Here is a 102,858-nt window from a genome sequence, read left to right on the forward strand (position 1 = left end):
GCTCGTAGAGCTGCACCTTGAAGTAGGGCGAGGAGAGGATGTTGGTGAGGATCATGGGGTTCAGGTTCATGGTCTTCTCGTTCCCCCACAGCGGCAGCACGTTGCCCTGCTTGCCCGAGGCCGCCGGTTTGGGGGCCCCGCTCTGGAGCGGCGGCTGGGCCGGCGGGACGGATCCGGCCTGGTGCTGGGCCGCCTGCTGATGCTGGCAGTTGCCGGCGCCTACCGCGGGGCTATTGTTGGCCATTGTGCCACGGCGGCTCAGTGCTCCAGCCGGGGCGGGGGACTGACTCGCTGCACCGAAAAGCGAGTGGCCGAGCCGGGCACTGTCTCCACTAACTGCCAACAAGATGGCGGGCCCTGCGGAAGTGACGAGTTTGTCTTCCGGGACCGACCGCACCGCCGACCAATCGCACCGACCCGGCCGCTATGTCCCCAGAAACCCCCGGGTCTGAGAGAGCTGGGATGGCGCCGTTTCCCTGTGCTGAGAATTAGGGCCCCTTCTGCTCAGGGAGACGAGTGATTCCCGGGCCCCCACTCGCAGCGGGCAGAGGATCCGTAAGGCGGGGTCTCTCCCCGCTCCTTAGCCGTCGCTTTCTTTGGGGCTGTGCAATAATTTCGTTTGCTTGAAACCAGCTTGGCAGGAAATGATTTTCTGCGGCCTGGGACGTGTCTCATGCAGCTTGGGCCTATCCTAAGAACAAACTGGCTGAAGAGCTATGAGCCCCTGGTTCTGGTACCAGTGGAGAGCATACACTGAAGTTAGGGCTACAACAAATGGGAAATAAATTCTCTCTTGGGGGTTTTAGGACATAATTCCATGAAAAGGGCTGCTAACCAATATCCTTTAAACTGCAAGCTTCCTGTTAACAGCAGCAGCCTCTAATAAATTAGGTCCACAAACTGTAATAGTGTAGTGCATTTGGAAATTACAAGCTTCGGGTACGTAGCCATCAAAATATAAAATAACAGAAGCTAGTGGAATGAGAATATATAAAACCTGGTGCCATAGGTGCTAGAACAGTTTTTATAGTGGGGGTGCTGAAAGTCATTGAACAAAACTGTAAACCCCATATATGATAGGAACCCCTTCAAACTAAGGAGTGCTGCTGCACCCCCAGCACTTCTAGTTCCAGCATCTATGTGTTGTGCTACATCTGAATGAACTGGGATACCAAGGTCTCATTCTGTACTTCTATCTCATGCAGATATTTTCAACAAGAGCAGGATTAGATTTAGAGTCTAAAAATATGAAACCTCTCTAGTCTAGCCTGACAATTGTCTGATATTGACTCTTGTAGCCAAATTATTTAGCTTAGTGTTTTCTGTGAAATAATATTAAAAAGGATCATTTGAAATATTTCATGCTGCTAAATTTAAAAATGAGCAGAAATATTTAGGAATATCTTTTCCTCCAGAAAAAGTTTCTACTACAATACTTAAGGATAGAAAGAAAGAATTACAGACGTGTAGGCCTCGAAGGGACCTTGAGAGTTCTTCTAGTCCAGTCTCCTACGCTAAAGGCAGGACTAAGTACTAACAGTCACACATTTTGAATTTTAATCCTATCTTCCAAAGCACTTGCAACCCCTCCCAGCTGCAAACTTTATAAGTGTACTCTCAATGCCATTATCTAAATCATTGATGAAGATATTGAACAGAACTGATCCCTGCGGGACCCCACTTAATATGCCCTAACAGCTTGTCTGTGAACCACTGATAACTACTGTCTGGGAATGGTTTTCCAACCAGTTGTGCACCCACCTTATAGTAACTCCGGCTAGGTTGTATGTGAGAAAGTCAAGCAAGACAGTATCAAAAGCCTTAGGGTATGTCTACGCTACAAAATTAGGTCGATTTTATAGAAGTCAATCTTTAGAAAGCGATTTTATACAATTGATTGTGTATGTCCCCACTAAGTGCATTAAGTCGGCGGAGTGCATCCTCAATACCATGGCTAGCATCGACTCATGGAGCGGTGCACTGTAGGTAACTATTCCACAGTCCCCGCAGTCTCCGTTGCCCATTGGAATTCTCGATTAAGCTCCCAATGCCTGATGGGGCAAAAACATTATCACGGGTGGTTTGGGGAACATGGCGTCAGTCTCCCCTCCCTCCGTCTGAAAGCAATGGCAGACAATCATTTTGCGCCTTTTTTCCTGGGTTACCTGTGCAGACGCCATAGCACGGCAAGCATAGAGCCCGCTCAGCTTACCGCTGCTGTTGTGAGCATAGTAAACACCTCACGCATTATCCTGCAGTATGTGCAGAACCTGGCTACAAGCTGCCAGCACGAGGATGATTGTGTGGAGGACATGGACACAAATTTTCCTGAAAGCACGGGATGTGGCAATTGGGACATCATGGTGGCAGTGGGGCAGGTTGATACAGTGGAACACCGCTTCTGGGCCTAGCAAACAAGCACAGACTAGTGGGACCGCATAGTGTTGCAGGTATGGGATGATTCCCAGTGGCTGTGAAACTTTTGCATGCATAAAGCCACTTTCCTGGAATCTCCTGTTTTCCATGACTTTTCAAAGATAATTACTAATGGCTCAGTTATTTCCTCTTTCAATTCCTTGAGTATTCTAGGATGTATTTCATCAAGCCCTGGTGACTTTAAGACATCTAACTTGTCTGAGTAATTTTTAACTTTTACTTGCCCTATTTTAGCCTCTGATCCTACCTCATTTTCACCAGCATTCATTAAATTAGATGTCCAATTGCTACTAAACGTTTTGGTGAAAACTGAAACAAAAGAGTCATTTAGCACTTCTACCATTTCCACATTTTCTGTTATTGTTTTTCCGCTCCTCATTGAGTATTGGACCTAGCCTGTCCTTGGTCTTCCACTTGCTTCTAATGAATGGTATTGGGTTAATGCATCCAAAAGATAAGAAAGAAAAATTTCACAAATCTCAGTGGAATTTAAGGTCACTGTTTCTGCCTTTGAATGAGTTTCGGTTTGTCATGATAAAGGGAGAAAAGACATAATACATCAATTTAGACTAAGTTTAACAAAATATATCTGATGCTTGGGCTCTGGCTTGAGTTTCCACTTAAATATAAGTCTAATTTGTTTATTCAGAGGCTCCCAGCAGTTTCTGAAATATACGTGTTATAAAGCACCAATATTCTTTAGTAATGAAACACAGTATCACATAATGCTTTAAAACAGTGGTTCTCTCAACTTGGGGTGGGGTGGGAGTCAAATTTTATAGCAATGTGTGGCGAGCCTTCCCACTAACTCAAGGGCTCGCAACACCATCCATTCAATTTTGGCCCAGCTTCTTCTCTGTGATGATGGAGGGATGACTGTGCAAATTTGAGTGAGTGGTGGTGTGATCTGACATAGAGGGTTGCAATGTCCACTAGCACTTTCTGATGCTGGCACTGAGAAATATTACCCTGAAAACTTTGTGGATGTTAAGATATGTGCTTTTAAGAGATTTCCTGGCCTATGCACAGTTAGACAGCAGGATCAAAGGTCTGATTTATTTAAAGTAGAATCCCCTTTCTTAGGGTAGGTCTATACTTACCTCCGGGTCCGGCGGTAAGCACTTTCTTAGAGTAGGTCTATACTTACCTCCGGGTCCGGCGGTAAGCAATTGATCTTCTGGGATTGATTCCGGAAGTGCTCGCCGTCGACGCCGGTACTCCTGCTCCGCGAGAGTTATTCACGTAGCTGAAGTTGCGTATCTTAGTTCGAAGTGGGGGGTTAGCGTGGACCAGGCCTTAGAATCAATGTACTGGTCCCAGTTCCATCTAGATTACATTGTAAAGACCCATTTTGTAGAGGGGGGGGCTCAAAGTAAAAAAAAAAGTTGAGGGGGCATGATTCAAGAAAGTTCGAGAACCCCTACTTTAAAGAGTCAGTCATAAGCTAAACTACAAAGGAAAGTTTTAAGGCAAAATGTAAAGGGAAGACTGTGAGGGAAACTAAAAGGACCTAAAACTTGAATGACTAGAAAACAGGATGACATGAAATTTAATAAGTACGGCTGTCAAGAGATTAAAAAAATTAATCACGATTAATTGTGCGATAAATCACACTGTTAATAATAGAATATCATTTAAATATTAATAAGATAATTGCAAGGTTGTGCAGAGTGGGACAACATAATTTGAATGTTGTGTATTCAGTGATGGCCTCTGCATTCATAAACTTCTGAGAAAAAACATTTAGATATTATCATGGAAAGGTCTATAAAGATATCTTTCCAACATGCTGTGGTGGTTAAAATGGTGAATTGTATACTTGAATTTATGAAAAAGGGGATAAAGGAGGTTGTAAATTTTATCTCGTCCCTTTCAGCTGACCAACAGCTTTTTCATTGCATTTAGGTTCACATAGCCTTTACTTTTAAGATAACACTGATCTGTGCGGTGGTATGGTCGATGTTGGCTCCTTTTAAGACAATTTTTTTATCTTATTTAAAACCATCTGCAGTCACCCCTATTAGTCAGAGGCCTTCTCTTTAGAAAATCCCTTATGCCTTTAATTATTTTTTGAACCAGACATCCTTCCTACTCCATTTCTTCTGGCCTTATGACTCATTATTTTCAAGGCCTTCCTTCTACTTGCTAGTCAGGGCCTTTCTTTATAACACATTTATGTTTTTCACTAAACTTAAGCTAACTCTAATTCTTTAATTTCATATTTTTTCTATACTCACCATTTTGGTTATGTTAATTGGCCAGGGAAGAAATGTATACAAAGGACTTCCAGAATAATTTATTTTTCTGTTACGCTACACCTAATATGCATAGTCTTTCTCAAAGGACTGAAGTCTTAAAACCACCACGTTCTCTTGTGGAGGTCCATCAGGCACATGCCATGTCTGTTCCACATTAACAAGTCTGTCTGTATGATGAAGAGTTTCTAGAACCCACTGCTCCAAGAAAGAATGTAGAACCATAACTTATTTGCCTTATGGCAGTCCTAGCAGCCTGGGAACATCTTTGATTTGCTTAGCTAAGCTTTTTTAGCTTAGCTTTGTATTATAATTAATTATTTATCCACAGCAGCACCTAGAGGCCTGAACCAAGATCAGGGCTCTAGGGTGCTAGGCATTGTATATACACACACATTGTGATTTGATCCCTGCCCCAAAAAGCTTGCAATCTACAGCTAGAATTTTCAAAGGAGACTAATGGAAGTTAGGCACCTAATTCCCTAAGGCTCATTTGAAAACCCCAGCCTAAATAGACAAGACAAAGTGGGAGAAAGGAATTAGTAATATTCCCATTTTACAAATGGGAAATTGAGGGACACAGAGAAAAGATAACATGCCCAAGGTGACACAGGAACTTAACCCATACCTCTGAGACCCAGTTTAATGCTATAAACACCCAAGACTATCCTTTCTCCCCAAAGGATAATTTTTTTTCTAACCCCTGCCAATTAGCGACTAGCTTACCCTAGAAGCAGGGGGTCTGTATCCTTATTTAAAAAATCCTAATACAATTGTGAAGGGTCTTATTTTCCATGCAAATTAAAAAATGTAGTCTGTGAACAGTGATTCCTCTTTGAAGGTGTTTTATTTTTAAAATTGTCCCTCATCTAGGGTTACCATATTTCCACAAACAAAAAAGAGGACACTGGGGGGGGGGGGAAGCCCCGCCCTAGCCCTGCCCCATCCACTCCCTCCCACTTCCCACCCCGACTGCTCCCCTCAGAACCCCAACCCCCCCTGCTTCTTGTCCCCTGACTGCCCCCTGCTGAGAACCCCCTACCCTAACTGACCCCCCAGGACCCTACCTGTCCCCTGACCCTTATCCACTCGCATGGGTGGCAGGGTTGTAGAAATTTTGGTGGTGCCCAGAACCCCCCACCCCACCTGCCTAAGGCTCTGGGAGGGGGGTTGGGTGGGGGGAGGAGGTCTGGGGTGCAGGTCCTGGGCTGGGGATTAGGGTGCAGGAGGGGTGCAGGTTCTGGGATAGAGTTTGGGTGCTGGGTGCAGGCTCCGGGCTGGGGCAGGGGGTGGGTGTGCAGGAGGGGGTGAGGGGTGCAGGCTCTGGGATGGAGTTTGGGGGTGAGAGGCGGTGCAAAGGGAGGGGGTGCAGGCTTTGGGAGGAAGTTTGAGGGCAGGAGGGGGTGTGTGGGAAGGGGGAGGGGGATTGGGAGGGAGTTTGGGGATAGGAGGGGATGCAGGGGTGAGGGCTGTGGGTCTGGGGATGAGGGGTTCATGATGCAGGAGGGGGCTCAGGGATGGAGCAGAGGATTAGGGTGTGTGGGGATGAGGGCTGGGGGGTTTGGGGTGTTGGAGAGGCTCAGGGCTAGGGTGGAAGGGCAGGGTAAGGGCAGCCTATCTTCCCATTAGTGGATGGGGGCACTAGGACCCGGGGGCAGCAGACAGCAGTTGCTGCTGGCTCTGGCAGTACACGCAGACAAGGGAGAGGCAGACAGGGAGGGGGGACCCACGGAGGGGGGGATGCGCAGAGGGGGGATGGCAGGTGGAGGCTGGGGACCCATCCAACACTCCCCCGCTCCCTGACTGCCCTCCCCCCCGACTCCTCTTACCATTCTGGCTCCACGTGTTTGCAAAACACACTGCAGGTTTGTGCGTTACACAGGACTACAGAGAGAGGGAGGGGGGAGCAGGGGAGGGCTCTGGCTGCTGGAGGCCAATGGGAGTGGGTCAATCGGCCTAGCCGCCCAATCAGCAGCCACACTCTGCATGGGAGGGAGGGAGGGAGGCGAGGGAGAAAACCTCCCCGGACATTTTAACCTTGTTACCAATTCCTCCCGGACGGCTATTTAGAGACGCAAAAGCCGGACATGTCCGGGGAAATACGGACGGATGGTAACCCTACCCTCATCCTCTGAGTTCCTTCCCCCTTCTTTCCATTTCATTCACAATCATTTCAAAATACTGTATTTTCCCTTACTTTATTGTCTGTTCTCTAAGTTATTTACTCATGCATTTGTCTGTCCTTGTCAGGGTTTTTTAGTTGATATCTTTATAAAGTTCTCCCTTTGTGTAAGTGGCATCTCCTTCTTTCCACAAAGGTCCTTCTTGGTGGTGATGCTGAGGCCTTTGGTACAACTGCAAGCTATAAATGTCTCTGTCTAAAATTAGATTTCTTCCCTCAGGGATCTCAGATGGTCTTCAGACTATCAAATCCAATCAATCAGAAAGGTGATTTAACTGGCAAAAAGTGAGGAGTTGCATTAAAAGAAATGTGCTGTGGTTCAGTGCAAGCCTCATTACCCAATAATACAGACTGACTCAGATCTCCTTTTCTAGACAGGCTTAGTCTGTCAATTGAAAAAGAGAAGAAAAATGGCAGTCTTTAGTACCTTGTTGACCATAGCAACCCTTGAGTCTGGTTGCAGAAGAATGTCCATTTGCCTTTGAATTATAAGTAGAGCAATATTGCCATATGTATTTTCTTGTCAAATATTACTCTTTGAGCCTTAATGTCGGCTGACAGTGTTGCTTTGCCAGTGTTTCCTTTGCAATCACATTCAGTTACATATATTTCACATTAAAAGGGAAGATATGTGACAAGTGATAGCACCTGGTTTTCAAGATGCATTATCTAGCACCTGGTTTTCAAGATGCATTATCTCTGAAATTAATAGAGAACAGTACACAAATCTGCAGTCAGACTGCAAAGGACATAGACTCATTTCCTCAAAAATCAACGGAAGTTAGGAATCTTAATACCATTGAGGATCTGGGCAATAGTTATCATTCTATCCTATCTTACCTGCTTTTTGTTCCAGTTACTGAAGCATCTTATGGAATTCCAGTGACTTAGGCCATGTCTACACTGGTGAGCTTACAGTGGCACAGCTGTACCGATGGAGCTGTACCACCGATGGAGCTGTACCACTGTCTGGTCGCTTGTGTAGCTGTTCTATGCCGACGGGAGAGAGCCCTCCAATTTCTAGTTTTGACAGAATAACTAAAATGGGCAATAAATCTGAGTCTTCCTCCTTACCTAGAATGGAGGTGATTGAACAGAAAAATCCCTGCAGCATGTGAGATATGGGATTGTGTTGATATCAAAGAAATCTGTATGATAATTAAATTTATTGCTCTCTGTAGACTATGGTAGTTTAAAAACTCTTAGAGCAATTACACTTACCTTTAGATGCTACTAGAGTTGAATGAAGCAGGAGTACCCTGCCTGAAATTACTGATTATAATGTGTAATGAAGAACCTCTTGGATGGCTGGATCTGCCACTGCATGACAGAAATTAAACAAAGATTTTAGATAACAGACTAAATCTGAGGAACTCTGCTTTTATGAAGTGAGGGACTAATTTAAAGAAATTGTTTCCCCTCTAATCAGAAAACCTTTTCAAAACTTGCAGTAGTGACAAAAGGAGATCAAGCATTCACTTTTGAATTCTTCAAAGCAAAACACTGAAGTTGAAAATTGCTGACAGCACTTCCTACTTCTTTCATTCTGACAATCTTCAAAGGTTCCCATCTCCACCTCTATACACATTACCTAATATTTAACAATCAAGAAAAATGTTTTCTTGTGATGATTTTTCTTTTGTAGGGGAGAAGTGACCTCAAAATTTTGTGGAGAAGGCTCCTTTACAACAAATTCATTTTATGTCTGTGGGTTCGCTTTTCCTCTCTTCACAAATGCTATACTGACTCTTATATCCAGTGATGATTCTACCAGGCTATAATGAATCAGAACAGGAAATACAGAACCTTTGCTCCAAAGAATTCAAAGTGTTTTACAAATATTAATAAAATCTCACAGTACCTCTTTTGAGTTTCACAGCTAAATATGAGGTGGAACAGATTATTTAGCATAAAAGACAAAACCACCCTATCACCTGTGGACAAACACTTTTCACAAAATGATCGACCTGTCAGTCCTTGTCCTCAAGGCAATCCTGCACAACTAGGGTTGCCAACTGTCTAATCACACAAACCCAAACACCCTTGCCCTGCCATGCCCTTTCCTGAGGCTCTACCCTTGTCCTGCCCCTTCTCCTAGGCCCCGCCCTACTCACTCCATTCCCCCCTCCCTCTGTCACTTGCTCTGCCTCACCCTCATTCACTTTCACTGGGCTGGGATAGAGGTTTGGGAGATGGAAGGGGGAGCAGGCTCTGAGCTGGGGTCGAGGGGTTTGGAGTGTGGGAGGAGGCTCCAGGCTGAGTCTGGGGAAGGGGGTTGGGGTGCAGGCGGGAGTGTGGGGTGCAAGCTCTGGGAGGAAGTTTGGGTGCTGGAGGGGGCTCAAGGCTGGGGTGGGGGGTTGGGGTGTGGGAGGGGGCGCTAGCTCTGAGAAGGACTTTGGGTGTAGGAGGCTCAGGGCTGGGGCAAGGGGTTGGGGTGCAGGCACTGGGAGGGAGTTTGGGTGCAGGAGGGGGCTCAGGGCTGAGGTTGGGATGGGGGAGGGGGTGAGAGGTGCGGGCTCCAGACGAGTGGCGCTTACCTCAGGTGGCTCCCGGGCAGCGGCACAGTGAGGCTAAGGCAGGCTTCCTGCCTGCCCTGCCCCTGCGTCGCTCCTGGAAGCTGTCAGTATGTCCCTGCAGCCCCGGGGGGGAGGGGGAAACGGGGTTCTGCACACTGCCCCGACTGCAGGCACTGCCCCTGCTGCTCCCATTAGCTGCAGTTCTCGGCCAATGGGAGCTACGGAGTCAGTGCTCTGGGTGAGGGCAGCACGTAGACCCCCCCTGACCTCCCACACCCAGGGGTCACAGGGACATGCCAGCCGCTTCCGGGAGCGGCGCAGGACCAGAACAGCCAGGGAGCCTGCCTTAGCCCCGCCATGCCACCGGACTTTTAGCGGCCTAAAATCTCCCAGTTTGGCTTCAGCAGCCTCCGGGAGACAGAGCCCGATTCTGGGAGACTCCTAGTGAAACCAGGAGGGTTGGATAACCCTATGCACAACACCTTCAAACAACTATAATGGGAGCTTAAATTAATAATTTTGCTACACGTTAACAATCTTGGTCTTAATAAAGACCTTGGATTTGTGGTTTGTTACAACAACTTGTAACCCACTAACCCCTCTTTTTCTGTTTGATGTCCGCAGAGATGTAACAGGGCACCTCCCTTAGAATATATGTAAACTACTTATGCTAAACAATCTGTTCCACGTTCTGTTTTGCTGTGACACTCTGAGTACTTTCCCAGGCCTGAAAAAAGCTCTGTGCATCTCAAATCTCAAAAAGTTGTCTCTTTCACTAATAAAAGTTGGTCCAATAAAAGATATTTCCTCACTCACCTTCTCTCAGTTATTTACAAGACATGCAGGAACTATAACAACCTAAAAATGCGATATCCAAAAACTTAATAAATATGGACATGGTCCTTACATTACTGACAACCGTATAAAAAGATGTCTGTTCTAACTTCAAAACCATTTTATAATGAGGTAAGTAATTGATGGTCAAGCCATATCCTGGAGATTAGTGACCAGTCCCTGTGTGGATCTGAGCCTTGGTGACTGGCCTGTAATTCCAGTGCATTTCTGTAACAACCTACCTATTTAAAAACTATTTTTAATTTTGGAATTAAAAATTCATATAAATTTTAACTTAGATTTTGTTTAAAAATATATAAGTATATGTTAAAAGGATGCCACTAATACAATAATCACACTTCTGCCTGAGAGATGTTTAAAGCCTACTATGGTTAAAAGTAATACAAAAAATACTACAACTAAAAGATATTACAAGGAAAAACATTTTCTCTATTGCTTTCAGTTTGCGTATTTGATAGCACTTTGGCCCTGATCTTCCAAGAAGAACAATGTAGGCAGAGCCCCAACAAAGTAAACAAATGCAAAGGTCCAACCCCCCAAAGGGAGCTTGCAGGATCCAGGTCCTTTACATGTAATCATTTTAATCAAAGTCAGTTTTCACTGTTTGTCCAGGTTTTTCATATAGAAACAGGAGAGAAATTTTTTTAAAACAGAAAAAATCAGCTGTAAAATAAAAATTTATAGGATGCTTGGGCAGGTGTCTTACCTGAAACTAAGTTTAATTTGTATTTGGATGTTGACTAGAATTCAAGCTGATGCTGTTCCTAAAATCTCTCTCTCTCTCTCACACACACACAACATTCTTTGTTATGCAATTATAAGATGACGTAGTCTACAAAATCTCACTCTTGTGGTTCATACTATGAAAAAGTTTGAACACCATATGTAAATAAATAGACTTTGCTGGTAGTAATTGCATTAATGCTGAGATGCTGTTTCCATTCTTACACCACTTTTTCACTTGCTCATAACTAGAGCCCTGCGCGGATACAAAAAAACCAACCCCCCCCCCCAAAAAGGTCCATGGATATAAACCAGATGTCTGCAGATTTGCAGAACTCCAGATACAAAATTTGTATCTGTGTCTCATCCGTGATTCACAAAAAATGGTCCACGGATATCTGCATCCGCAGGTGTGTGTATCCATAGATACAAAGCAGATATCTGCAGATTTGCAAGTCTCTACTCATAACTTCTTTAAAAAAAATCCTTTGGGGCTGAAACTTTCCATACTGAAAAACAGATTTTGCTAAAAAAAAGTTTGAGCAAAATGGGCTCTGCTATTTTACGTGGTAAGTGAATTCTTGTTCTTTTCCCATGAATTCTAAAGTAAAATGTTGTGGCCATATAAGTAAAAAACGGCTGAAGCAAGAAACTTCAAACATGGCTTATTTTACAGTCTTTACTGAAGGAGACAGACTTAAGACCTGGCTCCAACAGAGAGAAGAAGCCTCATTCTGGCTTTGGCTGAGTAATAGACCTAGTCCTTTAGGAGCTCATCAGCACTTGAGTGGTGACTTGGAGTTGATAACTCTTTCTTCCATTGCCAAATAAATCCCACGGTACTACTAGCCCTTACAAGTCCGGAATCTTTTCATCATGGGGCTGTGTTGAAGAAGGTGACAGCTGCTCAGTCACTGTGCGTTGCTGATCTGCCTGACCTGCAATAGGACTGCTTCATTCTTTTCCTTCTTCCCCTACAGGGGGAAAAAAATCCCTAAAGTAAAGGAAATATGGAGGGCAAGGCTGGGACAGAAAGGACTGGGAGGTGACCCAGGCAGAGACAGAGGGTGGCTTTGGTTGGGGGTAGAGCTGTCAAGGTGAGAAAGAGCGGGGAACAGACCAGTACTGGGGGTTAGAGAGAGACGAAGGGGCCCTGGGAATACAGAAAGCCCGGAGGGGGCTTAGAGCAGAGCAGATGTGCGGTAGCCAAGTCGAGGGGAGGGAGGAACTGGGTGTTCCGTGAGACACGGAGGGGCGGGGCGCTCTCTGCCACCGGCTAACCGCCCTCGTGTGGACGGCTCCGCGAGAGCCCCTAACTCTCTGCCTCCGCCTCCCCTCGGCCACGTGGCCTGCAGGGCGGCCACAGGTATCAGTCGCGGGGGCGGAGGAGCGGCTCCTGGGGCTGAGGCAGCGTGAAGAGCCCTAGGGTTTAGGAGTGGGGCAGGGATCGGTGCTGGGGAGAGGAGCTCCCGAGGATCTGAAACACAGCGAATGAGGTGTAGGGAAAGGCCTGAGGGTGCAGGGGCTGCAGCATGAGGTGGGGGTGTTTCCTAGTGTTTGTGTGTGTGGGGGGGGGTGTTGTGGGTGCAGACTGAGGGGTGGAGCCCCGGAATTTGGGGCTCCAGGGGAAGATATGTGACATGAGTGGGTTTTTACTTCAAATTCAGTAGTTGGTGATACCACAAAAAACAGTCCCGGTATTTCGTTTGGAATGGCTGGAAGATGCACAATTGCCCAGCCTGGGCACTGACCCTGGAGCCTGGCTCACGGCACAAAGAGCTGTATTTCCCTTAATTTCTTGTATTTCTTGAGAGAGATCCCAAACCACATCTCTTTCAATGATGAGACAGCCCAAGAAGGCTTTGAAGGCCATGCAAAGGCAACATTGTCAGTAGCCTTGTCACAAACATGTTTGATAGCAATTTTCTAATTAGGCCTGCCAGGGAGCTGTTCACCACAGGTGCAAACTGTGAGCATTGAACTAGAAAGACACCTATTCAAAAGACTTTGCACTGCCTAGCTTACCTGATTCCTGCTGACTTCATTCATAATTTATCATGTTATTAATATTATGAAACCCTTGTTTTTAGGTTTAGGAGGATATTTCTTTCCAAATATCTATTTGTACAAAGATATAACAAGTAATGGGGAAAAATGCAGAGCTTGGAAGTGCAGTAATGATTATCTTTCCAATGAGACATTGCATTTTATTAGCAATATCATGTAAAACTTTACTGCAGGCACTGATTATATGCCTCTAATTTGTAATAAATCTAAAGCTAAGGGCTGACTGAACCTTTCATGTTATATAGGAACGTTAATCATAAAAAAAAACATTTCCTGTTATTTGCCACTTTACATAAAGTATATTGAGCCAAACAAATATGCAAACAGTAAATATAAAACAAAGCAGATGAAATATAAAGGCATGAAAATGATATTTTGGGTAGGATATGCTATTGTTTGAAAAATTAGCCAACGAGACTACAGAGTGGATTGTGCTGACACCTCTTCTCCCCTCTTGCTCCCCCCCCCCTTTGGATGGACAAAGACAAACAAGCTGTTGGGAAATGGCTGATTTCTATTATGACTGTGTAAATGGTATTTTCATTGTCAAATATGGTGAAAGGGGTATAAAGTCTCATTTTGTTCCCATTGACATCAGTAAGAATTTTGTCACTGACTTAATATGAAAACAGGATCACATCTAAATTTGCTTAATTATGAAGTGAGTACCACAGAGAACAATAAACTGACAGAATTCGTTGTGAAAATGTTTCAGAAACATAATTTATTTTTAATTTTTAGTGTGGACAGTATGATGGATACTAATCTTCAAAAGGATGATCTCACAGGAACAATTAAGTTCATACCTCCCCTGTACAAACAACGTTACCAATTCATTAAAGATTTAGTGATTAAATACAAACCTAAGAAGGTTGGTATGTTTGTTTTTTTCAGAGCTTAAATTTTAAAAGATACAGTAAATGCTGGCACAAGACATCTAGAAACAGGAAATACCAATGTTGTCTGACTTTCAATGCCAAGAACCAGCACTTCGGGAAGTTCTGTTAAATCTGAGTTACCTTGGCAAACTATTCTTGGCAGCCATGGTTGGCTTTTTCCAGACTCATACAACTAGTTAACTGAAGAAAAAACACTTGAACTCAAGTGTTCTTTGGAGCTTAAAAAACACAAATAAAAATATGTTTGCCTCTTGCTGGGCAGCAGGTGGTTTTCTGAACATTTTATAGTTTTCTTTTGAGAGGAAAAAATATTTAAAAAGACTCTTTGAAGGGCTTAGTCCCAGTTCCTTCCCCTAAAGGTTTGTCTTCACTGCAATGTTAGCTTGAACTAACTCAGGTTTTGCCCCTAACCCAACTCCTGTCCACATATAACTCAAGTTAGAGATTTTTAAGTGGTGCTTTAAACTCAAGGTAGCTTGTGGGTGTGGGGTTGAAACTCAAGTGCTGCTGAGGCTTGCTAGTAATGCTGTGGGGATGCAGCAGCTCAAGTTACAACAACTCAGAAGCGGTTAATCCAATCTCTCTACCTATATGTCTACTCTGCATCTGGAAACATGACTCGCAAAGTGGATAGGAAGACTTGCACTAGCTTTGCTCGAGCTAGCACACTAAAAAAAATGTGATGGATATTGCAGCACAGGTGGCAGCTTGGGGTAGCCACCTGAGTCCAAGCTCAGCCACGCTTGAGTGGCTAGCCTGAACTGCCAGCCACGTTGCAACGGCCACACTGTAATTTTCAGCATGCTAGCTTGAGCAATGCTAGCACGTGTCTGTCTACTTGCATTGGGAGGCACACAGCCAGCTGCAGTGTAGACGTACCCTGTGCTGCTAATCAAAATTACTACATACAGTGTTGCTTAGCAGAGTGGTTGCTCTCATCAAGTTAAGCGAACTGTTGCAATGAAGACAAGCCCTAGACATCTTTCAGTCTCTCTGTTTTGTAGTGCCAGTATAGTGCCAAGCTCATCTCTCACACTCACACAAAAGAAAGACATTAAGAATCTGGGATAGTGTTAGTATGCAATCCTCTGGGCAAAAATGAAAGAGTCCTTTTTTTCCACTGGAAATTTAAGATGCCAAGGCACTTACTGTTTTAAAAAGCTTTGAAGATGAAAAATTAAAAGTGCTAACCTTTTTAATTTTTTAAATTTTGAAATAAAAAAATGTTGGGATCTAGGGTTAACCTCAGTGTCCTCCCCAACATTTGGTCTCTGTGAAACAGATTTTAATGTCTCAGGGAATATGTGAGCTTTTGGCAGTCATATAATGACAATTGTGTTTCTTATGTATTCATATTACCAACAGCTAATTTATTGCTTTATAAAGCACTTTTCTGTTCCACTTCATGAGATCAGGACATTTTGATCTGGTTTTGAACAGGATCAGTTCAGTAGCTCTGTTGCATCTGTATCTATAAAGCTTTGATGCTCCTGTCTTGGCAATGCAAAATTAAATTTTTTGGGGGGTAAATTAATTTAGTGTAAAAACTAGAGTTCTCTGTTTATCAACAGGTCAGATTTAGCCTGAGTAGAAACAGTTTTGGCTTCCCCACATCAGCTGAGCTTCAGTGTGCTTCAATCCTGATCTGCATGGAGTACCAGGGTGTAGAGTGATTGTTTAGTTTGTATGCTCATCTAGTCCTTGAGATTACAATAGATACCCCCTTTCCCCCCAAAAAAACCAAAACCCAAAAAACCCAACCTAGACTGAGACTACCAATTCATTGTTGATAGGGCCCTGCCTAGCTATCTAGATGGTGCTGGGCAGGTTCTTAACTTTATGCATTGTGAATCGTCCCAATTAAATCAATGGACTACTCATTGCATAGAGTTAAGCATGTGCAGTGGTGCTGGAACAATTTTTATAGTGGAGCTGCTGAAGGTGGAAACCATGTATTTGGGTTGGGGGATGGGGGTGCAGTAGCACCCCTAGTTCCAGCACCTATGAGCATGAGTAAGTCTTTGCTGGATCAGAATCCAAACTATTGCACAGGAGTGAACTCTTATGCTCGTGTGGAGCCCTATTAACTGCATAAAGGCCAACCTGTGTAGAACACTTTGCAGGACTGGGGCCTAAATGTCCTTTGTAAAGAATCTTTTCAATTCATGTAACTCTTGTAAAACTAAATTATAAAGTTTCATAGAAATGCCATGCATTTAATTCCTATTTCATAAAAATGTTGTTTAATATCAACGCAGAACATATTTTTTGAGTCACACAAATAACTTAAGAATACGGGGTGTTAAAATGCCATTGTTTTCAAATCTACTTTATAGGTTGCAGACTTGGGATGTGCTGACTGTACATTACTCTGGATGCTGAAATTCTGCAAATGCATTGAGGTGCTAGCTGGGCTAGATATCAGGGAGAATGTGATGAAGGAGAAAATGTAAGATGCTTTTTGCATTATTTTTCTTAATAATTCAGTATTTGGTTCAGCCTAACAGCATGTTGCAGCAGTAGTTGTCAAGAGATTCAGCATAAGGATAAATGTAAAGTTATGAACTATTTGGTATGTAAAGATTGAGTATATTGGGAATTGGTATGGTGGTTTTGTAAAACTACTGGTATGCCATATGCTATTGTTGGCATCAAATCGGTTTAAGTTCTTATGTGGCACCCATCACTATGATTAGCTGAGCACTTCCCAAAATTGACATTTGCATAAATTATATTTTGCTCTCTTTTCTTTCCAAAATCAATATGGATTGGACGTTGTTGTTTCTGTTTTTATTGTGGGAAGGTGAGGTCAGAGAAATGGGGTTTGTATTTTGCTGAGAAGGCACAGGGTGGGTTGTGGTTATGTGAACTCTTCAGGACTGAGTTCCGAATTTATGGACCAGTTGGTGAAAAAGCTGTTTCCTGAACACAAAAGTTGAGGTTGAAAATACCATTGCGCCAGTGATAGCTGCAGGTTATAGATTGTACCACACACAAGTTTTCTTGGTGGTGGTTATTTACATGGGGTGAAGGAGCTTTGCAGTTATTTATTTTATTACTGTATATGTTATTTGATAATGTATAATTTAGAAACAAAATTTAAAAGGAAATTTACAAATGTCTTCAATAACCAATTTATTTTGGTTATTTTGTTTTGAAAGGAGGTTAATATGCATGCATAGTAACTTTTTAATTGGAAATTATAAGGATTGTTTTTTTAGTTTTGGTTTGGTTTTTGTAAGCATCTCAGTTTGCTATGTTTCTGGAACTCTGTTGCCATCAAAGCTGACAATAGCATCTCTTATCTTCAAAGATATCTGGCAACAAAGTAGGATTTTTGCAATCTTGGAGGACTATTGCTGAAGTCCAGTTCTTCCTTTACTTTCTTGTCTTATTGTAGATAGTCATGGCAGGTGGCTGCTCATTTGCATTAGGTTTGTTTCTTTTTCCAACAAACAATAAGAGGACTTCATAGATTCCAAGGACACACCACGTACTTCCATTTTTCAGTTATGGGTTCTGCCTATGTCCAGGTCAAACTGCCTTTGAAGGGAAGAAATCACAAGTTTTTTTTGGCCACTTTTTTTTTTTTTTTTGCCACATCAATTCACAAGAAATATGATAGGTTAACACAGAAAGAAGCAAAGAACTTCAAAGACAGTATATTAGTTGGAAACAAAGCAAAAGGCAGCTAAGAATGCTGCTTTCTTGTCACCTTCCTTCCCCCATACTTGAATAGGTTTGGTGTGAACTTAGAACTGTACTCTCCTGATTGGTGGTGCAGTCTTCTTTTCAAGGTTGAGATTTGGCCCAGGTCCTCTTCTGCAACACACATGGTGAAAGACTCTTTAAGGTCAGGTCCTATAAAAGGGCTCAGATTTTTTTTTTTAATTCTGTATCAGTTCTCACTTGAGGCTTCATCACAGTCAAGGTTTCAGGCTCCACATTTAACTTAAATGTTATTTTTTCTGTATAGTTGTGAAGCTGAGCGTTCATCTACCATTTTTTCCTGTATCAGTCAACTACTGCAGCAACCATTTGTCAAACCCCCATTGTCCTGTGCCGTCCACATAGGACATTGTGGTTATGTTTTAGTCTTTTTAATATCTCCAGGCTGCAGTGATTGGGTAATAAGGAAAAATGTAAGAAGAATCTTCATAATTTCAAAGGAAAAACAAAGTAAAAATAAGTTTTAGGTTTAAAATCATCAAAGCGAAACATCTAAGCTGGTTTTTTTTCCAGTCAGGAACTTATTGTTGTTCCCATAGATTTTAAACATTATCATAATTTAAAGATGGAGCCTCAGCCTGTGCACTTATTTATAGATTTCAATTAACTTCAGTCTTTACATAATAGGTTTTTCTTTTGTTTGCTTCCTTTAAGTCTTGGATGTCTATTGACACACTCAGAAGATTATTGATTTATTGATATTTTTCTATGTAGGGGACTGCAGTGATTCCATCTTAAGTAACTATCCAGGAGACCCTCAAACATCATTTCCTAGTAAAAATGGTCTTTAATTAAAGACAGAATTGTACTGGAAACTGTTTTGTCTGTTAACTTTTTACCGAGGATAAGTACCTCTTAACTTTAATGTTTTTTAGGAAGATTGAGTCATATTAATTGTTCAGCACCAAACAATTACAAATGCATACTTATCCTTTTGTCTTGCATGTTCCTGTACCTGTTTGTTGCAGAACATGCTCAACTCCCATTGAAATCAACAGAAGTTAAGCGTATACAGCTTTTTACAGGAGGCCCTTATTAGGGAGAGACTCAGGACAAGAATCTTGTCTCAACCAGATCCTTCTTGTATTGTGTTACAAATTGAGTGAGGTTCCAATTTACTCAGTACTTAAAGAAACCTCAGATTAGTCACTTTAATTGATTTTATTAAATAATTTGTTAGTCAGAGCATAACAGAAAGGTACATTGTCAAGTCTGTGAGAACTGCTCCTTGCAGCCTAATGATTAGCTTGACCCATTTGTCTGGTTCTAATTTTGCTTACAACATGGCATATTTTATACAGGAATTGTTTACAGTTTGATTTTTTTAATTTCCTCTTTTTCACAGACAGACTTATTTTTAGCATATTTACAAACTTTCCAATAAATCTCCAATTGCATGATCAAATATCTGTTATTTACTTACTGTATTTTGCTAACCTAAATATCTGGTACTTGTTGGGGTTAGTGAAGAATATTGCTAACAATATTTATTCTTATTTAACAATTCCTGAGCTAATAATTTCTAGCAAGCTGGCATTTTCCTCCTCTTAGCACAACTACATAGCATATGGGTACACTTGCTCACATAGCCAAGCTAATAGCCTTTATAAGGATATAGAGTTTTTAGGTCAACAGCTGTTTAATTTTGAATGTTTTCCTAGGCATAGGTTGTCTCCCCTTCCTGCTGATTATCTGCAACCAAGTGAAAGATCTCTAACTGTGACCCTGCATCATGGCTCAGTTGCTCATAAAGATCCTTGCATGCTTGGTTTTGACTTGGTAACATGCATTGAATTGTGAGTATTAAGCTTACGTATTCCAATTTTTCTTATCCAACACATTGTAAATATAAATATTCATAGAGCAGAATTCCACGTTTCATTCTGTTCTTCCTTTGCATTGTACTTTGTAATGTGTCAAGACTCATTGAGGTCAGGAGCGTTGAAATTAGAGTTTAAAGCCTTTACTCTTAGCAAACTTGTTCAATCCTGTACATTTAACACTTTCATAATTCAAATGGAAGATTAGCAGGATGTGGCTGACTTTTCTAATGTGTGAAGTTAATCATATTAGGAACCTGGGGCAGTGTGTGTCGATAGAAGGGTGAAAAAAAGTATGAAAGAGGGAGAGATTATGAAAAATAGTAAAGAATCACCTTTGACAACTTATATTTATTCACTTTGCAGCACATGACTAAAATATTAGGACATACATAGTCTAGTTGAATTGATTGTAGAGAAAGTCAAAAGACTCTGTGAGACTTTAAGGACCTATGTAATCCTATCCTTTTCAGAATAGAGCACCTGGAAGCAGCAGAACTGGAAAAGTTTCCAGAAGTGGTATTTGGTTTTATGGCTCCAGCCATAGTTGTAATCAGCACTCCAAACTCAGAATTTAACCCTTTGCTCCCAGGAGTGACACTGTTCAGACATTCAGACCATAAATTTGAATGGGACCGAGCACAATTTCAAAGTTGGTGAGTTTGCTGGTTACTGTACATTACATTATTTGTACTCAAAACAGTAAAAAGCAATGGTAGAGATTTACTTTTTAAATACAGTTTATGTGTGAGGGTGGTTGGTGTGTTGAAAAGTGAGTGTCTTGGGCCCAAATAGGGATAATATGTTAATGAAATCCTTGTATACTGTTACATTAAACAGATAAGTGTGGGCTGGGGTTTTGTGTCAAGTTGCCACTGGCTTACTCTCATTGTAACAACAGTTGTTAAAATCTTAAACTTTTGGGTAAATATGCAGAAAAAGAAGGAAAAACAGCTAAAACATTTGAAATGTGAAGTTTTAAGTAAGATTTTCATTTTTAACAATATCCAATTTTCCCTTTAGCTGTAGAGATTTTTTTGTGGGTAAAATACCCTGTTTTGACAGTCTTGGATGGTAGTAAATATGTTAATAACTGTCCTGTTTTGGGAAAAGAGAAGAATTTAGTTGTTCTGATTAGGAGCTGTTGTTGTTTAAAGTCCAGTCCTGTTTCCTTGAAGACAAAACAAGACAAACACACAAAATGGGAACAGAAAAGAATACCAAATATAGAAAATGCAGCTTCTGTCTCTGGTGCTGACTCTCACTTGCAGCTTCACTACTGGAGAAACACAGGTGCATAACACATGCTCTTATCAGCCAGTCCAAGGCCTGGCAAAATGGTACCAGCTTTGGGTTGTTTGGAGGATTGCTTTTAGCTACCTCACTAGTTGTGAGCTCACAGCTGTGTTGCAAAAGATGCAGACTCTTATTAAACAGAAGGCAAAAAAGAGAGATAGAAAAGAGGAAGAAATAAGTTGCAAGAAGGAAAAGAACTCACAAGGGAAAGGGTGTGAGCAGGAACCCAACTCTTACATTCCAGGTAGTATTCAGGATTTCTGGTGGTGGCAGAGGTTCTCTCTCTCTTTGGCCTTTTCTGGTCAGGATGTTTAAGAACATAAGAATGACCATACTGGGTCAGACCAAAGGTCCATCTAACCCAGTATCCTGTTTGCCAACAGTGGCCAATGCCAGGTGCCCCAGAGGGAATGAACAGAACAAGTAATCATCAAGTGATTCATTCCCTGTCACTCATTCCCAGCTTCTGGCAAACAGAGGCAAACACCATCCCTGCCCATCCTGGCTAATAGTCATTGATGGACCTATCCTCCATGAATTTATCTAATTCTTTTTTGAACCCTGTTATAGTCTTGGCCTTCACAACATCCTCTGGCAAGGAGTTCCACAGGTTCACTGTGTGTTGTGTAAAGAAATACTTCCTTTTGTTTGTTTTAAATTGTTGCCTATTAATTTCATTTGGTGACCCCTAATTCTTGTGTTCTGAGAAGGAGTAAATAACACTTCCGTATTTACTTTCTCCACACCAGTCATGATTTTATAGACCTCAATCTAATCCTCCCTCCCCCTTGTTTCTCACAATCCAGACTATGAAGGCCCAATATGTCATAGTGGGTCCCGGGAGACGATGTGGGTGGCAGCCAGGATGGTAAAGCTCATTCCTTCTAGTCCATCCATGCCCATAATACTACCATTCAGTGACACTCAGATAAACTACATACAAAAAGGTGTGCCAACCTAATCCCATTAACATTAATCAATCAAAACACATTTCACTGTAAACATTTCCTCTCATTTCTAGAAATTTGCACCTCATTATCTCAACCTGTGACCTACTAGGAGCCTCCAAGACTACTCCTGAGGGAATTCTGTGCCAAAATATCTCTGGAGACATTTAAGAGTAGGTTAGATAAATGTCTATCAGGGATGGTCTAGACAGTATTTGGTCCTGCCATGTGGGCAGGGGACTGGACTCAATGATCTCTCGAGGTCCCTTCCAGTCCTAGAATCTATGAATCTATGAAAAAAATTCTATGCACAATATTTTAAAATTCTACATATTTTATTTGTCAATAAATAAATGTGGAGGCTCCAGAATGGCAGTGGGGAGCACTGGCCATTGTCTGCAAGGAGGTGGGAGATCACCCTGCAACCTCTGCTCCCCCAATACATGGATTTGGTGTTGAGGCTGCACCAGACCCCGACACAGTGCAAGGGCCAGGCCTGCCCCAGGATCACCCTGGGGCCCTGCCCTTCCACGCCAGGTACACCAGGAAGGCTAGCGAGAGGGACAGAGTCTTGCAAGCATGCCCAGCCCTGGTCCCCAATCCAGGTGTGAGTCAGGCAGGCTCAGCCCGGCAGGATCCAGGTGGGGATCCTGGTGTGGAGTGAGAGGGTTCTCTGTGGGGCAGTTGGGTGTCAGCGGTTCAGTGTGGGGATCCGGGTGCAGAAGGGGATCTTCTTGTTGCTTGTTGGGAGGGTTCCAGGTGCAGGGGGAATGGAACTCTGCAGGGGGTACAGGTGCAGGTAGTTGGGGCTAAGTAGGGGGGTGTCTGGGTTTGGGAGCTTCTGGGGGGTGTGTGTCTGGGTGCTGGGGGAGTGGGGCTTGGAGGGGTGAGGGTCCTGGTCACTGGAGCTCAGTGTGGGAGTCCAGGTCATTGGGGCTCAGTGTGGGGGTCCAGCTGCAGTGGGAGTGGGGCTCATCGGGATGGGGCTTGAGTTCGGAGGGCTCAGAAAGGTGTGGTCTGGGTGCAGGGGTGCAGGTGGATGCAGGGAGGAGGGGCTTGACAGGTATACAGATGCAGGAGGGTGGAGCTTGGTGGGGTGGGGTTCAGGTGCAGGGGGAGTGAGACTCAGTGGGGGGTTGGGTATGGGGGGGGTCCGGATGCATGGGGTTGGGTGGATGGGAGAGCAACTGCCAGCATACAGTGACTCCTTACCCCTCGGTTGAGGAGCGATGGGTACAGGAAGTGTGTGTGTGTAGCTTCCTGCAGCTGGGGGAGGTTTCTGGGGATGGGTCTGACCCGTCCCCTCCTTGCAGGGGAAGAGGAAGTCCTGTCCTCCTCAGCCCAGCTGGGACTAGCAGCTGAGCCCGTAGGAGCCATTAGCCAGGGCGTCCCCAGCTCCCCCCCCCCCCCCGCTGATACCTCTCCACTGGGTGCCTGAAACAATGCACCCATGGTGCTGGGGAGGGCCTCTTATCACAGTTCTTTTAACCTAACCAATTCAGTTTGAACCAGTCGATTTGTCTTTACCTTTTGCTGACAATTTTAGGTAACAGTTTGAATTGGACTTCTGTTATCTTGGACAATTTAGGTAAAGGACTTTGCACAGCAATGTGAAAAAATACTTAAATAAAAATAAAACCATCTCCCAGGTTATTATATTGTTAAGATTCTAATTTAAATTGGGAGATTCTCATGTCTGTCTTGGAAACTTTTTTCCATAACTACTTTTATTTATTTTTAGTAACTGCTGTATGAACTGCTATTCTGGCCTTGAATTTTCTGAGGCTTGTGTTCTGCAATTCATCCTTCTGTTAACTATACATCTGTGATGGTTCTTGTTTAAGTGATGGTCCCTATTATATTCTTCTCAGCTATGTGCCTAGAGCCAGAGCTTTTTCAAAGGACTAATGTCTGTTGTCCATGCATGCGCCTTTGCACGATCTTGTGGTTTCGCCCAAGGTGACCGTGTCTTCAGTTCCTTCTCACCACTGCATGGTCTGAGTTGGAACTTCTGCTGGTCTCTTGTCTTTGGTGATGCATTTTCCAAACTTTTCAGGAAAAAAATGTTTTGATTTTTGTACAGAGTCAGGATTCTTACAGTTTTCATAGTAGTTTTCTTGATTCTAGAGTTTTTGTAGGTTTAAGGGCTGGAAACACTGCTTTGGCAGTTTCCTGCCAAACAATTCCTAAACCATCCCTCTCTGCTCCCCCAGTGTCCAGTTTTGGATACTGTATATAGTCAAGGGTTGTTGTTTTTTGCTGTTTTTGTAGTACTGTAATTTTCTTCTTTCTGAAAGTTCTGGTATGCTTAAAGACTTTGGGTGCCGCTTTTGCAGTTTCCCACCAAATTATCTTCATCCCACCATCCAGGTTGAGATACTGGATTATGCTGAAAAGGCTGGGATTCAAAGTCTGTAGTTTCTGCCCTCATCGGTTTTCCCTCAGTGATGAGCATCAATGTTGTCTGTACTGTTTGGGGGTAACCCACACTACGTCCAGGTACAGTGTCTGCCTCTCCTTCCCTGTTCGTACTTGGGAAAGCAGTCTTCCGTCTTATGAAGCACCTCATGGAAGTCGCCATGGGGCCACAGATCCCACCCCCATACACCTGCCTGAACAGTCCAAGAGTGTGCCTCCTACTGTGGAGCCTGAGTCTGGCTCTGCTGGTACAAGTGCTATGGACCCCGCACCAAGGCCTAGCCATAGGTCACAGAAGTATGTGCATAAGCATGGCAGGAAGTCCTCCCCTTGAACAGTACTGAATGCACTTGGTACCAGTGCATGCAAAATATCTAGTACAGTAACTTCTCACTTAAAGTCGTCCCGGTTAACATTGTTTTGGTGTTAAGCTGCTCGTTTAAAGTTGTGCAATGCTCCCTGTAGCGGGGTGGTCACCCGCTCCTGTCCTGAAGGGCAGGACTTGGTGTCCATTCACAAGACGTCACCCTTGTTGACTGGTTGGATCGAATCAACTACATCTTCCCTCCCCTATCAGTCTTGCCACGTGTCCTTCACAAACTCTGACAGGAGAGGATGATGGTCATCCTGATCGCTCCATTCTGGCCTTGCCATATGTTGAAGCATCCTCCCCTCCCGCTACCGACTTTTCTGGTACTGCTCACACAACATAACAGCAGACTGTGTCACCCCGATCCAGGGATGCTTCACCTGACAGCTTGGTTTTTGGATGAACACCTCTGCTAGCACAGGCGTGTTTGTCAGCAGTTTGAGATGTCCTCTCAAATAGCAGGAAGGACTCCACAAGACAATCCTATCAAGCCAAATGGGCACATTTCACTTCTTGGGTCCAACAGAGAGGTCTTGTCTTGTTCCTGAGGCTGTGGACATCCCAATGCTCATAGATTATTTCCTCCATCTGAAAACCTCAGGGTCGTGCTCAGCTCCATCAGGGTGGCACGCAGCAGCTATTAACACTTTCCACCCTCTGGTAGAGGGACATTCGGGTTTTTACCCATCCTCTGACGGATTCTGGAAGGGCCTTGTATGTAAATACCCGCCCATTCAGTCTATAACTTCCCAGTGGTAACTCAACCTAGTTCTTATGTCATTAGTGAACTCCCCCTTTGAACCTCTGGCTTCCTAATCTTTTTTCGTCCTTTCTATGAATATCGCCTTCCTGGTTGCTATTACCTCTGGTGAACTGGGGGCCATGGTGGTAACTCCCCGCTTTCATCACGTTCAATAAGGACAAAGTTTCACTGCACCTGCATCCCAAATTTGTACCAAAACTGGTTTCCCGCTAAACCAACCATACATCTACCCACTTTTTTTCCTAAACCACATACCTCAAATGATGAACAGCAACTTCACTCTCTTGATGTACATAGGACCCTGGCCTTTTACCTACAAAGGAAGAAGCCATCCTGGAAATCTCCCAGACTGTCATCATAGCAGAGAAAATTAAGGGGCAGGCCATCTCCACCCAGAGAATCTTGAAGTAGGTCTCAGGGTGCATTATGCTCTGCTATCAATTATCGGGATGGTCCCCACCAGGTGGGATGCAGGCCCATTCCATGAGAGCACAAGTATCAACTACCATCGTGTGCCATGACTGCCCCTTGAAGATATATAGAAGGCAGACATGTGGAGTTTAGTACACAGCTTTTCTTCTCATTATGCTCTAGTGCATAATTCGGCGATGGATGCCTTGTTTGGCACAGCGGTCCTCTGTTCCACAATTTTGTCATTTTCCTCGCAACCACCGCCTATCTAGGCACTGCTTGTTAATCATCCTCCGTGGAATATAAGAAGGACCATCACTTGAAGAAGAAGAGGATGTTACTTACCTGTAACTGGAAGTTTTTTGAGATTTGTGGTCCCTATCTGTATTCCAATCCCACCTTCTTTCCCCTTTGCTGCAGATCTGGTAGATGTGTGGTGGAGAAGGAACTGAAGATGTGGTCGGTCTGCCCCACCCTTTATCGCCTCAGGTGAAACCACGAGGAGGTGCAAGGGTGCATGCACGGACTGACGGACGTTGCTACTTAGAAAAAGCTCCGGCTCTGGGTGCCTGGTACATGCACATAACCCTCAGATTACTACAGATAGGGACCACACATCTCAAAGAACTTCCAGTTACAGGTAAGTAACTTTCCCTTCTTGGGATACCCAGGACTGTGAGTCACCTTGTTACCCTGACCTCCAGTGAGGAGGAGGCTTGCTTATGTTTAACTGGATGTCATCTGCTTGACAGTACCAGCCTGTTAGTCACACATGCTCTCTCTTCTGGGGTATGCCAGCCTTACTTTGCCTTACAGATTAATAATAGGTGTGACTCAGTCTCGGAGTCCCTTTCAAGCATTCCCCTGTAGTGCCAGCCTCTTATCCACTGAATACTCACAGAAATACCAGGTCTGCTGTCACCAAGGAAAAAGTACACACAGCAACTTGTAGGATTCAACTCAGGTTCAGCACCTAGCTTAATATCACAGCACTCTGATATATTTATAGTGAAATCAAGGATAAGTTTATGACCCAAGATTCAAGAAATAGTAAGGATATTGGAAGCAAAAAAAAAAAGCATGCTTTCTAGAGACTAAACTTAATTGAACAGGCTAATCTCCTGTCACCCCAAATGTCCTCTGAAGCATTTGAGTCAAGGATGGTTAAGATCCTATTTTCATGAATCTAAACACACTGCCTGTTTACTTCCTCAGTGAGGGAGGGTGAGGTGTCTTCTCTGTTCCCCAAATATAGTCCAGCAAACCTTTGAAGTGAACCTCAAGACAAGGTTCTCTTCCCCCATTGCGTGCTCTTTGTGGTTCACTTCATATCTTTCTGTTGATTTTGAATGTAAATGTGCCTGCACTGTGTTAGCTTACAATGCTTAATTTACATGCCAACAGAGAGACAGAGGAATAAACATCTTTTCTGTCAGGAAAACTCTTTGCCTCTGCTGTGATACAGATGCTAAGAAATATTTTCAGTATACACCTATAACTCCTTACATAATATTTGTACCTACATTTCACAACAATATTAATGACCTGTGTGACCCTGGCTTTCATTTAAGGCATCAGATGACCTTCTTTGGTAAACCAGAATGTACATACTAGAATTAGGATATTCCTGTAACTCCCTTGCCAGTTGGCATTGAGGAGTTCTTATGTCACAACATCTGTCTGTGTTTTTGGTGTAATAAATATAGGAAAATATTTAAATTTTGTGTTATGAATTGTGTGAGTCTTGCATTCCTGATCTTCTGTGGCAAAAAATTCTACAGCTGGGTGCTTTGTCTCCAGTGAGCTTCTTCTTAGGTTCGCCAGCTTTATCATACCCATTGGCCACTGTATCCTTGGAATAGTGCAGAGGAAGAGAGGTGGCCCTTTTAGATCTCTTTCTCACCTTAATATGATTCCCATGCACAGTGTTATGGACCTGAGATGCCTCCGTTCTCCTCAGCTGTCACTCTGAAGCCTTATTATGTCTGTAGAGTCAGTGAGAAGTGATGGGAACTGCTACAAGCATGCTTGCAGCTGTTTTCTTTGCATCACACTGACTCAACATTCTAGGCTTCTCTTTTTGTTCAGAATATCATCAGGTTGGTTTTGCAGCCTGCTACTGTCCAGTTTTTAAGTTCTTAGCCATTTTGACTTTACAAATTAAATCTATTAGATAGCAAGGCATGTATCTATGCCATGCCAAGAGTCCCTAGAAGACCATTGTGATACCAGAGGTAACTAAACCAATCACCCCCCCCCCATACAGCCATATTGCATATAGCAGTTTAATTGGTTGTATAAGGGAGACTGCACAGATGAGGGAGACATGACCCAACTGCCAGTTTTTCAAATCCATCCACACAGCAACACAACCAGCACACACAATAACCTTAAGCACACGCAGCTCCTCACTGCAGCATATATCCCTCATTCTCTACATGTACAAATCAACACAAATCTCCCAGCACATCTCCCCCAGACACAAATCAATGCAACCACTTACACAAAAACACAGCCAGCATACACAGTAGCCCCAAACACACACAGTCCCTCACCACAGCACACACCCTTTATTTACTACCTACACAAATAAATACAAATCTTGCAATACAACACAACCACCCACACAACAACACAACCAGCACACTCTAACCCCAAACATCACTCTGAAGCCTAGAATATTGAGTAAGTGTGATGCAAAGGAAGCAGCTGCAAGCATGACTCTAAAGATTCTTTTGTTTAGAATATCACCAGATTCAATAATCACTGGAATTCTTGGTCTGGTACCATCCAAATTTTAAGTTCTCAGCCATTATGAATTCATAAATTACACCTCTACAACAGTGTGGGCTTTCAGATACTAGTATAGCTATACTGGGCCTGCAGACTTAGAGATAGATTCAAGCATATATTTCTATAATTTAGCCAGTATTGTCTTTTTTTAAATGCACTCTTCTCAAAATATAATAGTGTGATTAAATTCTGAAAACTTAACAAAGTACAAAAAGCTGATGTTTTCTATAAGCTGTTGTATTTTTATTCATTCTGTCTGCTTTATAGAAAGAGAGAGAGGGCATAATAATGAATATGTATATTTTCCAGCAGGTGCTTGTGAAATATTAAAGGAATTCTGGTTTATTTAAAAATGCAGAGATAACAATTTAATCCAGTGGTGGGCAAACTTTTTGGCTCGAGGGCCACATCTGGGTGGGACATTGCATGCAGGGCTATGAATCTAGGGCAGGGGGTTAGGGTGCAGGAGGGGTGTGGAGTGTACGAGGGGGCACAGGGCAGGGGGTTGGGGTGTAGGGAGGGGTTTGGAGTGCAGGAGGGGGCTTGGGGCAGGGGGTTGGGGTGCAGGAGGGGTGCGGAGTGCGGCGGGGGCTCAGGGCAGGGAGTTGAGGTGCGGGGTGCAGGAGGGGTGCAGGGTGCGGGCTCCGGCCCAGCACCAATTATCTTGAGCAGCTCCAGGTGGCAGCAGTGCGCAGCGGGGCTCAAGCAGGCTGCCTGCCTGCCCTGCCCCCACGCTGCTCCTGGAAGCAGGCACCACGTCCTGCGGCCCCTGGGGGAGAGGGGAGCAGAGGGCTCCGCGCGCTGCCCTCGCCTGCAGGCACCGTCTCCTGCAGCAACCATTGGCCTCAGGGACATGGTGCTGGCCACTTCCAGGAGCAGCGCGGGGTCAGGGCAGGCAGGGAACCTGCCTTAGCCCCGCGGTTCCACAGGGATGGCAATCCCACAGGCTGGATCCAAAGCCCTGACAGGCCGGATCAGGCCCACGGGCCATAGTTTGCCTACCCCTCATTTAATCTTATTTCACAGTACTACAGACTAAGGCTCTCATCCTGAAAATGCTTATGTATGTGCCTAAATTCGAGCACATGAGTAATTCCATTGAAATAAATATTCTTGAAGTTAAACAAGTGCATAAGAGCTAGCAGGATCGGGGTTTTATTTTTTGCACTGGTGTTCATATTTCTACATCACATTAAAAATATGACCATTCAATATAATAAGATTACATTATTTTTCTTAGGGCAGTAGCTGCAGCTACTAGCTATGATTATACAGTGGAATTTACTGGACTTGGGACCTCACCACCTGGAACTGAGGATGTTGGGTTTTGTACCCAAATAGGTGTGTTTGTGAGAAAATATCCAAAGAATGGTGAAACTGTTAACTCTGAGAAACATACAGAACATGCTTACAAAACTGTAAGTATCTCCGGCTCTCCCTTTACATATCCATTTAGTTTACTTTGTATAGGGATCAATAAATAACAACAAAGGGACAATTTTGTGAGACAGAATCATAAGGGTTATGTGTATACCAGAGTTGACTATTGCTACATGCCACAGTGGCTCAGCTGCAGTGCTTCAGTGTAGATACTGCCTACGCCGACAGGAGGGGTTCACAGCCCTGAGCCATAGCTATGCTGATGTAAATTCCCAGTGTAGACCAGCTCGTACTCAAGAGCATTGAGAAAAGAATAAGCCTGTGATTATGTTTTTAAAAATACCAAACATTCAGACTGACGTTATGACTTCTTGCCTGTGGCAGGGAGATTCATGCCCAGAATCTGGTCAGCTGCCATGGTCCCGGCAGGGAGTCGGACCCTGGGAACCAGTAGGACTCCCAGCAGGTAGTGGGAAGCCCGGGCAGCAGTCCAAGCCGGGAGCCTAGGTGGCAGCCCACCTTGGAGCAGAGACCGGGTAGCACCCTGGCTCGGGAGCCCGCTTTCTTGTCAATTTCACGACTCCAGCAGAGCCATGAAATTGACAATTATGACAGCCAACAGCCACTGTAAGGAATGCAGTGGCTACACAGACACTGCATCACCCTCATTACAATGATATAAGCCCTACGCCTCTTGTTGAAGTTGTTTTAGTATGTCACATAGCGGGTGAGTTACATTGGCAGGAGGAGCATTTCAGTATGTACACTACCGCTGTTTTGTTGCCAAAAGCTGACTTTTGTGTAGTGTAGACAAGGCCCAAGTCTGTTACTGTCTGCCTTCTGCTTGTCTCTCTCACACACACTTATCCAAAACAGTACTCAGCAATGCCTCCCACCCATATAGTTCAAATTATTGAGTGGCCTTGGATATGCCTTTGTTTTGGGCGGTGACGTTTGTGTGCTTTGTTTTGGAGACTTCTGTTGTTTCTGGGTCTGTCATAATGTTAAATATTTTGGGTTTTTGCACATTGTAAAGGTTTTCAAGGCAGTGTACCCAAGTCTTAAAGATGAAAAGTACCTACAGAATGCAGTGGTCAGTGAAGTTCTTTTCGGAGCAGACATCATTAAAAGACGACTACTGGGCAATTTCAAGTCTGAGTGGAAGGAGCATAGTGATGGCCTTGAGACAAAATTCAAATTCCAGCCATTTAAATATTTTATGAGGCGTTCAAAGAACCTTCCTCTAGCTGAAACTGAAAAACTTGCTGCTGATAGAAGCATGGAGCCATTCATTGATGGAAACACAGTTTATATACCTCTGGCAAAAATCTTTTCTATTCCCAAAGTGAATCAACTTTGTGGCACCTTTGAGAAGTTAAGCAAGCTTATTGCTGGCAAAGTAGCACTGAGCAATGATGGTTCTGCTGTGATAGTCACTATCGAATATGAAAATGAAGAACAAGAGAATTAGAAAACACTTCAAACTGTGGTGACAAAGAAAACCTTGTTAGTAGATTCATGCCGATTTTATTTCTATATAGTGACTAGTTACCGCACTCACTTATAGTATTTTTTTAATTTTAAATATTTCCAGCGGGACCTAGAATTTTTGCTTGTTAAAGGCAGCACCTTTAAGGATTATAGGGCAGATTTTCAAAGGCACAAAAGGGAGCAGTTAGGCATCCAACTGCCATTGAAGGGCAATAGTTTATTTAGCCATGTTTTGTTTGCTCTCCCCTTATTTATCTCTCAAGTATCATAATTACACACTTTTAGGTATGTTGGGAGTATATATACAGATTTCACTAGCTGTAACTGAGTCCCCCGAGACTAGTCATGTGAATGGTAGTGTAGTAGAGCACTACGGCTTCACCACCTATCTAGCTATAGGTTTCACATATTGATTCTAATTCTAAAACCTAGACAACAGTTATAATTATAGCATATGTCAGCTATAAAACAAGCTGTTGGGTAAGGAGGACCAAAATGTTAATATTTTTGGTAAAATTTACCTACATTTTTTTTGTTTGTAAGTTAAATTTTTTTTTTTTGGTTCAAAGGGTGAATGTGAAGACAGAGAAATGGAAATTCAGAAAGCCTATCTTATTGATCATTGTATAGTGTAGCTGGAAGAGAAATAAAAGCAGCAGGTAGAAGACATGTAGCAGGATGGGAGGGGGCAGGGGGGAGCATAAATTTGGACTAATACAGAAGTAAAAATATTCCTGTAGAATCAGCCACTAATGGAGAGATGGGCATAGCCATTGTACCAGTTCTTATATGTTTTCTTTCTCCTTCCCTTTTTTGGTCATCTTATTGTAGCAGCACTGATCCCATGGACATAACTTGATGGAAACATAGGGATGTGTCCTCCTCTGTACCTGTGTAAAGCCCATTAACGTGAGAGTCTCACAACTTTAGGTGGTGTTTATTAAAAAAAAAAAACACTTTTCATGGATGTCATTGCAACCCAGAGCACAGTTTTAGGCTTGGAGAAAGTCAAATGCTTCTTCTAGGTTAATGGGAAAAGTGGTACAGTTAGTTAGTTCGTGGTGGCAGGAGAAGTTCAATGAGAATAATCTGATGGGAAAGTAGTAGACATTAAATTATAAAAGTACTGTATTTCTAAATAAAATGTGTTCCCACCGTTTTCTGTTAAATATCTCTGACTTCTGTTTATTTTATTAAAGGTTTTAAAACTTCCTAGAGCTGCTTTAAGGAAAAATTACCCTCAAAGTAATAAGTAATTGTTCCCTAAAAATACATGCTATTCCTAATACTTCCAATAGAAATAGAAGGCTGTGCAATACCTGTGATAGTGGAGCTGTGTGATTTAGGCCATGGAGATGATTCTACTAGAAAGAGCTGGCCAGCCTGCCTTATGCAAGGATATATCACACATATAAATGTGTAATAAACAAACAACTAACTATTTATTAATCTCCAAGAACTAAAACTGTTATGTATGCACAAGAATAGCATGTTCACACATGTTGCAAAATTTCCCCCTCAATTTTCTTTGTCCAAGGTAAGTAATATTTTTGATGTGACTAGGTCAAGCCACATGGTTTTCTTTTGTTAATATCTGATAAATGCTAAAATGTTTCTCATGGATAATGCATAATTAACTAGTGAACAGGCCTCACTCTTTGGATGCTCCCACTGATATCACTGGCAGATTTCGGGGGGGGGGGGGGACAAATGCTGCAGGATCAGGCCTAACGTTTGTGAGATATTTACAAAAATGTAAAGCAGTTCTGTGTAAAGACTAGTGTCGTAGAGGATGACCTTTGCTCCACCTTCAGAATCTGTGGGTGGGGAGGCTCCTGTCTCTTCTGGCCCTCCTTCAACTCTCAAATCATTCATGGTGAAAGACCAGACAGAAAAGGGGGGCAGTAACTTAGAGCAGAGGGATAGGTTCAGAATCTATAAGTAGGATGAGTTTCTCTGAAAGAGACAAATGCTTTGAAGCATTCCACCTCCCTCCAAATGCTTTTATAACTTCTTGATACTTTTACTTTGTTTTGTGTAGAATTTTTTCATCCCTGTTAAACAGCTATGCTTACTAAACGTTAACTTGTAATCAAAACTATTTAGAACTACTTCCTCGGTGGTTTATTTTTTTTGGCTGTACAGTTATCTTGTAAAATGCCTTAAATGTTACACATGTGAACTTCAAAGCTTGTAAATAAACTGTTCTTTGGCTAATAATGAGCCTGTTTAATTAGTGCAGAGTTCAGTACCATTAGCTTGGCCATTTTTTTTGAAGATATCCCTGCAACTCAGTGATGTACTGTAAGGCACATTTAGCAGTTACTATATCTGTTAAGGTTTTTTGTCCCCCGCCCCCTTCCTTCCTTCCCCACTCTGTTTTTTCTTGTTGGTATTTCTTTATTTAGTGTACTTTGTAGCCTAGTCATTTAAAATAAGGAACAGGTGGTTCTGGCAGAATTGGAACAACATTTGCCTTGAATATTATGTTACATTACATCTAATTATAGGGGTGCTTATAGAAACACTTACTTTTCTTGGAAAGATCAGACCCTTAACATTTTGTTCTGTAAACCCAGTTGGAAATTGGTCTATGTGAATAGTGGGTTGGCTACCTTTATCCCAAAGGATTTATAATATCCTCCAAAAAACTCAACTTACACAGAGCAGCATTGATTAGTTTTTCCTTCTATAATCTTTACTGTTAGGACTTAGTACTGGATGTTAACATCTTAAAGGGAGAAGAAGGAATCCAAGAATAAATAAATTGTGCTTCTGTGATGCCTTTCATGGGAAGACAAACCACCTCATAAATGTTAAGACATATAAATCACAGTGAGGTAGGTAGGTAAGCTTCTTTGTATAAGTGTTCAGAGTCATAGTGAAGTCATGTGACTTGCCCAAGCTATTACAGCAAATCAGTGATAGAACCATGGTTTAGGCTATGTCTACAATACCACTTATGTCACTTAGGAGTGTGATATGTCACTCAGGGGGGTGGCTTAAGTTACACTGATGTAAGGACTGGTGTGGATTGTGCTATGTTGGCAAGAGAGCTTCTCCCTCCGACAATGCTACCACTGCTCGTTCATCATCATCATCATCACGTTCCTATTACGCCTCTGGTGTTTAGGGCAGTGACGAAGCTCCTCCACTCCTGTCTGTTTCTGGCATGTCTTTCAGTGGTTCCCCAGCTGTGCCCCAGGTTTTTCAGCTCAGCTTCCACAGCTCTTCGCCATGTTGTTTTCGGGAGGCCTCATTTTCGCTTGCCTACAGGTGTCCATCTTATTGGTACTCTGTTGATGGAATCAGTTTCCATCCGAAACACATGGCCAATCCATCTCCAGTGGCTCCTGGCAATGATAGTGCTCAGATCCTCTTGGCTGCACTGGGTCAAGAGATCTTGGTTTGACATTGTTCTGGGCCAAAAGATACAGAGGATTTTTTTGAGGCAGCTTGTATGAAATGAAGACAGTTTGGACATGTCATACTTTATAGCGTAGAATGCTGGGGAATGAGAAAGTAGTGTTGAAAGTCCGCAGCTCTGATAAATCTTGAGTTTGGTTTTGGTGTTGTATTTTGATGATTTCTAGACCGTATTTAAGCTCCTGATGGTGGTCCTGGCTTTACTGATTTTGTTCCGGATGTCCTGGCTTGTTCCACCGTCCTGGCTGATGGTGTTGCCCAAGTACGTGAACGTTTCTACATTGGTGAGAACATAATCCTCTATCTGTACTGGTGATGGTGAGGCAATATTAAAGGTCATGATATCTGTCTTATTGCGGTTGATTTTCAGTCCAATTTGCTGGATGAATGTGTTGAGTCTAGTTGTTTTTTCTTGTATATGGTGTTAGATATATGATAGAAGAGCGACATCATCTGGAAAGTCCAGGTCTTCAAGGGATGAGAAGAGCATCCATTTAATGCCTCTTGGCATGTCTTCTGTTGTATGCTGCATTACCCAGTCGATGGCAATGTTGAAGAAGATTGCAGACATGACACACCCCTGACGTGTTCCTGTTTTGACTTCAAAACTGAGCTCACTGATCAACACTGCATGTAAAGTTGAAATAGAAGCTTTTGATGACGTTGATTCTACGGAAAGGAATTCCATATGCCCGCAGAATGTGCCATAGGCTGGTCCCGTGAATGCTATCAAAAGCCTTCTCAAAGTCTATGAAATTTATGTAGAGTTGCCGTTGCCATTCTAAGCACTGTTCTGTTATGTTTCATAGAGTGTAGATCTATCTGGTCTGTGCATCCACGCCCTTTCCGAAAACCAGCTTGCTCTTTTCTGAGAACGCTATCAACTGCCTCTGATATACGCTGGACTATGATCTTACACAATATTTTGCTTGGCATAGATAAAAGTTTGATACCACACCAGTTATAACTGAGAGTTCCTTTCTTTGGTTTCTTCACTATAACCCCATTGGTCCACACATCTGGCACTTTTTCCCTTTCCCAGACTGATGTAAATAGAGGCACCAGGATAGATGCTGCTAATTTAGGATTTACCTTGAACAATTCTGCATTCAAGTTATCCTTGCCAGGAGCTTTCCCATTTTTTAAGGATTTAATGACTTGAATGATCTCTTCCTTAGTTGGGGTGTCTGCATTGATATTAAGATCTTCTTCTGCCTCCTGGATGTTTGCTTCCTTTTTAGGTGGCTCCCTGTTCAGCAATTCTTTGAAATCTCTGTCCAGCACATTTCTTGTTCTTTTTCGGTTGTTAGTAGCTGTCCTTGTTTGTTCCTGATGAGTGTTTGTTGGTGTCTTCCGTTTACCGCTGATAAGCCACGTCATTTTGTAGACTGTTCCTTGTTCACCACAAGCAGCTGCATCCTCTGCTTGTGTTGCCAGATTATCAATATAATGCCGTTTGACCTCCCAGTGTGCCTTGCTGTACTGCTTGTGGTATTTGTCCTTTAACTTCTGGGATTTTGTGTCTAAAACTTTTTTCTTCAGGGCTCATCTGGTTTCTATGGCATTCCATGTGCCGGGTGTAATCCACTCCTTCCTTTTCTTCTGCTTGTAGCCTAGACAGGCTTCACTGCTCTGTTTATAAATTGCTGTTACTTTGTCCCACTTCTTGTTGATCTCCTCATCTGCATTCCCCTCCTCTTCATCAAGGTCTGCAAGTGCTTGAAACCTGTTCTTTAACTGCAGAATGAATGCTTTCTGTATTTCAAGGGACTTTAGCTTGTCAATATCATAATGTCTATGTCCCTTGTTTGGTGGTCCCACACTTCTCTGTTTTAGTTTGATGGAGGCTGTCACAAGGTGGTGGTTGGTGCCAACATCTGCACCCCTTCTCACTTTCACATCTGTCAGTGAGCGTCTCCATTTGCTATTGATCATGATATGATCAATCTGGTTCTTATCTCTGCCATTTGGAGAACACCATGTCAGCTTGTGAATTTCACGATGTTCAAATAGGGTTCCACCGCTGACTAGGTCATTCATATTACAGAAATCAACCAGCCTTTCTCCATTTTCATCAGAGAGCCACACCCATGTCTTCCCATTGCTCTGTCATTTTTTGTGTTGTCCTTACTGACCTTGGCATTCGGGTCTCCCATGACGATAGTTAGGTTGTGGCGTGGTACTCTCTCTAACGCTTCTTGTAGTGTAAGGTAGAATTTATCCTTTACTTCTTCATCACTGTCATTTGTTGGAGCATAACACTGAATCAGGGTGATATTATTGTGTTTCCCTTTCAGTCTGGCTCTCATGAGTCTGCTGCTGATAGATTTCCATTAAAGCAGGGAATGCTCCACTCCCTTTTTCAAAAGGATGGCAACACCCTCATGGTGTTGTCCTTCATCCCATCCAGAAAACAGCAAAGTTTCTCCCGAGGCTGCTGCTAATCTTCCTGATCCCATCCATCTGCTCTTGCTGACACCCAGGATGTGTAAGCTGTAGCTTCTCATCTCTGCTGTGACCTGAGCTAGCTTCCCTGCTTCGTTAAGGGTGGATTAATTAAGTCAACAGGAGAGCTCTCACTGGAGTGCAGCCATAGTCTTATATTAATTTAGCTTAAGTTGGTAATTTACAGATTTGAGTTAAACTGACATAAGCAAAGGTTAAACTGATTCAGGTAGGTCTACATTATGGGGTTTGTACTGGTTTAACCAGAGCAATTTTTAAATTAAACTAGTGTAGTTCTCTAGTATAGTAAAGCCTTCCCTCAGAATTTCCTGTAATGATAAACAGGACTCTTCATAATAATCAGTTTGATTTTAGAGGTTTTAAATATAGGCATTCAGTTAGATTACTTACTAATTTAAAATCTGGGCCATATAAAAGGTCAATCCTAATACTATAAATGAGGAAGCCAAAGGGGTGTACAGAATAAAAATTTCAGTCTTCATGTGACACTGTCATTGACCAGGAGATGGCACACTTCTCTTAGCAGTCATTGTTTGGGACTCACATGTTAGACCAAGGATAGGCAACCTATGGCATGCATGCCAAAGGCGGCACACGAGCTGATTTTCAGTGGCACTCTCACTGCCCGGGTCCTGGCCACCGGTCGGGGAGTTCTGCATTTTAATTTAATTTTAAATGAAATTTCTTGAACATTTGTTGTATGTAAAGTAAATAATATTTTAGTTATATATTATAGACTTATAGAAAGATCTTCTAAAAACGTTAAAATGTATTACTGTCACGCAAAACCTTAAATTAGAGTGAATAAATGAAGACTTGGCACACCACTTCTGAAAGGTTGCCGACCCCTGTGTTAGACTGTCTAAAAGAGTTTGTCTTGATGCTGTATTCTTATTATCCTTATCTCTTTGTAAAGTGGTTTGAGGTCTATAGATTGAAAGCACCATATGAACTAAATAGTATTCCTATTATGACAATCACTCTGTTTGTAGTAGGAAGTATTACACCATCATAAAATAGGTCTCTTCCTATTTTTAATTATTTTAAACCTATTACAATCTCAATTTACACCTGCTTTGAATCTGCTAATGGATGGGAAAATCATGCTTTATCCTTAGCTTTATTTCTGTACTGCCACAGAAATCAAAGTCAATGTCCTGGAAGCTGTGTAGTTAAAGGGGAAAAAAAATTTCCTTCCCCAAAAGAGTAAGTTTGTGCTAGCACATAATGCTAGATACATCAGAGAGTAGAGGAGAATATTGACTATCTGCAAGGAAGAGGTGTTTGAGCCCTGAACACAACATTCCTGTTTCCAAATGTAAGAACAATCTTAGTTGTAGTCACCAAGTTCATGTACAACTATAACTTCCACTTTGGACCAAGCTTAATTGGTTAATTTAGAAAAATGCACAGGGCTGAAGATGGGTACAATATTTAAAGTCAAGTAGCTTTTGAAGAACATCAGCAAAAAAACTATATTATACCCAAAAGGAGAAAGTCTTAAAATGTAAGTAGATGCCCTCACTAATCCTACTCATTACTGCTTTTGATATGGAAAGGTGCTACATGAGAATCTGCTGCCCTATGCAGTGCAAACCTCTATGTATTTGCTAGCTCTAACTGTGAATAATTCCAGGAGGAGGTAGGATTAGTGTGCTGGTATTTATATAATCACTAGATTTTCTAGGCTCTGCCCTGACGATGTGTGGTTTAACACACAAATCCAGTTAAGTAATAAATCACTTCCCACTCTTCCTGATGATAAATGTTATCCATTTGTGGCATGTCTGATCTGAGAATGCAGTTACATAGTAAAATGTAAGCATTCAGTACTAAGGTGTAAGACCTGGTATTTCATGTCCCTCCTACCCCCCTTTTTTCATTAGAAGGAAAATTCCCCTTCCCTGCAGCCATAGCCATCTTTTTCTTGCCCCCCCAAAACAAATGTGTTTACACATTCATATTTCTTGTTCCTTAAAGGTAGTCTCTTCCTCCCCTAACTCCAGAATTAAACTTACCATAGTAATGATCATTTTACATCCTACTATATATAAAAAAAATACACACACACAAAACACCAAGGAAGAGAGTGAGTAAATAAGACAAAGGGACAGAAGCAGAGAGAGTAGTGGTTTTTTTTGTTTTGTTTTTAAAAAAGCCCACTACACAAACTACCAATCCTGTCCATAATCAAAAAGGTTTTTTTTTTTTTTTTTTATTTAAAACAAACGTGTCTCGAGAGAAAACTTAACAGGATCTGAGTTTGAGTTTTCTTATTGCTACCAATATCCAAAAGTATACTGATGCATTTGTTTTTGATTTTCTGTAGCCAACTATGGTGCAGTAACTTAATTCCTCACTGTGCAAGGGTAGCATGGAATGGACCCTATTGCTAAAATAGCCAGGCATATTTTCACGAGCCATTTGTGCCAATTATCTATGGTCCTATCACCAGGCCAGAGTTTTACATTCAAGAATAGTGTTACTGTGCTGTCAGAATGAGTAATAAGAGAGGTAAAGAAACACTAGGCTTAAAACTGCCTCTTTTTTAGTAAGCTATCATCTATCCAGCAAAGATTGATTTTTAATTTACCACCTCATTTTCCCTTCTTGACAAAACTTTCTCACTCCCCCCCCCCTTTTCAGTATAACCTCTTGCCATTCATATTTAATTTAAACCGAGTTCTGCCCGGTATGTGAAGGATTTTAAAAGTATCAGGGTTTTTAAAAAAAATAGCAAGTTGAGTTGTGTGCTTGAAGAATGTCAAGTGCTGGGTAAAGAACTACTGATGTACTTTTACTTGAAAGGGAACTTTGGTTTTTTCCTACTATAAATTTCTGCTTACCGTTTGCATAAACGGTCGGGCTTAGTTTTAGTCATCGTTCATCTCTACGGCTCTAACTTTTTCAAGTAATTTGTGGAGATGGTGCTGCTCTCTTTTGTAGTGAGCAGTGGGATTTAGGATTATAAGAGTCAGTTTAAATATATTTTTAAAGATGGCAAAGGGGTGCATATAAGAAATGCAGCATGGGACAGTATCTTTAATGTGACCTGCTTGGCACTAAAATGAACTTGCTGTGCCCCAATAAGATGGAGATTTAGCCAGGTCATTATGCAATGCTCATTTGCCTATTAGATTATACTTGAACAACCCCCTCTCTCAAACAGAATTCTTCTGGGCAAGTAGTACATGTGTATTTCCCCAAAGAGTCAGGAGAGAAAGCAAAATTATCTATCTACTCCTGGTCAGAAGAGGGAACACCAGGAATCCATCCCAAAACCATTAAGAAGGTTTTCTAGTAGTCCTTCCCAAGAAAGAAAATCTACATTTTTCCTTACTTTATAGTAGACTAGATTCTTTTAATCTCAACAAGCACTTGTTTTTAAAAAAAAACACATTCCAAGCTGAAGACATGATTTTTAATTGTCTACATGAGGCCATTTTTACATTACAAATTTTACATTTTATTAGAAAAACAGATTTTACTATATCAGTCTCCCTAGATTTCACTATAATACAGTTTACACAATTAAGTACTGTACCTAAATATGAAGGTCATTCTCCAAGTACAAGAGACATACTTAAGGAATCACTTCGTGGAGAGTTTTGTTGTTAAGTGTGAACAATAAACCAACAAAATACAATGGAGATTTATTCAAATTTTGACTTACATACAAATGTTTCCCCCCTACAAAATCTTATGTGGCCGGAGGACAAATGACTTCAACCAAGCTACACAAATTGCCTACTGCATAGGCTTTAGTTATCTGTGTACTTGAAAACAGAATTAAAAGCTGAATTTACCAGGTAAGATACTACATAAGTGTTCGTACAATTGAATTTTAAAGAAGGCAGCCTTTAATTACCCATTTTTCCACAAGTAAAATAAATAAATAAATAATAATAATTTCAGCCTGTCACCATCTAATGACTTTCTTGTTTTTGACAAGTTTTGTCAAGACATGCACCAAAATCCAATTTGGGAGTAAATAAAACCACATTTGCAAGTTATATATGCAGTTTGGCTTTCAGTTACACAGCTTGCTGCAATAGTAATAAGTGACATAAAAATGCAAAAATTTGCAACGCGAAGGGAGAGGTAATTACGGCTTTATTTCTTCACACTGAAACAGAGTACAAATAGCTTATTACTCAATGCACAAAAAAATCCTGCTGGGGGACATAATGGACTTTGCATGAATAGTTGTCAAAATTAGGTATGGAATCCAGAGGATACAAAGGGCTTAAATACTTGTAATGTTATAACTAAACCCCATGCTTTTTGTACACTACATGATTAATGATGCTGAATGTTATTTCAACTCCCAGGCACTGAATCAACACATCAATCTATAGTAACTCATGCTGCACCTCAACCAAATGCTGGACCCATTGATATCAATGCAATCAAAACTACATTTTTCAACAATTTTCTAGGTTTTATGGAAAATGCCAAACGTTCAAGATTCCTCTGAACTAACGGACAATGGCACTTGTTGCTGAACGAAGCAGTTCTACTGAAATAACATTAGGAAAGCCAGAAGGACGAGAGGGGCATTTTTGGTTACTAGATTAACTAGAAATGCCTGAGTATTTTAAATAAAATTATCTGAAACCAGCCTGCTCTTTGGACTCACAAACTTATTTTCCTCTAAATATCAACATTATGGGGTTAGCTTCTGCCCTTATAAACTGTGAATTGTAAATATGCATTTTATATTATTAAAATATGGATTACATTATTTGAAGAAAAGAATCAGTAGCAGCCAGCTCCTATTCCTCAAATTCTTTAAGGACACTTCAAGTTCTGCTTTTTGTGCTTAAAAATGGTCTTTTACAGTTGTACATTTTTAATAAAGTCTGGTAAATGTCTATCAAATAACATTAGCTGAAGGACTGGATTCATTGATTTAGCTTTTTAAAAAAAGCATAGTATGCTAAAGAGGATGAAATAGCAAGATGTGATATTAGGCACCTTGCATATAAAGAGATTGCAAACGTAAACTAGAAGCATTTAAAAATTAGAGTTACTGGTTTGTGGCAACAAGCAAATTATGGATAGTTTTATAGGAGTAAAAGTCAGTTTAAATCAGTGTGTACAAAACCAACATCCTTAAGTTTCAGGAAAAAAATAGGCCCCGTTTGAAGTCGTGTGCCCCTTAGAATGAGCTCTTAGGCTCCACCATCACTCTCCATAAACAATTTAGTACTGCAAAAAGTTTTGTCCGTTTCATAAAACCACCCTTCATACTTTGTTGCTATGATTTCTCAGCTTTAACTTAAACCCAGTAACCTTATCAATACTTTCTATTCAAAAATTTGGAAAACAGAAACTGGCATGTTTTATCTGTATGATGTAAACACACACTAATGGCAACTTTTTTATGAAAGGATCATTTTTACATTTCTTGTAAGCATTTTGTCATCTCCCCCACAATCTCACTCTAACTGCAGTTATTACAAACAAGTTGTATTTAATACGTTTTACCCATTAGAATAGTCCAAATTAAAAAAAAATTACAAGCAATGGGAAATAGAAAAATACTCCTTTTAAATACCATAATTAAGAAGAAATAGCTCTTATCTAACAGTATTCAACAAAATTTGAACTCTAAGGTTTCCTTTAAGCTAATATAAATAAAACATTGAGTTCAATAATGAACAGTTTATACTATACACTTATGAAAAAGTAAAACCTATTAAAAACCATGTAAAACAAAATTTTCTTAATACAGCCTAAGAATTAAGACTTCAAATTTTACTTCCAGAGAAGGAACCTAAATACCAATTGATTCAGAGAAGAATTTGAAACCTTCAGAGTGTTAAAGAATAAAATGGCCACAATATTGTTTTGATTCATTCAAACCTATCTGATCATATTGGTAAACTGTATGGCTAATTTTCAGCAAAACTAGGTTTTCTACTGCAATTTAGTACTAAAATACATCTAAACCTCAACCGTTAGATTGTCATTCCACCAGAAATCTTTTTTAAAAAAATAAGCAAATACTTTTACAGCTGTCAGCAAAACAATGCTTTTGTTAAAAGATCTTTAATTCTCACCTTTTGCTAAAACTAATACATTTTAGACCAAGCCATTCCATTTGTGCAAGTTAAAGTACAGTACATTTTGGTCAAAATGTTTCATGCCTCAAAGTGTAACAATGGACAGATAGTGAAGCTGTTAGTGATTCTACACAAAAAAGGTGAGGCCTTTGCCCAGAGATTGATTTTTCAGACTGCAGAGTGCATGTATACTATATAAAGTGCTTCTGTTAGTAAATTATATTGGCAATAGTTAGTCTAGATGTCCATTTATTCTTAAAAGCTTCATTTGGTAATCCATCCTTCCCTCCCCATCTCCCACCCGCAGGAACAAGGCACCTTCAGCTGTAAGAGATATACTACCCAACTCCAAAGGGTTAAGCTAGAAAAACGTGTTCACAGTGGTGTTAAGCTGCTGACTACTTTTCACTTGACACTATCTTCCATTGAGCTTTAAGGTTCATGTGTTATTGAAATCACATTTGGAAGAAGCTTTACTTTTTGTTTAGACAGCTGAATCTCACTTACCGAGATTAAAGTTTTATACCCCAAACCATAAAATCATACTATCCTCAGGCATACAAGACCAGCTTGTTGAGTGCTTTACTATGATTTGGTAATTCTGATGTGAAATTTTAAATATATTTTGTCATTTACATAGGGCCAGAAGTCATACTGATGCACTTAAGACACCAGATTTTATTTACAAGTAGCAACACATATTGTTTGATGTTATTAGACCTAGTCACTTGTATTTTGCTTTTATATATTTGTCTCTACCATCTGCTACTCAACCTTACAGTTAATTATGCTCAATGCATTTACAAGTTTAATATTACTGAAACAAATAATAGGACATCTTAAAGCACAACTAAGTTGTTTTCTTGGAAGCATTAACCCCATTTTATATTAATTATGGCCTGATAGAAGGAATTAGCCATTATAGCACTGAAATGGCAAGTAATATTTTAAAAGTTATTTATGAAGAATTATTTCTAATGGTAGAATTTAAGTTTTGAACTAGATTAATTTAAGACTAATTTTTTTCTAAGGGGCTTCTTCTGAAAGCCAAGTTGCAAACAGAACACATAGTCATCACTAATGAACTTCGATATAAAACTATGTTCAAGTAGACACCATTTATCAGGTTTCCACAAGATGTTTTACACATAAATTACAAAAGCAAGTAATCCACTAACATTAGGTAACAGTCACAACAATGGTTATACACTTGTACAAGGCATAGATACTAAAAATTGCCTTTATACCACTGTAGACATGAAGGATCTTTTATGAGCAGGAGGTACTCAGACAATTCAGACCAAATGTGAGTTGCCCTCTTGAAAGAGTCTATCTCATCACATCAACTTTGATAACTGTTGGAATTAAATGAACACCTCTTAATTATCCATGGAGGAACTCTACAACTATTCTTCTGTTCAAGTCCTGCTGTTCTAGCGTTTAATCACCACTTGCTCATATGCTCCGGATCCTACCCTGAAAAAATAATGCAAAATAAGTTTTCAGTTCTAATTTAAGTGGAAGATACTAACTAATACTGAATATAGAACAATGGAATTTTTGTTTGCTTAAAAATTCAGAGAAAAAACAAAATGAAAAGTGTTTTCAGATGTCTATTTGAATGTATAAAACTGTTATAGTACAACAGCAGAACATGCAGGTTAGAAAATGCCTTATGGCATTGATTAATAATTGTTTTCATTTATATATTATAATAGATTTATATTTTCAGGCAAGTACAACAGATGATATTTCCCTTCTACACAGTGGTTATGTATGGCCTATTGTTTAAAAAACACTTAAGTCTCACAAAGCCAGTAAAGTTGTATTATTTATCAGAGAAGAAATAAAAGCATCAGTTCCCTCAATCTGGTTACAAGGAGGCACCTGTAGTCAATTATTGGATGGTGTCATGTATTAGTCTTTGACTATGTCTACACAGACCCTCAGTGCAGACTATGGAGGTGTGAATTGCAGCATGCACCGAATTGTTGAGCTCTAGTTATCCTGTGTGGATGCTGCTGGTATGAACTAAAAGGTTGCTAGTTCACATGAACACAGCCCTCTTTCAAACAGGACTATGTTAATGCAAATTACCTTTTAGTTCATGCCACCAGTGTCCAAACAGGGCAATCAGAAGGCAGCATGCTAGCATGCACTGCAATTCACAGCTCTGAACTGCAGGACCAGGTAGCCCTTGGACACAGAATTAAGTCTCTTGCTACCCCCTTCCCCCTTTACAGAGCACACTGTCACTTGTGTGGTGTGTGCACAACAAAAAACACTAACCCAGGAACCAAACCCCAACAAACCCTAGTGCCAACTCTGTCCACATATCTATTCAAGGGACACCATCATAGGACGTAACCACATCAGCCATACCATCAGGGTCTCGTTCACCTGCACATCTACCAATGTGATATATGCCATCATGTGCCAGGATTGCCCCTCTGGCATGTACATTGGCCAAACCGAACAGTCTCTACACAAAAGAATAAATGGACACAAATCTGACATCAGGAATTATAATGTTCAAAAACCAGTAGGTGAACACTTCAATCTCCCTGGTCACTCAACAACAGACTTCAAAGTACAGACTCCAACGAGAAACTGCAGAACTGGAATTAATTTGCAAACTGGACACCATCAAATTAGGCCTGAATAGAGACTGGGAGTGGATGAGTCACTACAGAGAGATTAACAAAGTGATTTAGTTTAAGGTGCCACAAGTACTCCTAGTGGTTTTTACAAAAACTAAATTTCCCCTTGCTAAATACTCACACCTTCTTGTCAACTGTTTGAAATGGGCCACCTTGTTTACATTGGTTCATTAACACTACAAAAGTGATTTCCACCCTTTCTTGTCAACTATTGAGAATTGCCTACTTCCAACTTAAATTGTCTCGTTAGCATTCCCCCTCCACTTGGTAAGGCAACTCCTGTCCTTTCATGTGCTGTGTATTTATATCTCCCTACTTTATGTTCCACTCCATGCATCTGTTGAAGTGGGTTTTAGTCCACGAAAGCTTAATGCCCAAATACATTTGTTAGTCTCTAAAATGCCACAAGGACTCCTCATTGTATCAGCAAAAACAGACGAGCATGGCTACCACTCTGAAACCTATATCTGTATAGTCTGCTTGAGAGATCAAAAATGAAAGAAGCGGGAAGGGTACATCTCAGAGTTTACAAATATTTGAAGTATGAAAACACAGAGAAAAAAAGATTAATTATATCGAAATAAGAGTAGCAGCTGTGGGATTAAATTGAAGGGAAAAATAAACTGAGTATCAGGAAAATATCAGAAGCCTAACTGTAAGAGAGTTTAGATACTAAAAAAATAGTCAAGACTGACAGGAAAAAGGCTTCCTGAGAGCAATTAGCCTACGGAATAATTAGACCCAGAGGAAGTCTATAAGGCCAACATTTTCGAACCTGGATGCTTACAGTTAGGCTTCTGAATACACATTCAGATACCCAGACTGAAACTCAGGTCACTTCCAAGATGCTGAGCAACCCCAGCTTCCAAGTGTTCAGCACCTCTGGGTGCCTAAATATAGATTTAGGAACTTAACTTTGAGCATCCAGGTTTGAAAATGTTGCCTTGTATTATCCATATCATCTGATTCATTGAGAAAATGGAACTGGCACATATCAGAAACAAAATATTCATAAAAACCTAGTACAATATGCTTTTGCTAACTGGTACCTAACAAGTATTAATGGTTCAAACTACATACCTATTGGGTAGATGATGACTTCCAAAAGAAGTACTCCCCCCAGGGCCCACAAATAATCTCAGCCCTTCTTCTACAAAGGAAAGAAGTTAACATGTTTAAATATGACACCATCAATGTTGCCAAACAAATATTCTCTAAAGAATCTTTTTAAAAAACATTTTAAAATCCATGAACTTTGTAAACGATATTTAAAAACGTTTGCATCTGAAAACAACTGGGACCCAATCATAATAAGCTGTGCTTCAGGGAAGGCAATTTTCTTGTAGGATTGCCCCTGCCCTTTTCGGCACAGACTTAGTTAAAGTGATGAGCCCCAGTGGCACAAAGCCCAGCAACCTTCCCTGCCTCTAAGGAGACAGCAGCAGTCAGGAGTTTTCCTGGAATGGTCTATAAATACACCCCACCCGCACTGGGAGTAGGAGCTGGGGGTGGTGAGGGGGGGAAGTGTTCATTAAATTAGTGCATTTGGGTCTCTACTGTACTGTACATCATCTTTTCAAGTTTTTACTTGTTTTCCCCATATATACCTTCTGCACTGGAGTCTAAACTGAAGTCTTGACTCTGCAATATTTTTTCAACTATATCATCTGCATCTACTCTGGTGGCATCAACCCGCTTCAGTTGTGACTCTACAGAGTCTTGCTTCACTGGATGCCTGTCAGGATAAATACATTTAGAGATTCTAAAAACTAATTGTCAATACATTTAATTCAGAGTACTGTCACTATAAGAAGCCTTTCAAGTTATGTTAAGTGTACCTGCTGAGTTTTTCTGACGATATATCTTTAACAGGAGTATCAAAATTATCATCAGTTACTTTTGGTTCAGTCTCTTCACATGGCTCTAGAATACTTCCAATTCCTGTAGACGTACTTCCCACTGAGGTGTTTCTCCTATGGCAGAGATCAGAAAAACTGGATGATCTGGAGTGACATGTGCTATACCCTATTGGAAAACAGAGAAGAGAGCCACATTAGTTACATTATTAATGGCTAGGGCTGTGCTTTTCCCCACTATTTGGTTTGTTTTTACTCCTGACGAGAGCCTACACATGTTTTAAGAAGCACATACACTCTCACACTCTATCCAATTCACTTAGTATATTTTCCTTTGGAGTCTTCATCATTCTTCTCTCTGCCTTCTTGGATGGTATCTTCATCAGGTTGAACACATTCTGTTTTCTTTTCAGATTAAGAAAGAAGTGTATTAAGTAGGAATGCATTTTTCCGTGTGGATGACTGTAGCAATTATCAGATCTTTTTCATATCTGACTGACTAATTTTGCCTTTATGGTCAGTGTTGGATTTTTTCAGGTCTTCCTTTAAAATTTTTTTCTTCTATTTCTTCACTTCCTGCATCTAGAGACAAATATCCAGAGCAAACATGCTTTGGTAATTTTGTTCATGTAAAAGAAGGATGAAACTTGATAAAGTTCAAGTCTTTCCCTTTCAGTATTTTATGGCATTATCACGGATTGATTTTTGCCAGTTTGTGAATTGTGAAGACAAATAATTTCAGGCGCAGCATCTGATGTTGACGAGCTGCTGGAAAAAGGAACATAAGGGACATTGCAAAAAAAATTATATTGCAGGTTTGTCTCCTCATTGTTCTGCTCCACTACATCAGAATTTCATTGAACTTACACATTTGATCTTGACTCAGAGTAATCTAGTTTTCAACCTTTTGGGATGAGCATGAATCCTTTCTATCTTGCTCATTTACCAACTCTTGAAAATGTTTTCATTTTACTTCAGAAAAATTACTAGCTTCCGTTACTTGATTTTATTCAGTTGCTCCTTCCCTATCACTTCTTTCAAGGCAGGTGGAATCAGATAAAGTCATACAATGATGGCTGGTAATCACTAGTCTTTCATTTGTGGTATGATCAGCAACTTAATGTCTACTACAGTTAGAAGGAGAATTTATCATCTAGTGAATTCAACACTTTGAAGAATGAGAAATAAGGTGAGCTAGCCAGCTTTCTGCAGAACCATGTTATTAGAAGCTCTGCCAACCTTCCAGATAGTGCTAGAGTCTAGAAAACTCAAGGGCTTGATTTTATAACTACCTAGTCCCCTTTTCAACTGATTGCACGCATTAGCCATGACCCGGTCTCCAATCACCAGTAACTCCACCCATTGCCTCCTAGCCTTTTAATTCTCATTTCCTAATCGACATAACAACCCTGGGGTTTTCATTATCATTTCCCTTTTACTTTTTAGAACGCTTGAACCTTTTAGTCACAAATTAGAAACAGGTTCTAATGTCAGTTATTTGTTAATAAAAGCTTTCATATACACTATGTCCATGTAAACATTTCCGAGTGGCAAAGTTAAAAAAAAACCTCTCCCTTTTCCAAAAAACTAAGTCCCCCAAAAACCAGTAGGTGCGATTTTTCTTAATTAAAAAACAAACTAACACAAAATCAGGTTGTTCCACAACTGTTTGGTAGTTTGGTTCACAATTCAAAAGCCTTAACTAGGTAGAATGTTTCTTTTTACCCACAAGCAGCCTATTTATATCAAAATGCTTTGTGAAGCTTCTGAAATACTAAAGCTAATAAAACTAACTCAAAGGAATTCAACATCAACTTCTACCTGACAATTTTGATTGCTGGCTTGCATAGCTTGATGTTCTGGAATGTCCACATGCACCAAGTTCATCTGGGACTGATGCACTCTTTGCTGAGAGATCTACAATAAACGACAATCAGAAAATATTGTTGAATCCAGCACTCAGTTTTTGGCCTACAGCTATTATCAGACATATGTCAGACCTCACAAGATAAGCAGAATGAGACTTGATACTAGTTAGATAAGAAACCTCTAAGGAAAATCCAGGTGCTGCAAGAAATGTTGTCAGCGTTCAAGTACATGACACTCACCTGAACTATAAATAATTATTGATTCAAAGGAGAGCGTATCGGAGGGTACACAATTGGACAGCTTTTGGCTGAAGTACATTAATGACCAGAGGAAGCTGGGCCTTGAGTGAAGAGCCAATAACACTGCTTTTCTGGGGAAAGTGCCAACGCAAATGTGCTGGCCACGTTTCAAGCAGATACTTTTATAAAATTCTCTGTAGTTTCAGTTGACGGAATACCATTTCCTGTCCTAATCTCTGTCTAATATTGATGTGCACTAGTAAAATATATTGAGGCTCACCCTAGAGTTGCAGCATTATCTCTAGACTGATTCTTGCCTGCACATTTATACCTGCCTCTGGAAATTTCCACTACATGCATCTGACGAATTGGGTATTTTTTACAGATCCCAACTAACATGGCTACCCCTCTGATATTATTAAAATGCTCAAGTAAGTGAACTGATTTCTATAGTTTGTCAGCTTTCAGTATGACAAATGCTAAGTGATTCTTAAACTTGTACCATTAAAAACCTTATTCAATATCTATCCATAACACACCAAATCACAAAAGAGCTAGCTAATTTTAAGGGCCAATACACCTATGAAAGCACGATCATTCATAAATTAAATATTAAGGGCCAGATTCTGCTTTTTAAATTCTCAATGCCATTGAGATTTGCTTAAGTAGCAGAAAATACGCTCATAAAATATTTTGAATTTTAAAAAGGGACACAGGCAATTGATCCGATTTCCCTTTCTTTCCCACTTCTAATAGAAATACTGCTCCATTACACCAGTGTAAATCCAGCACATCAAAAGGAATTACTCTGCATTTACATAGTGGTACCAAGAGCAATATTGCTCAACAAACAGAGTAGAAAGGGGATTTGGGATAAAATGTCCATGTCTGTTTAACATTCAAAATATTTCATGAATGTATTTGCTGCTACTTAGGTCTCAAACAACAATAAAACCAATAGCATTATTTCATACCTGATACATCCAGACGTACCACTTTCAAGTTCTCTCCACCTTTCCTGTCTTCATGTAAAGATTCCGATTCTCCAGCAATTGAGATGGACATTCCTGTGGAAGGAGGCCTGTAAGCAAATGCACAGAGATCAGGGTTTGCTTTTATCTGTGCTTCTGTCTTTTTGGAAGCATCATCGTGATCTGGGTGGTGGTGGGGGTTATAGGTTCAATTCACATTGGACTTCACTGGGGCTTAATAAGATTGTAGTATCAATAAATTTAGGAACACAGTCCTCCAGTTCCCTTTGTCCAAAACTGTTCAAATCCAGGTTTCCTGGCAAAGTTCATCCATTTTCTCAGCCTTCTGGGGAGGACTGAAACTCTTGGAGGATCCATGAAAAAATACAGATACATCTTGTTGACTGATTGTTGGTTGTTATTTTTTTTTTTAATTGGAAGGGGAGGCGTTTGGTTTGGATTTAGTTTTTAATTAAAGTACTCCGAGCCCAGGATAGGCATTTTGAGTGTATACAAAATGTTTCTATCCTTGGCAGAACACACAGGTTCAGTAAGAATAACCAAGTGTCCAGTGTCCCCTTTCCATAACATTTACATTACTAGAATGTAAATTTGTTTGCAGGGCTATAAAGTGAGGCACTTGACTCCAATTCTGACTTAAAACGTACATGTATTTTATTACAAGACATTATTAATTTGTTTTACTTCAAGAGAGCCAATGTGGAATGAGTGACATTTAATACCGCAGTACTAAGCTTATGATTACATGATAGCTGGCTAATCAAACAATAGCAGATTTGAGTTGTTTGGTTTATTTCCAGCTGGAAATGCTTTTCATGGCCTGCCACAGCAATAATAATTTAACAACTGCCTCAATGGCCTCACCCACGTACATGGGTCTATGGACAATGACAAGGTGTAGCAGGCATATTTCCTATTAAATCTTAATCATAGGGAAGGATTTTTTTTTTTTTAGGTCAAATGCATACCTAAGCAATAGGTTTGCTTACACACATCCTCTCCCCCACAAGTAATGGGCATAAAGATACATACAACCAGAAACAGTTCAAAATATGAAACTGTAATAACTGAGCTATCCCATACGAAATATTCAACCAACATGCCAATTTTAACTATACTCAAAGAGATACAGTTTATTGAACACAAACTGGTTTCGCTACAGAAGAGTATCTACCGCAAAATCATGGAGTCCGAGAGCCTCTGTGCTGTTGAGGCGGAGGAAAGTCTCAGGGAAGGAGAACATCAAGCAGGAGCAGAAGGAAACGATCCCATAGTTGGGAACCTCTTTCCAGATGTCATGCTGTCCTCTCACACTGAGGATACCCCTCTGAGGAAGGGGACCCGAGTTATTAGGAAGAGAGAGGTAATAGTAATGGGGGATTTGATTATTAGCAATACAATATAGATAGTTGGGTTTGTGATGACCGAGAGAACTACATGGTGAGCTGCCTGATGGGTGTGAAGGTTGCGGACCTCTCGAGGCATCTAGATAGGCTTACGTGCAGTGCTAGGGAGGAGCCAGTGGTGGTGGTACACGTACGTAAAAATGACAAGAAGTAGGAGAGAGATCGTGGAGGCCAAACTTAGGCTGCTAGGCAAAAGATTAAAGTCCAGGACCTCCATGGTAACATTCTCTGAAATGCTTCCAGTTCCACACCCAAAGCGAGTTACACAGACAGTAGCTGATTTTCATTTGATTAGAGAATTTGAAAAAGTTTCCATTTTCTAAGAAAACGGCCAGCTAATCAAAACAAAACTAAAAACAAAACCCCACATCTGGATCAGCTACAATATTTGCTGGGTTTGATTTGAAAGTTTAGTATTCCAGGAAAGAATTATATCATCAGTTTGGAAGAGATCAAGACAATCGTTTTGTCAAGCCATTGTGAAGTAAAATACAAGTTTTAACGCATAACCAAGAGATTCTTTTTGCCTTTATTGCAAGCCCCTAACATCAATTATACAACAGAAAGAGACTTTATAGTAGTCCTTTAACAGGGCTTTAGAAAGCCTGATTAAATTTTTTTCTGGAGACAAAGTTATCCATAAATCTCAGATACACTTTTTATGGCAAAACAGAAAACTCAATTTAAATGTTGATTTCAACTTTATATGTACTAGTGTACAGAGAAAAGGAATAAATTATTTTATTAGAAAACAGGCTAGAATTTAGTAGTCCTTTGGGAATCACTGCTCTGAGTAATATCAGGTTAATGCAATCAGTGCTAGTGACATATGTAGACATGTGACAATAAGTAAATATAGGAGTGTGCAATAAACAGAGATAAAACAAACTCTGCCCTGCTAAACAAACTAAGATAATACATCTCCTGTCCACTAGGTAGTGGGTGAAATCCTCATCCTTCCACTCAGGCCCATTTATACCAGGTTAAAAAAGGGGCCAGAGCAGTGTACAAGGGCTCTAATAGCCCTGGATCTGACCCGGGAGAACTCCCGCACTGTAGGAACCAACGAAGATTGCAGGCGGGCCATACTCCGAGGCCACCCTCTGAAGCCTTAGTGTAGGGGGATATGGCCACAGCATGTAACTCTGCAAAGATTCTGGTTGCCATAACTTAAACAGCCCCTAACTGCTGTCTGCATTACATCAGAGTCTGCTTTGAACCTTGGAGCAACCCAGAATCTGGAGGGTGCAAATGGTAACCTTAAAGCCACATCAGCTCCACACATCACATTAGGCTGAGAATACTGTGCTGTATCTTTTAGAATCCAGTCCAGAATATCTCCCATTTTATTTTAATACTTAATTTTTTATTAAATTTGTTTTATATTTTACACAACAAATAAACTAGGGCTGTCAAGCGACTAAAATAATCGCGCAATTAATCGCACTGTTAAACAATAATAGAATATCATTTATTTAAATATTTTTGGATGTTTTCTACATTTTCAAATATATTGATTTCAATTACCACACAGAATAAAAAGTGTACAATGCTCACTTTATATTTATATACTTTCAAGATAACACTGAACAGCGCACTGATATACAGATACCCTCCCACCAACAACTCAGGAAGAAGAACTCCACATGGACTCCTCCTGAGGGTCGAAATGACAGTCTGGACCTATACATAGAATGCTTCCGCCGACGTGCACAGGCAGAAATTGTGGAAAAACAACATCGCTTGCCTCATAACCTAAGTCATGCAGAACGCAATGCCATCCACAGCCTCAGAAACCACCCTGACATCATCATCAAAGAGGCTGATAAAGGAGGTGCTGTTGTCATCATGAACAGGTCTGACTACCAGAAGGAGGCTGCCAGACAACTCTCCAGTACCAAATTCTACAGGCCACTTTCCTCAGATCCCACTGAGAAATACACTAAGAAACTGCACCATCTACTCAGGACACTCCCTACACTAACACAGGAACAAATCAACATACCCTTAGAGCCCCAACCGGGGTTATTCTATCTACTACCTAAGATCCACAAACCTGGAAATCCTGGACGCCCCATCATCTCGGGCATTGGCACTCTCACTGAAGGACTGTCTGGATATGTGGACTCGCTACTCAGACCCTACGCCACCAGCACTCCCAGCTATCTCCGTGACACCACAGATTTCCTGAGAAAACTACAATGCACTGGTGACCTCCCAGAAAACACCATCCTAGCCACATGGATGTAGAGGCTCTCTACACGAACATCCCACATACAGATGGAATACAAGGTGTCAGGAACAGTATCCCTGATGATGACACAGCACAACTTATTGCCGAGCTCTGTGACTTTATCCTCACGCACAATTATTTCAAATTTGGTGACAATATATACCTCCAGATCAGTGGCACCGCTATGGGCACCCGCATGGCCCCACAATATGCCAACATTTTTATGGCTGACCTGGAACAACGCTTCCTCAGCTCTCGTCCACTCATGCCCCTTCTCTACCTACGCTATATTGATGACATCTTCATCATCTGGACCCATGGGAAGGAGACCCTGGAAGAATTCCACCATGATTTCAACAGCTTCCACCCCACCATCAACCTCAGCCTGGACCAATCTACACGGGAGGTCCACTTCCTAGACACCACCGTACAAATAAGCGATGGCCACATTAACACCACCCTATACCGAAAACCCACCGACCGCTACGCCTACCTTCATGCCTCCAGCTTCCACCCCGGTCACACCACTGTGGTGACGACGCAGGAAACAGAACGCCAGGTTTGTTGGTAGCCAGAGAGCTTTACAAGTCTCTTGCAAAAAGCCTCCCAGGAAAACTTTTCCTGGGGTTTTTATTTCTCTCCTTACTTTGTTTACAACTCTTCTTAGTGGTTACATTCTTGCGCATAGAAAAGCCAGGCAGTATACATGCACATAAGATAACGAACCCATCTCTTGAGCGCGTGAATGCCAGCTGCGAGGGTACAATCAAATTAGCCAAATAAGTTTCCCAAACACAAACGCTGGATTGAAGGTCACTCCTGCCTCGTAGCCATGGGAGCAGTTTGCCGCGCCTGTGAGCTGGCGATTCGGGAGCTATGCGTCTCTACACACCACACGATCCATCGTCTACAGCCAAGCACTGAGGTACAATCGCATCTGCTCCAACCCCTCAGACAGAGACCAACACCTACAAGATCTTCACCAAGCATTCTCAAAACTACGATACCCACACAAGGAAATAAAGAAACAAATCAACAGAGCCAGACGTGTACCCAGAAGCCTCCTGCTACAAGATAGGCCCAGAAGAGAAACCAACAGAACTCCACTGGCCATCACCTACAGTCCTCAGCTTAAACCTTTCCAACGCATCATCAGTGATCTACAACCCATCCTGGACAATGATCCCTCACTTTCACAGACCTTGGGAGGCAGGCCAGTCCTCGCCCACAGACAACCTGCCAACCTTAAGCATATTCTCACCAGCAACCACGCACCGCACCATAACAACTCTAACTCAGGAACCAACCCATGCAACAAACCTCGATGCCAACTCTGCCCACATATCTACACCAGCAACACCATCACAGGACCTAACCAGATCAGCTACAACATCACCGGCTCATTCACCTGCACGTCCACCAATGTTATATATGCCATCATATGCCAGCAATGCCCCTCTGCTATGTACATTGGCGAAACTGGACAGTCACTACGCAAGAGGATAAATGGACACAAGTCAGATATCAGGAATGGCAATATACAAAAACCTGTAGGAGAACACTTCAACCTCCCTGGCCACACAATAGCAGATGTAAAGGTAGCCATCTTACAGCAAAAAAAAAATTCAGGACCAGACTCCAAAGAGAAACTGCTGAGCTCCAGTTCATTTGCAAATTTGACACCATCAGATCAGGATTAAACAAAGACTGTGAATGGCTATCCAACTACAGAAGCAGTTTCTCCTCCCTTGGTGTTCACACCTCAATTGCTAGCAGAGCACCTCACCCTCCCTGATTGAACTAACCTCGTTATCTCCACACTGATTTATACCTGCCTCTGGAGATTTCCATTACTTGCATCTGAAGAAGTGAGGTTCTTACCCACGAAAGCTTATGCTCCCAGTACTTCTGTTAGTCTCAAAGGTGCCACAGGACCCTCTGTTGCTTTTTACAGATTCAGACTAACACAGCTACCCCTCTGATATTTGTAATAAAAAATAAAGTGTCAAGTATTTGCACTGTAAAAAACAAATGAAATAGTATATTTCAATTCACCTCATACAATTACTGTAGTGCAATCTCTTTATCATGGAAGTTGAACTTACAAATGTAGAATTATGTACAAAAAATAACTGCATTCAAAAATAAAACAATGTAAAACTTTAGAACCTACAAGTCCACTCAGTCCTACTTCAGCCAATTGCTCAGACAAACAAGTTTGGTTACGATTTGCAGGAGATAATGCTGTCCACATCTTGTTTACAGTGGCACCTGAAAGCGAGAAGAGGCGTTCACATGGCACTGTTGTAGCTGGCGTCACAAGATATTTACGTGCCAGATGCGCTAAAGATTCATATGCCCCTTCATGCCTAAACCACCATTCCAGAAGACATGTGTCCATGCTGATGATGGGTTCTGCTCGATAACGATCCAAAGCAGAGTGAACCAACGCATGTTCATTTTCATCATCTGTGTCAGATGCCACCAGCAGAAGGTTGATTTTCTTTTTTGGTGGTTCGGGTTCCGTAGTTTCCGCATCAGAGTGTTGCTCTTTTAAGACATCTGAAAGCACGCGCCACACATCATCCCTCTCAGATTTTGGAAGGCACTTCAGATTCTTAAACCTTGGGTTGAGTGCTCTATCTATCTTAAGAAATCTCACATCGGTACCTTCTTTGTGTTTTGTCAAATCTGCTGTGAAAGTGTTCTTAAAATGAACGTGTGCTGGGTCATCATCCGAGACTGCTATAACATGAAATATATGGGAGAACGTGGGTGAAACAGAACAGGAGATATTAAACTCCTTGGGAGAGAATTGTGTCACAAATTTAATTAACACTTTTTTTTTTTTTTTTTTAAAGTATCATCAACATGGAAGCATGTCCTCTAGAATGGTGGCCGAAGCATGAAGGGACATATGAATGTTTAGCATCTCTGGCATGTAAATACCTTGCAATGCTGGCTACGAAAGTGCCACGCGAATGCCTGTTCTCACTTTCAGGTGACATTGTAAATAAGAAGCAGTCAGCAGTATCTCCTGTAAATGTAAACAAACAAGAAGTAGGACTGAATGGACTTGTAGGTGCTAAAGTTTTAAATTGTTTTGTTTGAGTGCAGTTATATAATAACAAATCTACATTTGTAAGTTACACTTTCATGAGAAAGAGATTGCTCTACAGTACTTGTATGAGGTGAATTGAAAAAATACTATTTCTTTTATCATTTTTATAGTGCACATATTTGTAATAAAAATAATATAAAGTAAGCACTGTATTCTTTGTATTCTGTGTTGTAATAGAAATCAATATATTTGAAAATGTAGAAAAACATTCAAAAATATTTAATAAATTTCAATTGGTATTCTATTGTTTAACAGTGCAATTAATCGCAATTAATTTTTTTAATTGCAGTTAATTTTTTTGAGTTAATCACGTGAGTTAACTGCAATTAATCAGCAGCCGTACTTTATTCACAAGGGGACTGACTTTGATCCAGATTAAGGCTCAGAAAGCAGGAAAATACAATTAGAAATCTTCAAAGAGAAGACATCTGAGACACACTGACAGAATAAGAAGGTAGACATCAGATTTTTCAGATTCTTCTACACTAGTTTTTAATCTTTGAGTGTCACCTAAGGTTTTTCTATCTTGTCCCATTGGATATTGTTTGAAAGGACTAAAAGAATAGTAGCTAACACTATAAACTGAAGAATTCTATACAATATTTTGAGTTTGTGCTCAGCGCAACATACTGTTAATAGAAACATATCATGTAACAGAACCACACCCCATCCTTAACTAGTTTAGTTAGATTATCTGTCTTTCTCTTCCCCCATTAATTATAAAGTGTCCATTATCCTGGACTTAAAGCTTTGTATGTAAACAGTGGTTGAGCCTAAAACTGGCAATTTAGGATTTCAGTTCAGTTCAGAGAGGATTTATAAATCATCTAACATCTAGTTCATCTAATTTGAAGTTACAAATGTGTACATGACATCCAAAAGTCTTACCAGTTCAAAATACTGTCATTTTTTTAAAATGAAGGCAAGTGTATAATTTTGCATTGAGTGTTAAAAGAAAGCAGCAGAAGCATACCATTAGGGGAGGGAAGGAGAGATACTTCTTAACATGAACTTTGAAGGATTAATGTTTCTCCTGCCTATCCCTAAACAGCAGCTCTTTATTTTGGACATTGCTGAACTGGCTCAAGCATCATGATTTTAAACATGCAACTCCTTTTGATTTGCAGTTACTTCCACTTTTTGACAAAATATTCTGAGAGATATACATGTAATCAAACATTAATGTTCCAAAACCATGTTAAATTTAAACGAAAAAAGTCACATCTAGAACACTGCATTTACAGGATGTAATTTCATTTGAACAGCAGCCTGGATTGAATAAAAACCTCAGTACAAATAAAGTTCAAATTACTTGAATGGTTTAAACATAAGCCGGACAGATCTGGTTGAATAAGACAAAAGTGTTTAATAGCTAAGGCTGTGAATCATTCATGGAGGTCACGGAAGTCACGGCTTCCGTGACTTTCTGTAAGCTCCGTGAATTTTGCAGCTCTGGTGCGGCTGACCCCAGGACCACCGCAACAGCTGGGGAAGCCCCGCACCAGCCACTGTCCTGGTGCTGCCCCAGGCCGCTCCCCCCTGGTGCTGCCCCAGGCCGCTCCCCACCCGGACCAGCAGCGGGGGGCCCCCCGGGTCACCCCCCCACTCCAGCAGAAGCATTGCCCCACATTGCCCCACCCCAAGCAGCAGTCTTCAGGAGCACCCCCTTTCTGGCAGGTAAGATTTAGTCACAGGTATTTTTAGTAAAAGTCATGAACAGGTCATGGGGCCGTAACTTTTTGTTTATTGCCTGTGACCTGTCCATGACTTTTATTAAAAATACCCATGACTAAAACGTAGCCTTATTAATAGCTTTTAAGTGCAACTAGAAAATCTTGCCACAAATTTCAACAAGCCATTTGGAACTAGAATTGAAGATAACTTGTCATTTTTAAGAGATTGAAAGCACTTTGTACATCTTTACAAGCCAGAAAAGTAGCATTAGGTTTTGTACTGTTCTGATAATAGTGGTAGGCCTTACAATGATGCGTCTAATATTTAAAAGCTTTTCCATTTAATGTTAATGAAAGTGGTCTCAAAAAAGCACATTTTAAAAATAAAAAACTAACCTTCAGAGTCCTACAAATATGATTTATGGTGGTAACGCTAAATAGTATCTCCATTCCTACTGACCAGGTTATCTAAATTGTGTTTAGCAAACTGTGGCTTTGCTGGAAATAGGAATTTTCCCAATTGCACTGTTACAATTAGGCCACCCGCCAAGCTTGTATGACTCAGAATAAAAAGGAAAGAAGGCAAAATTTATCGTACTCACAACTACATTTTTCCCTAAGGTGCAGCACATGATTTTCTGCTATGTGGTTAGCTGCAGAAGTAAACACACAATGAAGTAGAGCTATTGTATTCCCTTAGCTACAAATCAAACACAGATCCTTGTTACAAAGCAGTGTATTTTCCTCACTACCACCTCCCTTCCCAAAGAAAGCATGACGACATTTTTTGCTATCTTACACAATGGCCTTGGTAACAAATCTTTTTTATATGAAATCAGATCACACAGACTTTTGAATTTTAAAGAAATCATTTATAAACCTATGAGGTTTAGTTACTGAAAGATGTAATAGCTTTTCTAAAAACGTAGGCATCAATAGAGTTCTTCTCCACCAACCAAGTTTACATAGGCTTTATGCAGGGAACAGTATTTGCCCTTACACGTTTAAAATTTGATATATATTCAAGTAGAGAATATAAAGTATTTCAAGGCAATGAAATAACTGCCACTCAACTACCAGTATTTATATTCTGTTAGTCAGTATTCAGCTACCATGTAAATTTTCCATGTTTCTTTAATATTGTCACTTTGAAGATAAAGATTTGGACACGTACAACTTTAAACAAGAGTTGAGCCACTAAATTACAACTGAAATTCCAGACCCCATAGCATTCATAAACTTACGTTTTAAAACATGGGTCTCCGGACATTAGCTGCATGCTGATCAATACCTACAAATCAGGAAAAACAATACACATAAGCAAAACAAAGAAAACACCATAAGTCAGCAAAGGAATTGATCTGTGATGTTATATGGTGTGTCAATAAGTAATACTCATTACCAAATTTGCATTTAAATTGAAAATATATGTGTGTGTATACACACACACACACACACACACACACACACACACACACAGGATGGCCACATGCTTCTGTAAAGAAAACTAATTGTGTCCAAAATAATACTGGTACAGAAGAGAGAGTTAAACCGCTATAAATCTTACATGGCAGTCTTTTAAACAACCCAAAAGCTACAAACTAGTGTTTGAAATCAGTTACATTATCTCATTTCTACCTTATGATTCTATAAGAGGACACAAGACAATACAATAAAAATAAGTATCAACAGTAGGGGGTTCAAGAGAGAGAAGGACTGTAGGAGATCTCGTCCATCCCCCTAGATCAACAACATGAATGTACAAGGAATTCCATTTGCACATACACCAGCAGCAGGCACATTACTCCACCGAATCATCATTTATTAAGAGTTTCTTATTAAATTGTCAAGAGAAAAACTGGTTGTGCTACCATCATTGGGAAGGTCACAGGTGAAGGCAACCATAAAGGCAAATAATGTCATCAAACATTCATAAACACGGCAAGTCAGGACTCATTTGACCAAAAAGTTGACACCACCAGCAGCGTTTTCATGAATGTTTTCTGGAATAAAGAAACATGTTCTGGAGGAGCCTAGGACTGCCCCAAACAAGCAGAAACTGAAGATCTAAACTGTATAGTTACCTTGTGACTGATCAATCCCAGTGCCCCAACATCACAATTTAATCAAATTACACAAATCTGTCCCAAATTCTACTGATCCAAATGGATTAGAACAGAAAAGGATGGTGGTTCTAGATCACTCTCAGGGGTTCAAGATTTCAAATATTTCCACAAATTCTTTGGCACTGGTTAGAGAGTGAGTGGAAGGGGATTTCCACCTCCCATCACAATCCATGACTGAATGTTAAAGCTGGCTCATTCTTTACAGAATTAGGCAAGCCAACTAAAGAAAAACTACCCTGAAAAGAACTAACTGCATAGTTACATGAACATATAACTGTTACAGTATTTATATAAACTATGTCTACACTAGACTCCGATTGTCTTCTTATATTGAATTTACTTTGCATTGCCAATTCCTATTGGAATAGGAAACTAAAATTAATTTAATACTTAAAAATGGTTCTCCAATATAGCTCACTTATCAGAGTTCCAAAACCGGCAAAAATAATCCACCAATTTGTTGCTTGTATGGATTTCACTTGGTTCTCAAAAATAAAGCTGAGATTGTCACTACATTATATTACTTACATGTCCAGTCTTCCTCTAGTAAGAGTGATTACTGACAGAGAGGATGTTCAGCAACAGCAAATATATTTTAAACCTTGTTAAATGCTTGGCTGTCATATTTGTGGTTTTCAGTTCCACAACATATTAGTTCCAGTTTTTCCCTTATACAGTTAATAGAAATGCACTTTTACCACAGATAATATGATGGGAAAAAAACATGAATTACTTTGAGAATGGAATTATCCTGTCTGGTATTTTTGGTATCATAACCTTCCAATAAACAGCGACGAGTGGTATTTCCCGATCCAGCAAACTCTGCAAGGTTTAGGTCTGCAAAGCCCAGCTATTAAGAGAGAATGAAGAGTTAGATATTGTAGTATAATCCAGGGACACTTACTGTATGCACAATAATTAGTATTCATTATTAGCCTTTAATCACACTTGAATTAGAATGACTGCTTCATGCAGAAGGTATGGACTCAAAAAAATAAAAGGAAGAAGGAAGTAGTTACATTAGAAAAGAAGAGAAAAAAAACTGGTCTACAAAACCTCATAAATATTGTTAGAATTGATACTGTTTAATATGATTAAATGCCAAATGCTGCTCAGCTGTACTCTTAGTTTCAACTTACACCTAAAAAACCCTAGGAAGGCTTTTTAAATATTGAAAATCCCATACACACAAAAAATATAGAAGTAAAGACTTCCATCATTCTTGAGAGGCAAAGAAAAGCGAACTCCAAGAGAGGTGGGGGGAGATTTAAGTATGTCCAACCTACCTCTCAAATATCAGTACTTACCCAAAATTATCTTCCAGCTCATCTATTTTGTAGATCAGAATGATAGTATTCTAGCCTATTATTAAGCTAAAATATGTAAAGAGCATAAGAGAGCAAGAAGGAAGTATCAGTTTATAGAACAGATCATGTCTATTTACCTTTGCATATGCCTTTCCACCTTTTAACTCCTGCAAAAAGAAACATACACTAGTAACTAAACAAGTCATAAAAATTTAAAATATTGCCTTTTTGAAGGAATCCAACATGTACACATATTTTAAGAGATATCTGAACATAATATTGCCATAGTATTAGTCTATTATATTGCTAATTGTAACAGGAAGAGACCTTGTGTGCTTCTCCCAGCTTCTTCTCAAGCCTACCCAGGGACCCCATCAGGAAGCCAAGAAAGATCACCAGGAGGGGAGGGGAGAAGAGAAGTAAACTGCAGAAGCCTAACTTCTCCCCATCCAAGTGATGAAGGGGTGTGCATAACCCCCATCACTGTGGGACTGACCAACTACATACCCTGGTTTGTGAAATAAGCATTTTTGCAAAAAATAAATTTCAAACACCTACCCCTGAATGTTGAGGAACCAGCTAGTAATTAAATAAAAATGCAAACGTCCTCCAATTTATTTTCTAATGCATGCAGTTGGAAGGTTCCCAAAAAAAAAATCCCTGCTGCCTTCACAAAGTCACCTCAGGATAGATGGACAGCTGTTCAGTGCTACAGCACCAGTTTGTTTCTGCTGCTAGGGGTAAGGCGTGCAGGAGATGCACCTCTGGAGATCAGGAAAATCAAGCTAGTACATGGCACGAGTTCAGGGCCTCTAACGGTATGTCTACACTACAGCTGTGAATGAGTTTCCCAGCTCAGGTAGACAGACTTGTGGTAGTGGGACTTGAGCTAGCATCCTAAAAATGGCTGTGTGGACGCTGTGATTCTGGCAGAGACTCAGGCTAATCACCCACGCTCAAGCCCACCTGAGCCACTGGGCTTGAGCTCAGGAAGCTAGCTTGTGTCTTAACTGGAGCCACAACATCCACACAGCTATTTTTAGCACAGTACCTTGAGCCCTCCTAACACAAGTCTGTCTACTCCAGCTGAGAGGCAATTTCCCAGCTCCAATGTAGACATACCCTAAGCTTGCTGCTTCTTGCTCTTGACTTCTATGCACTGCATCAGTCACTGACCAGGAAGAGTTGGGCTTTTCCCAGGAAGAAAGTGAAGCCAGCTGTTACTGGATGAAAGAATAACCAGTTTAAATATATTTCTGCTACTCGTCCTTGAGTTCTTGTTGAAAAGTGAAGACATTACTGTTTCCTCATTCTAATCTTTTCAAAAGACTCTGAATTCCCACAGCAATAGAGAAGATCTGTTTGTGGCAGAGTAGAGAGATGCAGTCACCTTGTTACAACTGACAAAGGAACAACTGAACACATTCAATCTGCAGGCTCTTAAAAATTTCTGCTACATTTAGTACCTTAATATAATTGAAGGCAAGTTTTATAACTTGAGAGTTTTATCCTTCTGTAAGTACGTTGAAACTGCATCTGCACTGACCTACCTTGGTTATGTTACAACATAAATTATGAAAAGAAAGCTATCAAACAGGATAACTATCTGAAAATACCAGTGCGTATATAAAACACTATGAATGTTCCTTTTGAAATCATACAAATGCTTTGTGCTTCATATATTAACAAGGTACTTGAAAAATCATATAATGAAAGTAGCAACGTGCTTATACTGCTCAAGTTGTGAACCAGCAAAACCACTTAAAAAGAGTGCTAAGGATGTTGGACACAGGAGGCGGTTCTTAATTCAGAATGAATTTTAAAATTAATCATGGCTGTTATGCCATTTAGCTAGCATAAATTAAGTTCACAGTTACAGCTCCCTCAAATTACAATACAGTAACTCCTTGCTTAACATTGTAGTTACGTTCCTGAAAAATACAACTTTAAGCGAAACGATGTTGAGCAAATCCAATTTCCCCATAAGAATTAATGTAAATGGGGGTGGGGGGTAGGTTCCAGGGACATTTTTTTCACCAGACAAAAAAGACTATATATATATATATATATATATACACACATACACACACACACACACACACACACACACAAAGTTTTAAACAGACAACTTAATACTGGTACACAGCGATGATGATTGTGAAGCTTGGCTGAGGTGGTGAAGTCAGAGGGTGGGATATTTCCCAGGGAATGCCTTACCACTAAACGATGAACTATCAATTGGCTGAGCCCTCAAGGGTTAACTCGTTGTTAATGTAGCCTCACACTCTACAAGGCAGCACGAATGGAGGGAGGGAAGACAGCATGGCAGACAGACACACATTGTGTGCGTGTGTGTGAAATGCGCATTGCTCCTTTAGATACGCTGACCCCACTCTAGGTACACTACCTTTTTAAGTTGATCAGCAAGCTGAGACAGCAGCTTCAGCCAGGAAGCTCCTCTGTCCTGAGGCCTGTCGTGTGTCCTCCCCTGCTCTATAGGGGATGGGGTAAGCAGGCTGCAGGAGAAGGGGGGGGGGGGAAGGGGAACACCCTGACATTAGCTCCCCTCTTCCCCCCATCCCTCCCACACAGCAAGCAGGTGTCTCTGGGGAGTAGTTCCAAGGCAGAGTGCAGAAGCAGCACATAGCAGTGGGGGGAGGGACAGCTGAACTGCCGGCAATTGATAGCTCGCTGGGCGGCTGCCGCACAGGGAACTTAGGGTAGCGGGGGGCTGCCGGTCCACCCTGGTTCCAAGCCCCCACCAGCTAGCTCCAATGGGCTGCTCTTCCTGCAAGCAGTGGACAAAGCAGGCGGCTGCCAAACAACGTTATAAGGGAGCCTTGCACAACTTTAAATGAGTATGTTCTCTAATTTATCAGCAACGTAACAACGTTAACTGAGACGACTTTAAGTGAGGAGTTACTGTGTGAATTAGAGTTAAGTAAGCAAATGATCAGACAACAAAATTATGTTTACTACTACTGAGTATTTTACCTGGCTATAGCTACAATTCATTTTATAATGTCTGTTAGCTCTATAAAAATAGAGAGGACAGTAGTAAATGATCAGAGCTACAGTGGAAAAAAATTATGGTCTAGAAGAGGAAAAATGCTGTTTTTACCTTCCGTACAGATACTCTGCAGATGCAAGGATCCAGAATGCCTGTAGTGGCACTGGCACTCATTTTACACATAAATAAGAACTTCTTCTTCCAGTGAACAGAGTTTGCCTGCACGACCTCTCTGCAAAAAGGAGGGGGCGGAGAAGAAAGACAGCCATTATAAACAAACATCTAAAAAACAACATATGCAGTCAAAACCACAAAAGACCACTGGACAAATTTGAGTAATGTGATAGATCCAGGTCAGTTGGGTACAGCAGAGTAGCAGAAGGCAGATATACTGGCCACTGGATTAACAGTTTTCTGTTCCCTGACTGACCAGAGCAGGGGCTGCTCCAGGCTAATGAGAACATCTGACTCCAATTAACCTGCAAAGAGTCAGGTGAGGCCATTAAGCTAATGTGACCACCTGACTAATTAAGGCCTCTCTGATACTATAAAAGACTCACTCCAGTCAGGCAGAGGAGAGCCAGGGAGCCAGAGAAGGGGAAGTGTGGCTGAAGGGCTGGTTAATGAAGACATGCTCAAGTAATTGGTAAGGGAGAAGTAGGAGAGCTGTGAGGAAGTGGCCCAGGGAAATGTAGCAACTCTGGCAGTGAAAGGTTGGCTGCCAACAGCTGCTACCATTAGGCTCCCTGGGCTGGAACCCGGAGTAGAGGGCGGGCCTGGGTTCCCCCCAACCCACCACTACAGGAACACCTCCTAGGAGGGGAAGTCAGGCCCCTGTCAGGACAGGAGGCTAAACTATTCTGAAACAAGCCCCTAGGGACAACAGACTGGGAGTTCTCTCAGCAACCTCCTTGCTGGCTTATGATGAAAAGGGCTCAGTAGACTGTAACCCTGGCCCTAGAGAGCAAAGGGCTACGTGGAGGGTCGTAGTGAACCACTGAGGCTAGCATATACCGCGTAGAAGCACAGGACCCAGGGGGACAAGGTCGGAGCTCTGCCACAGTAAACATTGAGTTGAAGTGGCACAAACATGAATCACTATCAAAAACTTGGTTAAAAATGTCTATATATGGTGAAAAATTAAAACTTTCTTCCTTTTTTTAAAAAAAAAGTCTAACCATGTTTAGTACTTTCAGTGTTTAGTACAGCTCTTGTGACAGCCACAATGCAACATGCTGGGTGGAAAAAAAATTGACAACTAAGTTCATTTTCATAGAAAAGCAAAATGAAATGGTTGAGATGCATCTCAACCATGCAAGGGTACACAGACTTGACACTAAGAAGAAAGATGACTAGACTAACTGTTAGGACAGCAGTAATGGAAAGGATTTTATTTAAATTAGTTCATTTACTGTGCCTAAAAGTGAAGAGCTAAAGCCAACTAGCTTAAGTTAGGCATAACATAAGGAGGAATTGTACAAGTTTCTCCACAGTTTGTGCAAGACTCATCAATCCTGATATGTAACATCCCTGCTATTCCATTGAGGGCTCCAACATGACTGGTAGCCTCTAAAAACGACTCTTTCCATTTGGCAAAACTAAGTTAGTAAATGGAGCTTTGATGAGACCCAAGCAGAATTTCAATCCTTATCTTACAGAGATAGAAGACAAGTGCATTCACCCACTGCATCACCTGAGAATCTTAGACATTTAAAAAAAAGGCAAAACACACATACATAAGTGTTATTTGATTTTGTTTTTAAAGACTATTTGAAATATGGCAAATAGCTGAAGTTCTGTCCAAATCTTCCATTTAACCTCAAGACAAATCCAGCACAGGAAGTGGAAGTAGAAGCTTCCCTACACTCTTGTCAGTGTGAATCACTCCTGACGTGGACAGGGGAAAATATAGTTCGTTCTTACCAAAACAGAGAATTACAATCATGAGCTTTCCCTCTAGGTACAATACCAGGGATTTCATGTCTGAGGGAATAGGAAGGATGCAGTCTTTCTAGCTCATCCTTTAGGAGATTTTTCCTGGTTACTAGCAGTTGCAGACCTGCCAAGTGTCAAGCACTGGGAATGACATTCCTGTCTGCAGGCCCTATCTCATGCATCCAGTAGGGACTAAATAGGGTTTTCTTTACCATTAATCCTGACCACTGCAGGCCTATCTGGCTGGTTTCTCGTCTCCGTGGCAACTCACAACCATCATGGACTCCTTGACAGCAAGGAGATGATGGATGCTTCAGTGCGCTCTTCTCAGTAGAAGGTGGACAGGATGGTATCAGAGGCCGACGTGGATGGGAGAGTGGCTGAATAGGATAGGGGCAGATGGCCAATATGGAGGCTATTAAGATCATATGCAGAAGGGGAGAGGCTCCCCAAATTCCTCCACTAAACTCTAAATACCGCCATCCACCTTGTATGACAACCCCAGGCTTCCTCTCAGGAGTTCCTCCCAATTCCCGTCTGCCCAGCTCTTCAAGTTGCAGCTCGCTTGCCTTCCCCCACAAACCTTCCCACTTCTGAGGGGTGCAGAGAATGAACTTCTACCTTCCCCAACACCTGCTCCCACTCCTTGGGGAACCCTATAGGAAGAATAAGTGGCTTGTCACTGGTGAGAGACAACATACATGAAGCAGCACAGAACTTAGCATCTATGCAAGTTGTTTACTTTCTGTGGCTAGATAAGAGATAACAGAAATTATCCTCCCGCTCCAAGAAGCTACAAAAGGCAAGAATATCCTCCACGTTAGAATTCTCAGTCTGCTTTTTGGGGCTCAGGAACGTCAGGGGTGAGAAAGGTAGGAGTAGGAGAGAAATAAACTGCTTTTTTGATACATCAGGTGCCACTGCCAGGCTCTTACTTTCCTGCCCAGTTTGGCATGATTTTGGGGGCAACGAGGATTATATGCGGCTTTCTGCAGATGCATACGTCTGACAAGATGCTGTCTATCTGGGGCTTCTCCTCTATCCCTGGTTAGGGGCAAGGTGGCTTAGGCTTGCCTTGCTAATTGGTCCCAGTTTCTTCACAGTAGGGTGACTAGACAGCAAGTGTGAAAAATTGGGACAGGGGTGGGAGGGTAATAGGAGCCTATAGAAGACACCACCCCAAATATCAGGACTGTCCCTATAAAATTGGGACATCTGGCCACCCTACTTCACAGCCATTCCCAGAACAGTCTGTGTATTACAGTCCTGGCACTTCAGGGGCTTTGAGTCTAATTTTTTGACAATCACAAATCAGAACAAAAACAATGAAAGAAAAAACAAACAAACAAAAGGAACTGTGGCCATTGCCTGTGGGGGAAGACAGATGACTGGGGAAAGGAACCTTCCAGAAAGACAGCAGCTGAGGAAAACATGCCAGAAATTCTCAATCACACTTGGCTTTGCTGCCTGATGGTTTTGTGTGGAAAGTAGGAGCAGACAGAGGAAGAGCACAGGCCAGATTTTGTTAAACAGCTTTTTGTTCTGTTTTGCTTATGCCGATTTTCTTTAAGAGGATGAACAGGATAAGGAGATACCTGAAAGTTGTATTATATTGTATGCCATCAAAAGAGGCTGTAAATAAGGCCTTACTTAATTCACAATATTGCAGATTCCGCACCATTAGGCCTCCATTGCAATTCTGACAGTGAGCCCCCCCACTCTCAGTCCCTGGGTGGTCGACAGCAGAAAACTGCAGAAAAGTGATAATGGATTTTATTATTTGCAATAATGAAGTCCATTATTACTTTTCCATGATTTTCCATGGCTTGTCTGCAAACTCAGCTGCAATTCTTGGACAATCATCCCACGATTCAAGTAGGGCCTTAGCTATAAAATTATAAACAAAAATAATAATCCATCTGAATTTTCATATTTGATGTGAAGTTGGGTACTATTATTGCCCAAGTTTGAGTCTATTAAAATAAATGCTTAACTAAGCTGCTTTTACTTTCTGGGATATTTCAGATTGTGGAGCAACACCGCCACTGGTTTAGTTAGGCTAGACTGTTTGAATAACCTGAACAGTTGTCGGGGCTCAAGGGATAGCATATTTTGAATCCACTTAAGCATTTTCACTGCATTTTTTCCTCCTTTCATATTCTTCAATTAGTACTTTAACAGGTAATGCCCAAATGATGGGAAATTCTTATGCTGCTATCCTGTAGGGTCTTTTCTGAAACCCTAACTATTGTATTTAATGCCCCACCTTTGCCTACAGCACGTGCAGTACTAAGGTAACTAGTGCTTCAAGATTTGACCCAATATTGGCACTAAAGAGAATTCAGCAGTCATATATAAATACAGGATCCCTTTCTTCAGTTTTCTTGTGGGAAGTCTTAAATGTTCCTGTACATAAGGACCTTATGAATTATCCTATCCTGATCTCTACTTCCCCAAACTTTGGTGGCTTTGTGGAAGGGTGTGCGGGATGTATCGAATAGTGCTGTCATCTTTGGCAAGCTATTTTCCAAAACATGCAGTAACGATTTATTAAAAGCCAGAGGTAGCTTACAAGTACTGAAAATGATGGAATCATGTAACTGCGCCGATAAACCATTCATTCTGATACTGAACTCTTTAATTGACATTAAAGGGAATTTACACATTTCTCTCTAAATAGTAATGAGCTTATGGATGAAGTCACAAAGAAATGCACAAAATAAATAGTAGCATGAGACAGTCATTTATTTTAATAGAAATATATTCAAATATAAAAACACTGATTTACTATTAAGATAATTAAATGAGTAATTGTGTTCTTTTCTTTTTAATTGTATAGTTGGAGTAAACTTTTCTCTTTTAGGTAACTTTACTTCTCTTTCTTTCATATACCCAAGTTACAAAAAGTGAAAGCCATTTAGATAAAACAAGAACTTTGGCAGGCTGTTTTAAGTGAGCACCAATAATTCATTTGCAGTATTGTTGTAGCTGTGTTGGTCCCAGGATATGAGATAGACAAGGTAAGTCAGGTAATATCTTTTATTGGACTAATTTCAGTTGGAGAGAGAGACAGGCGCAAACTTCGTTGGTGATTAATAGCCACCACTCTGAGTGGGGGGGGTACGCTGATTTGGATAACGATACTGAACAGCTGATGGATTGAGTGACTAACAACAACTTTGTGTTGCTTCACAATGCAAAAACACAGCACATTTCTTTCTGCTAGATGGTCAAAAAAGTACCCGCCCGACCTTCGCTGGGTCAGTTTGCGAGGCGGCTGTTCACAACCAGTGAACCGTATAGTACTTGATAACTTTCCTCACAGCCAACATAGACCATCACTTATTCATATTGGGCTCTAGCCATGGGTGGCAGGTATTGTAGGCAGGGGGAGGCTGTGCCTCCCCCCACAGCCTAGCGTGGCCCTGCCTATGCTCCGCCTCCAGGCCAGGCCCCCTCCTACAGTTCCCAATGCTCTGCCCTGGCTAGCCCAGGCTGCTTGGGACTGGCCAGCCTGCCTTCCGCAGGGGTCCTCGCCCCCCAGCTGCCCGGCACAGGGGCTGGGGGCCAGGGGCTAGTCTCCCCCAAACAGCTGGGTCACCAGCTGCCCATGCCTCCAGCTACACATCATTTGAAACTCAATGAAGCACTGGTGGAATTTCTGCAAGGCAGACAGAGAGAAGTTCTGTGATGCACTGGAATGTAATGTGGTTACCATTCCGTTGCATTGTATCCCAGTCAATGAAGCCTACCATTGATTTCAAAGAGCCATTTATAAAGCTGCATGCTTAGCTACACTGCATGGATTGTCATCCAATTTACACTCCTTGTCTGAATGCTGAATGCAAAGCCTTGCTCAGGACATTCAAATTATCTGGTGACCTGGATATCACTGACCACCTGACTGAGTCTCTGGAAGGACTCTACGGAGAAGCTTGACTTCACCTATTCCAGCCAGCTGGACACTGCTCAATAACCTCCAGGTCAAAATCGCCCTCTGGTTAAGCCCAGCAAGGTTGTAAGCCACCTTCTGTGGGTAGCAAAATGTCCCACTGGAGAAGCGACTCAAAACGCAAAGTATATGATGAATGGCGCCAACTTCAACATCAGAATATGGGTAGAAGTTAACCAGAGCTATTCATGGTAGACGAGCTAGATAAGGCCCTTAACTCTATCAAGCTAGGCACAGGGGCAGGTTATGATAATATCTTGCTGGAATTCCTCAAGCACCTTGAGGTTACAGTGACTTACTAACTTCTACATATGGGACATCAATGAGAAGTTACCACACACTCTGTTTCAAGCAAAGATTACTGCCATTCTTAAGCTGGGAAAGGACCCCTACAACATGTCAAGTTACCACCCAATATCCTTGCTGTCAGTGTGTTTCAAGGTGTTTGAGCATTTGATCTGCCAACAAATCGCTCTGGATTTGAACAATGTCTTCCAGGTTGAGCAGGCTAGGAAAGGAGGCAGCACCTGTGATCAAGTCCTGGCCTTGACCATCTTTATCAAATGGTTTTCAACAAAATCTAAAGACAGAAGTAGTCTTCTTAGATTTGACCACAGTTTGGCACAGAGGGCTTTTATTTAAACTCTCTCGAGTTGCCCCGCTTTGGGCAGTTGAAATAATAGAGTTCTTTCTCTAAAACAGGAGGTTTAGAATACACATGGGCAACTGCTGTAGCTTTTGGAAGTGTCAGATCCAACGGCCTCCCTCATACTGTTCAATGTGTAAATCAACCACCTGCCAGCTACGCTCTCGCGTATCTATGCCATGACATCTGCTGCAGCTACCAAGCTCAGTCTCTCAGAAAGTGACAAGGCCTTGAATGAAGATACGAAGCTTCTGGCAGACTATTGTAGTCAATGGTGCCTGCAGCCGAGCGTTTCTAAAACCATTTCTACAGTATTCCATCTGCATAATGCAAGCTCAAGCCACGAGTTAAATGTTTCCCTCAATGGTCATTGCCTGCAGCATGATCCAAACCTAGTTTACATCAGTGTGATTGGATAGGTCATTAACATATCACAACCATTTGAGGACGACCGCAGTCGAAGTCAGCAGTCAAAACAACCTGCTCAGAAAATACTGGTCCACAATTTTTAAGAAGTAGTCTGCTCTAGAGATAGCACATTTTTATTTATTATGTATTTTGATGTGCTGAATTCAAATATGACAATTAAAACAACTGATTGGCTACTGTTTCAAAGATATTTAAGTTTTTACATTTTATGTCTATGTATGTTTTAATCATAAATTGTAAACCTAGGTCTTTTCATGTGTTTATGGTTGCTTTACATGATAATATTTCACCTGTCCTCTTTATGTAACACTTTAAAAATCAGCAAAAGGGTTATATAAATAAAATTTATTATGAAACAAAAGGCAAAAAACTATTATGTACATAGTTTAGTCCTATTCAGTGTCTACTCGGCACTTCTTGGCTTGTCTCTTGTATTCATTAAATGGAGCATCTCTTGTCACCGTCCAGCAATAGTCTGCAAGCATTGATGGGCTCCATTTGCCCTGATAGCGTTTCTCCATTGTTGCAATGTCCTGGTGAAATCGCTCGCCGTGCTCGTTGCTCACTGCTCCGCAGTTGGGTGGAAAAAAAATCTAGATGAGAGTGCAAAAAATGTCTCTTTCGTGACATGTTGCAACCAAGGCTTTTGTGTGCCTTGAGGAGGTTTTCCACCAACAGCCTGTAGTTCTCTGCCTTGTTGTTTCCGAGAAAATTTATTGCCACTAACTGGAAGGCTTTCCACGCCGTCTTTTCCTTGCCACGTAATGCATGGTCAAATGCATCATCTCGAAGAAGTTCACGCATCTGAGGACCAACAAAGACACCTTCCTTTATCTTAGCTTCACTTAACCTTGGAAATTTTCCACGGAGGTACTTGAAAGCTGCTTGTGTTTTGTCAATGGCCTTGACAAAGTTCTTCATCAGACCCAGCTTGATGTGTAAGGGTGGTAACAAAATCTTCCTTGATTCAACAAGTGGTGGATGCTGAACAGTTTTCCTCCCAGGCTCCAATGACTGTCAGAGTGGCCAAGCTTTCTTGATGTAGTGGGAATCTCTTGCACGACTATCCCATTCGCAGAGAAAACAGCAGTACTTTGTGTATCCAGTCTGCAGACCAAGCAAGAGAGCAACAACCTTCAAATCGCACAAAGCTGCCACTGATGTTGGTCATAGTTTATGCACCTCAAAAGTTGTTTCATGTTGTCATAGGTTTCCTTCATATGGACTGCATGACCAACTGGAATTGATGGCAAAACATTGCCATTATGCAGTAAAACAGCTTTAAGACTCATCTTCGATGAATCAATGAACAGTCTCCACTCATCTGGATCGTGAACGATGTGGAGGGCTGCCATCACACCATCAATGTTGTTGCAGGCTACAAGATCACCTTCCATGAAGAAGAATGGGACAAGATCCTTTTGACGGTCACGGAACATGGAAACCCTAACATCACCTGCCAGGAGATTCCACTGCTGTAGTCTGGAGCTCAACAGCTCTGCCTTACTCTTGGGTAGTTCCAAATTCCTGACAAGGTCATTCAGTTCACCTTGTGTTATAAGGTGTGGTTCAGAGGAGGAGGATGGGAGAAAATGTGGGTCCTGTGACATTGATGGTTCAGGACCAGAAGTTTCATCCTCTTCCTCTGACTCAAGTGAGAATGATTCTGGTGCATCAGGAACCGGCAGTCCTTCTCTGTGGGGTACTGGGCGTATAGCTGATGGAATGTTTGGATAATGCACAGTCCACTTTTTCTTCTTTGACACACCTTTCCCAACTGGAGGCACCATGCAGTAGTAACAATTGCTGCTATGATCTGTTGGATCTCTCCAAATCATTGGCACTGCAAAAGGCATAGATTTCCTTTTCCTATTCAACCACTGGTGAAGATTTGTTGCACAAGTGTTGCAGCATATGTGTGGAGCCCACCTCTTGTCCTGATCTCCAGTTTTGCAGCCAAAAGAAAGGTGATAGGCTTTCTTAACCATAGTGGTTATACTGCGCTTTTGTGGTGCAAAAGTCACTTCACCACAAACAGAGCAGAAGTTATCTGCACTGTTCACACAAGTACAAGGCATCTCTGCTCACTTTGGCTAAACAGAAACGTGTCCCTTTGCAAAATCAAACACTGACAAATAAGAGAGCACAACACTATATGATTTCTAGAGCTGATCTAGGGCAATTTGTTCAGCAGAGTGACGTAAGCTTCGTTATGATTGCATGACTTCTAGGAATAACATGATGCAATTCATATGATGTATGACGCAATACCAGCTTCAGATTGCATCATTCATTGTTTTGCCTAGAAAGCAAGTACTGTCCAAACCCAGTCATAGATTTAGTCATAGATCCAGTCAAAAATGTATTTTAACCATTTCTGGTTTAAATTGAGATCCCTTCCCTTTATAACTCACTTATCCTCCGCCATTCCCAAGCCAAGGGTCGTATATACTGATCCAATAGCATATCTTGAAAACTAGAGCCAATCAACAATTTTAAGCATCATTTTCATCCTCAGTGACCCAGAATTAGTAAAGTTTGACTACATTTATTTCAGAAGCATTTTGGCTGTAGAGCACTGAAATTGGCCTGTTCAACCTGGGGTGCAAGCGCCCGACGCTTAGATCATCAGCCCTTGCCCTCTGCTATACAACAGCAGATTACTGTGCTCCTGTCTCATGTCGCTCATCTCACATGAGGCTGGTCGACATAGAGCTTAACAAAACTATGCGTATTGTTACTGTGACTTTACAGGCACCTCTGTTGCCATGGCTATCGATACTTAGCAACATAGTACTGCCCTATATTCGCCATGGAAAGGCCTCTGTCACGCTGCTTGCCAAGTTCCATGAGAATAGCAACCTGCCATTTTATGCAGATCTCTTCAATCAGGTACTGGGCCGATTATAAATATTTGCACTGTAAAAAAGATAAATCTACAAGTCGAAGCATGAAGGAGCATAGGAATGTTTAGCTTATCTGGCATGTAAATACCTTGCAATGCTGGCTACAACAGTGTCATTCGACCGCCTCTTCTCACGTTCAGGTGACACTGTAAGTAAGAAGTGGGCAGCACTATCTCCTGTAAATGTAAACAAACTTGTTTGTTTTAGTGATTGGCTGAACAAGAAGTAGGACTGAGTGGACTTGTAGGCTCTAAAGTTTTATTTTTTTTTTTTGAGGGAAGTTATTTAAAAAAATAATTCTACATTTGTAAGTTGCACTTTCACGATAAAGAGATTGCACTACATACTGTACTTGCATGAGATGAATTTAAAAATATTTTTTTACAGTGCAAATATTTATAGTAAAAATATAAAGTGAGTACTATACACTTTGTATTCTGTGTTGTAATCAAAATCAATATTTGAAAATGTGGAAAAACATCCAAAAATAGAATACATTTAAATTGGTATTCTATTATTGTTTAACAGTGTGATTAAAACTGTGATTAATCATGATTAATTTTTTTAATCGAGTTAATCGCTTGAGTTAACTGCGATTAATTGACAGCTCTAGTTGCCAGGCTTTTAAGTTGTTTGTTATAAAAGGATGGAGTAAAGATGCTCTATCCATTGCACATATGTATCATTAAACTGATGATTTTACAAGGTTTAAAGGCTATAAAAATGTGGATTCCTACCATAAGGGATTTCCAAAAAGCACCATTTATTTCCCCTCACACGGATAGTTACACCTATCCATTTCAGAGAACCACTAACATTCCATTACACTCCAGTAACAAGATAATCAAAACAAACAAACCAAAAAAGCCTTATCCTAGCATATATAGTTTAAAAAACAAAAACCAACAAAAAAAACTTTTGACTTGAATGGTTCTTACTTCAAGTGTTCCACATGCAAATTTTAGGTTTACTGAGTCTCCAGAGAATTCATACAGGGCATGTTTTAATATTTGTGATTTTTCTGCAGACACATTATCAGTACTCAAGCAAACAAGTCAATAAACTGTTATAAACGTCAACTTTTAAGAACCACATCACAATTTCTGAGACTTCTTATTTCATGTGCAAAGCTTTCCCCACTATACACACAAAATATTGATTGGTTGCCATGGATATGAACTCAATGACTACTTGGTAACTATGACTGTGCTAATGGACACACTGGTGAAAGCCTTCTGTTATGAGTCAGTTTCCTGTGAGCCTCATTGCATCATTTCACCAGGTAAAACGCAAAGACAGTTGTTACTCCTTGACAAATCAAACGCAGTTTTGTAACTAATGTTACAATGTTAAAAGAAGATGAACACTGGCAGTAGGAGTAAGCTAAGACTGATGCAAAGCAACAATCAATATCAAACTTTACATACAGGAAGGATCATAACTTATGCCATGCTAACTTGCAAATAAACTGATGCAAATAAACTATATTTGGTGATTTGCTGACACTTTCATGTGGCATAAAGCCTCAAATGTAGGACTAACTGTAAATACAGCTCTTCTCCAGGCCAGCATTGTATGTCTGATGCAGAGCAGGGTTATTTTTTCGTTTTGGGGATTCTGTAGTAGATAGGCCTGGTTTACACTACAGAGTTAGGTCAACATAAGTCACCTTGCATCAACCTATTTCTGCATATGTCTAAAGGCAGATTTGTCTCTGGCAGACCTCAGTGCCCCATTACAGCAACACAGAGTGTAAACACTGTGTGACTTTTGTCAATCCTAATAGTCCTTGAGCAGCTGTTTCACAATGTCCCATTCCCTACAAAAGTGACTACTCTGGTCACAGTTGTAAATTCCACTGCCATGGGCCACCTTTTAAAATTTCCCATATGTTTTTTAAATGCCTTTTCCTGCTTGCCAAAGTGGGCAATAATACTTACACAACCAAGGTGAGCTGCTAACTCTATGCACTGGGTGGACTCCTGCCTGGAGAAAACAGGAGGTATTGGATCTCCTGGGCCTGTGGGGAGAAGAGGCTGTGCAAGCAAAGCTACAGACCAGCTTTGGAAACATGGACATCTATAAAAGGTTGCACGAGGAATGCAGGCAAAGGGGTATGACAGGGATCAGCAGCAGTGCCGTGTGAAAGCGAAGGAACTGTGGCCGGCATACCACGAGGCCAACAATCAATCTGGTGCTGAGCTGCAGACCTGCCACCTTAACAACAAGCTACATGGTATACTTGGCAGAGATCCCACCAGCACCCTGCAAACCACCATGGATACCTCCGAGGAGCCCAAGACAGAGACCCTCCCCACCTTCCCACAGTCAAGAGGACGAAGATGCGGCAGGGGTGGGGATACCTGCCATAAGCGAGGACCTGTTTCGAGACTCCACCACAGTCTAGCCAGTCCTGCCAGCCAAGCATGTACAAGCCCAATGAAGGGAAAGGGACGGTGATGGTCCACGCTCCTGGGGTCAGGGCAGCATGGACTATCAGTCACAGTCCATAAAGCAGCCCTTCAGTGCAGGGCAGCGTGGCCTAGCGGCCGGAGTCTATAGCGCCCCCTTTGGTGCAGGGCAGCGCGGCCTAGCGGCCAGAGGCTATAGCGCTGGGGTGTGGCTGCCCCGGTAGGAGGGCCCCGGCCCACCCGACTCCACCGGGCCCCGACACAGGGCCCTAACTGCTTACCACTGACTCAGCGGGGAGGTCCTGCCGAAACACACCGAGTTTCCCTGGGTGGGAGGTACCACTCCAACACTCTCCCTGGGTCACTTCCTACCTGAGTCTGTGATGAGGTTTCCCATGAGACATCGATTCCCCTGTGCTCGGCCGGTCCAGTCGTCTCCAGGGTCTCCTCCAGTTGCTGGGGTGCAGGCGGGCCATGGACGGCTGCGATTCCCGGTGTATTCAGAGGCTGTGGCTGGCCCTCCGCAGGAGCTTCTCTGGCAGGTCCTTCCCCTGCGGCCTCCAGCCCAGAATGAGCCAGTCTCCCTCCTTTTATACCGCTAGAGCACTCAGAGCATGCCCAGTCTTGCCAGGGACTCCCGCTGTCAAAATCTGGGGCTTAACCCTGTCTGAATTAGTGCAGGGTAAGCGACCCCGTCATGCCCTCCCACCCCCTTAAGAAGGACCACCCCCGGGGGTGGTCCGTCTCACCGTCCACCTCTCCCAGTCTAGAAAAGAAATCCGCGTTAGCGTGCGCCTTACCCGGACGATGAAACATGCAGAAGTCGTATGGTTGGAGTGACAGGTACCAGCGCATGATTCGAGGGTTTGCATCTTTCATGCTGTTTATCCACCTAAGGGGAGCATGGTCAGTGATCAATTTGAAGGTGTTCCCCAGTAAATAATAGCGCAGAGCGTCGATAACCCATTTCACGGCCAGGGCCTCTTTCTCTATCGTTGAATAGTGTTGTTCTTGAGGAAATAATTTGCGACTCAGGTACAGTACTGGGTGTTCCTCCCCCTCCCATTCTTGGGAGAGCACGGCCCCTAAGCCTACCTCTGAAGCGTCGGTTTAGAGTATGAACTCCTTTGTAAAATCAGGGTGCCGCAGGACTGGTTCCTGCGTGAGCCATTCTTTCAGGATCCTGAAGGCCTTGCCACACGAATCGGACCACTGTACCTGTCGCAGCTGAGAATTCTTCGTCAGGTCTGACAAGGGGGCAGCAATGGACACGAAGTCTGGTACAAAGCGGCGATAGTACCTGGTCAGTCCCAAAAATGGCGCACCTGCTTCTTTGTTTTGGGTGTGGGTGTATCCATAAGGGCTTGCACCTTATTGATTTGGGGGTACAATTTCCATCCCCCTATGATGTACCCAAGGTAGGTCACCTCTTCCTGTCCGAGATGGCATTTCACAGGGTTGGCTGTGAGTCCGGCTGCTCTGAGGGCCTGGAGGACCCCGGTGAGGTGTCTGAGGTGATCCTTCCAGTTGTTACTGTAGGCCACAATGTCGTCTATATACACCGCTGCGTATTGGTCATGAGGTAGCAAGAGCTTATTCATCAGCCGCTGAAAAGTCGCTGCGGCCCCGTGTAACCCGAACGGCATAGTTACAAAGTGGAAGAGACCGAATGGTGTTGGGAAGGCAGTTTTTTCCCGGGAATTTGGTGTAAGAGGGATTTGCCCGTACCCTTTGGTTAAATCTAGGGTTGACAAATACCTCGCTCCCCCGAATCTTTCGGGGAGTTCTTCCACCCGTGACATTGAGTACGCATCGAACCGTGAGATAGCGTTTACCTTCCGGAAATCGATACAGAAGCGGGGGCAGGGGGGTCCCGTCGGGTTTTGGGACCAAAACGATTGGACTGTGCCATTCACTCTTTGACTCCTCGACTACGCCCATCTCCAGCATCGTATCCAATTCCTGTCATACTGTGGCCCACATCTTCCGGGGCAATGGTTGATGGCTGTCTCTCACCTTCTGCACGGGCGTCGTCGCGATATGATGGCTCATAAGATTGGTTCGTCCCAGGCGTGTTGATAGCATGTTGAGGAAATCCTTTATGAGCTGCAATATTTGTTCCCGCTATGCTGTGGTGAGGCCGGTCCCCAGTGTAGCTGGCCTTGGGTCTAGAGGTTCCTCGGCTAGCAGTCCCAGGTCAGGGTCCGGGGGCGACGGAATGATGAATAAGGCCTCTCTGGCCTTCCATGCCTTCAAAAGATTCACGTGGTATATCAGAGTGTCCCTCCGGCGTCCGGGTAACCGGACTTCATAATCTACGGGCCCGACCCATTGGATCACCTCGTAAGGCCCCTGCCACTTGGCCAGGAGCGTTGAGTCGGCTGAGGGCAACAAGAGCAACACCCGGTCTCCAGGGTCAAAACTCCTTACCTTAGTGCCTCTGTTATATACCCGTTCCTGTGTCTCTTGGGCCCGCAGCAGATTCTCCCGGGTGAAAGTTCCCAAGGCTTGGACCCGTTCTCGGAGACGTAGCACATACTGAGTGGTCCCGAGTACTCACGACTCCTGTGCCTCCCAGTCTTCTCTCAGGAGATCCAGGATTCCTCGGGTCTGCCTGCCATACAAAAGTTCGAAGGGTGAGAACCCGGTTGATGCTTGGGGTACCTCCCTTATGGCGAGCAGCAGGGCTGGGAATAGTGTGTCCCAATGACTGGGGTCTTCCTCCACGAACTTCCTCAACATGGACTTCAGATTACCATTAAAACGCTCCACTAGACTGTCTGTGATGGTACACCGACGTTCGGAGGGTCCATATATTCAGGAGGCAGCACAGCTCAGCTATCAGTTTCGAGGATACGTTAGTCCCTTGGTCAGTCAGGATCTCCGCGGGTATCCCAACCCTAGCGAAGACCTTCACGAGTTCGGTGGCAATCACCGGCGACGTGGCTGCTCGGAGGGGAACAGCCTTGGGGTAACGTCCCACGTAGTCCACGATCACTAAAATAAATCTGTTCCCTGTCTTGCTTCTTTCTAAGGGTCCAACCAAGTCCATTCCGATGAGTTCGAAGGTACACCGACCACAGGCAGGGGTATTAACAGGGCTCAGGGTACACCCTTTGGTCCGACCCGCTGGCATTCCGGGCACGACGCGCAATACTCCCGAACCTCTTGGTGAATGCCGGGCCAAAAAAAAAAAAAAAAAAAAACAGCAGGCCACCCTCTGAAGGGTCTTTTCTCGTCCCAGATATCCTGCCCACGGGTTTGCGTGCACTAACTGTAGGAGGCCTTGTCGCAACCTCTGGGGAACCAACAACTGCCGAAGCGTTTCCGGTGTTCGTGGTTCCTGAACCACCTGATATAGGTGGTCCCGCTGGATCTCAAACCAAGGCCCCTGTGGAGGTTGCGTAGGTGTGTCCTCTTCAGGGCCGGGAACGGTGGCCTGCTCCCAGGCCCTACTCAGAGTCGGGTCTTCTCTCTGCTCCCTCACGAAGTCAATGTCCCGCTCCAGCTCTGTCTGCGAGTCTTCCACGGAGGGATGTCGGGTGTTAGCGGGCGCCCTCCCCGCCATAGACATCACTTCCCCGGGGTCTGCCTCCAGTGTGTCTCCGAGCAGTCCCCTTCCTGGGGACATAGCCCCTTCCATTTGTGAAGCGGGTGGTTGATACTGCAGAAGGATCTCCCGAAATTCTGGCCAGTCTCGTCCCAGGACTAAGGGTCATGCCCATGTGGAGGACTTCCTCCCGCTGGCCAATCTCAATCCTCACCCAGGCCGTGGGGTAAGGGCAGATGTCCCCCCCCCCCCCCCGAGAGTCTAAGATCCGGGACCAGCCCCTCCCGTAAGAGGATCTGACTGCATCCCGAGTCCACAAGAGCATTTGTGGGGGTCCCCTCTACTCACACAGAGATCACTAATTTTCCCGGCCCCCTTTTCCAGGCTCGGTGTCCGGCCACCCACATTTGCCCATAGTTGCAATCCATGAAGGGGCAGTCCAGCCGAAAATGTCCCTTGTCTGCACCCCCAACAGCGATTCCGGCCTTCTGAAGGTCCAAGGCCTTCCCTTGACAGGCTCCGCCCCCCTTGTGGGGGCCATTCCCTTCTAATCGGAGTCCTTGGAACTCTGTGCCTGGGTTCAGGCCTGGGAGGCTTAGTGGGTGTGGAGCGGGTGTTGGACGGAGATTCCCGAGCCCCGAGGGCTTCCTTTGTCTGGCCCATCTCTCCTGCTCGGGTTTCCGGACCTCCATGGGAGTGCCTCGGCTCCTTCGGCCGCCAAGTAGTCCTCCATCAGGCCCATGGCTGCTGACAGGGTCGCCAGCCGGTGACATGGCACACATGCTTTCCCTCCTGCCGGGAGGATCTGTGTGAACTGTTCAAGCGCCACCATCTCCGCCACCTGAGGCCCAGTCAAGCCTTCTGGCTCCAACCATCTCCAACAGTGATCCCGTACCTGTTGGGCCACGGCCCGAGGTCGAACCCCAGGAGGATACTGCTCTTTACATAGGCGCTGGCGGTACATCTCAAGGCTAATGCCGGTCTGGTTTAAAATGGCCGCTTTCACCCAGGGGTACTCCAAGGACTCTCAGGGATCAAGCTTACGGTAGGCCGTCTGTGCCTGTCCCATCAAATAAGGGGCTAGCATGGTGGCCCAGCGCTCTGGGGGCCACCGAGCAGCGGTGACGACTCGTTCGAATGTGACCAGGAATGCCTCGGGGTCGTCGCCTGGTCCCATCTTAGTAAGGCGAACTGGCAGCCCCACTGGAGCCTCTACCGATCCTGTCGGTGTAGGGACTGGAGCTCCTGGCGGGCGCAGTAGAGTTGCCACTTGTTGGACTAGGCATTCCTGTTGTAACTGTTGCTGGGCAGCCAGCTCTCGAAGGAGTTGCTGCTGTTGTTCCTGGTGCTGGGTCATCTGTAACTGCTGCTGGCTGGCCGGCCATCTGCTGCATCATGTGAGCCTGCTGCTGTCGCTGTTGGGCCGCCTGCTCTTGCTGGTTCTCCAGCAACCACTTTAGAAGCTTCTCTGTATCCATCTTAGATGGCGGTGGGGCTCCCACCGTCTAGATTCCTTACACTGGACATTTCAGCAGGTCCCAGGCGATGCCCACATTCTCCACCACGTGTGACAGTCCACGCTCCTGGGGTCAGGGCAGCATGGACTATCAGTCACAGTCCATAAAGCAGCCCTTCAGCGCAGGGCAGCGTGGCCTAGCAGGCAGAGTCTATAGCGCCACCCTTTGGTGCAGGGGAGCATGGCCTAGCGGCCAGAGGCTATAGCACTGGGGTGCGGCTGCCCCAGTAGGAGGGCCCGGGCCCCCCCAACTCCACCGGGCCCTGACCCAGGGCCCTAACAGTGGCGTAGCTGCTTGCCACTGACTCAGCAGGGGGGTCCTGCCGAAACACGCGGAGTTTCCCTGGGTGGAAGGTACCACTCTGACACCCTCCCTGGGTCACTTCCTACCTGAGTCTATGATGAGGTTTCCCATGAGACATCGATTCCCCTGTGCTCGGCAGGTCCAGTCGTCTCCTGGGTCTCCTCCAGTTGCTGGGGTGCAGGCAGGCCGTGGACGGCTGCGATTCCCGGCGTATTCAGAGGCTGTGGCTGGCCCTCCGCAGGAGCTTCTCTAGCAGGTCCTTCCCCTGTGGCCTCCAGCCCAGAATGAGCCAGTCTCCCTCCCTTTATACTGCTAGAGCACTTGGAGCATGCCCAGTCTTGCCAGGGAGGCGGGACTTCCGCTGTCAACACCTGGGGCTTAACCCTGTCTGGGTTAGTGCGGGGTAAGCCAACCCAGTCACAGGGATTTTGGGTAAGCATATGCATGCATTTTCCCTTACACTGTGTCAGGACTGGGATCCCCACTTTGAACTTTAGGGTACAAATGTAGGGGCCTGCGTGAAAAACTTCTAAGCTTAACTACCAGCTTAGCTCTGGTTCGGCTGCCACCATCAATGGATTCCCTCCCTGGGAAGCCTTGAAAAACCCTCACCAAATCCCTGGTGAAAACAAATCCAAAACCCCTTGGATCTTAAAACAAGGAGAAATTAACCATTCCCCTCCTTCCTCCCACCAACTCCTGGTGAATCAAGATCCAAAACCCCTTTGGATCTAAAACAAGGAAAAATCAATCAGGTTCTTAAAAAGAAGGTTTTTAATTAAAGAAAAAGGTAAAAATCATCTCTGTAAAATCAGTATGGAAATTAACCTTACAGGGTAATCAAACTTAAAGAGCTCAGAGGACTCCCCTCTAGTCTCAGGTTCAAAGTACAGCAAACAAAGATAAACACTCTAGTAAAAGGTACATTTACAAGTTGAGAAAAACAAAGGAAAGCTAACACGCCTTGCCTGGCTATTTACTTACAAGTTTGAAATAGGAGAGGCTTGTTTAGAAAGATGTGGAGAACCTGGATTGATGTCTGGTCCCTCTCATTCCCGGAGAACGAACACACTCCCAAACAAAGAACACAAACAAAAGCCTTCCCCCCCCAAGATTTGAAAGTATCTTGTCCCCTTATTGGTCCTTTAGGTCAGATGCCAGCCAGGTTACCTGAGCTTCTTAACCCTTTACAGGGAAAAGGATTTTGGAGTCTCTGGCCAGGAGGGATTTATAGTACTGTACACAGGACAGCTATTACCCTTCCCTTTATAGTTATGACACACTGTTTAAATTGAAAGATGGCATCTGGTCCATCCTTAAGGTATCATGAGGTGTCAAGGACAGCAGTACAAAAAACAGATAGAATTTGGTATCTGCAGGATTATGGGGAGAGAAGTGGGGAGGCAGCATCCAGAGCAGTTTATGTACATAGAGATGTCCCTTTTATCCTCCTGAGAGATCTTGATGAAACGTTCATGGAGATACTCTGCAATCCTTTCCTGAATGTTTCTAGGGATGGCTGCCTTATTTCTTCCTCCATGGTAAAACTGAACTGGAAAAGACAGGACTGGAACAAATTGGAGGAGAGGAGGCAGAAGGGTCAAGGATGGTTGGAACTAGCAGAAGAATCTGTGCCTACTAGAGAATTATTCCAGGCTCTGGAGAGGAGCAAACCCAAGATTCCCTGAGTCTCACCATTCCACTGTTGTCAACAAATAACTGAAACCAATAGGTATCGTTTATCTCTCATCCTGCTCTACCACTGGTCCATACAGAATATAACAATCTATGACTGCTAGCTCAAGTGGTCTATGCAGTGGATTTAAAGGTTTCTACCCTGCTGATGAACCATCAATGTCAATATGATGCCACATGATTACATTTTTTGTTTGCTTTTTAAAAGACGTAGGCAGTTGCACACAAAAAAGCTACATTAAAAGATTAAATGCCAGAATTAAAATGGCCTGTGCAACCTTAATCCAGCCTTCTTGTGCATAAGTATTATGATAGTCTTTAATTACATAACATACTATTTTTTCCATTCAGTGCAGTGGACCTACTCTGGAGATAAACCAGGGTTATGCAGTGAAGAAGACTTGTCTGTAGGATTCCTGTTTCATTTGTTGCAGAAATTGGAAGATGTGTAGTCAAGAGAAAGGAAGACTTGTGATTACAGCAATTGAATGCTGCCCTGGAGAACTGGATTCTATTCCTGCTTCTGCCACATTGTAGACAATGTTTTAAGTTGATGTAACTTACATAGCTCAAGGGGTGAGTTACATCAACTTAAGTGGTAGGGTAGACTAGCTCTAAGTCTTCACTAATGTACATATTGTACAATTACTCCTGTGGGAATTCTGCACCACTGCGCAATGCAGAATTTTGCAGAAGTTAATGTTGCGTGCACAGAATTTCCTTTCTCCCACAGAAATGGGTTGCAGTGCTTCTGGCCACCACTAGGGGCTACTGGACCCAGCAGAGCCCAGCTTGCACATAGAAGACACTGCCAGGGGAGTGGGGGGGACGGGAGGGAGCTAGAGTGTTCCCGGCAACTACAGTTCCCCACATGCCCTGAGGGAAGGAGACAGCAGGGATCCAGCGTCAGGCTTTTTCTCCCTATGGATCCCTGGTCTCTGGAGGGGAGGGGGGTAGGTGTCTAGGCTCTGGAGGGTGAGGGGGTGCAGGTGTATTGGCTGGAGGGAGAACTGCGGCTGGGCTCTGGGGGGAGGGGTTGTGGGTGACTGGCCCCCCAGCTGGCCTCCAGGGGGAAAAGAGGGCAGAGAAACAGGAACTGGGTGGTCATAGGGGTTTCTTTAACTCTTTACTCCTGGGGGAATTTTTGTGTGTCTCTGTATTTTTACAGACATACTTGCTGACAGGTATTTTGAAATAAATTACCAAAATAATTGAAACTAGTGTGATTATGTAATGTTAACTTGACAAATAACATTTGCAGAATTTTAAAATATTGTGGGCAGAAATTTTTAATTTTTTTGGCGCAGAATGCGTCCAGGAATATACAATGAAGAGATAACAGTGCTGAAGAATAAATATTTTCCAACAGCCTGAACTTTTACCTGACGTCCATTTTCCCCCTTTGCTCAGTAGGACTACTGACATATGAAAGTGTTTGCAGGATCAGGGTTTTAATCGGTAACATAATACAATTTAGCAAGACAGTTTGTGGATATAAGAGTTGGATCCATTTGGCTTATAACACATATACACAAGGGCGGCGAGTTGTATGGGCCCCATGGTGCCCGGACTCCAGCAATATTCAGGGCCCGGGGGTCCCAGCTCCACCAACGTTTGGGGCTGGGACTCTCCCCCGGCCACGCCTGTCACCCCCAAGTGCCTCCCCCGAGTGTCCCCCGGCCCCCACTTGCTGCCCCCGTGCATCTCCCCTGGGTCCCAAAGTGTCCCTGCCTCTCCCCTGCAGCTCCATGCTGACTCTGCTCTTCTGGCTCCCGGCATCAACTGCCGCCACAGGGTCCTAGTGCCCACCATCCAATAGTGGCAGGGCAGGCTGCCCTTCCGCCTCAGACCCTTCCCTTTTCCAGCAGGACCCTCCACCAGCACCCCCCTCCCCCGCCCGCAGGCACCGCTCCTGCCCCATGCTGGACAAGGGGCAGCTTCGTCCCCCACCCCTAGGGAGGCTACAGTGAGGGGCAGCAGCAGGGGAGGAGGCCACACGTGATGGCAGCCCGCACCCACCACAGGGGAGGCAAGAGGGCTTCCTGGACCTGAGAGGGGCCCTAGGAGCACATGCAGTGACAGTGGTGCGGGGTGAGTGTGCTGCCGGGGATGAGAGGGGGCCCCTCCCCCAGAGCTCACTGCTGCCAACTGGGAGAGGGCTGGGGGGAATCCTCCTCTCTGGCCCCAGCCCTGGGGCAGTCTGCCTGCACCCCAAACTCATCCCCAGCCCTGCCCCACCCCAGAGCCCTCACCCCCCGCACTCCAACCCTCTGCCCTAGCCCTGAGCCCCCTCCCACAGCCCAAATCCCTCATCCCCAACCCCACCGCACAGCCCTCACCCCTGCACCCCCTCCCATCCCCAAACTCCCTCCCAGAGCCTGCACCCCCTCACCCTTAACACACACCACCTCCTGCCCCCAAACTCCCTCTCAGGGCCTGCAGCTTCTCCCTCTGCACCCCCAAACTCCCTCCCAGAGCCTGGACCCCTCACCCCCTCCTGCACACCCACCCCCCCTGCCCCAGCCTGTCTGCACCCAGCACCCAAACTCCGTCCCAGAGCCTGCAACCCTATCCCCTTCCCGCACACACGCTCATACCCCCAAACTCCCTCCCAGAGCCTGCACCCCTCACCCCCTCTTGCCCCAGCCTAGAGCCTACACCCAAACTCTGTCCCAGAGCCTGCACCCTTATCCCCTGCTCAAGCCCAGGGCCTGCACCCCAGACCTCCTCCCCCCCCCAAACTCCCTCCCAGAGCCTTAGGCAGGTTGGGGGTGGAGTTGGGGGGGGCGGCGGGTTCTGGGCACCACCAACATTTCTATAAACCTGCCACCCCTGCATATACACCTCTACCCCGATATAACGCTGTCCTCAGGAGCCAAAACAAATCTTACTGTGTTATAGGTGAAACTGCATTATATCAAACTTGCTTTGATCTGCCGGAGTGCGCAGCCCCACCCCCCCCGAGCACTGCTTTACCGCATTATATCCGGATTCGTGTTATATCGGGGTAGAAGTGTACACTGTATTTTATGTCACATTTTGTCAGCACCTAATGCTATCTTAAGATGTTGATGTATATTTGGCTCTTTTGTGATATCATGTTTAAGAATTAAGTGTTGGGAAGGAAGTGAAAGGCAATTTACAAAGCTGTTTTACAGTTCTGAATAAGACTGTTCTTAAAAAGGGAAGATTTCCAAAGACACAGATGTCAGTTAAGAACCCAACTCCCAGTCAGTGGGACTGGAGCACCTAACCCCATTAAGTTTCTCCCCAAACAATTATGTTACCAGACATTGGGTGAACACTTAAAAAAAAAAAAAAAAAAAAGGCCGCATAGCCAACAATGCAGTTAATTTATGACACATACAAAATTTTCTCAAAATATTTTAAATCATTCTCTGAAACATTTAACAGGCTTCCCTGAACATCTTAAAATGCTATTAAGTTAACTATTTTGAGCACATGATTATCTACTCTTAACAAATACTAGTGCAGTTTGCATTTTATCACATTGAACAATAGAAAGACAATGCTCATTTAAAAAATAAAGACTAAGCTAGTTTGAAGATTCTGCTGAACACTCTAACCCCTTCATTTTATTGGTACTTGTCACTGTCGGAGACAGGATACTGAGCTAGGTGGGCCATTGGTCTGACCCAGTATGGAAGTTCTTATATTTTTATTGAAACAATTTGAGTTCACCTATGTAGGAATAAAGCAATTCATTCTGGCGCCAATAGCACAGACACTCCCTAAATTGGCATAAAAAGAACTACTGCAAAGGAATTCTATACCTTCCTCTACAAGTGCAGCAACATCTTTGTGACGCATCCAACTCTCCCAGCCAAAATTTTAGAGACCCGCACTCTGGTATCCTGTAATATGAGCACATAACTTACTGCTCTGTTCCATTTTAAAACCACACTCCAAAGAAGAAGAACAAAAAATAACTAAGGAGGCTCATCCTCTCAGGTCCCAATCTTGCAATTCAGTGCATACTGGTGGATCCCTGTTCCCCCCGGGGAGCCCCACTAAATTCCTTAAGAGCTGCCCAAGTACATCACATTGCAGGATCAAGACCTAAGGCCCCTCACTCTGCAAACACTTAGACACATGCTTAATGCACATATGAAAAGTTAAGAATATGTGTTTTCAAGATTGGGGTCTCACTTTGACATCACATAGTGCTAAGGGTGCAAGGTAAAGGAAGGACAAGGCTTACAATACATGCATCTGCTTGGTTGTAGTCTATTGTCTTTTAACAAAGAGATTTCCCAGATGATATACATCAACTAGAGAAAGTGACTAAGGCGCTGTCTGCACTACAGAGACTATAGCAGCACACCTATGGTGCTGTAACTATGGTGGCAAAACTCCATGGTATAGATACCGCCTATCATGATGGAAGGGTTTTTTCTGTCATTGTAGGAACACCCTGGCCCCGAGTGACAGGGTTAGGTCGGTATAGCTATGGCACTCAGGGATGTGGATCATGCACACCTCTGAGTGCCATAGCTACATCGACCTAAATTTTAAGTGTAGACCAGGCCTAAGACAGTAGTATCTGCCTATAACAGTAATGGGATGTTAGCGTCTAAAGTAATCAGCACATGAAAATTATCATCTGTTACTGGTAAAGCAAAATCATTCAGCAGTGTGTTAAACAGAAATGAGATGAGAGTAAAGTGTTGCTGGTCTGAAGTCCCTACTCCCACCAAAAAAACCCCAAACATCCCAGTTACTTGGGACTACACTTCTGTGTAAGGTTACAGTTGATTCAGAAGTGCACGGTCCAAAACTCCATTTTGGTAAAATTGTCTGTGATGCTGGCAGACCCAGCACCAGCTCATGCCAAGGCCCCAGGCCTAACAGAACACTGTTTAACGCATGGGTGGAAACCAGTCTGGTTTACTTGGGGGTTAGTATAATAAAAACAGATATTAGTATAATAAAAATGTGTTTAGACTTTATGAAATGCTAGTTGGCTGCATGTATTAATCCTACTTATAATATCTGTATCCATGCTATAAGGTAATACTTATGTGTGTGCACTATAACTAAATTTTTTGTTCTGAAACTCTGGAACTCAACCGGGTGGAGTGAGGAATTAAAAAATACCACTTTACTTAATACAAAATGCTGGATTCCTACAGAAGGCGTCCTCTCCTGATCCTCAGGAAGGATTACTGAGTCCAAAAGGGCCACTGTAAAACAAAGACTTTGTCAATTGCTCCACCCCTGAAGAGGTTATATGCAGAACCGCTCATCCCATCAGCTTGAACTCTATGGAAGGGGAGATTAAAATCCCTTAGCATAAAGAGACTCCAATTCCTTCTGTTATCTGGACTCTGACTGACTAAGATTCCTAAACATAAGCAAGAGATCCCCACGCTGCTTGGCATGGATCAGCCCTAACGGATACATAGAGCTGCTCATTATATAAACTTATATAACCCTTTTAAATCTAAGACTGTATTTCAATTGTGTGTGTACATTTCCTGTTTTAACCTTGTAAATAATTATCTTATTTCTTTTCTTAGTTAATAAATCTTTAGTTAATTTATTACAGGATTGGCTACAGGCACTCTTTGAGTTGAGATCTGAGTACAACTGATCTGGGGTAAGTGACCTGTCCTTTGGGACTGGAAGTAACCTGAACATTGTGATTTCTGGTGTAAAGTGACTATCTGTCACAGAGTCAAGCTTGCCTGGGTGGCAAGACAGATTAGAATGTCCAAGAGGACTGTCTGTAACTCCCTGTTAAGGCTGTATAGTGCTTGAGGTGTTTACACTTGTTACTTGGGTAGTGAAATCTAAGCAGAGAGCTCACAAACAGGTTGGGGTTTGTGCCCTGCTGCTTAAGAGTCTGCCTGGAGGTTGGTATTCTCAATTATGAGCCACTCCAGGCAGCATAACTTTATCCTCATAAAACACTTCCATCCACAGAATCAAAACAGATAATTCAGTAAACTCTGTGACTAACATATTATTAAATTACCATATAAGCACTGAATGGCAATATAATTTTTTACACTGATTTCTAGCTGTCCAGCCTTGAAAAGTTTCAGCAAGTAATCATTTTTGTAATGACATTAAAGCAAAGATGTAATCCATGTCATGGACAAATAATATATTGGGGCTGGATATTTAGTCTCTCAAGGATTTACTGAAGAAGCTGACAAGCCAAAATAGAAAAAAATTATAACTGCCAATGCTGCAACTTCCACCTGGTATCTGGAAAGATAAAAATCAAGTTATGTTCTGTCTCACATACTATCAGCAGCAAATAAATATTCTGCAGTCAGAACTGAGCTGACAGTTCTGTTCCTGATGTATGAGGCAAAAAGGAATCCAGCTGTCTTTCCACAGCTGCATTTGCTCTGCAGTTTGACAAATGGAATTATTCCTGTTAAGTACATGGCTCAGACACATACAAGAAATAAGATGCCATTTTTCTATGGACACTTCTATGTTAATACTTTTACTGTGATTCTCAAGTACATAAAAAAGTGAAAAGTGGCAGTAAAGTATCAAACAGAAGACAGAAGAAGAGTACAGTATAGGCTGCCTTAAATCAGATTATTAATGGACCCTGCTGACTGCAACCATGTGTTACACTAACTGGGTTGCGGGAGCTTGAATATTCTTATTTCCACTCTTTTACATAGAATGGGTAAACAGTCCTTCCTTTCTAGTCATATTATGTTATATAAATTAACTCTAGTCAGAATTGACTTTAAAAAAGTCTGCACAGGAAAAGACAGTACATAGTCAAGTTACATTAGCCAAGAAAATTAGCACCTTTCTGTCTACAATATTTCAGCAGACAGACTTCCATATTCTTATTCCATTAACATTATTGTTGATAGATATGGAAGAGACTGGAAAAAACCCACTAATGTGACTACAGTAAATAAGTCTACATTCCCATGAGCTTTTAAAATCAATATAACTTTGCCCTTACTGAAGAGTCCAGGCTTTAGAACAGCATGACTCTTACTTAGAGAGACAGCGTGTCCGTATGTGTGTGTGTACACTATTACTTTCTAACTGAGGAAATAAACAGAAATTTGGGAAGCATGTATGGCAAATCACTTTATCTAGCTGAAGCCTATCCAAGCCTTTTCTAGCTTCTTCCAAGCTGTTGCATCACACTAAATGCCATGTCTATATCAGAAGATAAGAGATGCTCTAAAGCCCATTGCTAAATGCCAACAAAACTTGCAAGACATTTTTTTTTAAAGCTTCAGGGATGGACACCTCACTTCTGAGTCACCTAATCTTTCTGCAGTGGTTCATTAATGGCCATTTCAAAATACGTAATCTAATCACAAGCAGTAAATAATTTAAGAGCAAGTCCACAATGACGAAGCTCCAAAGGTAAAGTGCTGCTGTCACCTTTGTGCAAGGAAAGTAGTACACTGCATGCTTAAGTTTAGTACATTGCACTGTATACCCCCATAACCCAACCAAAATAAGAGCCCTGAAAATCTGCGGGTATCCGCGGACCATGTTCGCGGTTCGCTGATCGGATGCGGATACACATTTTCTATCCGCGCCGGACTCTAGTAATCATCAAGGACATTCAATAAAGGGCTCAACTGCTTGCTCTTACGTGTTTCTAAGTTCAGAAGCTTGCTAGAAACCAACAGAAAGCGACTATGAGATGGATGTAATTGTTACCTTCTTTGCAAATGTATGTACCATGGTAACTACACTAGAGATAAAGCAGCAGAGTGACAACTCATAAGTGATGTACTTACAGCGCGGGCTGGTGGGTGAAGGGGGTTATAAGCTTTTAATTCTGAGCAGAGGATACTGCTTTTATCGCAAGGCTACAGAGGCAGAGGGCTGCAAGTCCGCTGGGCCGGCATTTGGAGGCAGAAGGGCTGCACAGCGGCGGGTTTGCAAGGCGCTCCGGAGGAAGGCGGCTGCACGGGTCTCTGTGGCGGGGATGGGCTTTCATGGTGACAGGGGAGGTCTACATGCACCGCTCGCCTGACTGGTGCCAGGGGACGGGGCGCGCAGGGGGCCAGGCACCTACCGGGAGGACTCCCCGCTGAAGCTGCCGCCGTCCAGCAGCCGCACCTTGCAGAAGAGGATGCCGTTGACGAAGGGCACGGACGAGAGCTCGTCCAGCTCCAGCTCCACGCGGAACTTGAACTTCTTCTTCTTCATCATCATCATGAAGGCCATGGGCGGGGGCCGGGGAGCCTCCGGCCGGGCCCTCAACGCCTCGCCCCGGCCGGCCGCCGCCCGCCTGCGGCGCTCATGGCTGCTGGGACGGGCACGCCCGCCCCCTGCCCACGGTGCTGCTCACCCGGCTCCCAACGGCGCCTCCTACTGCCGCCCGCCCGAGCCACTTACATGGCAGCCGCCGCCGCCTCCCTTTCAAACCAACCCGCCTCCGCTGTCCGAGGGGAGGGGGCAGCGACGCGCTGAGCCCCAGCCAGGGCTGCAAAGCCCTACCCTGCAGCCGAGCCGCTAGCCGCGCGGCCGCCGTGCGACTCTCGCCCGGCGGGCGGGCGCCCCCAGCGGCCCCGGCCCGCCGCGCACCCTGCTGAGAGGAGGAGGAAGAAATAGGGCGGGAGGGCGCCTCAACGCACTAAGCACACGGCGGGGTGTTGGGGGGAGGGAGGTGCTGGAGGCGGCGGCTGAACCGCTCTGGGGCCGGCGGCGGGGCTCCCCCGACTGGGCCCAGCGGCATGCTCTCCTGCGTCCTTAGCCCGGTGCAACGCAGTGCTCCGTCGCCGGGCTGCTGCGCGGGGGCTCTGCACGTGAAACCCTGTCCGGTCGGCACCTGCCCTGGGGGTGTGCGATCAGAGAAATCTTCAATCCACGGAAAACCTTCCCCGCACCTGCAAAGCCTCCATGACCGCTTCATGTGTCCAATGGAAAGCATAGATTAGGGGGCGGGGGTGATTACAGCTTAAAATGCTGGCAGGTGCTTGACTGAGCACGTCCAACATTATGAGTACCACTGGGGATCGCAGTAGTAGAAAACAATTTAGGATGATCACACATACCAATGGACACTTGTTGTCTGTTTCCAAATGTAGGCCACCATCCTACAAAGACTATGCTTGCACTTTATGCCTGCGAGTAGACCCACTGAAGTCTTATTTAACAAGGTCCCACCACTCAGCAGAGTTGACCAGCTGCAGAGGAAGCAGCAGGTTGTATCCCTTTCAGCAGCATAAAGTACTTGCTATGTGCTGGTGATCTTTCAGTGTTTCCCTGTGCATTTTGTTGGGGGTGGTGCATAGGGTTACCATATGTCTGGATTTCCCTGGACATGTCCGGCTTTTTGGTTGTTAAATGGCCGTCCAGGAGGAATTTTTAAATATCAAAAAACCCAGACTTTTTTAGATATTTAAAAATCCCTCCCGGCGGGCCGGCATATGGACGTATGGTAACCCTGCCGGAGCAAGCCTCTGAGCGCCTGTCCCAGGGACTGCAGGGCTCGGAGAGGTTCTTCGCCGAGGAGCCACTAGGGCTTCTGTTGAGCTCGGCGCCACGTTCACAGCTGGGCGCTCCTTGAACCCGGACCCATCCAGGGACCCCCGGTCCCAGCCCCAGGTGGCGAGTGCCAAGGCCCTGATCAGGGCCGGCTTTAGGCCAATTCCACCAATTTCCCCGAATTGGGCCCCGCGCCTAAGAGGGCCCCACACCCAGTGGCAGGGCTGCTGGGGTGGGGGCAAGTGGCCGAGAATCCCTTCCCTGGCTAGAGGCTCCTTTTTAATTTTTACTCACCCAGCAGCGCTCCGGGTCTTCGGCGACACTTCGGCAGCTGGTCCTTCAGTGCCACCAAAGACCCGAAGCAAGTGAAGGACAAACCGCCAAAGACTACGAGTGCCGCCCGGTGAGTACAAGCCCCAGATGTTTTTTTACATGTTTTTTCTTTTTTCAGTCATCCTTGCCGGGGCCCCGTCAAAACTGTTCGAATTGGGCCCCGCACTTCCTAAAGCCGGCTCTGGCCCTGATGTGCTGCCCTGCCCGAGCTGCATCCGCGCCGGGGAGCATCCGAGGGCTGCAGACAGCGCTGGAGCCAACGGGGCTGCCCGAGGATGAGTCAGAGCTGGCCCTGCACCAGTGAGTTGTCCCGGGAGAAGTTTCCCTGGGCATTCAAGTCCATAACCTCCCTCCGTGCGGCGCCCAAGCCCATAACCTCCCTCCCTGCGGCGCCGCCAGCATGGGCGCCCTCGGGCTCCCGGCTTTCCGCCAGCTCGAGCGGAGCCTGCAGGGAAACTTCTCCCGCGACAACTCCCTGCTCAGCCTGTTGGTGCGGGGCCAGCTCCGACTCATCCTCCAGCAGCTTCAGCGCTGCCTGCAGCCCTCAGACGCTCTCCGGCGCGGCTGCAGCTCGGGCAGGGCAGCGCGTCAGGGCCGAGCTCTCACAAAGGAGGCTGCCTGGCGAGGGGGGAGAACGGGGGGTTTCCTCCCCTCCCTTCCAGCTGCTGCATCGCACCCGCCAAGGCAGTGAGTGGGACAAGGGAGCCTCCCGCAGCCACGGCAGGAGGGAGGGAGATTCCGGGAGTGGCAGCCCCTGCAGCTCCTAGGGCCAGGTGCAGCTCCCCAGCTGGAGCAGGAGGGGTTGCACCAGTGACTTCAGGCGGGGTCGGAGCTTCCACTCCCAGGTACCCCACAGAAGTCAAGAGCAACTCTCCCCTCCCCCTTTCAGTGAAGCAAGGGCAGGGGGTAAATTTAAAACTGGATCCTGCCACATCTTATGTGGTGTGGGCCCAACCCTCTGCCCCTCCACTCTCTGGACAGAGAACATGGTGGGGCAGTTAGGGTGGGGGGTCCCAGGAGGGGGCAGTCAGGGGACAAGGAGCGGGGGGGGGTTGGGAGTTCTGAGGGGGGCAATCAGGGGGCGGGAAGAGGGAGGGAGTGGATGGGGGTGGGGCTGGGCTCCCCCGTCCTCTTTTTTGATTGTAGAAATATGGTAACCCTAGTGGTGCAGCTCACTGTCCCCACCAGAGAAACAAAGCCCATTATTTTCATAATGGTGACAATTTTAAAATGTATTATTCTGTAGAAGTTAAGAAAAATAAAACAGATCTGAGTTCAGTTAGAGGGTAACATTCACAATTTTACTTTATTCTTGTGAGCAGATTAGCAGTTGAAACTTCAACTCTGAAACATCTAGACTCCTTGGAGCTCTAGGTTCAAATCTTGGCAGAGTCCAGTTCTTTATCTTTCTATAGCAGCTTACTCTGTGTAAGGCTGGCACTTTAAAAATACATATATTTTTGCTCCAATTTCTGACCCCTATGTCCCATTCTGACACTGTCACCTATCTGCCAGCAGTAAGTTACCAGTAACAGCTATCCAGGGCCTTGCAGGTTGGCTTCCCAGTGGAGGGGAAATCAGTGACACAGAGTTACGTATAAGCCACGTAACTTGTTTTATTCACACATATACATCAGAGTGTATGTGTGTTTTTCCTCTGAAACCTACATTTTATGTCAAACTTCAAAACAAACAGACAAAAATAAATAAAAAATAACCAAACAAAAACACTGAATATCCTATTTCAAAAATTAAGAATTGCAAAGTTCCATTTTAATAGGGTGGAAGCTGATGTCTTAATTATCCTCAGATCAGGTGCACATGGGCATTTTCCTGCCAATGTGACTCAGCATAGAGGTGGAGAGCCCAATCCTCAGATTAGAGCAGGGGTAGGCAACCTGCGGCACGTGAGCTGATTTTCAGTGGCACTCACACTGCCCAGATCCTGGCCACTGGTCTGGGGGGCTCTGCATTTTAATTTAATTTAATTTTAAATGAAACTTCTTAAGCATTTTTAAAACCTTATTTACTTTACATACAACAATAGTTTAGTTATATATTATAGACAAAGACCTTCTAAATACGTTAAAATGTATTACTGGCACACGAAACCTTAAATTAGAGTGAATAAATGAAGACTCAACACACCACTTCTGAAAGGTTGCCTACCCCTGGATTAGACGGTAGTTCAGTATAAAGCCTTCTCACTGCAGTCATTCTACTGAGCCAGCCACCAAAGGAACTAAGTGTGCTCCTTACGGGCACCTGAGTCCCATCAATAGCATCAGCACAGTTAGGAAACAGGATGGGCAGTAAAGTTTCCCCACAGCGTACCATGTTCCTAGGGCTAGAGTATGATGGGGGGCCTTAGGCACTTAGGGATATGTTTACTTTGGCTCAGGTCTCTGCACTGCAATGCATACACCAGAGCCTTAGGTTTGAGCACGGGTCTGAAATTTCTTAACCTAGGGTTAAAATGCAGTGTAGATACTCAAGTCCAGGGTTCCCTGACATTGGTCAGCTGACTCAAGTTCCACATTGCAGTGTAGGATGATTTGTGGAACTCCTTTGGCTTAATTTAATCAAAAGCTGTCCTTTGTGCCATAGTGTCTTTGAACTCATATGTTCCTGGGACTTTAAATAAATTATAGCAAGGTGCTGTTACTACACAAACCTGTATGTATTTTCATTAACTACAGTATTATTTGATTGACTTAATATACATAAGGAGAAAACATTTCATGTATAAACATCAGTGTCTAAGGCCTGGTCTACACTACAGAGTTAGATCTAACTATGTAAGTATCTACACTAAAATTTCACGCCTGTCAATGTCACTGCCCAGCTACGCCGACTTAATAACTTCACCTCCTCAAGAGGCATAGAGTCATTGTTGATAGATCGATACAGTGTCAGTGTAGACACTTCATTGCTTATGACTGTTACTGTCTTTCAGAAACCATGCCACAATGCCCTATGCTGACAGTACAATCAGTGCAAGGACTCCTGGTGAGGATACGCACTGCTAATACAAGGAGCGTAGTATGGACACGGAAAAGTGAATTACTGTGGTAGCTGTATGCCAACATAACATAGGTTGACATAATTTTGTAGTGTAGATATGTCCTAAGTGTAGTAATTTAATAAAATGTAGTGTCTACTTTTGTACAGTTAGGAAAATGTCAATGCCAACAGATTCCTGTGAGTATTTACATGCAATTTTATTAATCATGTGGAAATGATTAGGTGATGTTGAACATAGAAATGACTTATTGGCTCAGTATGTAAGTTAAAGTTGCCTGAGGTCAACTTTAATTTATGCTCCAGATGTTTCTGTGTTCACTTTGGGGCAACTCTAAATCATACACTAGATAGCACAGTACTTGTTATATTATCTTACACAGTACACCAGAAGAAATAACTAACAATGACCTTGCTTCAAAACACTTTATAACTTTACAACATTTTCTGTTGCTGCAGTGAAAACATAGAGGGATTGAATCTGGTCTCACCTTTATTGGCATAAATCAATAGGTGTAGGTCCATGAAAGTTAATGGTATTACACTGGTGAGAGGTCAGATTCAAGCCTGTCGTATTAGAAAAATTGTTTAGTAGCGCTGATCAAAAAAAAAAAAAAAAAAAGTTCTCCACACCTAATGTAGAGCATTCTGTGATCATGCAAAAAATAATTAGCCATTGCATAACTGATACATAATATGGAATAACATACAACATGTATTTAAAGATTAATGGATGTTGTGGCTGTCGTATTATGTAAGCTTTGGAGACAATAGATTTTCTGTGGTAACGCGCTCCAAGATGTTGCAAGTGTTATTCTTATAAGAAGCACACAGGATCTTTTTCAGGGGAAAAGGCAACACAGCGCGTTTATTGAAGATACAACAATTAGCATATGCATTCAATCACACACACACACACACTCTCTCTCTCTCTCTCTCTCTCTCTCCTGCCAGTTGATATTATAGTTACCAGTCTAGAGTCCAGCTCAATCTAGTGGCCAACTAGGTTGATCCTGGGTAGGGAGGAGCCGGGTTCCGTCAGTCGCAACACAATGCTCTGGGGAAGTCTTGGCAGGACAAACCCAAAGTGTCATGGCACCCTGTTTATATAGTGATTTTCCTTCATTGGGATCAATGAGTTTTGCATCATGATGCTGTAATCAATTGTTGTTTGACGAGTGCTTGTTTTCTTAAATTGTCCTTCTCATCCTTTATCTTGTTCTTTCATCAAGTTCCTCAGGGAGTTATCCCATGGTGGTTTTGATCACAGCTATCTTGTCCCCATTGATAGGTGCCGGTCTCATTTTTAGAGTCGTCAATCTGCCCTCCCCTGACATTTCAAAAGGGGCTTGTTGCAGCCCCCGGCGCCCTTGCATCTCTCTCCAGTTCCTCCCTTGTACATCTGGTTCAGCGATGGCCTTCACACTTATCTCTTAACACATACATTCCTCATTCACACACAAAACAGAATTAATTTACACAGAACATTTTGAACAGGAGCATCAGATTGCAATGCAAAAGAAAACAATCATGGCATTCTTTTACTTATTTTAAAATGCTAAACCTACAACAAATTGGTGACCCTCAAAGGTTCTGTTACTGCCTCAAAATCAGTCCAGACACAAATTCTGGCTGATGTATCTCTACCCATTGGCCCATTAGGCCATTCCTTTCTGTTATTCAAAAATAGTGGCTGGCAGGATATGATCAAATCATCCACCAGTACCAGGACCGGCTCCAGGCACCAGCTGACCAAGCAGGTGCTTGGGGTGGCCAAGTGGAAGGAGCGGCACGTCGGGCTCTTTGGCGGCAAGTCCCTTGGTCTCTCTCGGAGGGAAGGACCTGCCCCCGAATTGCCACTGAAGAAGAAAACGACGCAGTGGAGCTGCTGATGATCACGATCGCGGCTGCAGCTTTTTTTTTTTTCCCTGCCGCTTGGAGCGGCAAAAACCCTGGAGCAGGCATAAACATAAAATCCTACTACTACACAAGAAATAAAGTCATATCTTGCTAAAGCAGCATGGTGTTAGCCTTACACCTGGGGATATTAACAATGATCAAAGGAAGGACTAATTTAATTGTGTTCCTTAATGAATAGCAATAGAAACCCAGTCCTTGTTTTGGCCTTTATGATACAATAAAGGTAACAAATAAAAAGAATAAATTAATGATGATGGCAAAACCATAAGTGTTACCATTCCTAAATTCTGAAATGCAACCTAAAATGGTTGTGGCAGGGTACAGAGGCCCTCTAGGACATGGGTAACAGGCAGGGAGCTGACTCATTGTGCACATCCTCCTTCACCCTCTCTCTGATTGTGGTTTTGATTTGTTAAAGCTGATTAATTTTCCTCACTGGACAATAGAAACTTTGGAGGGAAAAACTTGATTGATTACATTTTGTTTTTCCATTGGCCCATGTGAATTGCCTTTGAGAGCTTACAATGGTCTAATGTGTCTTAGATTTCCAAAAGGCAGATGCATGGTTCATGCTGTTCAGTCAGATACACAACTAAGTTAGAACACACACACATAGGTTAGAAAATCAGTAAGTGACCTTAAAATGCAAGTCAACCTGGATAAGCATGTCAGGGCAGACTGCAGTAGATTAAGCCTCTATTTTAAAGCTAGTTTATAATCTTAAACACATTTTTCGGATTCTGTTTATAAATAAGCTAAACAAATATAGTCCCTGGGCCAACTCTTGCACTTCCTTGCGTAGGTGTACTTGGGAGCAGGGTGGATAAGAGTACAGGAATCCCCTTCCCTACTCAAGACATGTATGCAGCAGCTAGACAGAATGTCCACAGTGTTTCCTTCAGTGCAAGGTGAGTAACCTGGCTAATAGACTCAATAATGATCCATGTGGGGTATGGTCTGCTATTTTGGTGGCCTGGCCAGATCCCTGGCCATTCTGTATATATACTGCTGTTGGCAGCAGGTTCTGGGGATATATGTGTACACGTTATTCCCTTTTGGAATAACAATAAGGAGTGTGGCTGAGCCTATTGCTGCAGAATAAGAAAGCAGGATGGCTCGTGGATCCTCTGCTTGACTACTTCTACTCCATTCTTTCTCCAATGTAGTAAAGAATGTTAAAGGCAGGGTTTTCTCCTGTCACAAAATAGAACCACATTATGTGTAAGAAAATTATCATTAGTGACTTTTGAATATAATAGAGGTATGAAATAATTAGGAAGAAAACACTACTTCCTCAACTACACATTTCAGTATACTTAGTTGATGCAGCATTGCAATCACATTTACCCAAAGTCCAATCCTGCAACCACTTATGCCTTTGTTTGACTTTAATCACACGAGCAGCTGTGTTTAAAGTTAAGCGCATATTTACAGGATTGGGGCCTCAATGACTATAAGAAAGACCTTTTGATGCGTGCTCCATGTAATAAGACATAGCCCTGGTCTACACTACGAGTTTAGGTCAAATTTATCAGCGTTAGATCGATTTAACCCTGCAACCATCCACACGACAAAGCCATTTTTGTCGACTTAAAGGGCTCTTAAAATCAATTTCTGTACTCCTTCCTGACGAGGGGATTAGCGCTGAAATTGACCCTGCTGGGTCGAGTTTGTGGTAGTGTGGACGCAATTCGACGGTATTGGCCTTTGGAGCACTCTGGGATAGCTCCCATTGTGACCTCTCTGGATAGCACTCTCAACTCAGATGCACTGGCCAGGTAGACAGGAAAAGCCCCGCGAACTTTTGAATTTCATTTCCTGTTTGGCCAGCGTAGCGAGCTGATCAGCACAGGTGACCATGCAGAGCTCATCAGCACAGGTGACCATGGAGTCCCAGAATTGCAAAAGATCTCCAGCATGGACTGAACGGGAGGTACTGCATCTAATCGCTGTATGGGGAGATGAATCCGTGCTATTGGAACTCCGTTCCAAAAGACAAAATGCCTGAATATTTGAAAAAATTCCAAGGGCATGAAGGACAGAGGTTATAACAGGGACCCGCAGCAGTGCCGCGTGAAGCCTACCAAAGAACCAGAGAGGCAAACGGCCACTCCGGGTCAGAGCCCCAGACATGCCACTTCTATGATGAGCTGCATGCCATTGTAGGGGGTACCCCTACAACTACCCCACCCCTGTGCTTCCCTCCTCCCCTACCCCGCCCAGGCTACCTTGGCAGTTATCCCCCCATTTGTGTGAGGAATTAATAAAGAATGCATGAATTTGAAACAATAATGACTTTATTGCCTCTGCAAGCGAGATCAAAGGGGGGAGGGGAGGGCGGTTGGCTTACAGGGAAGTAGAGTGAACCAAGGGGGCGGGTTTTCATCAAGGAGAAACAAACAGAACTTTCACACCGTAGCCTGGCCAGTCATGAAACTGGTTTTCAAAGCTCCTCTGATGCACAGCGTGCCCTGCTGTGCTCTTCTAACTGCCCTGGTGTCTGGCTGCGCGTAATCAGTGGCCAGGCAATTTGCCTCAACCTCCCACCCCACCATAAACATCTCCCCCTTACTCTCACAGATATAGTGGAGCACACAGCAAGCAGTAATAACGATGGGAATATTGGTTTCACTGAGGTCTAACCGAGTCAGTAAACTGCACCAGTGAGCTTTTAAACGTCCGAAGGCACATTCTACCACCATTATGCACTTGCTCAGCCTAGAGTTGAACTGCTACTTACTACTGTCCAGGCTTCACAAGCCTTGGGAGCAAGGGGTAGGCTGAGGTAGGTGCGACCGCGTGGTGCTGACGACTGGGAGAGCAGCCTGAGACAGAAGCCTCCAGCTGGCATGATATTCCAGGCAGGACTGAATCTCTGTTAGATGAAATGTAAAGAAGAGAATGACCTGGAGTCATTCCCATTTTTGTCCAGGCGCCTCCGACCGACCTCACTGAGGCCGGTCAGGAGCACCCATGGG

General features: G+C 43.2%; 3 protein-coding genes across 6 annotated transcripts in view; 1 reads left to right on the forward strand and 2 right to left on the reverse strand.

Moving 5' to 3' along the window:
- Positions 1 to 371, reverse strand: part of PRPF38B (pre-mRNA processing factor 38B) — a 12,890-nt gene extending 12,519 nt beyond the window's left edge. Inside the window, exon 1 of the mRNA XM_034779290.1 lies at positions 1 to 371. This exon is cut by the window's left edge and continues 41 nt beyond it. Within this exon, the coding sequence (XP_034635181.1) occupies positions 1 to 244 (244 nt within the window). The 5' untranslated portion in view covers positions 245 to 371.
- Positions 372 to 12,248: 11,877 nt separating this feature from the next.
- Positions 12,249 to 33,538, forward strand: HENMT1 (HEN methyltransferase 1). Of its 2 annotated transcripts, none has more exons than XM_034779238.1 (7): positions 12,249 to 12,333; positions 13,776 to 13,905; positions 16,270 to 16,382; positions 19,324 to 19,458; positions 19,956 to 20,138; positions 29,721 to 29,898; positions 30,897 to 33,538. In XM_034779238.1, exons 2-7 carry the CDS (start codon positions 13,786 to 13,788, stop codon positions 31,329 to 31,331), a joined length of 1,164 nt encoding a protein of 387 aa, XP_034635129.1. In that variant the 5' UTR covers positions 12,249 to 12,333; positions 13,776 to 13,785; the 3' UTR covers positions 31,332 to 33,538. The 2 variants fall into 2 exon arrangements, with proteins under 2 accessions (XP_034635129.1, XP_034635128.1); XM_034779237.1 differs by lacking the exon at positions 12,249 to 12,333 and adding an exon at positions 12,422 to 12,504.
- Positions 33,539 to 42,411: 8,873 nt separating this feature from the next.
- On the reverse strand, positions 42,412 to 93,578 carry FAM102B (family with sequence similarity 102 member B). Of its 3 annotated transcripts, none has more exons than XM_034779527.1 (11): positions 93,192 to 93,578; positions 65,915 to 66,035; positions 62,931 to 62,960; positions 62,220 to 62,336; positions 60,605 to 60,651; positions 50,910 to 51,016; positions 49,649 to 49,744; positions 47,810 to 47,996; positions 47,579 to 47,733; positions 47,052 to 47,121; positions 42,412 to 44,787 (listed from the first exon to the last, which is right to left on the reverse strand). In XM_034779527.1, the coding sequence occupies exons 1-11, from the start codon at positions 93,341 to 93,343 to the stop codon at positions 44,745 to 44,747; spliced, it is 1,125 nt and encodes a 374-aa protein (XP_034635418.1). In that variant the 5' UTR covers positions 93,344 to 93,578; the 3' UTR covers positions 42,412 to 44,744. The 3 variants fall into 3 exon arrangements, with proteins under 3 accessions (XP_034635418.1, XP_034635419.1, XP_034635420.1); XM_034779528.1 differs by having other exon boundaries at positions 47,579 to 47,706; positions 93,192 to 93,343; XM_034779529.1 differs by lacking the exon at positions 93,192 to 93,578 and adding an exon at positions 92,911 to 93,152.
- Positions 93,579 to 102,858: the final 9,280 nt, after the last annotated feature.

The sequence above is a fragment of the Trachemys scripta genome, chromosome 8 (genome assembly GCF_013100865.1).
Source record: "Trachemys scripta elegans isolate TJP31775 chromosome 8, CAS_Tse_1.0, whole genome shotgun sequence".
NCBI classification, from domain to species: Eukaryota; Metazoa; Chordata; order Testudines; family Emydidae; genus Trachemys; species Trachemys scripta.

Excerpts from the sequence above, each read along its gene's own strand:
- FAM102B (XM_034779527.1), bottom strand. The coding sequence starts at position 93,343 with ATGGCCTTCATGATGATGATGAAGAAGAAGAAGTTCAAGTTCCGCGTG. Across the intron at positions 47,734-47,809 it reads TCGTCAGAAAAACTCAGCAG|AATCTCTAAATGTATTTATC; the intron begins GTACACTTAACA and ends ATTAGTTTTTAG. Across the intron at positions 44,788-47,051 it reads AGTCATCATCTACCCAATAG|GGTAGGATCCGGAGCATATG; the intron begins GTATGTAGTTTG and ends TTATTTTTTCAG.
- HENMT1 (XM_034779237.1), top strand. Across the intron at positions 16,383-19,323 it reads AATGTGATGAAGGAGAAAAT|GCATAGGTTGTCTCCCCTTC; the intron begins GTAAGATGCTTT and ends ATGTTTTCCTAG. Across the intron at positions 19,459-19,955 it reads TTGGTAACATGCATTGAATT|AATAGAGCACCTGGAAGCAG; the intron begins GTGAGTATTAAG and ends TATCCTTTTCAG.